The sequence below is a fragment of the Nyctereutes procyonoides genome, unplaced genomic scaffold (genome assembly GCF_905146905.1).
Source record: "Nyctereutes procyonoides isolate TBG_1078 unplaced genomic scaffold, NYPRO_anot_genome, whole genome shotgun sequence".
NCBI classification, from domain to species: domain Eukaryota; kingdom Metazoa; phylum Chordata; class Mammalia; order Carnivora; family Canidae; genus Nyctereutes; species Nyctereutes procyonoides.
The window spans coordinates 1,069,557-1,213,735 of record NW_026575035.1 but is presented as its reverse complement, the minus strand read 5'-3'; the positions used below and the strand labels follow the sequence as shown (position 1 = coordinate 1,213,735).

The 144,179-nt window shown below is 41.8% G+C and overlaps 1 protein-coding gene across 3 annotated transcripts; it reads right to left on the bottom strand.

Annotated features, from left to right (window-relative positions):
- Positions 1-66,030: 66,030 nt before the first annotated feature.
- Positions 66,031-126,887, bottom strand: PAG1 (phosphoprotein membrane anchor with glycosphingolipid microdomains 1). Of its 3 annotated transcripts, none has more exons than XM_055318235.1 (7): positions 126,795-126,887; positions 90,376-90,582; positions 88,679-88,730; positions 85,242-85,338; positions 82,527-83,125; positions 79,171-79,230; positions 66,031-74,522 (listed from the first exon to the last, which is right to left on the bottom strand). In XM_055318235.1, exons 2-7 carry the CDS (start codon positions 90,498-90,500, stop codon positions 74,154-74,156), a joined length of 1,302 nt encoding a protein of 433 aa, XP_055174210.1. In that variant the 5' UTR covers positions 90,501-90,582; positions 126,795-126,887; the 3' UTR covers positions 66,031-74,153. The 3 variants fall into 3 exon arrangements, with proteins under 3 accessions (XP_055174210.1, XP_055174211.1, XP_055174208.1); XM_055318236.1 differs by lacking the exon at positions 126,795-126,887 and adding an exon at positions 98,476-98,604; XM_055318233.1 differs by lacking the exon at positions 126,795-126,887 and adding an exon at positions 98,222-98,450.
- Between the last annotated feature and the right edge of the window lie 17,292 nt (positions 126,888-144,179).

Here is a 144,179-nt window from a genome sequence, read left to right as displayed (position 1 = left end):
CCCAGGAGCATCACCAGCACCGACTGGGTGCTCACTAGGTGCCAGGTATACTGTCCTAAACGCCTTCTTTTCACAAGGAACAATGTGCATATCATCATTCTTTTTTTTTTTCTGGAAAATTCTCCATCATGTGGTGGCCTCAAACAGCCACATGTGTTTATTGTATGCCTACTAAGTGCCAGCCACTTTGCACAAATCATCCCATCAAGTCTTTGCGGCAAGTCTGGAAGTGTTCTCTTTATTGATGGGAAAACCGAGGCCCAGAGACTCCTTGTCCAAAAGCACACAACCAACACCAGCAGAACCAGGTGGGCAGACCCCAGAGCTACCAATCAACCTCTGAACTCTGCCTCCAACCCCAAAACTACACACTCAGTGTCATCCCATTTTCCCCTGGAGGCTAGATATTTTGCAATCTCCTGGTGCCTACTGAGCAGGCACGAGCAGGGTTTTATTTTGCCTGGTATGTACCAGAGGCAGATCTTGCAAAACACCAGGGGGGAAAGGGGGGGGCTTTCCTTGTCACCTTAATCCATTCACTACTCAAGACACGGGACAATGCTGCTGTTGTGTGTTAATGTGGTTCACCACACAACAGCAGCGTGCACAAAATTCGTCTGTGCCAACCTGAATCCTAAGCCAGCAAGCCCCCTTTCACGACGGTGGCAATGACCTTTTGCTCTGAAGGTCTGCAGGAAGCAACATCTCAAGCACACAAGCCCCGGGCTGGGCTCCTTCAGTTTGTCACTTGGGGCAGCCTGTAGGGGACGGATGGAGGACTGAAGTGGCCATCTCTCAGTCCCCCTGAGGGGAGGGGCGACCTTCTCTGTTACCTTATCCCCCCCCGCCCCCCCCCATCACAGGGGCGTGCACACGCTGTCAGGAGGGGCTCGCCATGGAAATTTCTTGCAGGAGCCGACTACACGCGTGCACAGGGTGCTGGGGGCGGCTGGGCCCCGGGCTGCGGGGGTGGGGTGGGAGGATGCTGTCCCTCTTCTGTCGGGGCGCGCCCACTCCGGGCCGACTCCACGTCCTGGTTTTCCCCTCGCTCGCGTCCCCGCGGCTGCGGGCGCCTGTGAACACGCGGGGCTCCCCGCCAGGGGCGGCCGCTATTGGAGGAGCGCGCCGGCCGCCCTCGCCCTCGCCAGCGCCGTCAGTCCCGGCCGCGGGAGCTGCGCGTCGGCGCCGCAGCTGGGAGCTCGGCTTTTGTTCCCCAACAAAACAAGCGCCTGAAAGGCAGGGCTGCCAGCGCCCGGCCGGCGACGCGGGCATAAAGGAGCCCGCCTGCTGCATGTCTGTGACCTGTCATTAGAGGCAGCGCCCTGCGCTTCCCGACGATCGCGCGGAGACAATGTGGCGAATTATGTCGGTGCAGGCGCGACCCCGCTGGGCAGGGCTCCACCTGGGCCGCAGCTCAGGTGCGGGGGCGCCCTGCGGGCCAGGTGCGGCCCCGCCCGGCCGGCGCTGGCGTACCCATTTTTTATGTTTTAATTTTTATTATTATTATTTATTTATCTATCTATTTTTAATTTTATTTATTATTATCTAATTATTTATCTACTTATTTTTATTATTATTTATTAGTCTAATATTTATCACTTATCGTTAATTATTGTTTATTATTTATTTATCTATTTTTATTTATTATTTTTATTACTTATTATTTATTATTTGGCTGTCTATTTTTATTTTTATTTATTATTATTTATTATTTACTTATTTATCTATTTTTATTTTTATTTATTATTTATTATTTATTCATCCACATATTATTTATTATTTATTATTATTTACTTATTTATCTGTATTTTTTATTTTTTATTATTTACTCATCTATTATTTATTTATTATTTATTATTTACTTATTTATCTATATTATTAATTATTTATCCATTCATCTATCTATTTATTTATTATTATTTATTATTTACTTATTTATCTGTATTATTTATTATGTATTATTTATTATTTATTTATTCACCTATCTATTTTATTTATTTATTATTATTTATTATTTATCTATATTATTTATTAATCCATGTTATTTATTTATTATTATTATTTATTGTTTACTTATTTATCTATATATTTTTATTTATTATTATTATTTATTTATATTTTTTATTTTTATTTATTGTTATTTATTTTTTATTCATCTATTTTTATTTTTTTATTATTTTATTTTATTATTTATTATTATTTATTTATTATTTATCTACTTTATTATTTTTATTATTATTTATTTATTATTTACTTATTTATTTATTTTTTGCCTCCTGTTTTCCCTCTGCGACTGAAAGGCTGTCCTTCTGCTGTAAACAAGTCACATGATGGATTCATTCATTCCGGAAGAAAAGCGATGCATTCAATGTCATAATGCGGTTCAGCCGCCCCGTGGTCCCTCGGTGGGCATAAGTAGAGGCAGCTTCCACTGCGCAATGTTTGTTTTTGTTTTTGTTTTTTGCTAAGTGGGAACCCATCCATGTCCAGGTTGTTACCTGCTTTGAGAAAATTCGTATGTGACAACCTGAATCCTAAGCCAGAGAGATGATGATGGGTGAGGATTCTCATTTCAGAAAGGATTCTCCAAATTTCCCAAGTATTCAGAAGACTTGAATGCCACCTCTCTTTCCAGAAAAACAAAATGAAACAGCCCCCGCCCCCTTCAATCGGTGGGTGTTGATGTCTCAAGTGCCACAGATAAAGAGGTGTTCCTTTGGTTTTGGACGCAGTCTGGTTGGAATGAAGACGCTCTTGAGGAAGGCCGAAAGATAGTCATTTACATCTTAGTCTGAATGAGTTCAATCACTTCCTGAGAGCGGGTTTTTCAAGAAGGGAGGAGACTAGTTGCAAGTGAGTTCTTGAAAAGAGACAGGAACAACATGGTTGTCAATGAAGGCAGAAGAGAGTTTGGGTGCCTTAGAAAACGGATGTCTCTTGCTTCCCAATTCTGGGAACAATCCACTTTTTAAAGAAGGCGCTTTTGTTTGTTTCGCTTTGTTTTTACAGCAGTAATAGGACTTTCTGTGACATGGAGTTGTGTATCTGCACTGACCAATAGTGTAGCCACTAACCACGTGTGGTTTGGAACGCTTGACGTGTAGTTAGTGTGACTAGGGAACTGAATCTTAAATTTTATTTCATTTTAATAGCCATGTGTGGTTAATGGCTTTTATACTAAACAGTACAGAAAAGTGGAATTTGCTCACAACTCTTCAGGAGTAAAGTAAAAGTGGAGTGAAGTTGGTGTGGTGGGCAGCCTCTAAGATGGTCCCCGATAATCCCACCTCTGGGTACTCACACCCCTGAGGGAGATCCCCTCCCTTCGAGCATGAGCTAGACCTACCAACTTGCTTCTAACAAGAGAATATGGCAAAACGTGATGGGATGTCACTTCCAAGATGAGGTTACAAAGAGAGGGTGACTCTGTCTTGAGCACCTTCTTTGGCCCTGTCTTTCCTTTGTTCTGTGGGAAGCCAGCTGTCATGTCATCAGTTACCCTATGGACAGACCCCTCTGCAAGAAACTGGTATCTCCAGCCACAGCCAGCAAGGATCTGGGGCCCTAAGTCTGACAACCCTCAGATAATTAACTGCTACCAACGGCCACAGAGTGAGTTTGGGAGTGGATTCTCTATCAGGAGAGCCTCTGTATGACAATAGTCCCGGCCAACACCTAGTTTGCAGCCTTCTTTAAAAAAAAAAAATTTTTTTTTAAGATTTGATTTATTCATTCATGAAAGACACACAGAGAGAGAGAGGCAGAGAGAGAAGCAGGCTCCATGCAGGGAGCCTGATGTGGGACTTGATCCTGGGACTCCAGGATCACGCTCTGGGCCAAAGGCAGGCACCAAACCGCTGAGTCACCCCGGGATCCCCTATGCCTGCAGCCTTCTGAGTCCCAGAACTAGAGACACCCAACTAGGCCATGCCTGAATTCCTGACTCACAAAAAAATGTGAGATGATAATTGTGTGTTGTTTTAAGTCACTAAATTTGGGGGCAACTTGTGATAGAGCAACAGATATTAATATGGCTAGGCTCATTTAAAATACTTTTGTATTCGTTAGGGCATTAAGAGATTCGAGAGAAACCTCCAAATATCAATGTCTAATGCGGTAAAATGTCCATCCTTTTAACAGTCCAAAGCGGGCATTCTTTTGATGGTGATTCATAGGTTAAAGATTGCTGTCTTTAACTTATGGCCGCTCAGGTTGCCCCGGAAAGCCATTTACATTCCAGCCATTTCAGAGGTGCAATTTGCAGAGTGGATCGTGGGGCTGAGTGCTTCGGTAGGGGAGCAGACATAGAGACGGTACATATCATTTCTGCCCATGTTCCACCGACCAGCCCTCAGTCAAATGGCCTTACCCAGCTGTAAGTCCTACTGGGAGACAGTCTGTATGTCCAGGATTAAGGAGGAGCAGATTCGGGGATCAGCTGGCAGGTTTTGCCACAACACAGTATCCTTTTGGGTGGTAAGTTCCCTTTACAAAAACAGGCCTTTTCATGCATTGCCAAACCCCAGGATCATGCAGACAAGGATCTTTTCACAGATAACAGTAAGGGTGATGACAGAATGGGAAAGAGCCTGACTGTACTCCCCAGCTCCAGACAAGAACTCACCAAAGTTGTCAGAATGTTCCAGCCCAGTAACCTAGTCCATAATTCACCCAGATTTCACCATATCAAAATTGTTTAAAGAAAAGCATGGAAAAAAAAAAAAAAAAGAAAAGCATGGGCATATTCAGGAAATGAGTACAGAAGAGTGGGGAAAAGATGTCTGTGCATGTTCAGAGGGGATTCCTGAATTACAAAGGAAGGATCCAGGGTGGAATCCTAGAAGCTGAGGAATCCCTCAGATATGTTTCCAAAAGTGCATCAAATCTATGATTGCTTCCGAGGCCAACCCTGATTTTCTGAGTGCTGCCCCCAATGTCAACATCCATCTTGGGGTCTATAGATAAAGGAAAGAAAAACATTGCTTTACTTGATTCTTTTTAAGATTTTATTTATTTATTCATGAGAGACAGAGAGAGGCAGGCAAAGGGAGAAGTAGGCTCCCAGTGGGGAGCCCGACGTAGGACTCAATCCCAGGATCCCAGGATCCCAACCTGAGCCGAAGGCAGATGCTCAACCACTGAGCCGCTCTGGTGCGCCTTGATCCAGTTGTTTCAAATTGAGGAGCTACTGCTATTATATATACTTTTTTTTTTTTTGAAATACCACTCCTCCTTTCATGTCCTTGGGCCCTTCCACCCACCTCTCTTCACCTCAAACTTGTGAGCTTATTGCCAACAAATGAGTCAGTGAAGATGGAAAGGTTAATTTCACTTAGTACATATCTGTCAACATTACGTTAAAAAATGTTTGACACCCTGAACTAGTCACATAACCAAGGGAGGAAAGAGATGAGGAAGGGAAGGGGTAGGGGAGAGGCGATGAAAGGAGAAAGGGAGTGAGGGGAAGGAAGGAAGGAAGGAAGGAAGGAAGGAAGGAAGGAAGGAAGGAAGGAAGGAAGGAAGGAGAGGGAGCGAGGGAGGAAGGAAGGAAGGAAGGAAGGAAGGAAGGAAGAAAAAGAAAGAAAGAGAAGGAAAAAGGAAAGAACAGAGAGAACTGTATGAAGTGTATCCAAAGGTAGGTCTCTGAGTTGCTGGTGAAGCTCCTGCTCTAGGGCTCCTCACTTGTAGGTGCCCCCTCCTAGGCTAAGCACTCTCCTCCAAAGAGAAGGAAAAGAAGCAGCAGCTCTAGCATGTGCTTGTGCCTGAGGTCAGCAGTGTTGCCCTAGCCTAGGCACCCCCTCGCCATATATTCATAATATCTAACAGCTTTGAGATAAAATACACATAAAATATACCCATTTAAATGGTACAATTTGGTGTTTTAAATATATTCACAGAGTTGTGCAAACATCACCATAATCAAATTTGAGTACACTTTCATCACTCCCCAAAAAAACCCTGGGCTCACTGATGGTTTCTCCCCATTCCCACTCCCACGCCCTGAAACCCAGGCAACCACTAATATACTTTTGGTCTCTCTATATTTGCCCATTTTGGACATTTCATGTAAATGGGGTCATAGAATATGTGCTTTTTGTGAGCGGCTTCCTTTATTTAGTATCATGCTTATAAGGTTCACCCATGTTGTAGCATGTACCAGAACTTTATTTCTTTGTACTGTTAAATGATGGTCCATGCTATGAATACACATTTTATATGCTTAGTCAGCAATCGATGGCCATTTGTGTTGTTTGTATATTCACTTTCGTATCTGTTTTGTATATGCCCTGCTGGTAATCTCAGAATTGTGGGCAGGGTTGACAGACTGCCAGCACTACCCTTATATCTCCTAGGCCTTCTGGGACAACTTGCCTTTGGGCATGGTCAGAGAGCATTGGAACCCTGTCTGGGACCCCTGAGAAGTATTTGAAGCTGAAGCTGCCCTGTGCCCCACTTACAGGCTTGCTTCCAGATGTCCTGACTGAGGCTTCCAGGTGTCTTCCCTCAACCCAGGACTAGCCCAATGTAGGTAGGAGTATGGGGGAGAGAAAGAGGTGCAGGGACCTGACCATGCCTAACCAGATGCTAGGGTGCTAGTTGCAGGAGCCATGCCAACTATGATCAAAGAGCTGGAGTTCTCTGAGGGCTTGCTGTAGCAGGACGCCCTGCCCAAGCAAGAAATTAAAGGAAGTTTTAAATGTGGTATTGCTCATAACCTGTATGAAATTTCTCCAAATTCTTTATTTTATTTTATTTTTTTAGTTTGCTCAATTATGCTAAAGGAAAGACTGGATCATCCTTCTACTTTTTCAATGGAAAAATTCTATTACAAAATTGTTATATGAAGAGGTAATTAAAGAATATAAAGAGGACTAATGTCACTGAAAGTAGTAGAGTAAGGAACTCCAATATTCTATCCTTCCATGAAAGAAAAAAAAAAGTTGGCAAAAACTGTCCAAATCAATTTTTTCAGAGACCCGGAAATTAACTAAATGCTTGCAACATCCAGGGAGTACTTATTTAAGGAAAGTGCTGAATATCAGTAAGAATAGTGAGGTTTATGGCGTTTTAACTTAGCCCAGACCCATGGCCACACTCAAGTTAAAGGTAGCCTTGAAAAAAAAACAGGCCATATTCCCAGTACTGATGGGACAGAATGGACCTCATTTACAAAAAAATTGTAATTATTACTTTTTTTCTCTGGTGCTTCACAGAAGACCAGTTCAAAAGTCTTACCTTGATTTGCCTTGATTTAGAACTGGATCAGCTCAAAAGCTACTGGAAAGGAGGAGTTATTTGCCCAATATTTTAGTTGCTACTGCCTGAGGCTATAGATAACAGTTGGCATAAATCAAAAAGCTTAGGAGGAAAGGCTGGGAAATGAGATGTCTACAAAGACTCTGAAAAGTTCATGCATAGCCTTGGTAATCTAGAATGGCATGCATGCCCAGGAATGGCATGAGACGGCCGTAGGACCTGACCTCTGGCTGACCTTGAGGTTTTGCACAAAGGGAAAGTGAACGCTTAGACAAAGTTGTAACCTGCTGGGCTGAGTGTTGAAAGCATGCACCAACATACACAAATAGAACCCCTTTGGTAAAAGGCTATTTTTGGTAAGTTTTGGAAGTTTTTTGGAAGTTTGGAAAGGAAATATATGTCCAATCATTAGCTGATCACTAATCTAACAGAACAGTTACTTAAAAGACCCCAAAGAGTGAGACTTTATAGAAAGAGTACATAAAAGTCAGTAAACAAATAAACAATAATAAATAAAATAAGCAGCAAACAATAAACCCTGGAAAGAGGAGAGAATCTGATTTCCAGACTTGCACATTATAATATTCAAAATATCCAATTTTCAACCAAAAGTTATAAAGCATACAAAGAAAAAAGAATAAATGGCTCAAGCACAGGAAAAGAATAGACTTTAATAAAAGTTATTCCTGAGGAGGTCCAGACATTGGACTTACTAGAAAAAGACTTTAAATGACAGGTGCAAAAAAGCTAAAGAAAACCATATCTAGGGGCAGCCCAGGTGGCTCAGTGGTTTAGTGCCACCTTCAGCCCAGGGCCTGATCCTGAAGACCCGGGATCGAGTCCCATGTCGGGGTCCCTGCATGGAGCCTGCTTCTCCCGCTGCCTGTGCCTCTGCCTTTCTCTCTCTCTCTCTCTCTCTCTGTGTGTCTCTCATGAATACATAAATAAAATCTTTTAAAAAAACTATAATAAAAAATAAAACCATATCTATTTTTTAAAGATTTTATTTATTTATTTGACAAAGAGAGAGAGAGAGCGCATGCATGAACAGGGAGGACCTGAGGGAGACAGAGAAGCAGACTCCCCACTGAGCAAGGAGCCTGATGTGGGACTTGATCCCAGGACCCTTGGACCATGACCCAAGCAGAAGGCAGATGCTCAACCAACTGAGCCACTCAGGCACCCCCAAGAAAATCATATCAAAAGAACTAAAGGAGAAAATCAGAATGATCTCTTACCAAATAGAAAATAGCAATAAAAGGATAAAAATTATATATTTAAAAGAACCAAATAGAAATTCTAGAGCTGAAAAGAACAGTTGAATTAAATATTCATGGGGCATCAGGTTGGCTCAGTTGGTTAAGCATCTGCCTTTGGCACAGGTTGTGATCCCATAGTCCTGGGATCGAGTCCCGCATTGGGCCCCCTGCTTAGCAGGGGAGTTTGCTTCTCCTTCTCCCTCCCCTAGCTTGTGCTCCCTCTCTCTCTTACTCTCTCTCTCAAATAAATAGACATAATTTTTTAAAAGTCAAAAAAAAATTCACTAGAGGAGTTCAACAGTAGATTTGACCAAGTAGAAGAATAATAATTAGCAACATGAAGACAGGTCAATTGAAATTATCCAGTCAAAGGAACAAAAGAGAAAAAAAATGAAGCAAAAAATTAAGAGTCTTAAAAGCCTGTGGGACACCATCATATGTATCATGTAAGTCTTAGAAGGAGAGAAAAAAAGAAAGGCACAGAAAAAATATTTTAGAAAATAATATCAGAAAACTAAAATTTGATGAAAAACATCTACATATGCAAGAATCTCCATAAATTCCAAGTAGAATTAACTCAAAGAGATTCACACTAAGACCTATCATAATCAAATTATCAAAAGACAAAGAAAAGACTCTTTGGTGCAGCAGGACTTATCACCTATAATAGAGCCTCAATAAGATTAACGGCTGATTTCTTATTAGAAACTTAAAAGGCCACAAAGCAGTAGGATGATGCATTCAAAGTAGTCAAAGAGGGGAAAAAAAAAGCCAACCAAGAATTCTATATCTGGCAAAATGTTTCCTTCAAAAATGAAGAAAAATTAAGATATTCCCAGATAAACAAAACATAAATTGTTGCCAGCAAATATCTCCTGAAAAAAATATGCTAAAGAAAGTCATTCAGGCTGAAACAAAAGGGTGCCAGATGGTTACTAGAAGCCATATGAAGAAATAAAGATCTCTGATGAGAGAAACTACATGAATAAATATAAAAGACCATATTAATGTATTATTTGTAACTACTTTTCTATCTGATTTTTTTTTGCATTTTTTATTGGAGTTCTATTTACCAACATATGGTATAACACCCAGTGCTCATCCTGTCAAGTTCTATCTGATTTAAAGACAACTGCATAAAGCGGTATTTATCAATCTATGTCAATGGGCGCACAATGTATAAAGATATAATTTGTGATGATAACAGCACAGAACAGGGAAATGGGAGAATTTAGCTATGGAGGTGTAAGGATTTAGAACACTAAAATTGATATTAATCCGAACTAAGTTGTTATCAATTAAAAGGTTAATTGTGATTCCCCAGGGAAACCAGTAGGAAAAGAACTAAGAAATAATATATAGGAAAAGAAATTATGAGGGGCTTAAAATGGCACAGCAGGAAATAACTAACATAAAAGAAGGCAGTAATGGAGGAACAACAAAAATAAACAGAAAACAAATAGAAAAATAACACAAGTTCTCCTTAACAGTATTTTACATCAAATGTAAACGAATCAAGCACTTTAGTGAAAAGGCAGAAATTGGCAAAATAGATTTTTAAAAAATGATCCAACTACATGTTGTCTACAAGAGACTCATTTTCTTTTTAAACAGATTTTATTTATTCATGAGAGACACACAGAGAGAGGCAGAGACATAGGCAGAGAGAAAAGCAGGCTCCCTGCAAGGACCCCATGCAGAACTCGATCCCCAGAGTGGGATGACACCCTGAGCTAAAGGCAGAGACTCAACCACTGAGCCACTGACGTGTCCCACAAGAGACTTATTTTCAATTCAAAAATTATAAATAGGTTGAAAGTAAAAGGATGAAAAAATATATTCTGTGCAAAGTGACTGAAAGAGCTGCAGTGGCTATATTAATATCAGACAAAATAGACTTTAACTGCTACTAGAAACAAAGGATTTTCAAAATAATGAAAGGGTTAGTCCATCAAGAAGATATAACAATTTAAAATATGCCTACACCTAACAACAGAGCTCCAAAATACTGAAACAAAAACTAGCAGAACTGAAGGAAGAAATAAACAATCGAACAGTAATTGTGGGAGACTTCAATGTTCCATTTTCAGTTGTTGCTAGATAACTAGATAGAAGACATATTATAATCAAATTATCAAAATTCTTTCAGCAAGGAAATAGAAGGATTGATAGTGTCAAAGGATATTATCAAGAAATTGGAAAAACAAGATACAGAATGGGAGAAAACATCTATAAATCTTATATCTGAGAAGGGTCTGGTATCTAAAATATACAAAGAAGTCTGACAACTCAAAGACAAAAAGACAAATACCCCAATTTAAAAAGGGGCAAGAAAAAAAATTAAAAAGGGGCAAGGAATTTGAGTAGATATTTCTCCAGAAAAGAATACAAATGACTGAGAAGCATATATAAGGTTGCCCAGTAGTATTAGTTATTAGGAAAATGAAAGTCAAAACAATAATGAGGTAATACTTCACACCAAGTAGGATTTTCACTATAGAAAAAAAAACCATAAATATTGATGAAGATGTGAGAAATTAGAAACCTTGTGCATTCAGGTAAGAAAATAAAATGTTGCAGCTGCTCTGGAAAACTGTTTGGCAGTTCTTCAAAAACTTAAACATAGAATTACCATATGACCCAGTAATTCTACTTCTAGGTTGTAGGCCCTAAATAATTGAAAATGGGTACTCAAACGAATCCATATAAACACATACATATGAGTACCATTTGCAATAGTCAAAAGTCAGAAAAAAATCATGTGCCTATCAACATATAAATGGATAAACAAATTATAAAACATCCAGACAATGAAATATTATTCAGCAAGGGGTGTCTGGGTGGCTCAGCTGGTTGAGTGTTTGACTTTGGCTTGGGTCATGATCCCAGGGTCCTGGGATCAAGCCCCAAATTGGGCTCCCTACTCAGTAGGGAGCCTGCTTCTCCCTCTTCCTCTGCCACTTCCCTGCTTGTGCATATGCTCTCTCTCTTTTTCAGTCAATAAATAAAATTTTATAAAAGAGAAATATCCAGCCATAAAAAGCAGTGGAGTATCAATACTTGCTATGATGTGGATGAACTTCATGAACATTATCCAAAATGACAGAGGCCAAACACATGATTCCGTTTATGGGAAATATCCAGAATAGGTAAGCTCAGAGAGAGAGAGAGAGAGAGAGAGAGAGAGAGAGAGAGAGAGAGAAAGAGTAGCTTGGAGGTTCCCAGGGGCTGGGGGAAGAGGAAATGGGGAATAACTGCTTAATGGGTATGGGGTTTTTTTGGGTGGTGGTAAAAATGTTCTGGAATAAATAGAGGTGGTGGTTACATAACGCCGAGAATGTACTAAATCCCACTAAATCATTTTATTTTATTTTTTTATAAATTTATTTTTTTATTGGTGTTGCCAACATATAGAATAACACCCAGTGCTCATCCTGTCAAGTGCCCACCTCAGTGCCCGTCACCCAGTGATTGACTTTATCTTATGTGCATTTCACTTCAAAAAAAATTTTTAAGGAATAAAGTACTGTTATAAATTTCAATATGGTAAAATCTTGAAAATATTATGCTAAGTGAAAGAGGCCAGACACAGAAGGCCCCAGTTTGTATAATATCATTTATATGAAATGACTAGGATCAGCAAATCTATAGAGACAGAGAATAGATTATGGGGATCAGAGAATGAAGGGCACTTGGGACTGACAGCTAATCCCAAACAGAATCTTTGGGGGCTAATAGAAATATTTTGCAATTAGATAGTGATAATTGTTGCATGAGCTAGTGAATATATTAAAAACCACAAAATTGTATGTTTTGAAACAGTGAACTTGGTGTTATGTGAATTTTATCTCAATTTAAAAAAGTATTCAGCAAAGAGAAATAGGGAAAAAGTGTTGTGTGTGGAAGAAATAGGGAAAAAGGCATGTCTACAGTTAATTAATTATGGTTATGATAAAATTATGTCACTTTTTCTGAATTTTGTGGTGCTTTTCAGCTTTTTGATTATTTGTCATTTGTTGTGATCTCTTCTCTTACCCTAAATGAGTAATCACTTTTGTACCTATTTTGTATTTTTTTTTTCCTGGTAGAGTTCTCACTCACCCTGCTCTGAGATGCTCTTCTAGTTCCACTTCTTACACTGCCACTGCCTTCATTTGGGTTGCCACAGGGAGTCAGACAATTGCCTACTTGTCCTACAGCTTCACAAGCCACTACCCAAACCAGCCCCCAAACTGTGGCCACGGAAAATCTCAGAAAATCTCACGGGAACCCATGTAGGAGTCCTCCCTCAGCTGTGGTTTGGCTTTCCATAGTTTCCTTTCCTTGGGGTCAATCAGGTCGTGTAGACCAGTGGTACCCTACCTCACAACGCCTTGGTCCCTCACAGTAGGCATTTCATTGTCTCACAGCAACACAAGAAGGAGGGTGAGTACAGTATTAAGATACTTTGAGAGCAAGAGGAGAACACAGTCACCTAACTTCCTTACATTATATTATTATAATTGTTCTGTTTTATTATTGTTTTTAACCTCCTACTGTGCTTAATTTATGTATTAAATTTTATGATAGGTATGTGCGTGTAGGAAAAAAACATAATATATATAGGGTTTGGTACTCTCCACAATTTCAGGTGCCTCTGGGGGTCATGGGATGTGTCCCCCGTGGGTAAAGAGGGACTATTGTATTTTCTCCCTTCTCATCTCTGCTGAGAAACCTTCCAAGGCTGTTTGTAGGGTAAGGAGCAAATTTCTTAAGAGAGCCCAGCATGTCTTTCCAGATCTGTCTCTTTAAGTCTTTCCCTCACTAAATTGCATCTCTGCATCAGAAATCATGTCTAACTCTTCCTCAGGTTTTTTAAATCTCCTGTTATCCTTCCTCCCTTACCTATGGTGACCTTCCTCCACCTGTTCCTCTTGGGGAATTCTTTCTGTCTCTACGCTCAGTTCAGGTGTTGCCTCTGCAAGGTTTCCCAGCTGCCTCTGCAGCCCTTACAATCCTGTATTGTTGTTATTGGTAAAAATATGTTTGCATTCTATATGTTTACAAACCGACTACAATAATTTGAGCAATTTTCCTGTGCCCATGAATATATCTAAAACCTAAATACGTGTGTTTTATCACATACATATGTGTTTAACACATACATATATATTTTTAAAACTTGTTGCCCAAAGAACTAGGTGTCTACAAACACATCCACGGTAGGGATGGTATCACATCTATGTAGAAAATGTTTTTCTCTGTAGTTACTTTATTTTCTGTACGGAGCGTGCACTTATCCATGTGTCTTTGGCATTGACACAATGGAGTGACCGCTTTCTGAATTGGATAGGAAGTATGTGTGTGTGTGGGGGGGTGTGTGTGTCAACATTTTTTCCCTTAAGGACTTCAGGCACTGAATAAAGAAATAAGCACACGAGAACAATTAAGCATATTAATATTATAAATAAATGTCAAGTGGCATACTGCAAAACAATAAAATGAGCACTGATGGCCACGGAGAATGGTGGATTGTATCCTCACCACCATCACCGAAGGGTTAAAGCTGATCAAAGGCCGGCTTATTGGACTGGAGAGGCAGTAAACAGCTACAGGTGAAGGCTGCTGGTTCAGGGTGAAGAGGCAAAGTGGTTCTCTTTGGGAAGGCGAGCACTTGAAGGCTCTTTGGATGAGGGGAGAGAATTTTACAATTTTCACGTGGAGAGGAGGGAATTCTTTGATCCCAGTGGGAGGCCATGGAGTAATTCAGTGTTTTCTTTGGAAGTACTCTCTTCTCTTGCTGAGATTAAAAGACATATGGCAATCTAATTTTTACTACTCCAGCGAAAGTTTCCCCCTAACCCCCAAATCCCATCTTGTGAGGAAGAGGGAAATGGGGCCCCGGTTAGGTACACTGAGTCAGCGCATGGAACCAAAATACCAAGTGGGGAAGGCAGGCTGCTTTCCTCTCATCTTTATTCCTTCTTGCTCACTCAGCACTCTGAGGGCTTCCCAGAGAAGGTGACAGACCAGGCTCCGCCAGGGACTCATCGGTGGACTGGTAGGAAGTAGAAGATGCTTTTCACACTTCATTTTATTAGACCAGAATTCCCAGAAGACCATGAAAAAAAAAAAAAAAGAAAAAACCCACTCCACAAGTCACACTGTATTTCTGTGTGTAAGAGGAAAACACTCTCTCTTGGTATGCTGATGGAAAAGAGAGTTATAAGCTCCTTGGGGAAGCATGTGGTTTATTTATTATGCAAATTTTAATCTAGTGTTTGCTTCCTCTCTTTTTCTCTTTCTCACACACATAGTTTGGGAAGGTTTGCTTTGATGTCTTTTCCCTTCCTTTCTTTCTCCACCTGTTCCAAAGCCTGCTGGAGCCTAATGTTTTAAGAACCACATAGACCCTTTGGGAGGATTTGACTCTGCCTCAAAGGGTGAACATTGACACACCCAGAGGACAAGATGCTCATCAACCTGGCAGAATGAATCTCTAAGGGGATAGCTAAAATCATGAGATGAGCAATGGGAGTTATTTTAAGGATTTATTTATTTATGTATTTTAATTTTTTTTGTATTTTAGGGATTTAACAGAAAATCTCAAACCTCAGCAAAACCAATGACTTTGATATTGTGCTTCTTTCCTCCTTCAACAAACCACTGAATGTATACTGTGTGTTTGGCACTGGGCTAGATGAACGATGTTGATGGGCAACTACAAAAAGAACCTTTTCGAGGAGATAGCCCAGTAGTGAATCGTATAAGTAAATGTAAAATTGCCACTGTGTGTTAGAAACGAGAATTTAGGGCTGGGGTGGGGGTGAGTCGGGGCACTTCTAGGGAAGGAGGACATCAGACTCAAGGACCTGAAGCCAGAGAGAACGTATCCAGGTGGAGAGATTAAAAGAAGGTCAGCGTGGCCATTACAGATTCAATTAAAAAAAATCACTCTTCCTGCTCTGTAGACAAGAGCCAAAGTAGATGACAAAGATTCTTCAGGAGGCCACGTGGTAGCTTATAGAACTTGAAGTCTGGAAAACAGCAGGCCTCAGAAGAGCCTGGACCTAGCCCTGAAAGCTTCTGTCTCTCTGCCTCTCTCTCTCTCCCTCTCTCTCTTTGTCTCTCTCTCCCTTTGTTTCTCCCTCTCTCCCTTTCTTTCCTCTCTCTGTGTCCCTCCCCCACTACCCATTTTTCTTCTTCTCTATTTTCTTATATTCTTTCCCTGCCTCCCTCTCATACCTATATTATTCTTGTTCTCTCTGCACCCAGATTAGACTTTACCTAATCTTCTACTACAAAGACCCAGAAGAGAGAGGAGACTGCCTAGAAATCTCTCTGTATCCTCCCCCCCCCCTCCGCCGTTAATTCCTGGCTGAGTTAGCTGAGACTCACCACCTGGGGGGAGGAGTGCGTGGGGGTATCATGCGTGATTTTAGTGACTCACCACCAGAGTTCTCAGGGAAGAGGGTTGGTAGCCAGACCTCTCCCATCTATTTTTCACTAATGCATAATTATCTATTTCCATGTTCTATGCATTGATCAAACACACAGATTTTTAAAACAGCCACATGAGGGGGGGCACAGTCTATTACCCTAAGCCAGAAGAACCATCATTCATTGGCAAACTTATCACTTGTGAACTAGGCACTGTGATAGGTGCTGGAGAAACAAAAACAGCCCCAGACCTCACACTGCTCATATCTTATGCAGGAAGCAGGCAAATTAATTGACAACCCTTCACATTCCTGAGTACTTTGAAGAATATTTCTCATCTTCAATTCAATGTACCTTAATTCAGTTACCTATTATGAGCACTGTGAGAGGGAACACAAAGATAAATGCCTGGACTCTACCCCTAAGGAGTTTAGAGTCCAGGAAGGGAGACAGGCGTATCAACAAATATTAACAATGCAGAGTGGCGAGTCAACAGTGTGTGTGAAAGATTCACAGGCAGAAAAGAGAAGGGAGTGATTGCATCCCCCCACCTCCCAACAACACACACACACACACACACACACACACACGTGCACGCACATGGATAGAATAATCATAGAAGTCTTCATGGAAGAGGTGACACCTACTCCTGGGCTTTGGATGGCATTCCAGGCAGTGGGATTGGGGCACAGAGGACATAGAATGATATTGCTGGAAGGTGAAGTGATGGTGGTGGTGAGTAGGTAAAGAGGGGAAAGCAGCAATGGTGAGATTGTGAAGGGCTTTGTGTACTTTGATCAGGAGTTCTGCAGGGGCACCTGGCTGGTTCAATTGATTAAGCATCTGCCTTCGGCTCAGGTCATGATCCCAGGGTGCCCTGTATCAAGCCCCGTGTTGGGCTCCCTGGTCAGTGGGGAACCTGCTTCTCCCTCTCCCTTTCCCACACTGGTACACTCACGTGCACGCTCTCTCTCTCTCTCTCTCTCTTGTTCTCTCTCTCTCTCAAATACATAAATTAAAAAAAATTTTTTTAAGAAAAGAAGTTATGCGGATGATGTGCAGCTACAAAAGACCATAGGGGGAGGAGAAATGTGAGTGGTGTAAGCACTCTGGCAGGGGCATAAGGACTGATGAAGGGGAGGCCAGACTACAGATGAAGAGACCATTTGGAAGATTATGACAAAAATCCAGACAAGAGATGATGAAGACCTAAGGGAAGTCCACGGGGCTGAAGTGAACAGGTTCGACATGATAAACGTTTAGGAAATAATTTTAAGATTTGGTGACTAGTTGGGTGTGTGTGTGTGTGTGTGTGTGTGTGTATTGAAGGGGTTGGGGATGTCACAGGAAAAAAAAATCCAGAATTAATCCCAGGTTTCTGCCTCAGGCCAAGAGAGAATAATAATATAGAAGGAATAGGGATGGTGGGAAGAACAGGAGAGAGAGGGGAATCATTTAAACTGGGGGAGATTAGGAAGCATTTACATAGAGGTTTTAAAAAGAAAGCTGAGTATATATGTCTGGAGCAGGAGGAGGAAGTGGAAATGAAATGAAATATGAAACCTTCTGGGATTTAGGTGTCAGAACCAAGGGAGAGGTTGAAATCTAAACAAACAAGATAGGAGAGAATGAAACAGGACTGTTAATCCCTCACAGGATTAGTAGAGGAAAACAAAGGAAAGACATAAAGTAGGAGAAAGTGGGGTTTTCAAAATCAAAAGGAGGAGAAAGTGGGTAAAAGTAGCAATTGCTACTGAGTGACCAGGAAAGGCTAGATAAGGATTTGGCAGTTAGGAAATTGTGGCAAACCTTTGCTTGGGTATCTTTCCCTGCAATGTAGGGAATGGGAGACCGATTATGGGGTTGGTGAAGAAGTGGCATTATGAGTAGAGATTATTCCATCAATAAACTTGACTTTGAAGACATGGAGAGAGAAAAATCAGTAGCCAGAAGGGGCACTGGGTTTGGGGAAGAGATTTGTGTGTTAGTCCCGAACATGCTTAGAGATTGAGGGGAAGGTGCCTGTTGAAATGGAAACTAGAGTAAGAGCCCTCCTCCCACCCCCACCCCCACTCAGAGACACAAGGGGATGGATTCTATGCACCATTGGAGACACTAATCTCCAATGAAAAGAAGAACACATGTTCCCCTAAAGTTGTAAGAGTGGCAGTGGATGTAAAGAAGTTTTTTTGTTTGTCAGTTGGTTGCTGTAAGGATAATTCAGGAATTTTAAGCCTGATGGCCACCACTACTCAGAAGAGGCCAATTTTATGGGTGAAGTATCAAGAAAAGAGATCGGCACAAGAGGACAGACAATGCTTTTCTATATCTGTGGACATCAGAAGAATGAAACATAAAGTAGAATTTACAGGGCATTGAAACCACTGGAGAGATCATCAATTAGGGGAGGTGCCTATCAGCAGTCCAGAGATTCAAGTGTCTTGCCCACATTATACTATTTTTAAAAAAATGTATTTAAATTCAATTTGCTAACATATAGTATAACACCCAGTATTCATCCCATCAAGTGCCCTCCTCAGTGCCTGTCACCCAGATACCCCATTCCCCCACCCACCTCCACTTCCGCAACCCTTTGTTTCCCAGAGTTAGGAGTCTATCATGGTTTGTCTCCCTCTCTAATTTTTCCTACATCGTTCCCCTCCTTTCCCTTATAATCCGTTTCACTTTTTCTTATATTCCCCATATGAGCAAAACCATATGATTGACCTTCTCCAACTGACTCATTTCACTCAGCATAATACCCTCCAGTTCCATCCACATTGAAGTAAATAGTGGGTATTCATCCTTTCTGATGGCTCAGGAATATTCCAGTGTATATACAGACCACATCTTCTTTATCCATTCATCCGTCAAAGGACACCGAGGCTCCTTCCACAGTTTTGCTATTGTGGACATTGCTGCTATGAACATGGGGGTGCAGGTGTCCCGGCGTTTCACTGCATCTGTATCTTTGGGGTAAATCTCCAGCAGTGCAATTGCTGGGTCGTAGGGCAGGTCTATTTTTAACTCTTTGAGGAACCTCCACACAGTTTTCCAGAGTAGCTGTACCAGTGCACATTCCCACCAACATTGCAAGAGGGTTCCCCTTTTCCCCCAACCCCTCCAACATTTTTTTTTCTGTCTTGTTAATTTTAGCCATCTCATTGTGGTTTTGATTTGTATTTCCCTGACGGCAAGTGATGTGGAGCAATTTTTTTTATGTGCTTGTTGGCCACGTGTAAGTCTTCTTTGGAGAAATATCTGTTCACATCTTCGGCCCATTTCATAACTGGAGTCTTTGTTTCTTGGGTGGTGAGTTGATAAGTTATTTTATAGATCTTGGATACTAGCCCTTTATCTGATAGGTCATTTGTGAATATCTTCTCCCATTCTGTAGGTTGCTTTTTAGCTTTGTTGACTGTTTCTTTTGCTGTGCAGAAGCTTTTTATCTTGATTAAGTCCCAATAGTTCGTTTTTTCTTTTGTTTCCCTTGCCTTCATAGGTGTATCTTGCAAGAGTTTGCTGTGGCCAAGTTCAAAAAGGGTGTTGCCTGTGTTCTCCTCTAGGATTTTGATGGATTCTTGTCTCACATTTAGATCTTTCATCCATTTTGAGTTTATCTTTGTTTCTGGTGTAAGAGATTAGTCCAGTTTCATTCTTCTGCATGTGGCTGTCCAATTTTCCCAGCACCGTTTATTGAAGAAACTGTCCTTTTTCCAGTGGATATTCTTTCCTGCTCTGTCGAAGATGAGTTGACCATAGAGTTGAGGGTCCATTTCTGAGTTCTCTATTCTCTTCCATCGATCTGTATGTCTGTTTCTGTGCCAATACCATACTGTCTTGATGATCACAACTTTGTAATACAGCTTGAAGTCAGGCACTGTAATGCCCTCAGCAGTGGTTTTCTTTTTCAGAATTCCTCTGGCTATTCAGGTCTTTTCTGGTTCCATACAAATCATAAGATTATTTGTTCCCACTCTGTGAAGAAAGTCCATGGTATTTGGGTAGGGATGGCATTGAACGTATAAATTGCCCTGGGTAGCTTAGACATAGCTATTCATAATATTTCTTCTTCCAATCCATGAGCATGGAATGTTTTTCCATCTCTTTACGTCTTCCTCAATATCTTTCAGAAGCGTTCTGTAGTTTTTAGGGTATACCTCTTTGGTTAGGTATTTTAGCCCACATCATACTATTAAACCCAAGTCTGACACAACTTGAACCCATGGCCTAATTCCTACAAGCTCTGAGTGCTTCCCTTATGAGCTAAGTATTGAAGTTTATAGAAAAATGAATATAAAACCAATGCCAAAAGAGTTTGGTAAAGTCACTGAATTTGTTCTGCCAGTAGTTACTGAATGCAGGTTTTCCGGCATTAGGAGACCGTTTCTAGTTATTTGGTCTTAATTGAAGACTAGACAACAGGAAATGCACTTAAATTGCAGCAAAGTTTCAAAAAAGAAGGATGTTCTAAGAGAGGTGGACTCTGAGAAGACAGAGAATAACCTGCCGAGGTGATCCTTAGGAATAAATACTTCTCAGATGTTTTTACTTCAGTCCTAGGAGGATGATTTATTTAGATTTCTTACATTCTTTCATTTTAGCTCTATGCCACAGTTTGATATTAAGCAAAAAGAATATATAGTAGCACACAACATAAAATGGGAACAGCACATAGTACTTTGTTTTTCTTTGCTTTACATTTTATTTTATTCTCTTTTATAATGGGCACATTAGAAGAAGCTGCTATGTAAAAATAATCTGGACACTAAAGTAGAATAAGTCATATGTAATTACTGATTGTGTCATAGCCCCATCAGAGAGAGAGAGAGAGAGCAGAGAGAGAGAGAGAGAGAAATTCATAAACCTCCAATTCTCTATCCAGCCTTGTTGGTTATCTCTAGCTTGATTAAAGGGAATGATACTCATTTGTAAATGCATTTGGCAAACTTACCCTGCTATTGTTTCCATTATTTTGCAAATTACAGACATTGAGATGAAGGCCCTGTAATTTGCTAGCGTTCCCTTTATTCCTGCTTGGAAAACTGGTGTTGCCCTGGCATACTTCCACTTTGCTGTTATTTCATTTGAATACAGCAAATTCTTTATTATGATTAACAAAGACTTCTGCTCCATTCCTCTTTGAATATCAGTCTGCTCATGGAGATGAGTTGATTTTGAGCCCTGCTGTCTACTTGAATCTCTCTGCTTCGCTGATCTCAAAGATGTTCAAGACAACAGACACCCAAGTATTCCTAAATGACATGTTTTTTGTGTGTTCTCCCTTTTGAATTTGTTATATGTTTAGTAATTTTACCATCGTCTGGAACTTTTTTCTCTTCTTTCAATTGTCTGATTCTAAATGTCTCCTTCACTCATTACTTAAAAGCTGGAAAATATGCATGCAATTTGGTTCGGTAATCTTGCTATTTTTAAGCCTCTTTCTCTCTTAATATTTTAGTTTTCCTTTTTCCTCACACATACATCTCTCAGGGGTTTACAATATTTTGTAAACAGTCTTGATACCAGGAACTTCGGGGCATCTGGAATATACAGATGGCTTTCCCTGAGCGCTATACATTTCTAATTCATTCATTAATCATTGTGCTGGAATCACTTTTCTCCTAAATCAGACTCCCCTTTAAATATTGCCTGAATGTCCATTCAATATAATACCATGTAGCAGTCCTTCCACTTAAAGTACTAATGAAATATTTGCCTCCTAAGATCAGTCATATTTAGAAGAAGTTACATTAAAAGAACTCTTCTAGGACTTGGTGGCGTGACTGTGACTTGGGAGCCCATGCTCCATGATCAGATATTTTTTCTAAAAGATGTTATTTATTTATTTATTTATTTATTTATTTATTTATTTATTCATTCATTCATTCATTCATTCATTCGAGACACAGAGAGGCAGAGACATAGGCACAGGGACAAGCAGGCTCCTCGCAGGGATCTCGATGCGGGACTCGATCCCAGACCAGGATCACGCTCTGAGCTGAAGGAAGACGCTCAACCACTGGGCCACCCAGGTGTCCCATCCATGATCAGATATTAATGTACAAAATTCTTCTCTCATTCCTTTCTCTTTATATCCTCTTGTCTTTTTTTTTTTTTTTTCTGTATCTCCTCCACAGTGTCAGCATCTCTGGTCACCCCTTGTTGCTTTAACTCCACTGGGCCAAATGTTGGAAGAAGGGTGTGGAGGTGAGGGTAGTGCAATATTTTTTTTCATATTGGGCAGATAGCCTTGTGGAAAATGAGGATACTAATAGCCAGAATAATGCTTCATGCTTATTGAGAGTTTGCCAGACATTATTCCATCCGCTATATGTGTTTTATCTCAGTTAATCTTCTAAAAAATCGTATGAGGTAAGTAATGACATTGGGTCTGGATTCTGATAACTCAGAGAGATTGTGGAACATCCTTAAAGCCTCACAGCTAGCTACTCAGCAGAAGCTGCAGGATTTAAACTGAGCACGTCTGACTGCCAAGCTAGAAGTATACTGTGCCTGCACAGAGGAAGCCCTCAATGAGTTGTTAGTATTTTATGGTGATTAGCATTCAGATATTTATCTTCCACATGGAGAGCACTAGTGTATGACCCTTTTGTCTTATTTAACTTAATCACAGTAACCCATGGAGTTATGGTTTCCATTTTATAATCAAGGAAACCAGATCTCAAAGATTTTCTGTAACTTGCCCCAGATTACTCAGCTGGTAAGAGGGAGGCCCCAAACATACCAGCTAGCTCCCCCTTTTCATTCCTCTTCGGGGTTTACTTTGGAGAACATGTTGAATTTTTCCTCATGAGGCTACAGAATTGAATGAGGAATCTAACTGATGATAGTAACTCAGATGTTAATGGCTGATGCTCTTATCTGCATAAGCAAGGTTCACATATGAGCCGGGGGCTGGTCTTACTTTGTGGGGCACTGCTGTCTCCACGAGGCCCCCTCCCCCTGAGGGGCATATTGTACAGTGATCTATGGCAAATGAGGAAGAAGCTCGCACCAGCCTTAGCCTGGTGCCCTGATGTCTAGAGCTATTGTTTTAGTGCTTTCCTAAAAAATGTAAAAAAAAGCTCCTTCACTTTTCATTTCCAGCCCCTCTGCTCTCCCTAAGACTTAATTTTGAGCATAGGGGGACCAGACTAGGGATCAGAATCACATGACAGAGGCCATTCTGTGTTCAGAATCATCCTCCTGTCCATCGACTAAGATGTAGGCTTGCTGCCTGGTGAAGGTCATTGAGCTTGGATCTCTCTCTCTTTTGCAGACTCTTCCTAGGAGAGTCTCTGTCGGTGTCCACATCATCAATTTTCTAAGCATGTTCTATACATTAAATCTCCCACTCAGACTCAAGCATAGAGAACCTGTAACAGCTGGTATTTGTCCTTTCTACCCTATAGCCCCCACTTCCTTTTCGGAAGATGCCTTTTCCATAAATTGTGTGTCCTGGGCGGAGGGTAATACCTGCTTCCAACTAGGGAAGTCTAGGGGCCAGAGGTTCCTCTCAAGCAGCCAGGGAGGGAGCCCATGTCCTCATCTGGCCAATCAGTGCTCTCCTTTGTGTCTTTGAGCCATGAGTGACACAAGGATGAGAGGGGCGGGGAGCAGTGGTGTTCCCATAGAAATGCTGCCCCCCACTGATATGTCAGCCCTTGCTCTGAGTCTGGAGGCCTGGCCTTCACGCTGCCCCCTTACCATTGGCAGTTTCCAAGGCTCCAGCTGATTCTCTGAGCTCTTCCTATCCTTACAACAAATGACCTCTTCTGTAAAACAGCCAGGGTGCATTTCTGTTGCATACTATTATTAAGAGGCCAGACAGATATACAAAGAAATGTATAATGTAAATGTAGCAAAAAAAAAAAAAGTCTTCCTGGACCTCTTATCTCTCCTGTTCATTCTCCTCCTATTCTCCTCTGCTTCCAAACCCTCATTGACCCTGTGCTGGTCCCACTGCTCAGGCCCTCTCATGGAACCAAGGGCACTAAGGTTGCCCTCCCCAGAGCCAAGAGGTCTGGATTTCTTTCTTTACTTTTTACCACAAGTAGCAACATCTTCTGTATTTTCTTCAGCAAGGACTGTGGTCCACCAGGCCTTCGTGGTTGTAAGGGGATACCATAAAGCCATTTCAAATCCTAGAATACTCTTGATAAAAGCCTTTCGAGAATAATATGTCTATCAGGTAAAAGAGCAGCTGCTCTGGCCCACAGCGACTTTGAAAACCAGGGTAATAAGCCGATCCATACTCCCTGCCTCCAAGAACAGTCATAGCTGATGATGGTTCTGAGTGGCCAGCATGAAGTGTATCTGACTGAGCTTAAAGTAAATTAGGATCTTTTCCCCATTTCTGCCACCACCTCTTGGTGTAGCTTTAAACAAGTCACTAAGCCCTTTTGGGTTTCACTTTCTGAGTTTGGAAAATGAAGGGCATTACATCAGATAGTCTTCAAGTGCCTTGCTGGGCATTGATTTGGTGTGTTAGCCTGTTCCTTTGGTAATTTTGCACCTTAACAGAAGACTCTTGAAGATTTCATACTTTTGAGTTACAAACAAATAAATCCTCACTCTCCAGACAGCAGACTTCGCAAGAGGCTGGGAGGAGAAGTGTTTTTGGTTTGCTGAGATGGGGGTGGGAGAGAAAGGAAGGAGAAAAGAGCAGCAGTCCCTCAGATTTTGGTCACACTTCCTGGCAATTGCAGCTCGACAGCCAATCCCTTTTGTCCTTAGAGAGTCTAACCAGCACCCCAGCACTACAGGAGGGGGCTCGCTGGTGTGCTTCCATATTTGGCCCAAACACAAGACAGATGCTTTCCTGGTGCTTGTGTACATTACCCATTCTTGCTCAAATTCAGCAACATCAACTCCCCTCGGAGTTCTTTTGTTCAAAACACAGTAAGTGAATCCACATTTTCTCCCTGAATAAACAAAAGCCCCTGCTTGCCACCTTGCAGAGAACAGGGTGTTTTTTTCTCTAGATCGGCACGTGCCTTTGTGTTTCTGTCCCCTGGCCCTCAGGGGATGTGTCCTACTGCTTCCTCAGCTCCAGCTCACGCTAACGAATGTTAGCTGATGAGGCCTGCAGTGTACTTACCGACTCCTTAATTTTTGACCCAGCGGTGCAATGTTTGTAAATAGCTTTCAAATACAAATACATTCGTCTTCACAATCCTACGAGAGAGATCTATTTATATTTGCATTTTTGATGAAGCAGCGGAGTGGCAGTGACTTTCCCAAGGCCACGCGGAGAGGAAGAGCCATACCTGGGATTTGAACCCACGCCCGTCTTTCTCAAAGTTCTTACTGCTGAAAGGAATCTGGAAGGCAAAGGACATTTTCCAGAGCGTGGGCACATCACCTCAGGAATTGGAGGCAGACCAGGGCCTGTTTATCTCTATTCATTTAGACTCAGGCCTGCCTAAAAGCAGGAAGTAGAAGGCACAAGTGTTGGCCACAATATTTGCAGTTCGTAAGTTAGAAATTAGCAATCAGCCCCTTTTCACGTAGGACACTATAATAAACACTGGCACGGGCCCTGCAATTTGGTTATGCAGAGAAAACAGGAAACAAGCGCATTTTCCCTGCGCCTTCTGTCTGAGGAGGGCTGGCGTCTGCCCACGTGAGGGCTAGATTTTCTTGTCAATATTGTATTTACTATCCTGGTCACATGAGTGGAGAGAGGAGGATGAGTCACAGTTAACTGGCTGCTAAATTAGGCAAATGTAATCCATTTGTTTCTTTTAAATTAGATCCCCCCCCCCCAAAGCATTTTAAAGCTTTTTTCCTCAACAGTCATACTCACAACCTCAACAGCTAATGCATTCCCAATGTGCGCTAATCTGGCTCTCTCGTGGGAGCAAATAAGTTGTCATCTTGCAGCCTTCTCTTCCTACGCGAGGGCAGGGTTTGGAGGGTATTATTCTTCAGCCACAAATGCCAAACCTCTGTACACCTCCTGCCTTTGCATTACCTGTGTCCACCCCTCACTACTTACTTTGCAGAGCCATCAAAATGCAATGCATGATGTTGGGTGATTGAAATGATTAGCAAGCAGCAATGTAGGCCTTACCCAATAGGAATCACAGATCAGCCCTGTGATCTAGTCCAGTGGGTCATTCAACACAGCTTCCTCATCTTCCAGATAAAACTGAGGCCCAGCAAGGTTGAAGCAGTTGGACGAACTCAGTCTTTGCAGACCCAGTGCCCCCATATCAACCCCTCTCTCCCTGTTGCATGACAGGGAAATCAGTGCCACTCAGGAAACCCTGGTTTGGAAGTATAAATGTGTGATGGTCAAAACAAACAAAACAGCTGGTCTATATGCCCTGCCAGCCTGGCCACCCCTCAGCAGGTTCCCTGGGGGTAAAGTCACTGGTGGGGGTCTCTTCCTTAGAGGGGAATCCAGCTTAATCCCAACTTGCAGCCATTTACTGAATTTCCCTATGAGATTTGCTATGTTGAGTCAGAGCTTCATTTCTTGTTTTACCCAAATTTAGCAATGAGGTCAGAAAGACCTGGATTTATTTGAGAATAGACACAAAGTTGCTGTTTTGATCTTTATTTTCAATGTGCTCTATGACTCTTTGGAAACCTCCAGTGGTCTTTCTCCAATGAGCGGAGCTGTATTTCCTCTTGCTCTGTGCCGAGGAGGCACATGTCAGCCCATGGGCAGGAACGGTCTTTGCAGGAGTGTGGGGCAGGAGAAGGGTACCTTTGGAAACCATCCTTCCCCCGTGTAATCATTATCATCTGCATCTCTTGCATTATGCGGGGGCAGTCTATTAGGGTATTTACATGGATGCCTCACTTAATGCTCACATGAGATGTTTTATAAATGAGAACACTGTTCTGGAGAGGTTAAGAAACTTGGCCCAAGGCCACACAGCTAAAGAGAAACTCAGGCCTGAAAATGGAAATTCGACTCTGGAGCAAGTGGCCAAAACACTGTACCACGTGACCTTGACTGATTCACTCAGAAGTTAAATAGCCCAGCATTTCAGCAGCATTTACATGTTGAAAGGGAACATCTACACATCATATAGGCCAGGTTCTGGTTCAGCTATACCTACTTTCTAGCTTGGGCATGGAAGTTGACTTTTCTGTTTTAATTTCATCTCTGGCCTAACGGTAATGAAAATAGGAGTTGCTGTAAGAGTGAAATGAAACATTACATCATCTATGAAAATGCCTAGAGTCGTGATAAAGACTTGGCAAAGTTCAATTTCCTCCCTTCCTTCAGGGAGATGCCTGGACTAACCTAAAGGAAGGATCACTTTTAATTTTTTGTGGTGATTTTTAAAACACTGGAGCCCAGCCCTCATGGATAGGCATTTTGGGCTATAATAAGAGCACCAGTGTAGGCCCCCTTTTGGCCATTTTGAGGAAAAAGGTATTTGCATACTGTGGGGCTCTAGTTCAGGAGCAAAGAGCCCAAGAGTCAGATTGCCTACTTTAGATCTCAGCTGGCTATTTGCTCCCTGTGTGACCTGAACTCTCTGTTCCTTGATTTCCTCATTTCTAAAATTAGATTGTGATAGCAAAACCCCAAACTACCCAATGAAAATGTGGGCAAAGGACTTGTATAGATATTCTTCAAAGAGTATATACACGTGGCCAAAAAGCACATGAAAAGATGCTCAAACATTAGCCATCAGGGAAAATGGTTAGTGTCGACAAGGCTGTACAGAAATTGGGATGCCTGTACATCGCCTGTATGTCGCTGGTGGGAATGTGAGACAGTGTGGCCTCTGGAAAAAAATTGATGGTTTCTTGAAAAGTTAGACATAGAATTACCATTTAATTCAGAAATTACACTCCTAGGTATATATCCCAAAGTATTAAAAACAGATATTTAAACAAGCACATCTACATGAAATTTAGAGCAGCATGATTTATAATAGCCAAAAAATGGAAACAATCCAGAAGTCTGGCATCCAGTGAATGGAGTAAACAAAATGTGGTATAGCCACACAATGGGATATTGTTCAGCCATAAAAGGGAACGAAATACTGATAAATGCCACAATGTGGATGAATCTTGAAAACATTTTGCTAAGTGAAAGAAACCAAACCCCGAAAGCCACATATTGTAGGATTCAATTTATATGAGAAATCCAGAATAGGCGAATCCTTAGAGATAGAAAGCCTTGTAGTGGTTGCGAGGGGCTAGTGGGAGGAGGGAGGAGAGGAGTGCCTGCCTACTTGGTATAGAGTTTCTTTTGGGGGCAATGAGAATGTTCTGAAGGTCGATAGTGGTGACAGTGGCACAACAAGTGAATGTACTCAGTGCCACTGAACTGTGTAATTTAAAATGGTAAATTTTACATCATGTGTATTTTACCACAATAAAAAAGACATCATAGTAACACATACCTTAGAATTGTTTTAAGTGTTAAGTTGCACAGTAAGCACAAAGAATCATTGTCCATGATGACAGTGACAGGGATGGAGGATGGAAAGGATGCAGGTGTAGAAGTCAGGATGGAACAGGTGGAGGAGGGAAGAAGGCCTGGTGGTGAGGGCATAAGAGATGAGTATAGGACTTGTGCAGGGGGTCATGGGAGAGGTGGTGTAGATGGGAAAAGAATATATATATATATATATATATATATATATTAAATGAGAGGAAGACATTGTAGCTTTTTTCCTCATTTTTTAAAATTTAAATTCAATTTGCCAACATATAGTATAACACCCAGTGCTCATCCCATCAAGTACCCTCCTTAGTGCCTGTCACCCAGTCACCCCATCCCCTCACCCACCTCCCCTGCCACAGCCCTTTGTTTCCCAGAGTTAGGTATGGTTAACATTTTGTAATGAGAAGAAAGCCAGTGAATTTAGTGCCACATGCGTAGCTTTGTAAGCCTTGACTTGTGAAGTAATCAAGTTTCCGCTTTAGAATGTTCATATCCAGGGGCCTCATTTTTTAACATTTCTAGGTGCACTAAGAAAGAGTAATCAGGGGCACTTGGGTGAGGATGGACACATTTGTTAGGCAATAACAGGGATTTCAGGAGATGAGGCTGTAATATTTGGCTCACTTCAGTTGAGCCACAGCTCCAATTCTAGAATATTCTTTTTTTTTTTTTAAAAGTAGGCTCCGTGCCCAGTATGGATCCCAACATGGGGGCTTGAACTCACAATCTGGAGATCAAGACCTGAGCTGAAATCAAGGGTTGATCGCTTCACTAACTGAGCAACCTAGGTGCCCCAAGAGTATTCTTGATAAGAACCTTCTAAGTGTGACTCCAGGGGGAAAGAATAACGGGTCCACGGCCAGCATTGTAACCCAGAGTGGCTCTGTGGGGTTTTTATGAAAAAGATGCCTACCTCTCACTTTCACATAACACCAACCCCCTTATCCCCCCCATTCCTGCCATGTTAGTCTAGGTGTGAGTTACGTACCTGTCACACAAGAAAAAGGGGTAATTCTTAGGATCAGAATATAGAAGAGAGCGGGGAAAGAGAATAGGTATGAACTTTTATAGACCCCTGGGACTCAGTTATCTTACTCCTTGCTCTTTGGTGCTTAAAAGCTTCTTTCTGACGGTTGCCTGGGTGGCTCGGTTGGTTAAGCATCTGCCTTCTGCTCAGGTCATGATCTCAGGGTCCTGGGACTCAGTTGCACATGGGGTTCCCTGCTCAGCGGGGAGTCTGCTTCTCCCTCTCCCTCCGCTACTCCCCTTGCTTCTGTGCTCTCTCTCAAGTAAGTAAACAAAATCTTTAAAAAATTAAAGTCTTTTTTTCTTTTTTAAAGAAGTTTCTTTCTGGCAGATACTCCCTTCAAGGGGACATAAAATGCAAAGTTGCAGCAGGCTAGTGTTCAAGAGGCCTTGATGGGTGCTCTGGAACCTGGGGAAAATATGGAATCAGCTTCGTTTGCAAGTTGTGCTTTTGTCTTGCATGTGTGGTGGGTCCAGTTGTTTATGGGTGAATGTTTCCAGTTTCCTCTCTCACCTCATCCATAGATATCTGCTCCTCCCTTCCCACCAGCTAACTGAGAATCCAGTTGGGTTCCTGGGTGCTTTATGAGGCAACATCGAGCGAATGAGTGAGGGTAACCTAAATGTAAAGGGGCCAAAGAAGTCAGGATTGAAATGGAATGTTAGAAGAAAGGGAGTGGGATGGGACAGATTGCTTAGAGTGGTAGTGACGATCTGCTGAATGAAGGAAAGGGGAGAGAGGGAGGGGGTGGGGGAGAGAAAAGCCTAGTGGGATGTGCTCAAGAGGAAAGTGTGGATTTTTGCATGTGAGAGGTTCTGCAGGAGACCGTATGACACTTGTGGGTGGGCCAGAAGGGGTTTGGGAGACCTCTTAATTAGAACCCCCGAGAGAGATGAAAATAGGTTTGAATCCTCTCAAGTTGCTTTTTTGGCAACTGGACTGGTGTTCTTTGAATATAGAGATGAGACCTCAGGAGATGGGCTTATATTTGGGTTACACACTTAAGGTAGAGACTTGAATATCCTCTGGTATAAATTGTCCTTTTCTTCTTCTTCTTCTTCTTTTCTGTTTTGAAAGATGAGAGACAAAGAGAGAGGCAGAGACATAAGCAGAGGGAGAAGGAGGTTCCTCATAGGGAGCCCGATGTGGTGCTCGATCCCAGGACCCCAGGGTCACGACCTGAGCCAAAGGCAGATGCTCAACCCCTGAACCACCCAGGTGTCCCTGTCCCTTTCTTCTAAGAAAGAAACCCAAATGATGCAAAGACCACTGACTAAAACAAAGACTGATGAGAAGCCAATAGCTCTAAGAAACCAAATCGTCCTCTGGGATGGGAAGCTGGTTGTATGATCTAGTCCCAGACGCTGAAAGGTTTGCAGGTCTCTGCGGCACTACCACTCCTCTGTGGCTTTACCAGATGGAGCTGTATCTCTGAAAATCCTGATTCTTTCACAGAAATCTCTCCTCTCCTACAGAGAATCTGAGTTAAAACAGATCCATGGCATTGAAGCAGCGAAATCCCGAGAAGCTCAACAGCTAAGAGAACTCTTCAAAGATCTTGAGACCGAGAGATTTAGGAAAATCACATTCCAGTGGTGTTCATCCAACCAGTGACTTCCTCCACACCTTTACCATGAAATGTCAGGGACATTTAAGTTCTTATAATAAACGGGTTAATAGTTTCATTTAATCCTTTCACCATGACCAAAGTTACAAAGGGTCCCGGTCATTTTGAAGTATCCAATTTTCCCCCCCTTGTTTTCAAAAATGGATGTTTTCTAATCTATGAAAATAAAGCCCCTTTGAAAATAACCCTGTAATTATGGCTTTCAGTCTTTCAAGATGTTACAGTGAGGTCATCTGAGCCCCGTTCCAGTGAAGTCATCACTTCTTCAAAGATTATTTCTAGCTGTTGTCTCATCTGTTGTGTGATAACAGGGAATGCTTATGAAGAGCCCCTTTAAAAATGAGGTTGGGGGGCATCTGGGTGGCTCAGTGGTTGAGCATCTGCCTTCGGCTCAGGTCTTGATCTGGGGGTCCTGGGATGGAGTCCCACATTGTGGTCCCCGCAGGGAGCCTGCTTCTTGCTCTGCCTGTGTCTCTGCCTCTCTCTCTGTGTCTGTTATGAATAAATAAGTAAAATCTTAAAAAAAACAACAGACAGCTGAGGTGGGGTGAGGGAACCACAAGCAGCTCTACCCCGTGGACTGTTCTGGAGGCCCTGGCATGATAGACTTGCTGGATGGAGGACAGCTGAACCTTCCTGTTTGTTTTGAGGTAACATAGCTTACAGCTTGGCTTTAAAATCAACCTGAGACATTAAATCCCTCAGCTTCCCACTGTCTCCTCCTCCTTCCATGAACCCTGAGGAACAATGACCAAACCGCACCGAGCCGAACCTAACTGGGCAGGACCACAGCAAACCAAACCAAACCAAACCAAACCAAACCAAACCAAACCAAACCAAACCAAACCAAAACCTGTGCTTTGAATTCCAATCTCTCTCAAAACTTTCAAGTCGGGAGGAAGTTGTTTACAACGATTTACCCCAAGGCAAATAAACGCTAAGAGAGAGGGAAGGAAGGAACTCTTGCCAGCTCATGAGATCACTTTTCTCTACTAACTGCCTGCTTTTGCTGAGCTGACAAAAATCCGTTATTTCCTCACAGCGTTTCTGACATAGTTGTGGCAATATTTTGAAACAGGGAAAAGAGTCCTGTTTGCCTCCACACACAGGCCTCTTGGACTTCGGTTCCCTGGGTACGATCCCGAGTTTGGAAGGGCTCCAAGTGACAGAAAATTGGCAGGTTCCTCATCATTGATTCCCCACCGGCTCTTTGGGGACAGAAAGGAGTTCTGCTCAGGACTTGGCTGAGCTTTTTGCCTGGCACCCCAGCCAGTTATTCCAAGTTCAAGGAACTTGACAGACAGAGGCTGTTTGTCTGGAGAAAGATGTGAATGGGCCAGGTTGAGCCTGCCATCTTGTGCCAGCACATTCTGTCTTCTTCTGGGGAAGCCTAGTTTCTCACCAGGCTCACGAGGCCTCTGTGGGAAGACTGCCCACCAGGGGTGGCATTAGCCTGGTGACTGGGATGAGCCCCGGATCCCTCTGGTATCCCAGTACCTACAGCTCACTGACCTACAGCAGTAGAGGCAGTGCGTGAGCGTGTGTGTGACAGTTCTACAGTAAACAGTTAAAGGGGAAAAAAAAGACAGAAGGCTTAGACAGTGTTCTAGGAAACAGGCTCTGTTAGTCTAGACTGGTAAAGCCCAGCCAATTTAATTTCTGAATTTGTGATCATTGTTTCTGTATTTATTTTGTATTTAAGCCCCCTGCAAAGAGTTAAAAAGTGAGAAAAACTACACATATGCACTAAGCTTTCCAATGACCAGCCAATTTCAACCGCTTTGAGGGCATCAATAGAGTTCATATTCCCAGGATTAGAAATAATAGATTGCTGTTATGAAAACGAACAAGGGGTGGTTGAGGGGGAGGTAGGCGGGGGGTGGGGGTGGCTGGGTGATGGGCATCGAGGGGGGCACTTGATGGGATGAGCCCTGGGTGTTATTCTATATGTTGGCAAATTGAACACCAATAAAAAATAAATTTAAAAAAACCTTTGTATGAATTAAAAAAAATCCTACTATTTTCTTAATAGGAAAAGCAACTTGTGTCATTGTTGAAGTTTTAAAAGAAATATAAGCAAAAAGAAGAAAATTAAAGTCATGTATAATCTCACCATCTAGATAGATATAAGGTTACACTGTTTGGTTAGGCAAGAATTGGCTTTGAGTTTGGTAGAACAGAATTTAAATTATAGGCCTAACAGTATGACTCAGAGCAAGTTTACCTCACTAAGCACTGATTTTCTCAGCAAGAGGCCTATTCTATAGGGGTGTTGGAGGATTATGGTAAAGTTTTGGGCACAAAAATAATTACTGATTAATAATATCACAATTTGGAAATATCAGAAAGGGAGACAGAACATAAAGACTCCTAACTCTGGGAAATGAACTAGGAGTGGTGGAGGGGGAGGAGGGCGGGGGGTGGGGGTGAATGGGTGACGGGCACTGAGGGGGACACTTGACGGGATGAGCACTGGGTGTTATTCTGTATGTTGGTAAATCGAACACCAATAAAAATTAATTTATTAAAAAAATAATAATATCACAATTTTACGTCTTACACTACTGATCATAGCTCATTATTAATTTTGTACTACCTATAGGTTCAGAAAAATGAGCTCATTTAATTAATTAATTTCAGACTCCTTTCTTTCCTATATTGCTATGACATGAATTTATGGCTTCAGTGTTCTCATTATTGTTTCTGATGCTTATGCCAGTTTGGAGGAAGATGTATAGAGAGCCAGAATTTATAGTGAGCAAGCCTGATTCCATAGCTCCATTATTTTTGGCAGTGAATGATGTTGAGGCAAGTTTGATTTTCCTCCTTCTATGCGGTATATTTTGCCAGCTAGATGCCTGTTGATTTTCTTCAAATTCCATGGCACACTTAGGATAAACTTTGATAGTGGTATTCTAATTTAAATATTCTTGGAACACAGTATTCGCTTTCATGTACAGTTACTGTAATATCTTAAAATTCAGATGATTCTCTTGTATTATATCTTGGAATATATCTCCTATTTTAAGTTTTTTTTTTTTTTTTGGTTCTGATGCCCCAGTAGTTCTTATATTGGATTATGCTTATCTACCTTATATTGTCTTGTATATAATTGATTTGTTTCTTTCATTTGCATTCACAGGGTCAATAATTTAATTTTTAGCAGTGTTTATTCTATTTTGATTTTATTAGCTCTAAAATGTTGCTTCTTTGTCTTTCAATTTGTTTTCTTCATCTAGAAGTTCTCTTTTTTCACCTCATTGCTTTGCTGTTTTCCTGATTTGATGTTTTTTATTCAATTGTACTGTAGTGAGAAGGGAGTGCTTCTATTGTGAGGTAAAGTTTTATCTATTTTAGGCTTTTTGTCTTTTGTACGATATCATCTCTTTTTTCCCTATATTTTCTTCTGCTCAATTTTTTAAGTTAACATTTTTATTGTATTCTATTTTATATTTTTAATTAAAATTTTTATTTTGAGATTATTGTAGATACACATGCAGTTGTAAGAAATGATATAAAATTTGATATATCCTTTGTCAGTTTTCCTCAGTAATAATAGCTTGTAAAAACTATAATACAATATCACACCTAGGATATTGACATTGATGCAGATTTTCTCAGTTTTACTTGAATTTGTGTGTGTGCGTGTGTGTGTGTGTGTATGTATTTAGTTCTATGCAGTTATAACACATGTGGGTTCGTACCCACATGTGTTCGTAACACATGTGGTATTCAGTACCACAGTTTCATTGCTGCAAAGATCACCTGGGTAGTCCTTTATAACCAAAATTTACCTATTTTGGATATTTCATATAGATAGAATCATACAATATGTGACTCTTTGTGCCTAATTTTTTCATCAATGTTTCAAAGTTTATCTATAATGTAGCATTTATCCTTATTTTATTGCTTTTTATTGCTGAGTAACATTCTATTTTATTCATATACCACATTTTATGAATCCATTCATCAATTAGTGGGACATTTGGGTTGTTTCTACTTTTTGACTATTACGAATAATACTGCTATGTACACTCAGGTACAGGTTTTTGTGCGGATCTATGTTTTTATTTGTCCTGAATATACTTCCAATAGTAGACTTGTTGGATCATATGGTAACTGTATGTTTAACTGTTTGAGGAATGGCCAGACTGTGTTCCAAAATGACTGCACCAATTTACATCCTCACCAGCAATATATGAGGCTTCTAATACCTCCACATTTTCACCAGAACTCATTATTATTACCTATTTTTTTACCATCACTTTATTTTTTGCCTTTTAGAAAAAAATTAATTCCAGTATAATTAACATACAGTGTTCTATTAGTTTCAGGTGTACAATATAGTGATTCAACAATTCTATACATTACTCAGTGCTCATGAAGATAAGTGTACTCTTAATCTCCTTCAAGTATTCATTCCCTCCCCCTAGCCACCTCCCCTCTAATAACTGTCAGTTTGTTCTTTATAGTTGAGAGTGTTTTTCATTTCTTTTTTTCTTTGTTTTGTTTCTTAAATTCCATATGAATGAAATCATATGGTATTTGTCTTTCTCTGACTGACTTATTTCACTTAGTATTATGCCCTGCAGATCTGTCCATGTTGCTGCAAATAGCATGAGTCCATTTCTTTTTTTATGACTGAATGATATTCATGTGTGTGTGTGTGTGTGCCACATCTTCTTTATCTATTCATCTATTGATGGACATTTGAGTTGCTTCCATAATTTGGCTATTATAAATAATGCTGCAATAAACATAGGAATCCTTGTATCTCCCTAAATTAGTGTTTTTGTATTTTGGGGGTAAATATCCGGTAGTAGAATGACTGGATCACATGGCAATTCTATTTTTAATTTTGTGAGGAACCTCCATATTGTTTTCCACAGTGGCTGCAGTAGTTTGCATTCCCATCAACAATGCAAGAGGGTTCCTTTTTCTCCTCACTAATGCTTGCTGTTTCTTATGTTTTTGATTTTAGCCATTCTGACAGGTATGACGTGATATTTCATTGTGGTTTAGATTTGCATTTTCTTGATGATGAATGATGTTGAGCATCTTTTCATGCATCTGTTGGGATCCATATATCTTCTCTGGAGCAATGTCTATTCATGTCTTCTGCTCATTTTTAAATTGGATTATTTGTGTTTTTGATGTTGAATTGTATCAGCTCTTTATATATTTTGGATGCTAGCTTTTTATCAGATATGTCATTTGAAAACATCTTCTCCCATTCAGTAAGTTGTCTTTTAGTTTTCTTGATTGTTTCCTTTGCTGTGGAGAAGCCTTTTATTTTGACATAACCACAATAGTATATTCTTGCTTTTATTTCCCTTGCCTCAGGAGACATATCTAGAAAAATGTTGCTATGGCCCATGTTCTCTTTTAGGATTTTTATGGTCTCAGGTCTCACATTAATGTCTTTAATCCACTTTGAGTTTGTTTTTGTGTATGGTGTAAGAAAGTGGTCCAGTTTCATCCTTTGGCATTGGCATGTAGCTGACCAGTTTTCCCAACATCGTTTGTTGAAGAGACTTCCCATTGCAGATTCTTGAGTCCTTTGTTCAAGATTAATTGACCATATAATTGTGGGCTTACTTCTGGGCTCTCTGTTCTGTTCCATTGATCTGTTTTTGTGTCAGTATCATATTGTTTTGATTACTACAGCTTTGTTGAGTAGCTCAAAATCTGGGATTGTGATACCTCCAGCTTCATTCTTCTTTTTAAAGGTTGTGGTGGCTCTGTGGGGTCTTTTTGGTTCTATATAAATTTTACGATTATTTGTTTTAGTTCTATCAAAATGCTGTTGGTATTGTGATAGGGATCGCATTAAATCTGTAGATTGATTTGTGTAGTATGGACGTTTTCACAATATTCTCTCAATCCATGAACATGGAATATCTTTTCATTTGTTTGTGTTGTCTTCACTTTCTTTCATCAAAGTTTTACAGTTCTCAGAGTACAGGTCTTTCACCTCTTTGATTCAGTTTATTCCTAGGTATTTTATTAATTTTGACATAATTATAAGTGGGACTATTTTCTTAATTTCCTTTCCTGTTATTTCATTATTAGCATATAAAAATATGACAGATTCCTTTATATTGATTTTGTATCCTGTAATCTTACTGAATTCATATATCCATTCTAGTAGTTTTTTTGTGGAGTCTTTAGGGTTTTCTATATATAATATCATATTATCTTTATAGAGTGCAAGTTTTACTTCTTCCTTGCTAACTTAGATGCATTTTATATCTTTTTCTTCTTGATTGCTGTGGCTAGGACTTCCACTACCAAGTTAAATAAAAGTGGTGAGAATGGACATCCTTATCTTGTTCCTGATATTATGAGAAAAGCTCTGTTTTTCACTATGGTGTATGATTTTAGCTGTGGATTTTTCAGATGTGGCCTTTATTATGTTGAGGTACATTCCCTCTAAACCTACTTTATTGAAGGTTTTTACCATAAATAGATATACTTTGTAAAACTTTTTCTACATCTATTGAAATGATCATACAATTTTCATCCTTTCTGTTGATGTATCATGTTGATTGATTTATGAATATTGAATCACCCTTATAACCCAGGAATAAATTTCACTTGATTGTGGTGAATTTTTTTAAATATATTGTTGGATTTGGTATGCTAATATTTCATGGAAGATTTTTGCATTTATGTTAATCAGAGCTATTGGCCTGTAGTTCTCTTTTTTTTTGTAGTATCTTTTTTTCTGGTTTGGAATCAGTGTAATGCTAGCCTCATAGAACTTGGAAGCTTTCCTTCCTATTCCATTTTTTTGAATAGTTTGAGAAGAATAGGTATTAATTATTTTTAAAAATGTTTGATAGAATTCATCTATGGAGCCATCTGGTCCTGGACTTTTGTTTGTTGGGAGTTTTTGGATTATGGATTCTATTTCATTGCTGGTAATCTCATCCATTCAAATTTTCTATTTATTCTTGATTTAAGTTTAGGAGGTTACATGTTTCTAGGTATTTATCCATTTCTTCTAGGTTGCCCAATTTGTTGGCATATAATTTTTCATAATATTCTCTTATAATCCTTTGTATTTCTAGGGTATTATTGGTTATTATTTCTCCTCTGTCATTTCTGATTTTGAGTCCTCTCTCTCTCTCTTTGTTGTGAATCTGGCCAAAAGTTTATCAATTTTGTTGATTCAAAGAACCAGCTTCTGGTTTTATTGATCTGGTTTCTAATGATTTTTTTTTAAGTTTCTGTTTTATTTATTTTATTTTGCATCTATTTCCTTCTTTCTACTGGTTTGGGGTTTTGTTTTTCTTTTTCTAGCACCTTTAGGTGTAACATTAGGTTGTTTATTTGAGATTTTTCTTGCTTCTTGAGGTAAGCCTGTATTGCTATAAACCTTCCTCTTAGAACTGCTTTTGCTGCATCCCAAAGATTTTAGACCAGTGTGTTTTAATTTTCATTTGTCTCCGTGTATTTTTGACTTCCTTTTTGATTTCTTGGTTGACCCATTCATTGGTTAGTAACATGTTACTTAACCTCCATGTATTTATGATCTTTCCAGATTTTTTTCTTGTGCTTAACTTCTAGTTTCATAACATTGTGGTCAGAGAAGATGTATGGTATTGCTTCCGTCTTTTTGAATTTGTTCAGACTTGTTTTGTGGTCCAATATGTGATCCACTTGGAAGAATGTTCCATGTACACTTGAAAATAATGTGTATTCTCTTGTTTTAGGGTGTAATGTTCTGAATATATCTTTTAAATCCATCTAGTTCAATGTGTCATTCACAGCCACTGTTTCCCTGTTAATTTTCTGTTTGGATGATCTGTCCATTGCTGTAAGTGGAGTGTTAAATCCTCCACTATTATTGTATTACTATTGATTAGTTCCTTTATGTTTGTTGTTAACTGTTTTATGTATTTGGCTGCTTTCCTGTTGGGTGCATAGTATTTACAATTGTTATGTCTTCTTATTGGATTATCCCCTATATTGTTATTATATAGTGTCCTTTTTTCTTTTATCATCTTTGTTTTGAAGTCTTTTGTCTGATATAAATATTGCTACCTTGGTTTTTGTTTTACATCCATTTGCATGGTAAATGCTTTTCCATCCCTTCACTTTCAATCTGCATGTGTCTTTACCTCTGAAATGAGTCTCTTGTAGGCAGCATATGGATGGGTTTTATTTTTTTTTTGTGGGGGGGGTCTTGTTTTTTAATGCATTCTGTCACCCTATGTCTTTTGACTGGAATGTTTAGCCCATTTGCATTCAAAGTAATTATTGATAGGTGTGCACTATATGCCATTTTGTTACTTGTTTTATGATTGCTTTTATAGTTCTCTATTCCTTTCTTTTGCTTTCTTCTCGTGGTTTGCTGGCTTTGTTTAGTGATATACTTGGATTTCTTTCCCTTTATTTTTTGTATAGCCATTACTGTTTTTGATTTGAGGTAACCATTAGGTTTATTATGTAACATCTTATGCATAAGGAACCTATATAAATTGACGGTTACTTAAGTTTGAACTCATTCTAAAAGCACTTAAGGTTTGCTTTTCTACCCTCCAATATTTTTAGGTATGTGTTGTTATACTTTATATCTTTTTATTTTATGAGTTCTTTGACTAATTTTTATAAATATACTTAATTTTACTGCTCTTGTACTTCTACTTTTCTTAATCCTGCTTATGGTCTCTCTTTTTCACTCAAAGCGTCCCCTTTAACATTTCTTATTGGGCTGATTTGAGTGGCCATGAATTCCTTTAACTTTTGTTTGTCTGGAAAGCGCTCTCTCCTTCTATTCTGAATGATAGCCTTGCTGGGTAGCATATTCCTGGCTGCAGGTTTTTTTCTCCTCCAGCTCTCAGAGTATATCATGCCACTCTCTTCTGGCCTGCAAAATTTCTGATGAAAAACCCATAGATAGCCTTAAGGGATTTCCTTATATATAACTTTTTTTCTCTTGTTGTTTTTAAAATTCTCTGTTTACCACTACTTATTGCCGTTTTAATTACTATATGTCTTGGAGTGGGCCTCTTTCGATTGATTTCGTTGGGGACTCTCTGTACCTCCTGGGTCTGGATTTCTATTTCCTTCCCCAGATTTGGGAAGTTTTCAGCTATTATTTCTTCAAATAAATTTTCTGCCTTCATTTCTCTCTCTTCTCCTTCTGGGATCCCTATAATTCAAAAGTTATTATACTTGATTTTTTCATTTATTTACTTTCATTTATTATTATTTTTTCTCTCTCTTGTTCAGATTATTGATTTCCATTACTCTGTCCTCCAGGTCACAGATCCATTCTTCCACTTTCTCTGGTGTACTACTTATACTCTCTAGTGTATTTTTAAATTAGTTAATTAATTTGAGAGAGAGAGAGAGAGAGAGAGAGTGTGTGTGCAAGCAGAGGGAGGGACAGAGAGAAAATTTTGAAGCAGACTCCATGCTCAGAGCCTGACACAGGACTGGATCCCACAAACATGAGGTCATGACCTGACCCAAAACCAAGACCCAGTTTCTTAAAGCAACTGAGCCACCCAGGCACCCCTCCTTATAGTGTATTTTAATTTCAGCCATTGAATTTGTTATCTCTGATTTTTTTTTCTTTTTTATGTTTTCTATTACTTTGTTGAGGGTCTTATTGAGGTTCCCCCACTCTTCTCAAGTCCAGTGAATATCTTTATGATCATTACTTTATTTATTTATTTATTTATTTATTTATTTATTTATTTATTTATTTATTTATTTTTGATCATTACTTTAAATTCTCTATCAGGCATGTTACTTAATCTCTGTTTCATTTAGCTCTCTTGCTGTGATTTTGTTCTGTTCTATCATTTGGGAAATATTCTTATGTCTTCTCATGTTGTCTAACTTCCTGTCTGTTTCTCTGTGTTAGGAAACTCAGCTACATCTCCTGATCTTAAAAGTAGTGGCCTTTTTTGAAGAGAGGTCCTGTAGTGCCCTGCAGTGCAATGTCACCTGTTTATCAGAGCCTGGCATTTCAGGATTGTCTCCTATGAAAGTTGCATACATCCTACTGTTGAGGCTGAGCTGCTTTTTCCTTTAGTCCAGGAGTTTGCGATGGTTCCCTTTGCCTGTGTATTTAGGATGAAGTGAGCCTAGGACCCTCCTACTCTGCCATCATCCCCAGTAGTTTTCTATTATCTATTTTTAGAATTAGAGACATCCTCCTATGTGTGAAGTAGTATGTCTTTACAGGTTTAATTTGCATTTCTCTGATAGCTGATGATACTGAGCATTATTTCATATGCTTTTTTTGGACATTCATAAATCTTCTTTGCCCAAATATGTATTTAGATTTTTGCTTATTTTAAAAATTGGGTAATTTTTTATAATTCTTAATGAGTTATATTTATATATTTTAGATACAAATCCCTTATCAGATACATGATTTTTAAAAAATTTCTCCAATTTGAGGTTGTCTTTTTACTTTCTTGATGGTGTCCTTCAAAGCATGAAAGATTTTAATTTTGATAAAGTTCAAGTTACCTATTTTTTATTTTGTTGCTTATGCTTTTGTGTCATTTTAAAGAAACCACTATCTAACCCAGAGTCATAATGATTTATATCTATGGTTTATTCTAAGAGTGTCGAGTTGAATTTTGTATATGGAGTGAGGTAGGGGTCCAATTTTACTCTTTCACATGTTGATGCCCAATTGTTTTAGCACCATTTGTTGAAACGATTATTCTTTCCTCACTGCATTGTCTTGGTGTCCTTGTCAAAAAATCAACTGACTGTATATTTGAGGGTTTCCCCCACCACCCCCGAACTCTCAGTTCTATTCTCTTGAGCTAAATGTTATCCTTATGTAAGTTCCTGATGCATATACTCTGGGTGTGTGTGGGTATGAGTACACTTTCCCTCATGCCCCCAGTTTTCTGGTTTATGTGACTACTTTCTGATGTCCTATAACTCCCTCCTCAATCCTTGGTAACCACTATTCTACCTTCTGTTTCTAGGAATTGCTATTCCAGGTACCTCATATAATTAGAATCATAAAATATTTGTCCATTCATGGCTGCTTTGTTTCATCTAATATAATATCTTTCAGTTTCATCTTTGTTGCAAGATTTTCCTTCCTTTTTAAGGGTAAGCAATATTCCATTGTATGTATACACCACATCTTGTTTATTCATCTGTTGATGGACACAGGTTGTTTTTACCTTTCAGCTATTGTAAATATGCAGCCACAAGCCACAAACATTAGTGCGCAAATATTTGTTCAAATCCCCACTTTCAATTTTTGTGTGTGTATATACCCAGAAATAGAATTGGTGGATTATATGATAATTCTGTGTTTAATTTCTTGAGTACCTCCATCAGTATGTTTTAGTATTCTTCAGGTGACTCCAGTGTGAAGCCAAGTAGACTCCCATTGTCACAGAGTCTTGACTGATCCCTTTAGCTACATGAAATGTCTTCCACTTTTTAAAAAAACATTTTATTTATTTATTTTAGAGAGAGAGCACGAGTGGGAGGGGCAGAGGGAAAGGGAGAGAGAAACTCAAGCAGACTCTGTGCTGAGCACAGAGCCCAATCCAGGGCTTGATCTCATGACCCTGACATTATGACCTGAGCTGAAACTAAGAGTCAGGTGCTCAACCAACTGCACCACTTAGGTGCCCCACCTCTTCCTCTTCTGATCCCAGTTAGCATTTTAATGAACTTTTTGGATGGTGCCCTTTTATTTTTGTTATGTTACTTATATTGTTATATATATTGCTTATACTAGATGCTGAGTATACAATGACAAACAGACCCCTTACCCCCTCAAAAATGCTTTCATGAAGCTTGTAATTAAATGAAATGGATATTAACCATACAATCATATAAATGTATAATTATAAACTAAATTATCTGCTATGAGAGAAAGAAACATGGTTCTACCGAGGACAAATTAACAAAAAAATTGACCTAGACTTGAGGTGGAGGTTAGGCATCTTCCCTAAGGAAGAAATGCTGGGGTTTAATTATAAAAGATAAGGAATTATGGAAGTATACAGTGAGAAGGAAGGTCATTCCAAGTAAAATAAGCACAGGTTTGATGGATATAAAGAAAGGCAGTTCGGCTAGGATATGGGTAGCAAGGGGCCAATGCTACAAGATGAAATTGGCCATTTGCAGGGAGCAGACCATTCAAGACCTTGCAGATAGTTGAATGACTTTTTGTCTTTATGCTAAGGGCAATGGGGGGCCGTTGAAAGGTTTTGAGCAGTAGAGTGACAAACTCAGATTGGCATTTTGAAAAGATCTTTCTGCTGCTGTGTGGAAAAGGGATTGGATGGGGTTAGAGTGGTCATGGGGAAACCAGGTGATTATAGTAGTCCAGGTGAGAGAGGCTGGTTCCTTGGACAAGAGAGGTAGCAGGAGTGATGGAGAAGTGTCAGAGTTGAGAAATACATAAAATGAATGATCCTTGATGATGGATTGGATATAAGCAACCAAGTGTCAATGACGATATGTACTTTTCTGATTTGCTCAAAGCTTTGAGATTGTAATTATGCTCGATTACACTTTGCGTGCCTCTGGAGCACCCTGCTATGAGAGAGCACACAAAACATAGGTTCACTGAATAATAATCTTCAAATAAGTTAATGAGTCAACAAACCAACCATTACATTATATTGAACACACCCATATCAAGCATGCTTAATGGTATTATCCTCTAGCTTATTTTTTTCTGCTAATGGATTTGCATGATTTCTCAAATGAATTAAATTCAGAATGTTTTCTTCTGCTACAGTCAGCACTGTGCTAGGCACTGGGAATACATATATAGATGATATATATTATCTACCTATGGGTAGTTCTAAATACAGTGGAGAAAAAGACATACAAATAAATAATTATAACAAAATATAATTATAGTAATAAACACACACTTTAATTGCAGAAGGAGTACAGAGGAGGCAGTGATTAATTTTTTTCCCCTAGGAGAGCTAGTAAGGCTCCCAAGGCAGAAATGTAAGTACAGCATATTCCAAGTGGAGGCTTTTATTTTTTTTAATGTACATAGATGTTTTAGGAAATGGCAAGCTTATTTTGGTTAGAGCATGGGAAACCCGATAGGCAATATCACCAAGGTACAAAAGGAGGTAGGAAAGAAGAAGAGAGGAATATGTGGCTGGAGGCCTGAGCATCATGGCAGCATAAGGACTGGGAAGAGTGAGAAGGCCAAAGTATTTTCCATGTTACACTGGCCCTAAGATATTTTTGTAAGTCAAAGGATTTCATGGCCAAATAACTCTGGTAAGCACTGATAATTACATCTTGGAGATTTGTATGCACATTGGCATGTCAAAGTCTCTGCAGAATAGAAATTAGTTTAATTTTGTTCAATACTGTATTTCTCTAATATATTTGATCAGTAAAACTCCTTTTTCCTTCATATAACACATCATACATATTGACATCCTGAAGTAGATAGGAGTTTGGCAAAAGCTGTATTGGACCATATAGATTAGAGATAGTTTACATGGTTTTGCTGTCATTAGGGTCAAGGTGTAGAGTATAATCCTATTTCTAATGAATATATTTGGTATTATAATAAATGTTTCAGATGGAACGCTGAGCAGAGCACAATATAGAGCAGGGTTCAGCTCCACTAGCAGGAGGCAAAAGGAGAGAGCCACAGATTGAATGTTTACTAAAACACACAAAGTGCTACTTCAAGAGTAGAAGAGACAGTGTGGTTAGACTCCTAACTACTAGTGACTCTGAGAGGGTTGTTTTATAGACCCTGTGAGACATTGTTAAACTGGAATAGTGGCTGTGTTGCTTTATTGCTAACTCGTTTAGTGTCGTTTTGAACTTTTAATCCCTTTCCCGCCAAAAATTCTGATCTTGAAAGGATTCCAGGAATAGTAAAAGTTGAGATCCATTGTTATTTCCCTGACACAGTGTTTGAGGGATACCAGAGTAATCAATCCCAATTCTCAATGACCAGCCATTGGGTAGATGAGCAGATCCAACCAGATGAGCAGAACTCAGGGGCTAGAAAAAAAAAAAAAAAAAGAACTCAGGGGCTAGGGGTCTAGGCATGGGGCTATTGCTTTTGCATGTCCAGCGTCCATTTCCCCTTCTGGTAAAATATCCTGATTTTCCTTTTAGGAATAATTTCCTGAAATTTGTGGTGGGTACTCAAGTATACAGGAGCCATCTTATCCCCCGTATGGGAGAATAGTGCATCTCTGTCTTCCTCAGGTTTCCTTGTTGCTCTTTTGTTTATAAATTCTTTTGCTACCCAGTGACTCATGCATTATGCATTTCTCTTGTGGAGATTTTGTCCTAGGGAGCAGAACCTTTTAACTTTTTACAAGACCCTTCTGATAGGCTCTAGACAGTACATGCCACATTACTGGGACTAAAAGTGAATGAAATGACTAGATCTAGCATAAAATATCTCTTTCATCGTTTATAGAATTGCTAAGCTGCTTCACAGCAATGTAAGCAATTACAGGGATGCACACCAGAGCCCACCTGACTCTTTTATTTCCTTTGAATATTAATCATGAAGGTCTTTTCTTTCTGGCTTCTTTAGGAATTAACCATAAATTTGGATCAGATGATAGTCTGACAGCCTCACTATTATTATGAGAAAAAATAATATTATCTTGATATTTCACTCACAGAAATTTGCTTTTGCTTTTTCTAGGGTTAAAGTTCTTGGTTTGCAACCCTTAGTGTGCTTTCAAATATTTATTTGATGTTTCTTTTGAAGCTCATGTAGCTCTTTCAGGTCTAGAGTGAAATAACTCTTCTCTCTTTCCCTGGATTTTTTTTAAATGGAAGAAATTTTCATATTCTTGTCCTCTATGCCGGCAGTATGGCTTGGAGCTCATGTAAGAAGATAAACTCTATCTGAAGAACTTTGATTCCAAGATATTCATCTTTATTTTACAATTGTAGCATCATCCTTTACATTTAAATTCTCTCACTTGGGTGAGAAGTTTTTTTCAAAATCATATGTACTTTTAGATGAGTCTCATATATATTTTTTTTCTTTAATTCAGATGCTACTACATTAATAGAGTAGTAGGAATAGAGCCCTACAAATTCATTAGGGAGCGTCCTTTTTTCCCAAAGTAAAACGCAAAGGAAATGTAAATGAGTCCTCCCAAATAAGTTGGAAACGGTAGAAATTGTTAATAGAGAGGATGTTAGACAAGCACAATCTGTTTTAATAAAACTCTCGGGGGTTGGAAGAGAAGACCAGGGCTTTATAAATGTTTGAAAATCTTGGAAGGTTTTAGTTCCAGGGTAAATAGAAAATGCAGTTGTCATCTTGGAATTTTTTTTTAAAAGGTCTCAGAGAAGCTTCCTCTTGATGCATTTGTATTAGGGCACAAGGAAAGACTTGATTCTGACTTGCATGTAGATAGGGAAACAAAGAAGGCAAATCACCAACACAGAAGGTTTCCGGCCAAGACGGGATTGAGTAGGATATTAACATGATGGACTTTATACGAGAAAGCAGGTCATTGGTGGGATCTAAAGGAAATTTATAGCATAGTAGGTAGAGTAACACCCCCATTGATCTGAAATCAATCAGATTTTCCTAAAAGAGAAATCTCACCCTGGAAAAATGTCTAGCTAACATCCATTTATTCATTCATTTTTTTAAAAATTGTGAAATTCCTACCAGGCACTGTTGTAGGTGCTAGAAATAGAATGGAAAAGAGACAGTCCCTGCCCTTGTGCTGTTCACATTCCAGTGGTTGATGACTCATATAAACTAAATAAACCACTTTTTTTTTCTCATTGGCAGCAGTTCTTCTTTTATTAAGAAAATAAACAGAAACAGGATAGAGCATGACTAATAATGGCAAGAGTGAGGTGTAGACATAGAAAGGACTACCTAGGAGAGCTAGGGGAAAATATCTCTGGAGATCCCACTTGAACTGAAGCTGAATGATGAGAAATAACCTGCCTGCCCAGAGTAGCAGCAGAACATTTTAGGTGCAAGAGCGAATACTCTGAGGTCAAGACTAAAATGAAGGCAAGTGAGATTAAATTAGAGGGAAAGAAGGAAAAGGAAAGCAGAATGTTACCTGTTTAAGTTCCAAATTTGGATACATTTTGGGGGCAACTTTCTCGAACTATAATTTACATAAAATCTAATGCCTGTAGTTTAAGAATAATGTTGAATGAATTCTGATGTAAGTGCTCACTTTTGCTTACTCTAGGATCTCATAGATTTTCCTCTGGTTTTGGGCAGCCCTGGTGGTAGCTCAGCAGTTTAGTGCTGACTTCAGTCTAGGGCATGATCCTGGAGAGCCAGGATGGAGTCCCACATCGAGCTCCCTGCGTGGAGGCTGCTTCTTGCTCTGCCCCTCTCTCTCTCTCTCTCTCTCTGTGTTTCTCATGAATAAATAAATAAAATCTAAAAAAAATATTTTCGGGATCCCTGGGTGGCGCAGCGGTTTGGCGCCTGCCTTTGGCCCAGGGCGCGATCCTGGAGACCCCGGATGGAATCCCACGTCGGGCTCCCTGCATGGAGCCTGCTTCTCCCTCTGCCTGTGTCTCTGCCTCTCTCTCTCTTTCTCTATGTGACTATCATAAATAAATAAAGAAAAAAAGTATTAAAAGAAATAAATAAAAAATAAAAAATAAAAAAAATATTTTCTCTGGTTTTCTTTTCAGAGTTTAGTGTTGGCTTTTACACTTGTATCTCTGGTCTACTTTGAGTTAATTCTTGTGCTTAATTTAAAACTCATTTGTCCCCCCATAAGATTACCCAGCTATCCTAGTATTGGTTATTGAAAAGACTCTCCTTTCTCCATTAAATTACCTTGGGATCTTTGGTAAAAATCAGTTGACCCTACATATGTCTTTGTTTCTGTTTTGAACTGTTGATCTTGAGATTTATCCTTGCACTAGTGCCACAGTCTTGACTACTATAGTTTTACAATATTTCTTGAAATCAGGGAGTGTAAATCCTCCCATTTTATTCTTTTTAAAAAAATAAAATTGGCTATTTGAGGTTCTTTGATTTGGGGTGTGAATTTTAGAATCAGCTCATCAGTTTCTACAAAAAAATCCTGTTGGGGTTTTGTCAGGGGTGGGATTAAATCTATAAATCAACTTGTGGACAATTTACATCTTAGAAATAATGAGTCTTCTGATCCAGGAACACCGAATATTAGTCCATTGATTTGGGTCTTTAATTTCGCTGATGAATGCTTTGAAGCTTTTGGCTTATACGTCTCATTTATATTTTGTTAAGTTTATTCCTAAACATTTCATGTTATTTATGCTACTGAAAATAACATTTCTTAAAATTTTATTTTCCAATTTTTCATTGGTTGTATGTAGCAATACTATTGACTTTGAGTATCCACCTAGTGTCCTACTACCTTTTTTTGTGATGTGGAGCCCAACACAGGGTTTGAACTCACAACCTTGAGATTATCACCTGAGCAGAGATCAAGAGTCAGACACTTAACCAACAGAGCCACCCAGACACCCCATCCTATAACCTTCCTAAATGTACGTATTTGTTGTGGTAGGTTTTATTTGTTTGAAATGTATTAGAAAATGTTAGATGAATGTTCAGCCTTACACATTTGTAATCGAGGTTTCAGGCAGGAGACAGCTGGTGATGTTGAAGGCTCAGCACATCTAGAGGTCTACAGAGGTCCCATGGCAGGGCTGGGTGCATGTTAACCTATGAAGCCTTTTGGGAAAGTCCTTAAGCTAAAGAGCCAACTGATGAGTCACATTTGGTTCAAGGATTATGAGTTTTTGGAATGGAGACACTGATAAGAGGCAAGATCCTTATCTGCTGTAAAGACTCTAAAAGGGCTCTTTCACTAAAACCTTTGAAGACAGATAATCCTTGGTAAACCATTTGGGATACAAGGTAACCACAAGTAAAAAGACAAAGATGGGAATTTCATTTTGTTTCTGTGGTAATGTGGAGTGTGTGTGTGTGTGTGAAAGAGAGAGAGAGAGAGAGATGAAATTTAATTTAATGAGGCTTTAATGAGATAGCAGGACTAAAAACTACTTGAGGTTAAGTAGCTGGCAGATACTGCACACCTCTCTTCTCCCTTTCCAACCCACTCTACCAGTATCCACCTGACACACAGATACCACAAATGCCTAAGTGAAGTCTATTATATTAAAAAATAGCGGGGTGCCCAAATGGCTCAGTCAGAAGAGCATACGACTCTTGATCTCAGGGTTGTGAGTTTGAGTCCTGGGTTGGCTGTAGAGATTACTCAAAAAAACAAAAACCAAAAAATCTTTTAAAAAAATACAGACTTTTGTTGTTGTTTTGTCATAGTCAATTGCAGAGGCATGAGTCAGAGCCAACAGTGGTCATGAAAATAAAAGAAAAAGTTTGGCAGATTTCAGATCTCTTCAGGGCATGGAAAAGGGGGTCAAGATGACTTCACCTATAGCTCCTGGGCCAGGTAACTCCAACTAATATTTTGGAATTCACATATAGCAACCCAGGCTGCCTCTTCCTAGCTCACCTTTTAGCTTCATAGCCCTATTGGAAAATGTACACATTTGCAATTTCGGAGATAGTTTGTTAGTGTAAGATGTAAGGCAATTGCACAGTTACAGAATCTTAGATTTACTAGTCTAGTAAATCTAAGAGAAAGAGCTGCTCTCAGAGTGTTGTAAAAGGGAAACTCCTTGTTCCCTCTTGTCATTTAAAATTTTGTTTAAAGATTTCTTTATTTGAGAGAGGGAGAGAGAGAGAGAGAGAGAATGAACACATGGATAAGGAGAGAGAATCTCAAGGAGACTCTACCCTGAGCACAGAGCCCCATGCAGGGCTTGATCCCACCACCCTGAGATCACCACCTGAGCCAAAGCCAAGAGTCAGGATGCGTAACCAACTGTGGCACCCCCGTACCCCACCCTCTGGTCATTTTAATGTTGTGTCTGAGGCTCTGTCCAGATTTTCTGTTCATTTGGTCATTTATTCCCTTATTAATTTTTTTCCCTTATTAATTTAAAAAATATTGAAAGCGTACTGTAAGCCAGGGATTGTTTTAGGGAGCATTTGTGCTGGGGGTTCAGGAGCAAATAAAACAGACAAAATTATCTGTCTTCATGGGGTTTATAAATATCAAATATATTATTATATATTAAGCTATTGCTTCGACACCCATTCGTTGTACTAGGACTGGGGTCTGATTGCGGTTTCACTAAGGGGAGGAGAAAATAATTACAATCATACAGGGCGATAAGTGCCAAAACTCAGGTGAGCACAGGATTCTGTGGGATGAGCAACCCTATCCTGGGGAATCAAGGAGGGCTTCCCACAGGTGACATCAGAGTTGGGTGGCAAAATTTTCCTCCACCCCCCTAGGGGCTCCAACCGGGACTGACTTAAGACAGGTTAACAGGAAAAAAGGATATGAATTTTATTTACATGTTCATGGGAGCCTCACCAGAAAAATGAAGAGTCAAGCAGCGGCCAGGCCCAAGTGCTTCTATGGCAGGTGGAACAAAGAGCCACAAGCGTGGCAAAGTAACTAAAGTACACGAAGGGAGGGGGGACCACAAACGGAAGGGAAGTTATTCAATCAGGGCTGTAGGTGCAGATGTCCTAGCCTCCGCTCCCTGTCTCTGACGATGATGAGACTGTTCTTTCTCCAGATACAGGCCGGGCACTGTTCACATGCGAATTCTATCTCCTGCTTTTACGAAGAAAAAGGAAGGGCAGAGGGTCCTTCTTGCACCTGCTGTTTTTTTAGGGACCTTTAACTCAAAAATAATACACCAAGGTGGCAGATGTGGGGGTGGCAGGTCTTGAATGCCTGCAGATAGGAACTAGCCGGGTGAGCAAATGGGGCAGGTGATCCTGCAGGGGACGGGAGTATGCAGTCCAGCCTGGGGGGGCTGCAGGGCAGTGGGGGTGGTTGAAGCCGGAATGGTAAGCAGAGTGTCATCGTTGAAGGCCTTGCGTGGGATGCGTAATAGTATCGTAGTGCCCTTGGCATCTATTACCTGAGCCCAAATTCAGCATCCGACAGTTCTGGTGGTCAGAGGCCTGCGTGTGTCTCGCTGGGCAAAAGTCAAGTTGTTTGCAGAATTGCTGGTGTTCCCTTCTGGGGGTTCTAGAAGGGGAAACCCCACCCCCCACTAATTTTTTGCCTCTTCCAGCTTCCAGAAACCACATGCATTCTTTTGTTTGTGGCTCCTTCATGCTCAAAGCAGGCAGCTGAGCGTTGTCATCTCTCTCTGTGCCTACTGCTTTCTTCCTCTACTTTTAAGGGCTCTTCTTTTTTTTTTTTTTTTAAGATTTTTATTTATTTATTCATGATAGACATAGAGAGAGAGAGAGAGAGAGAGGCAGAGACACAGGCAGAGGGAGAAGCAGGCTCCATGCAGGGAGCCTGACGTGGGACTCGATCCTGGGACTCCAGGATCACGCTCTGGGCCGAAGGCAGCGCTGAACCGCTGAGCTACCCAGGGATCCCCCTTTTAAGGGCTCTTCTGATTACACTGGTCCTATCTGAATTATCCAGAATGATCTCCTCATTTCAGGGTCAGCTGATGGACAGCTTTAATATCAGCTGCAAGTTTTAACCCCTCGCCCCCTTGGAATCTAAAGTCCTACAAGATTTAAAGGTTTGGGGGGTTACAGTGTGGACATTTTAGGGGGCTAGCATTTTGCCTACCACAGATGTGAGCTACAGGAACAGAGGAGCAATCTGACCCGGTTTAGAGGAAATGATTCAGAAGGGTGGGTGCTACGGTTGTGTGGAGACTGGGCCAGGCTGGGGGGCGGGGGACACGATGGAGGTTCTGGGGACAGAGGCTGTAAATACAAAGCCCTGGGAGTGACAGATGACCAGTGGCTGTAGGCTCATATTTTCAGTAATTTATCCCTAGAATTCTTAGAAAAACTTAATCTAAGTAAGCTAGAGACACACCCCGCAGTGTGGAGAAAAGGAAATTGATTTTTAATCCTGGTTTAAGGCCTGAATAACTTTGGAACAAAGGCTCTGTCTTCGTACAGAATTTCCTTACTTTGCTCAACCAGGAGTGTTTTTCTGGGTTTGTAAAATGGGGCTGTTGGAGTGGATCACCTGGAAAGTTCTCTATACAACTTCTCTGACTCTATGACAAGGCAGTGGGGGTTGTTTCCACCTTATTTAAATAGTGGCTTTAAGGTAAATCAACCACATGATTGAAAAGACCTTGGTGAGTGTAGAAGGGCTACTGCTGAGCGCCATCATTTCAGCAAACTACAGAGGGCTGGAGCAAATGCTTCGGTGAACAACTCTGTGGGTCCCAAGAACCCGGAGACTCTGAAATTCCTGGGGTGGGTTTTCAAAAGAAACACAGCAGGTTTTAGCTTCAATGCCTTTTAACCTTGCTGGTGGGAAGAATGGAGGGAGGACTGGGTCCCTACTGTGTCCCTCAGGACTCTCGGTGGCAATCCGGAGGAGCAGATTCGGCCTTGGGAGGATCTTGAGGATGCTGAGTGGCTGGGGGCTAGAGCCTGGGGCTGGGAGGACCCGCCAGGAAGCGAGGGGACCCTGGGAGTCCGCAGAGCTAGGAGCACAGACAAGGGGATGCCATAGAAATGTCCAGGACATTGTGTCACACTTGCTTCTGCGGAGCACCTGACCTCAGTCTTTGTGTTAGTAGCTGGGGAGCCAGAGCCTTGGGGGGGGGGGGCATCTGATTGCTCATACACCCTTCCCTTAGCTGGAGAGGAAGAATGCAGCCCCCACGACCTCGCCTCCTGTGTAGCCCACTCTTCACGCTGAGAAATCTCCCATGAGGAGGAACAGATTTCCAATAAGTGTGTGGCAGTGGTGGGGGTGTTGTGTGTGTGTATGTGTGTGTGTGTGTGTGTGTGTGTGTTGTTGGGGAGGGATGGGGGATGGCTGGCTGCTTAGATGGCCCAAAAAATGGCAAATATCTTCTGATCCGGCTACCTCGGCTTTCCTCTCTGGCTCCCTTGCCCTCCTCTGGGCCACTTTTTGGTTTGCTAACTTACTCCATGAGAGGCACGCCGTGTCCGTTTAGACAGGTGATCCAAGTAGGGTCCTGACTTATAGAGTAAGTTAGAAAATGGGATTTTTTAAAAAAAGATTTTATTTATTTATTTATGAAAGACACAGAGAGAGAGAGGCAGAGACACAGGCAGAGGGAGAAGCAGGCTTTGCGCAGGGAGCCCGACGTGGGACTCGATCCCAGGTCTCCAGGATCACACCCTGGACTAAAGGCGGCCCTAAACCACTGAGCCACCTGGGCTGCCCAGAAAATGGGATTTTTAAGAGTCGCTTTGATTTCTTGAGAAGGCCATCCTGCTATTACATCCTAGATGCTGCCAATCTGAACGCCGACCAAGGTGGAATGTTTCAGCCAATTTCTGATTGGTCTTAATGGTGCAGACACAAGCTTCTGGCTGCTTCCCAGCTAAGGCTGTGTGGAAAGACAGAGCGGGTGTGGAGAAGAGCGTGGAGGGACCATCGCTCTGGGAAGAGGGTGGTGCACTTGCAGTTGTGATGTTTGCCTGCAAACCCATGGAGCCCATCCGGCTCATCTTGTGTGTAGGTAGTGATCCTTCTGGTCCATGCTCAGTGGCAGAGATTAGCCAAACTGCTTCATTCTCTGGGTGTGTGTGTGTGTGTGTGTGTGTGTGTGTGTGTGTGTATTGTCAGTAGAACCAGAAAGGGAAATCCTTGTACTAAATTTCACCATCACATGGGTCCAGAGTGAGAAAATAAGATGAAATTTCGGTCAGAGGGGGAGCCTGGGTGGCTCAGTTGGTCAAGCATCTGCCGTTCGCTTAGGCCATGATCCCAGGGTCCTGGATGGAGCCCCGAGTTGGGCTCCCTGTTCAGTGGGGAGTCTGCTTCTCCTTCTCCCTCTGCACCCTCCCCCTGCTTGTGCTCTCTGGCTCTTTGTATCTCTCTTTCTCTTTCAAATAAATCAGTAAAATTAAAAAAACAATCCAGCCACTTAGGAAGAAAAGATCTGGCCTTGGAGGGGGCACTCTTTGTGTGTCTCCGGCTGAGGGCTGGAATAAGCACACGCTTGCTGGTCAGAGAGGAGCCAGAGGGCCAGGCCGCACGACTCCGGTTCGGTGGTTGTCCCAGTATGCAGTGTAGAAAAACAGAATAGCTACTTTTTCCTCTTTTGAACTCCTTTGTCTGTTAGTTTCTGGCTGGGGTTAGCCAATGGGACACACTGGCAGGAGATTGGAGGGTAGGAAGAAAGAAGGAGCTAGAACGTGTTTCTCTGCTTTGGATGTTTTATTAGGCAACGGCCACAGCCCTTATGTGGTGGCTCAATGAAGCACCTGCACCCCCAGCTTTGCCAGGGCTCTTGCTTCTTACCAGGTGCCCAGCCTCTGGGCTCTAATAATTCTGCTTCTCCCCTTTTCCCTCCAGCCCAGAGATGGTAGTGCCTTTCCTGCCATTGATACTCTCTAGAGCTTCCCACCAACCCCTGCTGGCTTCCCAGTGGCTCCATAGCATAATCAAGTCCCTTAAATTCCATCTTATAAAATAATGGGTTCTGTCTTCCAGATTAGAGCCTGACCAAATACAGCCAGTGTGAGGCTGTGGGGTAGGCCCCAGGGGCAGGAATTGGGCCAGGACACGTGGTTGCCACCAGTGCGCTACACACGTCCCCTTTGGCCATCTCTGGAAGTCCCACTAATTCTCTCCCTCGAAGAGCTACATCTGGAGGCCTGCCGGGACACAGTGCTGGGACAGCTGGGTTAAAGATGTCTCTTCCTCTTTCCTTTTTGTCCACCCCCCTTTGCCAGGCTTTCACTCGCCCCCCAAAGCCCTGGAGGGGCCTGAAGTGGCAAGCCGAGGTGAGGGCAGGAGAAGCAGGTGTGGGGCAAGGAAAAGGGAAGGAAGAGGCTCCCCGCTTCTCTGGCTGCTAAGCCCGGCGGAGAGCTCCCATCGGGAGCGGGGCTGCTTGGGAGGTTGGGGGAGAATTAGGTGCTGGTTGACGCATGGGTTAGGAAATAGTGGGCTCAGTTATGGGGCGAGGAATCTAGCTCGAGTTTTAAAGAGTCTTTACAAGGTGGGATCACAAACAAAGATGGCTAAACGTGACAAGGCCATGTCCATCCATCCATCCATTTTTAAATTTTATTTTATTTTATATTTTTATTTTATTTTATATATTTTTTAATTTTTTTTTATCGGAGTTCAATTTTCCAACATTTAGCATAACACCCAGTGCTCATCCCATCAAGTGCCCCCCTCAGTGCCCATCACCCAGTCACCCCAACCCCCCACCCACCTCCCCTTCCACTACCCCTTGTTTGTTTCCCAGAGTTAGGTATCTCTCATGTTTTGTCACCCTCACTGATATTTTTACTCATTTTCTCTCCTTTCCCTTTATTCCCTTTCACTAATTTTTATATTCCCCAAATGAATGAGACCATATAATGTTTGTCCTTCTCCGATTGACTTACTTCACTCAGCATAATACCCTCCAGTTCCATCCACGTTGAAGCAAATGGTGGGTATTTGTCGTTTCTAATGGCTGAGGAATATTCCATTATATACATAGACCACATCTTCTTTATCCATTCATTTTTCGATGGACACCGAGGCTCCTTCCACAGTCTGGCTATTGTGTACATTGCTGCTCTAAACATCGGGGTGCAGGTGTTCCCGTGTTTCACTGCATCTGTATCTTTGGTGTAAATCCCCAGCAGTGCAATTGCTGGGTCTAGGGCAGATCTATTTTAAACTCTTTGAGGAATCTCCACACAGTATTTTATTTTATATTTTTATTCTTATATTTTTATTTCATTTCACTTATTTCATTTCATTTTATTTTATATTTTTATTTTTTATTTCATTTTATATATTTATTTTATATTTTTATTTCATTTCACTTTATTTTATATTTTTCTATTTTATTATTTTATTTTAATTCTATTTTAATTTTATTTAATTTTAATTTTATTTTATTTTACCAGTATTTATTGAATGCTTGCCAGGTGGTGGCCTTGTGTCCGGAACTGATCATTCCGCCCTGGGCACTGGGCAGTGTCCCGCTCCCCGCCGTTTCCAGGACTGCCCTAGTGGCTCGGCCTGGCCTGTCTTCCCGAAGCGCCCACGAGCTCTTTCTCCTCATCGCCAGCGCTGTTTAATCAGAGCTGCGCCCCGCGTGGATCGGCCGAGTGACTCCGCGTTGCGGAGGGAGTATCTCAGTATTGTCCCCTGCCAGTTCTTTTTTTATTTTTAAAAGAATTTATTTATTTATTTATTTATTTATTTATTTATTTATTTATTTATTTATTTTAAAGATTTTATTTATTTATTCATGATAGAGAGAGAGAAAGAGAGAGGCCGAGACACAGGCAGAAGGAGAAGCAGGCCCCATGCAGGGAGCCCGATGCGGGACTGGATCCCGTGTCTCCAAGGTCACGCCCTGGGCCCAAGGCAGCGCTAAACTGCTGAGCCACCCAGGGATCCCCGATTTTATTTATTTATTCATGAGACACACACACACAGAATGAGAAAGACACACACACACACACGCAGAGGGAGGAGCAGGCTCCCTCCTGCCAACGGGGCTGCCCCCAGTTCATTTTTAAAATATTTCTAAGCACATCAAGAGCCCAGAATCAGGGCAGCCAGGGGGGCCCAGCGGTTGAGCGCCGCCTGATTCAGCTCAGGGCGTGACCCTGGAGACCCGGGATCGAGTCCCACATAGGGCGCCCTGCATGGAGCCTGCTTCTCCCTCTGCCTGTGTCTCTGCCTCTCTCTCTCTCTCTGTGTGTCTCATGAATAAATCAACACAATCTTTAAGGGGAGCCCGGGAGCCCGTGGGACCGCCCGTGGGCTGCAGGCCGAGGCGCGGAAGCTTGTCCCCTCCCTCCTCCCCTCCCTCCTTCCTCCTCCTCCTCCTCCTCCTCCTTCTCCCTCCTCCTCCTCCTCCCTCCTGCTCAGGGGAAGGCAGCCGTTGCTGCAGCGGAGCCGGAGCCTTGTACCGCAGCCAAAACACAGTGTGGATCAGACAACTAAAGATGTCTTTTCAAGTGAAACAAAGACATAAATTAAAGCCAGACAGGAAGCGTCTCCGGTGCGGCGTCTGGCGTCGTACCCGGGCCCGCAGGCTCTGACGAGGAGGGCGATGTGGCAGGTGGCTACGGGGACCCGAGGCCAGACCTCGTAGTTAGCCGAGGGCCCCTCGTGGACGCGTGGCTGGCAGCACTGTCGGCGCTGGTGGGCAGGCTGGGTGGCCCGTGCCCTGGGGGTCAAGGTCAGGTGCGTTTGTGTGTGTGTGTGTGTGGGGAGCTTCTGCAGGCCCTGCGCAGGGGACACAAGAGGACGTTAAGAGTCAGGACAAGGATAATGGGCACCTTTTCTTTCCCCGGGTGTAGACACGACAGGGTCTCTGAAGGAAGGAACTAAGGACACTCAATGTGAGAGTAGGTCAGGCACTGTCATCCGTGTGATTTCATGTAATCCCATGAGGTGAGCACTGTCCCATGTCCCAGATGGGCAGACCGAGGCAGGCAGAGTGGCCAGTGAACCTGCATGAGTGGCACTACTCAGATTCAAGTGCTGGTGTTTGGCACCAGCAGCCTGTAGCCATCCCGTTGCCCACACTGCAACCCCCCCCCCACCCAGTGGCCTCTTCCTGCAGCCCCTGCCAGCATGCATCCCAGTTGAGTCACTAAGTGGAACTCAGAAGGGGGATCCCTGTGCCTCCTGTCTTCATCTGCAAGAGGAGGCAGATGTACAGGTGAGCTCAGATTCCTTCTGGCTCCGTCTGCGAAGCCTGCAGGATTCCAGGGGAGGCGGTAGGGTAACCCAGACTCTGGACTAAGCTGGTCATGGTGGAGCTCTTACCTCATCAGCAGTTCCAGACACACATAATGGTATTTAGTTTCTCAAAACTGACTTGGACGCAGACACAAACCCCCCACTCTCTTCAACTGCAGGCCTACTGTTTTTATTTTTATTTTATTTTTTTATTTTTTTTAAAGATTTTATTTTTTTTATTCATGAGAGACACACAGAGAGAGGCAGAGACACAGGCAGAGGGAGAAGCAGGCTCCATGCAGGGAGCCCGATGTGGGACTCCATCCTGGGACTCCAGGATCACGCCCTGGGCTAAAGGCAGTGCTAAATCGCTGAGCCACCCGGGCTACCCAGGCCTATTGTTTTGAGAGGGAAATGGAGTGCCTGGCACATTGAAAGATTAGTTACTATCTGGTGGGCGAATGAAAGAGGGAGTGGAGGCTGGGGCTCAGCTGGCCAGGTGTCATCGGTACAGGGGAAAGGAAAGAACTATGTCCAGAGGAACACAGAGACACATCTGAATTAAACAGAATTTTAAATATTTACTACCAGGGTCATGTGGTGAAATCTGGATTTTTTTGTTGTTGTTTTGTTTTTTGTTTTTTTGTTTTTGTTTAAAGCGAAGAAAGATCTAGCGGGTTGGTTAAAGGACTTACTTTGATGTGGCTTCTTTGTAGGCCAAGATAGGCAGCTCCACAGAGGCTGTTTTGTGGAAGGAAAGGAGTGAAACTTTCAAGCTACTGCTTCTAACTAAGGCTACTGAGTAGATGATCTTTTGTGTCTAGGAGGCTGTTCATTGGTATCAGAATATGTAAGGGAAGGTCTGGGACTCAGCTGGGAGAGGAGAGCAGACCTGTACAGCAGTAGGGTTAGGGTAAGGGTTAGGGTTAGGGTTAGAATGAGGAGAATGGAAGGCAAGTGTGTTCAGAGGAAGAACATCGGGGGGTCAGGGTCCACTATTCACTCGAGATGCTTCATGTTCAGTTCCAACTTTGACCTGCAACACCGTCTGTTACCTCCATAAATGCTTTGTGTGAGCAATTTTGAAGGACATTCTAACAGTGGGGTCTGGGGCACCCTAGAAGAGGAAGGAGAACAGTTGGAAGAGCTGAGAAGACAGCAAGATGCTTGGTTTGACAAGTACCAAGACCCCAGCACGCCCAAGGTTCCCGGCACCCTACAGATCTCTTGGGATCAAACTTAGACTTTCCACCATGCACCATTTTGTTTAAGAGAGCATGACCTCAGTTGACGTCTCCACGGTGTGGTTGGAAGGTGTTGAGTGTGGGGGGCATCGGAAAAGCAAAAAGAGAGGGGCATTTGGTTGAGAAAGCAGAGTGAAAGCAGAGCCCACAATACACATGGCTGCTTTATTCCAGGACTCAGTGGGAAACCACTGGTGCCAAGGGATATGAATATTTAACATTTTCTCAAGGAAACAGTCAATCTGTTAGTTTTATCCTCCCTCATTTAACAAGATGTAGATGATAAGCAAGTGAAAGACACTGGGGACAATTGAAGGTCACTGGATCCAACTAGTTCTGAAAAAGAATGAAGTGAGAAGCATCAGGGGATTGAATACCGTGGAGGAAAAAAATGCTAATAATAATTGTAATTGACAACAAGAATCTCGGAACCAAAAATGTGTCATTTTCAAAAGCTTCCTGGTAATTAATGAGTAATGAATACAAGGAGAAAGTGGGGAATATGTTTTTTTGTTTTGTTTTTTTTGTTTTTTTTTTGTTTTTTTGCAGGAAAATTATTTTTACCTCAATGTAAAAAATTTTAATTGTGTTACTGGACTGATCAGGAGAGAGAATTTAATTCCCCCTGCGTTCTTTCTTCCCTCGAACTGCTGGCCGGCTCTCCTTCACTGAGTCTCTGTTCAGTTCCTAGGCTATTCTTCTTCTTCTTCTTTTTTTAAAGATTTTATTTATTTATTCATGAGAGAGAGAGAGAGACAGAGAAGCAGAGACACAGGCAGAGGGAGAAGCAGGCTCCATGCAGGGAGCCCGACGTGGGACTCGATCCCGGGTCTCCAGGATCAGGCCCTGGGCTGAAGGCGGCGCTAAACTGCTGAGCCACCCGGGCTGCCCCCCTAGGCTAGTCTTCATTCGAGCATTTGCAGAGCTTTTGTCCAGCACTGGCTGTGATCATAATATAACGTGACACTTACTGGGACTGGGGTCAATGTAAACTAAGTGTGTGAAGGTAGCTATGGGTTTGCAGCGAATTCCCATGTGGAAGGACCCACCGATTTGGCTCACGTCTGGATAATCATGGTCCAGTGGAAACTCCATAGTTTTCCAATTCAGTATAAGTGGAGAGTTTACATCTCCTTCCTCCCTCTACCCTCCTAGCTTGGTACATGATATTATATAGTATCCTTCACCAAGAAGCTCAAAGCGGTATTATTGAATAAGTATGAAACCAATAGGAAATGGGTGAATATTATATGACCTTTGTGGAAATGGAGAGGCGGATAGTCTAAGCTCAAACCAAAATCCTTATTTACCCTGCTTTATTCCCTCTCCTTCTCTATTTGTAGTTCATCAATATTATCATCTATCCAGAAACCCAAGAGTCACCTTTTCATCTCTGGGCCTCTAATCCCCTACATCTTATCCGTTGCTAGATCCCTTCTATTCTACTATTTACTTATGTCGAATTAGCATCTTTTTCCTATTCCCTCTGCCCTGGTCAAGCCCTTATCACATCCAAACTGGTCTCTGGCCTCAGGTCTTAGCAGCCTCTAGTTCGAACTCCAAGTGGCTCAGCCTGAAGCCTCTCAGTCTGCCATTGGCCCTGCAGATGTCACCTGTATCACCCAGAAGTTTGGGTGCCCAAGGGGACAGAGGGACATCTGTCCGACTCACATGTGTGTTGGCAGCACATAGCCTAGAGCCTGGTACGTTGTCCCCACATAAACCTCCACCCGTCCGTCATCCATCCTTTGCACGTCTGTTTACTGAGCTCCTACTATGTGCAAACACACTTGGAGGTGAATGAGGCTGTGGCAGTGAACAAAACATACTAGTGTCCTTACGTGTTGCTTCTTACCCTGACGCATATGTTTAAATTTTTATAAAGAAATTGTGGGGATCCCTGGGTGGCGCAGCGGTTTGGCGCTTGCCTTTGGCCCAGGGCGCGATCCTGGAGACCCGGGATCGAATCCCACGTCGGGCTCCCGGTGCATGGAGCCTGCTTCTCCCTCTGCCTGTGTCTCTGCCTCTCTCTCTCTCTCTGTGACTATCATAAATAAATAAAAATTAAAAAAAAAAAAAAAGAAATTGTGTAAACGTATGAAGTCAAATATATCCATATTTATTTATGATTTGTGCTTTTTGTGCATTGCCCAAGACATCCTTTGGTTCTAAACCATAATAAAATCTCCCGGAACACAATGATGATTAAGTACTCAGGCCTAGGGGCACCTGGGTGGCTCACTCCGTTAAGCATCTCAGGTCATGATCCCAGGGTCCTGGGATCGAGCCTCACATCCGGCTCCCTGCTTAGTGGGGAGCCTGCTTCTCTCTCTCCCCCCTTGCTCACGCTCTCTCTTTCAAATAAATAAATAACATCTTTAAAAAACAAAACAAAACTCAGGCTTACAATGCAGCAGAATCTGAATTCAGATTCCATCTTGGCCGCTAACAGCTGGGCAACTTCGTTTACTATCCTGTGCTTTAGTTTGATAATTTGTGCAAATAAGAATATTTAAAGGTATTTAACTCATGGGGTTGTTTTGGAGATTAAATAGACCAATACAATGAAGTGGATGTAGAATTAAATGTGATAAGTTGCAAGTTTCTACTACTCTGTTTTTATCTCTAATCAATCTGAAATTTATTTGTTAAAATATTTTATTTATTTATCTGAGAGAGAGAGAGAGAGAGAGAGAGAGAGAGAGAGCATGCACACATGTAGGGGGAGGGGCAGAGGGGAAGCAGGCTCCCTGCTGAGCTGGGACCCTAACATGGGGCTCCATCCCAGGACCCTGGGATCATGATCTAAGCCAAAGGCAGATGCTTAACCGACTGAGCCATCCAGGTGCCCCTGAAATTGATTTTCATTTATGGTGTAAGTTGGGAATCCAAGGTCCTGTTATTTTTCATATGGAAAACGAATTGTCACTGAGTCCTTGTTTATACTTTTTCAGTGGTTTCTCTTTGCTCCTAGAACCACAGTACAATTGATCTTAATCTACTTTGCTGTAGATGATCAGGCCCCCACCTGCTTTCCAGAAATCCCTTTTCATTACTCTCCACTGCAGTGCTGTTGCCGCCCTTGCCTCCTTTGTGATCCTGGAACATACCAGACTCTTTACCTCCCCTTGCTCTTGCTCTTTTCTCCTCCTGGAATGTTCCCCTCCCCCAAGTATTATATGGCTGCTCCAGGTCATTCAGGCCTTCCCTGACCACCCAATAGAAAACATATCATCCCCTCTCCCTCCCCCCCCCCAAACCCAGGCGCTATTTCATCACCATTTTAGTTTTTTTATTCCATCTTGTTTATTTTCTTCATCATATCTGTGATCTGAAATTTGTTTGGCTAAATCATTTCTTTTCTTCTCCCACTGAAAGGTAAGCTTCATCGGAACAGCAGGCCTTGCCTGTTTTATATAGTGCTGTATCCTCAGAATCTAGAATAGTGCCTAAGAAACAGTAGGTTCTTAATAATGATTTTATGAGGTAGTCTGTCATTTTCTTCTGACCAAAACAGGCTTGTTTTGAGAAGGATTATTCTGCTGAGTGTATGAATGTTTGGTTCAAGGTATCAGAAAATTTAGGATGGGAACTGGCGGGACAAGGGCAAGAATGAGGGGGAGAGAGAAATCCAGGAGGCCTGGCAGGCTGTATGGATTTATGTTGACCTCTGGGAGGACAGCTGGGTTTGTTTGGCTTGGAGTCTTGGCAGTGGCTGTGGTCAGTGCCTGGAAGGCTTTTTCTCTGGCTTATTTATTTTATTATTTTATTTTATTTTATTTTATTTTATTTATTTATTTATTTTAGTTTAGTTTACATTTTAATTATTATTTTTTTTGTTCTCATCTGAGCTGTAACCTGTTCACAGAGGCCTTTCTGGACCCCTGCATCTGGAACAGATCTCCAGAGACTTGGTACAACTGGCTAAGGTATCCAGTTAGGAGCACCTGGAGAATTTAAATGTGTATGTGGGGCATTTCAAGGTAAGCGCTGAGGCCATCAAGGTGAGCTCCTGCCAGGCAGGAGTTGTTTTTTGATTGTCACTATGTTTTGGCAGCTGGTGGCACATAATAAGTGCTCAGTAAATATTTTCTGAGTGAGTCATAGAGAATGGTTTTTCCCCTGGGTTCTTTTGTTTTCCCTTTAACTTGTTTTCTTTGAGGTTGCACCTTTTTTTTTTTTTTTTTTTTTTTAAATCTTGGGCCTGGGATCCCTGGGTGGCGCAGCGGTTTGGCGCCTGCCTTTGGCCCAGGACGCGATCCTGGAGACCCGGGATCGAATCTCACATCAGGCTCCCGGTGCATGGAGCCTGCTTCTCCCTCTGCCTGTGTCTCTGCCTCTCTCTCTCTCTCTCTCTGTATGACTATCGTAAATAAATAAAAAAAAATTAAAAAAAAATAAATCTTGGGCCTGAGCATTTAAAGCAATTTGCTTTGAATGACTTGTCTGCTTTAGAAGATAATTCTGCTAGCTTGTAATGCTGCTCATCTACATGTCAGATGTTTTGGCCACTGCTTTCTCGGCCAGTCCCCCTTGGAGGTCACCCTACTTTGTCACTCTGCCACCTTTTCAGAAACTTAGATTTGCAGAGAGGCTCATTGGACTATGGTTGATAGAGAAGTGTGAGAATTCAAGTCAGATCAAACATTTATTTTGTGCTTGCTGTGTGCGGAAAACTGTGCTATATGCTATGGGGTCACTTCAAAGCTAAAATGTGCCCCTAAGGGCGAATAAGGCAGCTGGGAAAGATGCCTTCTGCTCCAGGATGATCACATTTTGAGATGACATCAGGGCATACAGATGGAGAAATCTTGGGAACATGTGATGCCTGGTAGACAGTTGGCTTTAGAGCATCCAAAGGACAGCTTTGAGATTTTAAGAATTGTCTAGGATAAGAGCAAATATTTGTAATGGTGACCTTAAAGGAACAGGAAGGTCCTGGGTCACTAACAAAAATAAAAAGAAACATAGTGCAGATTGTATTTATAGAAGTAGATAGATGGACCGATGATCTTTTTTTTTTTTTAAACAATGACAACGGCCACCTGGGTGGCTCAGTGGTTGAGCGCCTCCCTTCAGCCCAGGGTATGATCCTGGGGACCTGGGATCGAGTCCTACATCGGGATCCTTGCAGGGAGCCTGCATTCTCCCTCTGCCTGTGTCTGCCTCTGCCTCTGTGTCTCCCATGAATAAATAAACTCTTAAAAAAAAAGACAAAAAAGGGTACAGTATGTCTTGCTCACCTTAACTAGGGTCTCAGAATTCTCCACTTCCCATAACGAATACTTGTTAAATATGTTCTATGAGTTGGTCCTAGAATTGGCAGCGTATCTGAGACAGAGTTGCTGAGGCCAGTCTATTCCACAGGTGACGGGAACTCTACCAGACTGCTGAGCTCTGGAACTTCCATTTCCTCAGGTAGCCCTGGTGGGAAATCCGGGGACTCAGAACAAATTTTTGTTTTTTTGTTGTTTTTTGTTTTGTTTGTAGAGAGAAAGAGAGGGAGAGTGAGCGAGCATGCATGGGTGGGGAAGAGAATCTCCAGCAGACTCCCTGCCTAGCGCATAAGTCCAGTGAGGGGGGTGGGGGGAGGGGCTCCATCTCACAACCCTGTGGTCATGACCTGAGCTGAAATCAAGAGTCACAACCCTGTGATCATGACCTGGGCTGAAATCAAGAGTTGAGCTTACCTGACTGCACCACCCAGGCGCCCCTTTTAGCTCCAACCCTTTGCACACAGAGTTGAGTTGGGACTATTAACTCCAGGGGAGGAAATTCTCCCCACGTGGTGAGAAATGAAATGGGGGCTTGAAACTAAGATGGCCAGGCTCTGCCTGCCTTTGCTCCAAGGTTGCCATCACTGCCCTGCACCCCCCACAAGAAAGCCCAGGTGGAGAGGGAGCCTGGGGCAGGGCGGCGGGTGGAGGGAAGCAGGCGGGGCCTTGCGAAGGCACAGCCAGCATTTGCTGATGAGGTGTAGGCAGCAGAATGCCCTCTGTTCCCTCCTGTGCCTGCCCTCATCCCCCAGCTCCCAGCAGCCTCTCACGGGTGTGCAGTGCCCACAGTGAGAATTAAAGTTTGGTCTCAAGACTGTGCTGGGCAGCAAGCTCCTTAAATCACCAATAGTCCTAGGAGCAGTGGGCACAGTAACCTGTGACAGGGAGGACTTGGTTCCTTAGGAACAGAGCTGCCCTGTGGGAATTGGGGACAGGATATTTGTCATTGTGCAGGTGGGGTGATGGGGACAGGGTATCTGGCATTGTGCAGGTGGGGCAATGGGGCCAGGGTGTCTGGCATTGTGCAGGTGGGGTGGAGCAGAAGGAGGGAGCAGTGGAAAGCTCGAGAGAGGAGGGCCAGGTTGTACATGTGGGGGAGGCCTAGTAACATGCACCGTGTGGCTTTGGGAATATCCAGGGTTAAAGGGCACAGACATCAAGGAATCCAGAGCTTGCCAAAGAAAACCCTTCCTTCACCTTTTGGCCCAAAGGCCAGTCTCCAGTTGTCAGGAAGGGGACAGCCAGGGTTGCTGATAGGATGCTGTTTGCTCTGCTGGGGTTACGCCTCCCTCAGCCACCAGGTGAGTGGGGTTCCCCATAGCCTGGGGCACTATTTGCTCTCTGGTTGCATTTTTTCACAAGAGTGGCTGCCAGTGTTGGGTAGACATCGTCAAAAATTTCCCAGGCTTGTGAGGATGGCCTGTTGGCATTGATTTATAGCGTGTGCTGGGTAGCGTGCCCCAAACCTCATTTAATCCCCAAGACAACCCTGTGTGTAGGTTCTATACTATTAGCCTTCACTTTGTATGTGGAAATGGGTCTGGGTAAGTCCCACAAAGTGCCCGTGGAGCTGGGACTCAAACTTGGGTCCTTTTCTGCAGTTTGCAATTCTAACCACGACACTCTGCAGCCTGGTCATCAGGCACCTGCTCCTTCCTGTCACTATGGGGAACTGACTGCTAAAATCCCGAAACCCTGGGTATGCACCGAGGCACATAAGGTAACATTCTTGACAGTCCCAAACACCAAATGGATTTTAACAAGCTTTTATAATATAAAATGGACTTTTATTGCAATTTAAAAAGAACAAAGATGATTTGATAAGTGCCTTTAATTACAATGTACCTGCTATTTACATGTAATCATATTTTTGTACACAGCTTGAATAAGGTTCATTACATGTAAACTATAAGATATTACAAGTTAAACTCCAGCCTTTTGGGAACATTTAGAATAGAAATACTATTGGGCAGAAACACACAGAAAAAAATACCCATTTCAGTTCCTTACGTACCATTACTGGATGAACGATCAAGATTTGGCCACAGAAGAGAATTGTAATTATGTGGTGAATTGAAACTTATTCTTAACATGGCTAACAGTATTGCTATTATTTAAACCCTAACATAATAATTGGATCATTAAAAACAACACAACTTTAATTTATATAGCACCTTTCTTCCAGAGATCAAAGCATTTGTATTTATATTATCTTATTTGTCCCCATAACATCCATATGAGGTAGGCAATGGTTGGTATCATGATCCCCATTTTGTACATGGAGAAATTGAGGCACAGAGTCGTTAAATCATTTGTTCAAGGTCACACAGTAAAGTCAATGCTGGAACAGTGACCACAGAGCTGTGAGCTCATCTCTAAATCCCATGTTTCTCTTTAAGTTGTCCTTTCGGAGAATTTAATTCAATACCTCAATTCACTTTTCCAAGAAAAAAATGTGCATTTTTTTCTCCCATAAAAATTGTTGAAAACTATATTATAGGCAAGAAACAAGCACTGTGGGACAGAGGATAGACTGATGCCACATTCTTTTACTGAAGTCTTTTTGTTGGATTTTTTTTTTTTTTAACAAGGAGTTTCTTTTCCCAGTTACAACAAAGTTAGGTTTGTAAGGGAAACATATTTGAAAGGATGTATCTAGTTACCTCCAGATTATAGCTGTAGTAGCCATATTATGCAATTCATAAACCAGGCTTATTCCTGGGTTTACAAAGAAAATATCTAAAAATAACTTATGTCTTTGAGGTCAGCTTTGTCATTTCTACACACTTACAGTTTGCTCCTTAAGCAACTCAAAGTGGTAGACAGGGAGCGGGGACAATATATTTTCCAGAGACACAAGCACATGGAGACATAGGGGTGGGAAGTCTTGCCTATGCCACTTAGTTCATATTATATGTCTAATCCCTGTCCTGCTCGCCAACCCCTCCAAATCAAATAGTAGCTGGTACTTGGAAAAAAAAAATTTAAATGTCAAAATCTGAGGCATAAAGCGTTTCTCAAATGCTTGTTGACTTGTACATAAAACTCAGCTTATCTGGCATTTTTCAGATGCTTCTCCCTAAGAGGTAAGCCCTGCTAACACTGCTGCCAAAATTCCAGGACACCAGGAGGCAGTCATGGAGTAGCCCATCAGAATCGTTTCTAGGATGGCTCTGGGAAATAACAAGAAAAGCCTATATTCAAAAAATAAGTTCCAAAATAAAATAAAGGCAAGCAGGCCTAGAGGATAAGTCATGAAGATCATGTCAGATTCATTTATGGGTTTTACATTAAAAATAGATAAAAATGTGTCAAATGAATATTCAGAGACAGACTTGGCTTTTGGTTTTAGCAAACAAAAAAACCCAGATAGTATAGTTAGATTGTAGGCTCTGGGGCCAGGACTGGTCTTTCTTTTAGCCTTAACTGTCCTAGTGAGGGTCCCTAACTGGTACACTAGGTGAACTGCTGAAAATTAAATGTGTGAAGAGAATGAGCAAATGCCAGTTCTATTATCTTGGGGGGGGGGATTACACTCAAGAATAGCCACCCAAATAATTAGCTATGATGACTTAGAGAGTGAAGTTAAAAAAAAAAAAAAAACCAAAAAACTAAACACATCTTGGATCCTTAGCTGCATAGAAAGTGAGACCATGAGCCACTGCATCACCCATCCACCTATGCGAGTGCTTAAAAGGGATCTGGGTTCTTGCTTCAAATGTCAGACAGTCTGCCTACAAATGGCCAAATTATTCAATTATTCTTTGGTAACTCCACAGCTAGATGCTTGAACATTCAATTCAGAGGCACTGTTTCCCGAGGGAACGGGGACAATGGCTCCATGGCTAAAAGAAGTCACACTCAGCTTATTTTATAAGGGATGAATTTTTTAAGAAAGAGTTTTTCCTCAAAAGAGTCAGCATCCTCCTACTTTACAATGAAGTACTGGTGGGTTATTCCAAGGATTTAACTACCCTGGAACTTAGGAGACACCAGGCAGTCTCAATATATTGTGTGTGGGGGGGTGCAGTGAGCTTACCCAGTGAGTGTGGGGCAAATTTTCCTGTAACTGTGCGCTGGAGTCCTCAGTAGAACTTTCTGACATTCTCTCCCACAGCTGCCAAGTGCCCACCATTCTCATGAAGGATGTGGGTAAGAATGAACATGGTTTAGCAAAGCCCACGACAAATGCTTCCCTAGGCGGACCTGTGGCCTTATCTCTTGGCAGCCTGTGACACAGGAAAATGTGAGTTGGGCAGAGCTGTTTGCTCATGGGGGGGTGGGGGAGTGGGACGGTGTTGGGGCATGCTTCTATGCTGACAGGCAAGATCTGTGATCTGAGGATAGTGTCCCTGTTGGAAAAGATGTGTTGGGATGTCCTATGAATAGCAGAGAGCGGCTCCGGTGGGGAAGAGGAACAGGGGTGGTGCTATGCAGAGTGGTGGAAGGTCACCTGTGCAGGAGGAACCAAAGTGAGACTGGAAGAAATAGTGGCTTCATGACCCCACGCTTTAGGCTTGCTCCTTAGAGGGACTAGAGTAAGGAAGGGGGAAAATTGAAGATATTGAAGCCAATAAGAGATATTTTCAGACTTGAGGGTTTAAAAATTCCCAGTATTGGAAACAACTTTCCCACTCTTTTGTGGATTGGATGGTTTGATCACAACAAAGACTTTGAGACTGAAGAGGCAAAATGCCACTGTCATGGATTATTTTTTGAGCGAGAGGAGAGCTTTGAAACTGGTCGGGACCACCTAAGAGACAATATGTCACTTTTTTGAGAAACTATTTTTATGAGGAAAAAAATGCATGAATGATGAAATGCAAATTCCTATTTGTTTAGCTAGATTTCAAGCTTTCCCTGAAAACATGAGGTGCATTAATAATACATGATATTTAAAAGGTAGCAACATTAAAACTGTTGCCAATATCATACACAGAAGGTTTGAGGAATGACCGTTACCAGCCTTTATAATCCATTACATAAGGTGATCTGAGACATCCAGAGCATAATACATTTTTAAAAAAATACCCATAGCATATAAGTGGTGAACAAAGAAAAATCTAATTTAAATACATAAGATACATGATTACCAAATTGAATGCTTAAAAAATTGCCCTTTTAACAAAAATTGTAACATTTCTCATTCCATCTGGCATCAAGAGGAATCTGAACTACGATTTCTTAGTTAAATAAAGAAGAACCTGGGAAAACAATGCAGACTTTATAGCTCTCAGAGACCGGATGTAAACATACTTAAAAATGAGCAGTAGGAAAAAAAAACCCTACTTATGAATATTTGTTCTCTTCTGGACCACGGTTTTTTAAATTTACTTTCATACTTGCAGACAAAGACTAATTTATCACGGTTTCTCAACTGATGTCTTTAAGTCAAGCACTTTCTATTGTGTTCAACTTGTCCAATGCCACTGTCAAGAATAATGTGTTTAAGAAAAGGTACAACACAGAGCAAGAAAATACTACCACAGGACGAGGAATATAGATTTCACTGCCCCCCCAAAAAGCCATATTTGATATTAGAGACACATGTTCCTATTTTTCACATCAGTCACTTATTAACACCTACATTACACTTTAACTTTGCCCAATTACACAGTACAATAAGCCTGTCAAGATTTCCAGGAAAGAACCATCCGTACCTACTGTGCTTCCAGCAGCCCAGATGAAGCTGGCCAGGTGCCGGAGGCGACACTTTCCGAAGAATGGCATCACTAGATCACAGGGACTCATCGACTAGTACAAGGAACCCAGGGGGAAAAAATGTCATTTACTCATTTACAAAATCCTACTTGAGTCTCGAGCTGCAGCTCTGAGGTCATCCACGTCCCTGTCTCGAGCTGCCTTCTGTCGGGCACGCGATGTCACTGCTAAACTCCTGTGGCTTCCAAAGAGAATGAACTAAAATGCAACCATGTGATGACAGGCCACCGCTCCTGCCACCAGCTGAGGGGGTCACCTGGCCTCGGCTCCATCCCGGCCCGCGTGGCTCCTGCTTGCTTTTGGGCCAGATCTCTTCTCAACAGCACCTGCGAGGGGCACCTGTTTACCTTTCCTCCTGGCATGTTGGGCACATAATGAGCCACCCAGAGAAGAAAACGATCTTCAAACACCACTGTTTGTCAGCTAAGAAATTATGGACACAATTTAGAAGCTGAATTTATTAATTAGAAGAATGACATGAGGGCAACTTAAGAGGGTTTTCTTATAATTACTAAAGGAAAACTATTGGCTTTTTTTTTTAATTCTGCTTTTATGACAATGGTCATCACACTAGTAGGGTAGACATTCCAAATACATAATAGGACGTATCATCACTAATTAAGAACCAGAACTTTATATATATGTGTATGTATATATTTAAATCTATATGAATGTATAGTGTATACACACACACACACATATACAGACATAGTTTGTTACTGGCTAAATAAATGCTTTAATTAGAAAAATGAGAATCTAATATGAGAAATAGACACAGTGACATCTTGAGGTAAATTTTAGTTCTGTGCTGACTACCTATTGTTAGCACTCAATTGGAATTAACTCTTGGATTTTGAGGGCAGAAAAATCAGTAATTAGCCTTTTCCCCATAAAGGACGGCAGTATTTTCAAAAGCTTTAATAGACCTAATGATGCAACTTAGTGCAGCACCGGAAAAAAAAATGTGGCCCACATACTTGCAAAAATTACTTTTTTCTATAATTTAAAATGTCCTCAGACATTTCACATAAAAGTATGACAAAGGTCATACTTTCCTGCTGACTGCATTTGAGAAATAGTAAAAGCAGCATAAAAAATTCTTCTAAACTTTCAAAATATCTGACTAAAAAACAAAGATTCTACTTTTAGGCAAGGTGAGTTTATAATTCTGACTTATAAGACAAAAAAATCCCTAAAACTTACTTTATTTGTATAGTTTCGCAAACCTAAATTATAACAATGCATAATATGGATGTCAAAGTTGAACAGTAAAAATGTGTTTATAATTATGTTTCATACATTTAAACTCTTAACATTTAGCTGAACATGAAATTTTTTAAAAGAAGCTATAGGCTTTTGTCCAACTCAAAGACTAGCATAGATTTTCAACAAATAAAGTAAAAGTGATGCAATTTATGAAATATTGTACTGTAAGGTCAAAACCATGATGATGCATCAATAAATATACTTCAGTTGAGTACCCAATGGTCTAAAGAGCAGAGCCAGCTCCTAAAGTTTACTGTTTCTCCCTCCCCCAACTCTCATGGATTGTGCTATTAATTTTTCTTTTAGCATCTCTACTAGAGGGCCTTCTAGTTTCTTTTAAAATACACTTTTGATACTTTAAATCACAACTCAGCGCAGATTCTCAAATCAAGATATTTCAGTGCATATTTTATGGCTATACTGCATAGCCTTTATTTCAGAACTTCTGGGGGAAATTCTGATAGTGAAATTTCAGGATGACATGAGTAATTTATAAAGAACTTTTCTCTCTAGAAATGATTTTACACTTTAGAGATCATACCCACTTCCCTGGCAATAAGTAAAGACACTATGAAATACAAGAAAACTTTTGAGTGGTCAGGCGCTCGGAAAGGACATTATTGCAGCAAGCACAACAGTAGGTATGCGATGTGACACAGATCACCCGGTGCTAAAGGAACCTCACGGTATAGAGATTGTTGGGTCAAACTCAATACTAAGCAAACAATGAAAATCACCAGGCAAAACAGTGCTTATGAAAGATGTGAATTCAAAGAGCAAAGACCTTGGCGCCTTCCCGATAACCGTTCCCCCCACCCAAAGGTATTCTATTATTACCATCTAGGACGATTGTGCTTAGGCTCGTGAGGTCCTCATGGGAGAGGCTAGGCTGACTGCAAAATAATGACAACCAACCAGCTGACCCCAACAAAGCTCACTTGACAATTTCAGAAACGTTATTACTTAGCAGTCATAGGATCAAGCCATGAATGCAAGGGATGGAAGAGACATGCCAATGAGCTGGTTCCTACCATTTTCAAGATGCTTCATCCTCCAAATCGCATCCTTTGTCACAATGGGTGAAAACTGTGAGATTATTCGACCTGAAAACCCAAGGATATCACAGTAGAAGAATTGCCTCTTTTTTTTTTCCTCTATCAGTGTAGGCAAGGGTCCCTTTCTATAGCCACACTGCGTAGTAGCAGGGTCCTTTTCACAGGAAAAGTGAACAAATTTCCCAATGTTGGCCTTCTAAAAATCTAAAGAGATGATAAAATTCAAACCAGGCTGAACTCTTAATCGGAGTTATTTTAGCCACTGATTTTTGTAAAATGAAGAGGAAAAGAATCTCAATAGGCAATTTGCATTTGCAAGCACTGGATTGCAGAATCCATCAGTATAAATTTTCTTAAAGCTGTAACTAAATCTTAATGGAATTATAATACTTTCATGAGGTTAATAATACAGTTATCCCTAGTCTTATTTCATTCTTCTATTTTTTCTTTACCATTTCAAATATTTCAGTATTGCCCACCACAAATCACTGAAAATGCTCATTTATGTTCATTCCACTTATTCTCTAGTGAGCCAGATGACTTTGACCAGGGCTCCAAGTACCATTTGAAAAGTTAAGTCTTTAAAAACCTACAATATTTTAAACACTTGATTAGAAAACAGATTAACAACTATGTGTAATTATCTAGCTTATGTGCTTTATGGTGTTTTTTCAAAATGAGAGTATAAATCATTGTACATAAAATCAAAATAGTTAATATACATTTTTTTCTGGCACTTTCTAGAAATTAGGCGTTAAACATAAAACATCTTATAAATTTATATAACAAAAATAAATGTTTACATTTTGATTTTAGATAGATTACCTTAGGGTAGCAAGTTAACTTATGAAATCTCACACTGTTGGTGTGGCAGAGGGATCATCAGAAATACACATTCAAGTCCACAGCCCTTCAGAGACGGACGCCATGGCTGTCGTCCAAATATGTGGTCTGTGTCCCAACATAGAGATTAAGGCTCTCTGTTTCAGAGGAATGGGCTCTGGGCTAAAACAAGTATAGAAGTACCACAATATTTGTTGAAAATACTGAAAAGGCTCTGAAGAGTTTCCAATACTGGGGTGGGGGGGCACCTTTTGACTAGAAAAATAAAATAAAGCATCTAAAAATGACTTCAAGTACTTTGGGAGAGGTTGCTGATGTGGACTGCCCAAACCAGAAGGTATAAAGCCCTAAGAAGCTCGAGGGGCAGCCCCAGTCCTATCCACCTGCAGGGCTCCTTTTTCCAGGTGTGATTCTCAGAAGAGGACTGGTGAGCTGATGGTAACCAGCAACCACAGTCTTTTTTTTTTTTTTTACCATCTTGAGACACCAAAGTTGAAGGCAAAGGCCAGGCCTTGTGGGAGAATTTTCTTGGAATGAACCATTAGAAGTTGGAAGATTTCAAGGGGGGAGAAAGCCATACATTTAAAGGTGAGGAGCGGAGACCAAAAGGGAAAGAAAGGACGAAAAACCTGGCTCTTGTGAATGGCAGTATCCGGGGCAGGCGGAGTCGTGGTTCTTGATGAGTGCAGTTCTTCCCTGCATCTTGGCTTTCCCCCTGCGCACAGGACAAAACTACTGGTGGCTGGGATCTTTCCAGAGGGTGAGGGTGCAGAAGGGAGATGTGCTTGGGTGTGCCAGTGCCCCCGGCAAGCAGGGGCACGCTCGGGTGCCGTCGGGTATGTACCTCACTGTTTCCAACCCTGGCAATCAGTCCCCACGTCTTCCATTGTCTTCAGATTCCTAGAGCAGCATATGAAGTAGGGGTTGATACCGCCTTTGTCTTCCACAGAAGAAGTGCCCCCAGCAGCTGATCGAATGCCATCTGGGGTTGCCTTCTGGGCGGCTAGAGCCTGGTGATATCCCTGCCTTGCTGCAAGTCCCCAATGCTCTCATAGTCATTCTCCTTTGGGAAAAGGCCGCGCTGGCCGTTGGTCTCTGGGGTGGCCTTTTCTTCCTCTCTGTTCAGAGTTTGTATTGCTTCATAATCAGGCTCAGGCTCCTCACCGGGTCTCGCTGCTGGTGGAAGCGTGCTGACACTGTTTGGGGTTTTCTCAAAGTCTTTAACAGTAGCATAGAGATCATTACAGGAAGAGGGGGATCTCTGAGTGGCTCTTTGGATGGAGGTGTAGGCAGACTCTGGTGCCTTAAGGGTCTGTCCTGATTTATTCCCTGACTGTCCAGGTTTATTTACTGATGAATACATGGCTGAGATCTAGAAAACAAAAAGGTGAAGTAAATAAGCTTCAAATTTGACCTCTCCCTCCCCTTTTAAACTGACAAGTTAAGATATTTAGCACTTACAGGCATGTGTGTGTCCCTTTAAGACTTTTTTTTTTTTTTTTTTTGCCAATTTTCCCCCCAGGTCTGGTGAGATATTATTGATATATTACATGGTAATTTGATACATATATATATACTGTGAAATGATTAACAGAAAGGTTAGTTAACTCCTCCATTACTACAGTTACCAGTGTGTGTGTGTGTGTGTGTGTGTGTGTATGTGTGTGGTGATAACATTTAAGATCTACTCAGCGGAGCATGTAAGTGGCTCAGTGGTTGACCGTCTGCCTTTGGCTCAGGGCATGATCCCGGGATCTTGGGATTGAGTCCCTATCAGGCTCCCTGCATGGAGCCTGCTTCTCCCTCTGCCTCTCATGAATAAATAAATAAAATCTTTTTTTTTTTTAAAGATCTACTCTTTCAAGTATGATAGTATACTACTTTTAATTATAGTCACCATGATCTATATTAGAGCCCCAAGACTTATTCAGCTTATAGCAGGGAGTTTGTGCCCTTTGACGAACATGTCCCCATTTCCCTTATTCCCTAACCGCTGGCAACCACCATTCTATTTCCTATTTCTATGAGTTTGGGTTGTTTAAATTCCACATGTATGTGAGAACATATAGTATTTGTGTTTCTCTGACTTATTTCACTTTTAGCATAATGCTCTCATGATCTATCCAAGTTGTTACAAAAGGCAGAAATTCCTTTTTATGATTGAATAATATTCCATTGTGTGTATGTGTGCATATACACACGTATATGTGTGTGTGTGTGTGTGTGTGTGTATATATATATATATACACACACACACACACACAAATGTGTATTTATAATGTGAGTGTATCTCTCTTATATTCTTTATCCATTCATCGGCTGATGGACACTTGGTTTGTTTCCAATCTTGGCCATTGTTGAGTAATGCTGCAAAGAATATGAGAGTGAAGATATGTCTTCAAGAAAATGATTTCATTTCCTTCAGATATAAACCCAGAAGTGGATTCTTTATTAACTGTACTAATTCTGGAGCATACTTCCAGAGAACAATTATATATGGTAGCTTCAACTTTGTAAGTAGACCAGACACATTGGCATAACTCCAGGAAAACCAGGTTCTCTCTGGGTCATCTGAGGGATGGGAAGTTCAAGAGGCCTCCAGGTCCTGACTAGAGTATCATGTTTCATTCGATTTCGATTATCAGAATGCTATTCCACCTGAAAAAAGGCTCTACTACTTTAAGAAAAAAAGGGCAGAAAACATATGTGAGATGAATGGTTCTCAGAATGTGGGCTTCAAACTGGCAGCAGCAGGATCTGGGAATTTACTGGAAAGGTAAGTCCTCGGGCCCCATCCCAGAAGCACTGGACTGGAAACGCTGGGGTGGGGCAAAGCACTCTGCTGGTTTTCATGGGCACTAGAGTGTGAGAACCTTTGAACGAGACTATTTGATCCACTCTTTCTGCATCAGAGCGGTCTGAAAAAGTAGGTCCTGGATTCTCACTGGCAATACACATACATCTGCAAAAGCATCATTTTCCATTAATTTTCAACTTCTCTGCATAATACTGGTTAAAAAGACATTTGCAGAAGGTGATAAGCTTTTTTTTTTTTCCAGTGGGAAAAATTCATTCTTATTTGCCACCAGCCAACTCAGAAGTGAAATTCGCAGACAATGAACTTACAGGGTGCTCTTTCCTATGCGAAGAGTGGGCTACTTTCCAGACACACCTACTCAGTCTTGCTAATACACCCCATATAACCTCTACTATCAAGAGGGATTTAATTTTCTTTGATAATGATAGATTAAACATACTGATAAAGATTTTTTTTGGGGGGTATTTTATTGTTAGAAATCATGGTTGGAAATAAGTAGAAATAACCTTCATTACCTATATTTATCTTGGCCATAATGATTGATTTATTCAAACACCCAAGAAATAAATGAACATGCCTCCTGACAGATGCTTGGCTTCCCAAGTGCAGAGAGATATTTTCTTGCTTTCACATATCTCACATACTGTGGATGAAGTTTCCAGCTGGCCGCAAACGCTTCTTAAGACAGGCCTGCCGCATGCTAACCGGTCATTTGCATGAGAACTTTTCACTGCAGGCTGGTGGTTCTGTTTTGCCAGGCCTTGACAATCCACAGATTTAGAGCCAGAGAAATCTTATCTTTGGGAAATTCTTGCCATGTGGGTCTAACCCTTCTAATCAATATTAAATTAACATTCTCATCTTAGAGATTTTAGTGGAAAAATTACTCTTGAAAGGAAGGTGTGTAATTTCTTTGAATTAGGAAGAGTTAAGGTAAGTTGTTTGCTTTTCATGGTGAGGAACAGACATACAGAACTTATTATGTGAAAGGTGGTCCAAGCCGAAAATGTGGACAGATGATAAAGGGTAAATCATAAGATGACAGTGAAGAGGGGACTCTTCACCTTCAGGGAAGCATCAAGGACAAACATGCCTTTACCTACATTTTTTTTTTTTTAACCTACATTCTAACAATGGGGCTTGGCCCGGTTCAGCTTCTCTCCTCAACTCTCTTCCCCATGATGCCTGCCATCAATACCCCTGCTGTTTGTAATTACTTAGGTTTTACAGGCTCTTTCATTAACTAAAAACTTGATATTATCTTTGGGCACCAACCTAACCATGCAGAGGATATAATTTTTAATGCATATAAAAGATTCTCAAGTCTTCTGATGCTCTGTTTGAGTATTTGCCTTCTAGAACTATTATTTCTATTTTGTAGATGGGTTCCTTTCAAGCCCCCTTGCTATTTACCTTCACAATTTTTCCCTTTTATATCTTTCATTTTTATTATTCAGGCTGTAAATTGTTATGTTCTCATAAATTACTCTCTACCTTTTCCCTATTTCTCTTTCTATAAGTACCCCTGCCCCCATCTTTCTGTTAAATTGGGATAATAGTACTTAAAACTCAGATCGCAGTTTCAGTCTGGACTAACATTGTATTGCATAAATACAGAAATAAGTGACTTCCATAATTATTTTTTCTAAAACACTTTCCTAAAATGAATACATGAGTCACAGTTCTTTAATCTGTCTTAAAAATCAACCAGTATACCAAGGTCCTATTTTCTGAAACCATTAACAATCTAAGATTAGAAGAAAAATAATTAAAAATTTTACTTAGTCTCAACTTATTTTAAAGGACTGATTTCCAGATCTCTCATATATTCTATTTTCTTGTCCCAAGTGGGATGGCTCTGGTGCAGTGTGGACCAGATGGCTGGAAGAAGGCAAAGGAGCCGCCATGGGCCTGGTAGGAGGGCAATGCCATGGTCTGGGGAGCGAGGGCGGGGGTGGGGGGGGCGTACAGGGGACATGGAAAGAGTGGTGTGTGAAAGAAACCCTTTGAGATGGAATTCAGGGGACATGGCTATTGATGGAATCTGAGGACAGCGAGGAAATGGGGTGTCAAAGATGATGCCCGGGGTTCTGGCTGGTGTGACCAGGTGACTAGATGGCAGGTCCATTCCCTGGGCCAGGAAACACAGAGGCATGTGGGCATCCATCACCTATGGAAAGTTCTTCTGCTCTTTGAACTTCCAGCGTGCGACTGTAGTCTATTCCATATTTCAATACTCTGCAAAGTCTATAATAGGAGGGGATGTACCTGCATATGTATGTCATTTTTCTACATGTACCAAATTTACTGTGCTAGGAATTCCAGACAGAAGCTTTATGCAGCTAGATAAATTAAGGTGTTCAGCAATCTGAGCCTAGCTCGATATAATATATATACTGGCTTTTATAAACTTAATGCTTCCGTGAAAAGTTAACCGGTGAATATCTAGCCCTGGTTCTTGGGAGGATATACAGTCCCTCCTTGTTGGCTGCTATGTCTGACTGCTGCTCCAGCCTGATTTGTACTTTCTGGAGTTACCTGCTGTCTACCTCCAAAATGCCTCATTGAAACCTTCCCCTTCATCTCCCAGACTGGATTAAATTCCCTACACCCACCTGTTCCAATTTCCTGTATTTTCCAACCCATGATTAATTTCCTTCAAAGGTGGACTTCCTGACTGCTCACTAAGCTCTCGTACTTAAATTTCTCTTTTCTCATTCTATTTTCTCCCCTGCTCATTCTATTTTTTCTTTTTTTTAAAGATTTTATTTATTTATTCATGAGAGACAAAGAGAGAGGGGGGGGCGGGGGCAGAGACATAGGCAGAGGAGGAAGCAGGCTCCACGCAGGGAGCCTGATGTGGGACCCGATCCCGGGACTCCAGGATCACACCCTGGGCCGAAGGCAAGTGCTAAACCACTGAGCCACCCAGGGATCCCCTCTATTTTTTTCTGATGCTTCTTTCTTCCTCAGTTTCTTTTACTTAGGTGACCCGTTCATCCTGTCCTCCCCCTTATCTCACCATCTGCCAGTTACTCTCTCTGAGCCATTATAAAGCCAACATCCCCAAACCCTGGTCTCCAGACATATGCTGAAGAGTATTTTAGCTTTTTTGGAGAAGGGTAACATTGACAGGCGTTTATGCAAGGAGAGAAACTATACTTTAGAGCTTTCCAGTTATTTAAAAAGCAACAAAACTCACCTCTTCTTCTGTTAGAGTTGGGTCCTCTTCCCGGGACTTGTATGACAATGAACTAAATCTCTGTTAAAATAAACACAAGCCAAGGGAAGGTATAGTTTGAAGTCAATAATCCAGCCTTTCTTTTGCATATGTTTTGACAATCTAATAAAAATGTTTTCAAATGATTTTTAGGGAAGAAATTTTTCTACAAAGAAATTACGTCAAGCAACTGAGGATAAACACTTCTAAAAATTTGTGTGATGTTTTTCAATACCCAGTAGTATTAAATACCCAATGCCCTTTCCAGTCACTGGTGAAATCAACCCTCAAGTGAGTCCTTAATGCTGCTCCATGTCATACCACACTTGTTAGTATACCCGGTCCTGGCTCTCCTAGCTGTCTACCTCCTAGCTTCTTTTCTCTCCTCAGACTCCAACACCTCCTACCTCCTCACCCCATCCTTACTCTTACCTGGTGACCTTGAGAAAAACTGAAGAAATCTCCATGAACTTGTACCCCACCCTGCCCCCCATCTCTGTCTTCACCAATTTTCCTTCCTCCCTGTCACCAAAGAACTTTCTAAGCCCCTCTTTAATTAAGGTGATGAATGAAATCCTGTCCCCTCGCATCTACTCAGGAATACGTGCTCCAGCAATTCTCCCATTTTCTTTAGATCATCAGCTTTTCCCTCCCTATGAAATCATTCCCACCCACGTGAAACCATGCTGTTATTTCTGATTCTAAAAACAAAACAGCCCATCCCTTTATTAGCAGAACCTCCTAAAAGAGTTGTCTGAAAAAGCTGCCCAAATAATGGTTCTCTTCCTATTCTTTCTCTAAACCCATTTCAGTCACGCTTCTGACTCTGACACTCCACAGACACCAATATCCACCATGTAGCCAATGGGACTGACAGTCCTCAGCCCTCACTTTCTGATTCATCGCTGTTATTTGCCACAGTGGCCACTCCTCTGTCCCTGAACCTTCTTTACCTGGCTTCCAGGACACTGAGCTTTCCTGTTTTTCTTTCCTATTTTGGTGTCCTCTGTTCCTTTTCTTTCCCAGACTTGTGCCCTGGGAACTCCTCTAGATGCCATTACACTCATTCGATGATCTCATCCAATGTCATAGCTTTAAGGAAAAATTTCTGCTGAGGATTTCCAAGTGTACAAATCCAGCCCAGGCCTTTTCTCACAAGGCTGCTCATTCATCCAGCCGCTCTCTGCTGCTTCTACTCAGACATCCAGTATGTATCTCAAATGAAACATGGCCAGCACCGAATACCCAATCTTCTCCAAAAACTTGCCTGCCTGTCATCCTCTCCATTTCAGTTAAGGGCGATTCCATGTTTCTGGCGGCTCAGGCCAAACCTGGGATCGTCATTATTTTGTCTTTCTTTCTTCACACATCTGGTCCACCAACAAATATCTTGGCTCTAGTTTAGTTTCTCCCATGACTTCTGGCCTGTTCCAAGCTACCACCATCTCTTGTCTGATTTGTGAGAATGGCCACCTGTTTGGTCTCCTTGCTCCTACCCTTTACAGTTGAATTTAACACTATAGTCAGGGGTCTCTTTTCTAGACCTAGAATAATCTGTTCTTCTGCTCAAGATTTTCTAATGACCCCTGATTTATTCAGATTATGAGTAAGGGCCATATAGGATTGGGCCCCTGATTACCTTTCTACTACTCTTATCCTGCTCATCTAGTCCCCCTCCTCTTCTCTGGATAAGCCGGGTAAGGTGCAGCCTCAGAGCCTTCACATGCCCAATCCCTCTGCTCCATCTGCTCTTCCCCAACTTATTCTCACTTCCTTGAACACTTTATTCAAATGCCACCTTCACAGTAGGCATACCCCAATTCACAACTGTACTCCCACTCCGCGTTCCTAATTCTGTTTTAATTTTTCTCTATAAAACTTAAAGCCTTCTAAAATGCCATATATTTTACTTATGTACATATTTATGCCTTTCTCTCTCTACTAAAATGTAAGGTCCACAGGTCCATATAAATTTTTGCTCATTTATGTTTTGGTCACTAGTGTATTCTTAGCACCTAGAAGATTGTGTGGCATAAAGTTGGTACTCACTAAAATCTTGTGAATTAATGAAAAAAATGAATGAATATTAATATTTCAAGTTCTCTGAATTGCTTTAAATTAGGATTTTTTATAATGGAGATGACGGGGTATTCATTCTTATATCACTATAGAAAGGTAATCTGATTCCCAGACAGATATATCCAGATTCTAATGTGGTATCTGGAGAACTGCTCACTAGTAGTGGTTAGACAATTGACTTCTTGTCTTTTTCAAGTAAAAAAAGCTTTAATTGCTTTAGGCACTATAAACTTTACGTTAGTTTTATTATCTCTGGTTATATGAAAGGCAAAACATTAGACTGCATTTTTGCATTTTATGACTAGGTTCATAGATAGACACTTGTATTGGGGCTCGCGACAGCTGGTTTCATGAGCAATACTAAAATTCAAAATGCATTCAGAGAATACCACAAAGAATGACTGACTTGGTGTAACCTAAATAACCATAGTCAGGGTTCACATTTTGATCATGACCTCCAGATGCTTTTTAAGGCTACTATTAACTAACCCCTACGTGTCCTTCCTTCCTACCAAAGCCTCAGATGAGAACTTTGCTTTTTTGCTTTTTTTTTTCCTGTGTAGAGAATAGAAATCAGATACTAGTTGCTTAAAGACGAGGAGGCCTAGTTAAATCCCAAGGAGATACTGACAACAGGAGATGTGAATTTCAGGCTACTGTGGCTCCTACATCAAGTTATCAGAAAAAAGAGAAGGCTGAGGCATTATTAATACATTTTACAGCTTCGTTGACTATCTAAACTGAAGCGTTACAGGCCATTGCTTTGAAATCGCCACAAAATCTTTTACTTGATTTATATAAAAGTATGCATAGAATCAGATACAACCAGTGGTCCTGTAAGTCTGTTCTCTCTGTGGTCCGATTCCTGGGATTCCCGGAAGGGCAAAGATCACCATGATGCTTGAGGAGCAACAAACAGAAGATGCTAAATGTGTGGCAAAGGGTCTAGTCTCCATTTAATTCCTGATCTTCAAAATGAAGAAAATAATACTCGGCCCCAATTAGACATGATGTAAACACTGGAAAATATCCAAGTAAGGTGCCAACAGAGAAATATTTTACAAACACGAGTTTTCAGTATTTTATTATTTGGAGGCAGGAAGAAGTCAAACACAGCTTACACTAAAACAGCTTTCATCATTCAACGAACCTGAAAGTGTTTGTATATATTTCCCAGAACAATGTGCCAGCCAAAGCCCCAGGATTAGCTACATTAGATTCCCCATCAGGACAAAAGCACGTGAGACAAAGGAGCCCACCTTGTTGGTGTCACTGGTCCCCTCTGTGGCTCCTTCTTCTGTCTTGCTCTCTTCTTTCTCCTGGAGGTTTTCGTTTTCGTCCAGAAGTTTAACAGGGACAGGTGGTGGGGCCTCCTCTTCCGCATCACACGAATCTCCGAGAATGGTCTCTGCATTAACACTCTGTCGACACTTTTTGTTTCTATCCACCGAGGCATATTCAGCGAAGTCTGCTTGGGGGGCTTGGGGCCCTGGAAGCTCTTTCAAGGCGGAAGTCGACTTTGATCTGCTGCTCTGGCCTCTCCCTGGGTTCACAGCTGTGGCCACCTCCTTAATTTCTTTCACAGTCTCATACAAGCAGTCCTCCACCATGTTTTCTTGGGAGGAACTATCCTTCAGCACTTCATATGGCCCTTCCATCCCCAGGCCTTGGTCCCCGTCCCCGCTCCTCGTGCTGAGCGTCGTGTCCACGGCACTGTCGGGAGGAATTCTGGGCAGTTCCCGGCTCTGATGACATTTCGGCTTCCCCGTGCTGTCCTGGGAGTCCAGCAGATCTGAAGCTGACGTCTGCACCTCCTCATAATGTTGCATGCACGTCAGAGTACTGTCTTCTGAAAGGACTAAAGTGGCAGAAGTATTAAAAAAAGATGGAGAAAGACAATCTCTTAAATAATTATTGCAGTGAACCGGATGACGAAACATTAGGTTAAATCAAGGTGCTTGCTTCTTACTGGACTCTGAGCTGCAAATTACAGATGATAGGATTGTTAGTTGATATTTCAACCACAGCTGAAACGAAAAGCAGCGATTACGTCTTTCCAATACATTATTTAATGAACTATCCTAGCTATAAATGTGGTTCCCGGTTACTTTCATTGCTTATTGATGGGACTCTTGTAGGCAGCGTGTCTCATGCGACCTGAGGTCTGACTCCATGAGCTGGGCACCCAAACGGGGGGCATGTGTGGTGGCCACCTGCCCCGGCCTTACTGGCCACCTCCCGTTTGGAGGGAATGACTGGTGCCCATCTGCCTCTACATGGTCATGGCGGACGTGATGCAAGCAGTGAGACAAAAATGTACCCTCAACCACAAGCACAAAGGGACCGTACCCCCGTGCCTCTTCAAAGGTCTTCCTTCCACCTCACCTCCCTACTACCATTTCTACCTCAAATTAGAAAGTCAACTGTGAAGTTTAGATGTCCACGGAGATGCACCATGTGAAACCATTCAGTCATCCTTTTAGCAAATGTTCTTTGAGTGCCTACTATGTGCCAGAGACCGCTGAAGTGCTGGAGATACATCAACATCAACAAAGCAGAGACCCGCCCTTCTGATACTTAACATCGTACTGAACAAGTTTCTAAATTACTGTCACCTCGGTTTTATATTCTTTATATACTACATAGTCTTCACATGTAAATATAAAAAGTGTACGTCTGTATTTATATATTCACGCATGTATTTATCTTCTATACTCTTTATATAGTATACAGTCCTTACGTGTTATATATAGTCCTTATATATGTAGATATGTGTGATTATAATTTATGATTTTTAATCTTTTTTTTTTCATTGACTGGATTGGGATTCTCTAAGACCCCTGGAGCCCAGGACAGTGTCTAACACAACGCAGGCGCCACTCTATGTGTACTTAATCATCACAGAGGGCGTGAACTTTTCCCTCCCGGTCCCAGAAGTGTGTATGGTGGACAGAGAACAGGCACCGGAGCCTGAAGACTCTGGGGTTGAGGCTGCCCCTCCGCTTCCTTACCAGTACATGGGGTAACGAGACAACCTCTTATCTTACATCAGGTGGAAGCACTTTGTAAACAGGAAAGTGCAAAGCAAGTGTCATTGCTGTTTTTGTCAGGGAGAGCACCCAGCGCATGAAATAGGCAGTATGCAGAGTGCTTCCAAAGGTGCGTCCAGGACTCAGCTTGCCGGCCTCAAATTAAGGATCCTCAGCACCCTGACTATGATCTGAGGCAAATTATTAGACTCTCCCTGGAGGGCAAAATAATGGCCTCTGAAAGTGTCCAGGTCCTAATCGCCGGGATCTGTGTGTGTGTGTGTGTGTGATGTCACGTGGAGTAAAGGGTGCAAATGAACTATTAGCTGACCCTGAGATGGAATTGCAGCCTGAGCCACCCAGGGGGAACCGATGTCATCATAAGGGTCCCTTCAAGTGACAGAGGAGGCAGGGAGGGTGGAGAGAGGTGGAGATGGAGGGAGAAGCTAGGAATGAAAAAATGCAGGTGGCCTCTGGAAGCTGAAACGGGTAAGGAAACAGATTCACCTGAGAGCCTCTAGGAGGAAATGAAGCTCTGCTGGGACTCTGACTGCAGGGCTAGGAGTCCATATATTTCTGTTGGTCTAATGCACCAGGTTTGCGGCAATCTATCGAAGCAGCAATGTGCCACTGTTTCTTCACCTGTAAGCTGTGGAGAGTTACGAGAGCCTCTTTCCAGGAGTAGTAATATTACTACTAGTAACAGGAATCTTACAGGGTAGTTGTAGGATGAGTGAGTATACAAATCTTGGAGCCACGGCACAGAGAAACCCATGAATAAATATTAGGTTTTCATCCAAATGAGCTTATTTGTGCTAAAACTGGTGGGAATACTAGGAGTGAGCAAGAACACACTGCCTAGTTTTTGAGCTACATATTTGGAAACTGACTTCTTCCTCGGGCGATGAGGCCTGCGTGGAAAGCCGGTATCTTTGCGGAACTTACTGTCGCCATTGGTGAGTATCCCGTTCTGCTCGCTGCTGGCAGGTGCATCTGTGGCCAGGCTGGTCACCGAACGGCTGAACATCTCCTTGTCGGAAGGCTGCAGGGCAAACACCACAGGAACAATCAGAGTGAAGCAGAGGACAGTGGCCATGGCTTTTTTTTTTTTTCTAAAAATTAAAACAGCAACAACAGAAACCCAACTCCCCTTAAACTATTAAAAATTAAGCAAAATTGAATTGCTCAGTTGTACCAGTCACATTCTGAATGCTCAACAGCCACAGGTGGCTAGTGGTTACCGCATGGGATCAGGTTCAGACACGTCCGTCATGGGGCAGAGCTCTCTTGGACGGAGTTGTCCTAGACTCTTCAGGACACTGCAATCTTCTGAGGCCATTGCCAGAGCTTTCTACCTGGTGGTCTACAAGCGGGCTACAGCTCAAGGTGAGAAGGGGACCAGAAGCCCCGGTGCTGGTCAGAACCGACCCCAGCAGACAGCAGGCTCAGCTTCGTACCGCAAGTGCTGAAACGTGCTGTTCTTAAAGGCATATGATGCCAAGAAAAACATGCCACCTGAAGGGAAGAGACTTCAGTCTGGCCAAAGATAGACAACGTCCTTGGTTTCTGAGTTTATTTCATAACCAGCCACGCCTCTGCTTCAGGGCTCAGGGAAACAATCATGTGTGAAGCAGCAGGTTTGCAAACCTTTCTTATTCTCCCAAATTCAGGAAGGAAGCTGGGCTCCAATGTGGAGCTCCTATGTGGAATAACATGCCAGCCTGAGCTCTAGCTACGGGCATTCAGAAAGTAAGTTAGTAGTTCACGTGTTTCTTCAAATGCCCAACTGGTTCCACATAGCAGCCTGAATCACTGCTAACGTGACCTGTTCCCACAGCTTCTCACAGAATACACAGCATGCGTGACCCAGGGCCACACCTGGACCATGTGTCAGGATGCCACATGGCAAGTTCTTTTTTTATTTTTTTATTTTTTTTTGGCAAGTTCCAATATAAACAGCTCCAGAAGCTTGGCTAGCTGGCTTCATAAGTTCTCTGACTTCTTACTGGGAACCCAATAATAATAGTAGAGAGCATACAGCTCATGCTGTGTTGCGAACCCTTACTGGAGTCAGCTGCTTCAGTGTAAGGCTGCCCCTGACCATAGAGCGCTAGGAGGTGGGTCATTGCATTAGGGTGCAGGAACTTATGGTGCAGATGCTCAAGGCACAGAAACGTCACACCTGGACAGGAGTCAGGGGTGAAGGGGGAAGGCTCCCAGGCAGGCTCACAACAGCATCATCGCCCATCCCTGCTGAAGTAGTGTAATCGGGGTTCTAGCCACCACATCTACTCTTAGCTTCCAAGAGAAAGGGCCCATGGGGGACCACAAGTGAGCCTCCCTCCTTCCATAGCCCCGAGGAACACACTACAGGGCACCCCTGTGCCTTTGGATTGTTTTAAGCTACAGTTTAGTGGTGCCTCCTCTGGGGACTAGGAGGGAGCAGGGATGTAGCTGGGGCCAGGGGTGGGGAGGTGAGGCTGACCACAGGGGCTTCTTTGGCCTAAGTGGCCAATCTGCAAGTTGAACAGGATTTAGAAGCTGAGAGGGAGGCTCTTAAAGAGAGTGGGTGCACAGGCTGTGTGTGTGAGCTCGCACCCCACTGCCCACGTGAACGTATGCTCCTGCTTGCTCGCTCACTCATGCACATCTGTGTAAGAGAGGCTTTGGGGGGCAGCCCGGGTGGCTCAGCGGTTTAGCACCGCCTTCATCGCAGGGCCTGACCCTGGAGACCCGGGATGGAGTCCCACGTCGAGCTCCCTGCATGGAGCCTGCTTCTCCCTCTGCCTGTGTCTCTGCCTCTCTCTTTCTCTCTCTCTCTCTCTGTGTCTCTCATGAATAAATAAAATCTTTTTTTTTTTTTTTAAAAAGAGAGGCTGTGGGGTTATTAGGTAAGGACATGGTACAGGAAGAGTTCCGTCTTCCTTCTGCCCACCTGCCTCTCTACCTCACCCAGGGCTGCTGTTGACCCTAGGTGGGCAAGCAGGCGCTGCAGGTCTACCGCAGGGGTTCTCAAACATGAGCATCCAACAGAATCACATGGTGGGTGCCTGCTAATGGTTCCCTGGGCCCCATGGATTTCAGGTGCAGCTGCTGCTGCCAGCAGTGCAGGCCACACACGAGAACCGCTGCTCGGGAAGGATCGGGAGGGAGGACACAGATGGAAGCCCTGTCTCTGGCCCTACTCTCACCCACCACCCGGCACCCAGGAGCATGGGCGGTGATGAAGAAGGTGGGGCCTGGGACCTTCACAACAGCAGAACTGTCCTCCACCGCCACCCCCTTCTGGACGCCACCACAGCAGCAATCTGTGCAAACGGTGCTGTGTGCAGTGGAAGCGACCAGAGCGCAGGGGGTCTGGGATGGGAGAGCCCTCGGGGGGAAGCTCTGAGGGGGGGCCTGGGATGGTAGAGCCCTCCTGGGGAAGCTCTGACCCCACTGCTGGCTACATGTTTTACATCCTTTCCTCCAAAGCAGCTCTTGCGTGATCTTGAGAAAGTACCTCAGGGACCGGAAACACCTCTGTTTTAGCACTGCCGTGGGGACAAAACTGATGACATCGGCCCTGCGAATATGTGGGTGGCCCTGTCCCCAGCTGCTAGAATTGCTCAGCAAGACGAGGGCATGATCCTGAGTGGAGAGGACAAGGAGGACCAGGCCGCTCAGGCTGCTCCTCACCAGGAAGGATCTGAGGGGCTTGTCGGGGTCTGGTGAGAAATGGTGGACTCTGGACACCCGGCTGGGCCATAGCTCAACATGAGGTCACACTGGAGTCTTTAGAAAATGGGGACACTTGCATAGAAACATGCTTTAGAAGAGAGATAATGGAGAGAGACCCAGGAGAACGACACGTGACGACGAAGGCACTGAGGAGCGGCAAAGACCACCAGCACGCCACCAGAAGCTAGAAGGGCCTGGGATAGATTCGGCCTCCACGGTCCAGAAGAACCAGCCCCGCTGACATCCTGATCTCCAGCTCTAGCCCCCAGAACATCAGGACAATGCAGTTAAGAGCATTTAAGCGCTACAGTGTGGGGTCCTTTGTTATGCAGCCTTGCAAACCGATAAACAATGATACAGGGCTGGGGCTGGGCACAGGCCACCCTGCATCCCTGCAGTAGTTGGGAGCTCCCTCAGGATCTCTCTGGCAGCAGCAGGATCACATCCATTTCAGAAACTCTCCCAACCAACCTAGCTAATTGCTTGGGCCTCCAGTCACGCAGAGTAAGAATCCTACAGAGAGAGGGCGCAGCCCAGGCAGCCAGCTACCTCTGGCCGAGTTCTTTCCCCTGGGTTGCTTCAGCGCATCAGCGTGTGGGAACATGCTCGGAAAAGTGGCTAGGGTTTTAAAGCACACACAGACATGTGCACACGGGTCTCACCACATTCATCAGGTTCTCATGATCCCCGCTATGCTGCCTTGGCTTCTTTTCTCTGAAATGGAAAAAGGAAACATTGCTGTAATATCAAACATGCCGTCGCAAATCAAACATACACTCCCCTTTCTATCCTAATATTTATCGGCGCTTAAATCTCCCTTTTAAGATCCTGGTTTATTTTGCCAAGGAAGCAGAAGCCGGACAGTGACTCCCATCGCTCTTTTGCAGGTGTCAGGGTCAAGTCACAGCATGAGACTGGTCGCTTCTCTGGCTCTCCCCTTTCTCCCAGAGTAGAAAATACAAGTTTACAACAAAAGGACTGGGAGGCACGTTCCTGAGTAGAAACTGTTCATACCTAGAATACTAGAAAAGGATTTTGCCTTTTTTTTTTTTAAAGGAAATCCAGACAATTCTCAATTCTTCATCTGTCTTAACTCAGAATCTTTACAACGTTGACTGCACCCTGCAACGGGACTGGGAAAATAATGAAAGAAAATACAAATTTTGGCAAGTCGGGAAGGATACATGCTCTCAGGATGAGTCATATGTACTTCCAGTCTATGGAAAAGTCCATCGAATAAAAATAGAATTTATTTTTACTCTGGACAGTCTAAAGAAAGCCATCGGTACTAGAGAACACATTTCCCGTACACGCACAAAGCAACAGTGACACCCAGTGGGAGTGAAAATAATTACAGGCAGGCCCTCGCAAGTCCAAGGGAGCAGACACTGCCTGCTGGCCATCTTCTGATCAGACTCAGAACCCGGCTGTAGAGCCCCAGGTCTAAACTGGGAAGGGCAAAAAAAAAATTTTTTAAATAAAGAAAAATAAACTGGAAAGGGATTAGGGTCACTTGGTTCAGAGAGTCCATCTGTGTCCCCCTCCTGACGGAGACCTCAGGGGTCTATCTGCAAACTCAGGGGTCATCTCTAGACTTGTAAGTGACCCTCGTTGAGTCTCTCCTGAGGTTACTGAGAGGAGGGTTTAGAGGAGGGCTGACTGGTCTACACCGACCCCACAGCACCAATCCACTGGGAGGCTGCCCATGCCCCAACAGTGTTCAAACACTGGGAAATTACTCCCTGTGAGAAAGAGCTTTGCTCCTGAGCAAAGATCTCTTTTTTTTTTTGGGGGGGGGGGGTGTATAGAGATTTTTATATGAGGGAGACAGGGTGGGGGAAGAAGTAGCATAGACAAAAGACAGGATGATTATTTCTGTTCATCTCTCACATAGGAAAATCAACCTGTTCCTTAAACTGCACTTCTAGATTACAGATCTTGAGGAAAACGATCCTTTCAACTATGTAACAGCAATCATTCTCGGTAAGTCTCAAGGGGCAGCAAAAAGAGGGTCTTGAATGCGCGGCATACTTAGATCTGTAAATGTCCACAGATGGGAAGACGGTATAGACTTTAACAAGGATGTGCTCTGGAGAACGCCAGGAATCTTGTTCTGGGAAGTTTCGTACGTAAGCGTTCTTCCAATCTCTCCTCGGCAATATCCGATTAAGATTTTCGTTCAAACTACTAAAAAAATGTCCTGAGATGCTTTACAGTAGAGACGTTAATTTTAACAAAGGGGTTTCTGTGACAACAGAAACAGGCCTACGTAGCGGGATTCCTTTTGTAACGTGCCTTCCCTGTGAGGACCCTTCTGGGTCCAGGGAAGGGGTTATTTTAGGGTTCCAGGGGATCTCACCTGTCACAACTGGAGCACAGGAAGATGAGGAAGCTGATGAGGAAGAATGTGGCCACGGTGGCCAAGCTGCCCCACAGGACGACCTGCACTTGCCCGCTGCTCAGCATGTCCTCCGAGGGTCCCATGGTGGGAGCGGGAGTGGCACAAGCAGAGGGAGCCCGTCAGTCCTTCAGAGGTGGGCACATGGGCGCGGAGTGCTGCGTCCTCCTGCAGAGAGACCACTGGGTTTTATTATTTTTTTTTTACATTAAAAATTTTTTTTGGATTTTTAAAAATTTAAATTCAATTTGCCAACATATAGTCTAACACCTAGTGCTCATCCCATCAAGTTCCCTGCTTAGTGCCCGTCACCCAGTCACCCCCACTCCCAGCCCCTCCCCTTCTGCAAAACTTTGTTTCCAGAGTCAGGAGTCTCTCATGGTTTGTGTCCCTCTCTAATTTTTCCCCACTCTGTTCCCCTCTTTTCCCCTATGATCCCTTTCACTATTTTTTATATTCCCTGTATGAGTGAAACCATATGATGATTGACCTTCTCCAATTGACTCATTTCACTCAGCATAATACCCTCCAGTTCCACCCACATCGAAGCAAATGGTGGGTATTCATCCTTTCTGATGGCTCAGGAATATTCCAGTGTATACACAGACCACATCTTCTTTATCCATTCATCTTTTGATGGACACTGAGGCTCCTTCCACAGTTTGGCTATTGTGGACATGGCTGCTAGAAACATCGAGGTGCAGATGTCCCGGCATTTCACTGCATCTGAATCTTTGGGGTAAATCCCCAGCAGTGCAATTGCTGGCTCGTAGGGCAGGTCTATTTTTAACTCTTTGAGGAACCTCCACACAGTTTTCCAGAGTGGCTGCACCAGTTCACATTCCCACCAACAGTGCAGGAGGGTTCCCCTTTCTCCACATCCTCTCCAACATTTGTTGTTTCCTCTCCTGTTAATTTTCCCCATTCTCACTGGTGTGAGGGGGGATCTCATTGTGGTTTTGATTTGTATTTCCCTGATGGCCAGTGATGCCAAGCACTTTTTTCAAACAACTTCTCACATGAAGTGTGACACAATCTCGTAATGAGCGCATGTCAGGAGGCAGGCTTTGAGCAAAGTTGGGGTGCTGTGTGCAGGGTGTGCTGGGCTCCCCTGGACACCTGCTTCTGGGCAAGTTCCCTTAGTCATCTAGACCTTTTTTTTCCTCATCTCAAAAAGTACAGCAGGAGTGCACAAGTGCCCCCAGGACAGTGTTTGAGGCAGTGGATAGCTTATTATTTTGTTATGTTTGGGGATAGATTCTTAAGGTCTTCAAAAAAATATAAGATTGTATGTATTCCATCGCAAATAAATGCTTATTTGGATTCCCCCTGCTCCCAGGGCACTGTAAAGCATTTACTGTAGCTTTCACAAAAATGCAGTTCACATCTCCTCCCTACCCGCATCTCCCTAGATCCCAAACCTGCTTTTTTTTTTAGAAAGCTAAAGGCCAGTACAATTAATGGAAGAGAATGTTTTTATCTTCACCTTCGTAACTGTTACCTGTTGTATGTGACTATTTTCAGGGCCAGCTTTCACTGAGCTTCTGTGAGTGCTCAGGAAGTACATCTTCCCTTCCCTTTCCCTTTCCCTTTCCTTTCCCTTTTCTTTCTTCTTCTTTTTTTAAAGATTTTATTTATTCATGAGAGACAGAGAAAGAGGCAGAGACATAGGCAGAGGGAGAGGCAGGCTCCCTGTGGGGGAGCCCAATGTGGGACTCGATCCCAGGGCTCTGGGATCACACCCTGAGCCAAAGGCAGATGCTCAACCACTGAGCCACCCAGGCGCCCCCAGGAAGTACATTTTCAAATGAACAGATCAAAGTATGCGCTAAGAATACATACTTCGCCAGCAGTAAATAGGACCTATTTATAAACCACTAGAAGTGAAGCATGAGAGCTGTACTTCGCACATCTTAGTACCTGGCATGTCCTGGGACTCTTGCTAAATGCTTTCTTCATTTAATTGCTCTACCAGCCTGTGAAGAAGGCCCTGCTTGTCCCCATTTCTCAGACAAGAAAGTTGAGTGGCAGAGACATTAAGTTCCCCCGAGATGTCACAGATGTTAAGTGGCAGGTGAGGATGTGAGTCCAGTCATTTCTGACTCCCAAACCTGTAGTCTTAGCCCCTAGAGGAAGCGCCTTCTCAACGGGGGCGACAGCTTGCTCTCTGTTCCAGCTACAAATCCTCCAAATGAAAATGGTCACATGAGTTTTGTGAGATATTTTGAGTTATAGATTTTGAAAAATAGAGCAGTATATTAAAAATAAATGATCATCTGGGAACATACAGGCTTCCAGTTACGGAACGGATAAACAGCAGGAATAAAAGGCCCAGCTCAGGGAACACAGTCAGTCATACTGTAAGAGTACTGCATGGTGACAGATGGGAGCCACCCAGTGCGTGAGCAGAGCATGACATATAGAGAAACTGGACACCTGAAACTAATGTAACATTGTGTCAACTACAGTCAAAAAGTTTTTATTTTTTAATTTTTTATTTATTTTTTTAAAGTTTTGTTTTAAATTAACAACTATCTCTTGCCAGAGAGGCCTTGCTTAAAGAACATCTGCTTTGTTCAATTTTAGAATATTCTAACTTAAAAGGAACAGTCTTAATCTCAAGTTTCGCGAATAAAGTAAGCAAATTACTGTCTTAATCAGAGCTCAAAAATGTTTTTTTCTTGCAAAAGACCGTCCACAGTTATGCTTTCAATCTGCTCCACTGAAAGTGCTCTAAGTACGTCTCGGGAGCACTGCGCTGTCTGCATCAAGCCAGCACCTGGAGGGCTTGGTGCCTAACAGGAGTGTCCCTTGAAAGGGCTTGGAGAATAAGAGCCACCTCGGCAAAGGCAGTGAAACTGGACCAAATCTCCTCCAAGTGAAACACATCGCATGTATCTGAATATTTAAGACTGAAGAACAATACAAAGCTGGAGAAAAAGAAACTTTTACCTATTCAGAGAGTATCCTAGGTGAAGTCCATGTTTTCCTTAGGTCCCTGAATCAACACAAACACTTCCTAATGCTCTGTAAATATATAAGCGTACAGTTTCCTGGGTAATATTGAACACCGTTCTTCCCATGCTGGTTATATATTATGCCTGCAAACAATACACGCATACGCATACCGTAATGGATGGTCAAACTGCTTTGGCATGTTTGCCCCCGGACAGCTATAACTGAATGAAAATAACCACCACTTCTCTTCTGGTTTGTTGAAGCAATGAATAATTCACTTTAAATTTAGACTACAAATTGGCCCTGCCATCAGTTACTAAAATATATTCAAGCAAGCACATAAATCACGGCGACCTATGAATATATTTGAAATAATTTTTTTTTAATATACAGGCCCAAAGCATAACACATTTTAGGAAACACAAACAAAAGAGATCTGTCGTGCAGGCATTTGAGCGTTCCCTCCTTTGTTCACTCATTCACTCAGACAACAGATTTAATCAATGTCTATTTATAAAGTGCCAGATTCCTAGAAAATAGTTTGCTGTGTGAATTATTCAAAAGCCAGATATCCATCCAGCAAACGGGTGTGCAATCTGTAGGACCTTTCTCTTTCTGCACACGTTTCTCGTCTTTTCTCTCTCTCTCTCTCAAAGGGGAAGGCCAGTAGAATACAATGAAGTAGGTGGGGTGCCCAGCCTATCGGAACAGTGTAGGGAAAAAGAGGATGATATCAGATTATTATGAGCTACTGAATGAAAGATGTACCTCAGGGAAAATGTGTCAAAGCTCCAGGCTTCCTCCCCCTTCAACTAAGATTTGTTGAAAAGCTACTAAAAGAACTACTTTTTCCTGGACAAGAATCTCACAAGGGAAAGAATGACTGTCATCGTGTTTCTGAGTCACACTGCGACCCCTGAGGACAAGGGCTCCTGTTGTTTGGGCAGCTTCCACCTGTCTGAAGCCTCTGGGTGGAACTCTTCGGGAGGACCAGGTCACAGCAGTGGTTGGCAGCACACAAGAGCAGCCACCCCTTTAGGGGCCTGGTGGAGGGCAAGGCTTTACACACATATGACCTTCGGACCCTCACAGCAGATCTGAGGGGGGTGGGGGGTGTTATTCCTAGGCTACAGAAAGTCTGCGCCAATTCTTCCTTTCTCTTGTTCTCTTCCCTTTTCTGTTTCCAAATGCTCTTGCCCATTCCTTCTCTGGTCATCTCCTTCCATTTTGGGGTCTTATCTACAGTTAAGATAGATAACTGTGTGCTGTAGATGGGCTGTCCCCCAAGGATGCAGACGCACATAGACTTCCGTTCTCTTTTCTTGGTGGGGTTGAGAGTATGGGCCTTGTGTAGGCCCACAAGACTAGACCTCATGCACTGGTTTCATTGAGGTTAAACGCCATGCTCGGGGCTCAATTTAGTTTGTTCTGAGCAGTGAGGGGATCGGATCGGTGTCTCCCTGTGGCCGGAAGGTTTCTCTCAGGACTAGCAATAACAGGTCAGAATAAGAGGACAAAAAGCACAGTGTTTGGGAAATGAAAAGTCATCCTGAAAAGGAAGGGTTCCTGCCACAATGACAACATCTGCCAGACCAAACACTGTGCCCCTCTACCAACCAAGTTCCACATGGAGAAGATAATCTAAGGTTCCAAAGTCTGTGATACTATTACTGGTCCCCAGGACCACCTTATTTTCCGCGAATGCGTATATCGAGTATGGTTATTTTCTGAGTATCCAGAATGAATCCAAAGCAGTAGGACAATCTGGACACCATGAAAAATTTGGAGCGATCTCTCATTATTTTTTCATGGAGACATTTAAGCCTTTTTCTTTCAATCCTATTCTTACCTGACTCAATAACATTGTGTTCAACTGTGGAATATTATTCCTTCAAAACTTAAAAAATATTTCATTGCCAGACCACATGAGTAAATTATTCTCTGAGTTAACTCAACAGAGGGGAAAGGAACACCATTCACTGTACCTCAAAGAACATTATGGCACCCCAATGCCCACTAAGATGAGTTGCAGAATATCATCATATTCCTGAAAGATTAATAGTTGCGTTATCAATTATTTTTGTTTTAAAATAGACCTCATTATTGGTTGCAGTGATGTACATTCACGGCTGAGACTGTCCCTTAATACAAGTGTGTGATATTGTAAAATAGGCAATGGTACCATCCCCCTGCCCCCACCCCCACTGCTTTTATATAATTCAGTCTAGTGTGGGAACTTGTCATTTGGCCTGAGAAAGGTCAGTGCTTGAGGTTATAGAATTTCCGCTGGGGATCCTCTGAAAGGATCTGAAAAGTTGGTCTGAATAATAATTTTGGACATAATTATTTTGCTCCATAATCTCTTATTCTTTTATATCCATTCATGTTTTTAACCAACATGTGATTCAATAAAAAAAAAACGGATTTTTACTTTAAAAGCAGGTATCGGGATGCTTGGCTGGCTTAGTGGTTGGGCGCCTGCCTTCGGCTCAGGTCATGATCCTGGGATCTGGGATGAGTTCCGCATCAGGTTCCCTGCGGGGAGCCTGCTTCTCCCTCTGCCTGCATCTCTGCCTCTGTCTCTCATGAATAAATAAATAAATCTTAAAAAAAAAAGCAGGTGTCACTATTAACCACAAGGTGGCGGTATGACCCTATTCTCGGCCCCAATCATCAGCCTCCTCAAAGACCCTCATTCTGGCTGTTTGTGCCTTGTGCTAGGTAGGTATTTTGTCTTCATTAGCCTAGACTCTCGGCCCCCAGAATCAATTCCAAGAGAAAAGAAGAAAAAAAAAAACCCGAGATGAAATTAATGAAAGGTGATGACCAAATGACAGCCTTTGGGTTTTTTTTTTTAAATAACACTCTTAACAGGTAGGTGTTCTGATGACAGCAAATTGTGTAAGTAACAGTTTGGTAGAGTTGGGGGATGGCCAGTGAGATTAGGATAGACGGACGGAGGCAGACACCTGAATTCCTCTGAAGCAGGCTTAGGTTGGTAATGATAGTCATTACCATTTTATAGCTGTCCTAGTCAACTCATAATTAAGCATGACAGTCACCACCTCCACTCGTGACCCCTCACTGACAGGCAAAATAAGGAGGGCAGGACCCAACCCCATGGGAATCCCTCCTTCCTGGTCACTACCAGGTGTGGGAACCATGACTTTACGAGCTACAGAACAAACAAATTTAACGATGGCCAAGGAGCCTGTTTCTCTGCTGGGCTCCTGTCCTATGAGGTGCATGGGCAGATGTACAGGCTAAGGTTCGATAAACCCCTCAAAAGAATTCTCAAGTCCCCTGAAAGAGTTTTTGGCTCAAGTATCTCAAGTACTTAAATTCAAGGAGATTTCTCCTCAGATTAAAGAGACCCTGAAATAGGCAAGCCTGCTATGCTGGACTCTGGATGGGCGTGCACCAGGCCTGCGCCAACACAGGGAGCCACTTACATGAATGTTTGCCATCCATTTGCTAAGGCACAAAGGTTCTCTGCCAAATAAGGTAATCCCAAAGATGGCCCTATTGCCTTTTTTTTTCCCTTGGGGTTGGGGTTGGGGAAAATACACCCAAAGAACAGAAGGTGGTGAAGGACTCCAAGGTAAGATTTTCTTGTTTCCAGTTTCTTGAGCTATAAATTTTAAACCATCGCTATGGAGCAATGACTTGGCATTTCTTTCTGCAGCAGCTGAAGAGAAGCACACCACCTATGAGCACAAGAGAAAGGAACCTGGAAGTCTTGTAGACAGCAAATAGATGGGTCCTGCTTTTTTATCCAGTCTGAAACCCTGCGCCTTTGGAACCTGGAAGTCTTTAACGTCACTAACTGACCCTGTTTATCAAGGGCTGCTGCTGAAGGCAGAAAGCCAGGCATTCATTCTAAGAGCCAGTTATAAATCCTTAAGGCCATCTGTCAGTGTAACCTGATTACTTTTTGTATGTACCAAATGTATTGATCCACACGGGAAACGGGAAAGCTGGTCCTTTCAGGGGGAGGGGTCTTGCTTGTCTTCAAAAGTACATTAAACTTACATTACAGAAATCATATAGTTTGTTGCTTATAAAAGCCCCATCGCCATTTTGGTTTTTTGTCTTTAGAAAAGCCAAGAGGTAAGAGACTTTGATGGGTAAGGAATAACTTCTAAGGTTGCTTTTGCTCCTATCCTGACTTGAAGACTAATTTGCAAGGTTAATTTTTTATTTTTTTCAGGATTTTATTTATTTAGTTAGAGCAATGGAGAGGGGGAGAGGAGGGAGGGGCAGAGGGGGAAGGAGAGGGAAAATCTCAAGCAGACTCCATGCTGATCATGACCTGAGCTGAAACCAAGAGTCAGATGCTCAACTGACTGAGCCACTCAGGCGCCCCTCATTTTTTAATTTTTTAATGGTGAATCTCAAGAGAGAGAGAGAGAGAAGAAGGGAGGGTGAGGGAAAGTGAGAGATACTGACCGATTCGTAGAGACCAGGTGAGGTTCACAGGTAAAAGGGCTTCATTTTGCATAAGCAAGTCTTCATGGAAAGTGTGCCATTTGGGCTCTGTGGTCTATCTCTTGGGTCTTGCATGTTTGCTCATCTGATCTAACTTTAAAGTTCCTTGAGGGTGGAGACCTGTCCACCTCATTTTCCACCCTAGTCTCAGCATCTACATAAATTGGAAAATAGGAGGCAATGAAGAAGTTTTTTTACTACACACTTATTTCTGTAGGAAAACCGAGGAGTAAATTCCCGAGCGGACTCTCAAAATGCAAGTTTAATAATTTATAAGGTAAGGGAGAGAAGGAGAACAAAAGAGATGAGCACATCAAGCAAAAAATTAAAAAAATAAGCCAAGTATGTCTTAAGGCAATACCTTAACTCCGGAATAAACACAGCCACCTGGCTTCTTTGTACTGTCACCGAAGCAGCCATCTCTTGAGAATAGTCACAGCGGCGGAAATGTGGGGGTCTGCGTACATGGGTCCTCACCAACTGTAGCAAGCCTCTCAGCCCGGTGGGGGGGGGTCCCACTGGGTCCCCGAGCTTGGTGCTCCTCTGACCCCTTCCCAGCAAGGGCTTTTCATGCCCTCCTGTCTCTTCCCTCCCTCAAAAGGCGCTGGGGCTTACCTGTCTCAAGGGAAAGAGGAGCCTTCACTATTCTGGACTCTCCTTCCCACGGTTTTCATCTGATGAAAGCCTAACTACTCTTTAGATCTCAGTTTAAATGTCACTTCCTTGGAGCAACGTTCCTGATGCTGCACTTCAATCCCCTCCCCCTACACACACACACACACACACACACACACACACACACACTTTAGTTTGGGCCTGTTTTGTAAAAGCTTGTAAAGCTTTTCCCTTCATGGCACTATTCAAAATTGAAATGATGAAGCTCTCTGCTGTCTCGTCTGCTGGTCTAAGTTCCAGAAGGGAGCGCTGTGAACAGACCTACCTGGTTCACAGCTGCAACTCCAGTGTGCGGCACACACTAGGCACTTAATAAATAACCTGAATGAATGAACAGTTGAGTGAACTAATAGATCAGAGGAGAAAAAGCATCCAGGAGGAGGTGAGTATTGACCAGGCCTTCAGAGACAGTAAGGATTAGAAGAAACTGCTCTCTCAGTCTTCTCAAATGGTGTTGAAATTGCACGGGGATGTGAGGAGTTTTTTTTTTTTTTTTTAAGATTTACTTATTTATTTATGAGAGAGAGAAAGAGAGGGAGAGAGAGAGAGAGAGAGAGAGAGAGAGAGAGAGGCAGAGACACAGGAGGAGGGAGAAGCAGGCTCCATGCCAGGAGCCTGACATGGGACTTGATCCCGGGACTCCAGGATCATGCCCTGGGCCAAAGGCAGGAGGTGCTAAACCGCTGAGCCACCCAGGGATCCCACATTGTGGGACGTGAGGAGTTCTAAGTCTGCTTGTCAGACTACCTGACAGATAGATTTCCATTGCACTGCCTCCGTCCCGCCTATGATCACCTTGACTCTACCCACGTAGAGACCTACCACATATCAGTTTTGACTCAAAGGCTTGAAATCAAAGACACTGAAAAAGCCTAAGTGAGTACATGCTATGTGCCAGCCACCTTTCTGCACATTACAATTTTTTCATCCTTCTTGGTGCTCTGGCATAGATGCCACTGTATCTATTTATGGTTGAGGACGCCGAAGCTCGTAGGTAAGTGCCATGTCTAGGGTCACACAGCCATAGGTTTCCTGACTCAGTGTCCCTGGCTCTTTCTACTACAGCGTTGTGCCCCACAATGTGTTCTCAGGGAGTGGGCGGTGGCCCGCCCCATGCTGTTCACAATCCCCAGGTGTCTGCCTGTCTGGGACACAGGAGCCCCATTCTTCTTCTTGGCCATTTTAACTTCCCTCTATCATGACTAGAGGGAAGAATGCTCACTCTCTTCTGGTTTGCTCACTGCTCATTCCCAGCTGTGCATTCATCACGTGTCCTCCTTCCAAGGAATCTAGAAGACTATCTGGCCCTTGCCCCAATGGCTTTGCTGGAATCCTGTGAGGATTTGGTGTTTGCACAAAGGTCAGTTTACCAAGACCAAGACTTCACAGTCCCCCGCAGTTAAGCATTATTTGCATTGTTTTTATTTGACTTCTTAGGCACAGGTTTCAGCCAGGTTCCTTTTCCTAAAAGATGTAACCAAAAACAACCTAAGTTTCTTTGCTGAGAGGTTCCGAAATTTCCTGCTCGACCTAAATGCCTCTCAAATCCTCCATTCATGGCTGGTGATATTTAAATGATGAGATGTATCTTAAGAGCTGGTTGGACTGTGGGTGGACCCCTAATTACAAATGCTGCAGGGTCCATCACGTACCAATTAGCTTGTACCAAGCCCTCACCCTAACCATGCTCTCCCATTGAGACTGCACATCAAAGGGTGCTTCCTCTGGGATAGGGGAACCCTCAACATGGAAGAAGAGGTGCAATTTAAGAGTAGATGGCAATGTAAGTCACGTGCCAGAGGAATCCCATTTTACAGCAGTGGGTTCATCATGAGCTAGAGCAGAGTTAGATTAAGCAGTCAGCTGTCTCTACTGCACGCCAGTCTGATGCATTTCTGCATCCTCCGGGAAGGGCGACTGACTCTGGAGTTAATGTGTTCCCTGGGTGCGGCGAGAACGTGGCTCAACGTGCCACCTAGTGCCTGGTGCACCACGGCCATCTTCCTTCTCATCTTGACTATATTTTTAGAACACTATGAATTCTTTCTTTTTTTTTTAATTTTTTTTATTTTATTTATGACAGGCACACAGTGTGAGAGAGAGAGAGGCAGAGACACAGGCAGAGGGAGAAGCAGGCTCCATGCACCGGGAGCCCGATGTGGAATTTGATCCCGGGTCTCCAGGATCGCGCCCCGGGCCAAAGGCAGGCGCCAAACCGCTGCGCCACCCAGGGATCCCTATGAATTCTATTACAGAATCAGCAGAGAAAATGCTTTTTATTGACTCCTAAAAAACACAATCAGAATCTTCAAAAAAAAGAGAAAAAAAAGAAAAAAACAAAACAACACATCCCTGCAAGTTACTTGCTTCTGTTACTGGGAACTACTCAGGAGGGCTGGGACTAGTTACGTTAGAATATGTCAGAACTTGTATTTAAAATCACAGGTTTGGGGATCCCTGGATGGCTCAGCGGTTTGGCGCCTGCCTTTGGCCCAGGGCACGATCCTGGAGACCCGGGATCGAATCCCACGTTGGGCTCCCAGCATGGAGCCTGCTTCTCCCTCCTCCTGTGTCTCTGCCTCTCTCTCTCTCTCTCTCTATCATAAATAAATAAATCTTAAAAAAAAATTTAAAATCACAGGTTTTCAGGGCTTATCCTCAAGGCTTTCTGCCAGGAGTGGAGTACTCAAGGGCTCTAGAAAATTCTCCTCCTTGCAGAGAAGTGGCAGGACAACGGTTCTAGTAGAACAGAGCTTCTCAAAGGGTGGGAATGACCAGAAACCTTGGTGTCTTCTGGGGACTTGTTAAAAATATAGACTTCTGGGCTTCCCTGAGGCGTATGAATCAGAAAGTTTGGGGTGTGGCCCATAAATCTCTATGTTTTTAAAGATTTATTTATTAAAGACAGAGAGAGAGAGAGAGAGAGAGAGAGAGAGAAAACGCAAGTGGGTGAGGGAGAAAGAGAAGCTGACTCTGCAGGGTTTGATCTCAAGACCCTGAGATCATGATCTTTTTTTTTTTTTTTAATGATAGTCACAGAGAGAGAGAGAGAGAGAGAGAGAGAGAGAGAGAGAGAGAGGGAGGCAGAGACACAGGCAGAGGGATAAGCAGGCTCCATGCACCGGGAGCCCGACGTGGGATTCGATCCCGGGTCTCCAGGATCGCGCCCTGGGCCAAAGGCAGGCGCCAAACCACTGTGCCACCCAGGGATCCCCTGAGATCATGATCTGAGCCAAAATCAAGAGTCGGAAGCTCAACCAACTGAGCCACCCAGGTGTTCCCCATAATCTTTTAATAAGCCCCCTCGGTGACTGTGATGCAGGCTGAAATTTGAGAAGACTATTCTAGAACAGACTTTTATATACCTATAGATCACCTAGGGATCTTGTTAAGGTACAGATTCTGAATTCTGTGTTTCTAACTGGTTCCCAGGTAAGGTCTAGGCTGCTGGCCTGAGGACTACATTTGTAGTAGTACTCGGGTACACGATCATCTTCATTCCAACTAGGGTTGCAGGGTCATCCAGCCAGATCCTTAGTGAACGTTGGTCTTCATCTCATTGAAAGTCATGTGAAGATGAAGTCAGAGCTCCTGTGTCTTAGGACTTTCTTGGTTACCATATGAGTACTCCAGTAAAAGGCAGTTCCTGACTAATCCAGAGTCCCATAAAATGCCAGTGAGTAGACATGTCATTGTCTGCTCTTTTCCACAATATGTTCAACCAAACCAAAACCTCCCATGCCTCTATTTCTCCTGAAAAAAAAAAATGAGGTTTTTTCTCTCTACCATTTTATGAAAGTAGCCAGAAATTCCTCAGGTCTAAAATAAAACTTCAGGGCTTTCCACCCAAAGGGAAATATCGACCCAGCAAGAACATGAAATTCTCAGTGTGATCAATAGTTTCAACTCCCCAGAAAGCATAGTCTTAGTCATTCTCAGGTAAACCTGACAAGGCTGCAGCAGTTATAGGAACATCAGGAGGAAAAATCACAAGCAGCCTTTTCAGTCAGTGTCCAGTGCCAGGAATCAATCCCGACAGCCCCTGCAAAACATCAACTGCTCTTCTGGCAAGCCCACCACTGGACATTGGCAGCAGAGCTAAATTTTGAGTCTATTTTTTTCATCAGCACCTAGCTGGCATATTTATACATTTATAATTCATGTTTATAACAGCTTTTAAATAAAACACAAAGACAAAACTAAAAATATGTAGATGGGCATACACAGGTAATGGAGAGAGAAAAATGCTGCTACTGGAAACTTCTGAAGCCTTTAAAAGGTACATGCCCAAATTTAGGAAGATTTTACAGAGAACACAAGTCTTAAAGGGATCTAATTTCCAACCTCTGTACTTGATAAGCGTGAAGAGGTTCCAAATGCAATAGAACATTCTGGAGAAGTCCTCTGTCTCTATTGTTAATGACGGTCAGCTCTTTGGGTTGGTTTCATCAGTTTCTTAACTATTATCTCTGATATTTCTCACTCTTTAACACAAAGGCACAAAATGTATTTTATTCTGTGACACTCCGTAATTCATTAAAAAAAAAAATTGTGAAATACCTGCTACGTACCAAGCACTGTTTCATCTTGAATATGAGATTACTCGGGTCTGAGGCAATTATATTGCAAAATTCAATATGCAAGTGGAGAAAAATGTTTCGAATTAAGTTCCTAATACAGAGCTACAGTTTGATCAAAGATTTTTTTTTTTAAGCCCATTGTTGAATTCCAAGCACATGAAATCAGAGGGAAACAAAAAGCCACAGGCCCTTTCACTCCTACCATATTGCATTAGTCACAATAATTGTAGCCTGATTCCGTCCGGCTTGATGGCAGAGGCACCGTGGCACTGTCACAGCTGCAGTGCCCTTGGACTGATGCTGTTTCAAGCTGAGAACTGTCCTCAATGTGTCTGGTGGACTGCAGAGCCAGCCTCTGCGTGTTGGCGGGGTGGGAAGGACCACTTCCCCCACATGTGCTCAATCACAGTCAGGGTCAGCCAGTCTCAGGGAACAGGTGAGGTTCTGAGGGTCAGGGAAGGTACCTGCAGAGCTCTGGTGCCTCCCTTACCGAGGGGGAGAAAACTGCTTTCGCTTTAGGGTTAAAAGAAGCTTAAAACACCAAATAGTCACGCAAGCGTTGGCACGTGTACTTAAAAATCTTACCAAGGCAGGGCAGCCCGGGTGGCTCAGCAGTTTAGAGCTGCCTTCACCCCAGGGCGTGATCCTGGAGGCCTTGGGATCGAGTCCCACATTGGGCTCCCTGCATGGAGCCTGCTTCTTCCTCTGCCCGTCTCTGCCTCTCTCTCCTTCTGTCTCTCTCATGAATAAATAAATAAAATCTTTTAAAAAAAATCTTACCAAGGCATAAATGGAACAGAACAGGTCACCTGGTAAGGAACAGAGAGGCAAAGGAGAAGGGTGAGAGGGGTGAGGCCAGAAGGCAGGCACTGCGTGTCTGAGGTACACGCAGGGAAGAGATGTGGGGGCCTTTCCTGTTTTGTTTTTTCCCCTCTGCTTGCCCACTTTCCCTATGGCTGGCCTTAATCCATGGTTACCTTGTGAATTTAAGAACGACATATGTATGTACCTGTCTCCATACTTCAGCACACTTATTTTCCTCTCTTCCTCTGCCCAATTTAGGGAAGGCAAAACCACAGTGATGGGGGTAGGGAAGTGGGTGTAATGGAGGGGCGATATCTTGGGAGACTCCACTCTTACACAACGTGGCCTGACATGACCAGACAGGGAACTCCACACCCAGAACCAATCATGGCCTTCGGGAGAGGTCCACGTCCACTGCAGAGGTGCTCCTAGGCTAGGCAAAGGATCCTGGACTAGATATAAAAGGCAAACGGAGCGAAATATAGGGTTCTGAGGAAAGACCTGGCAGGACAGAACAGTAGCAGACTTCTGAGAGAATGTTTTCTCAGTTTTAAGGGAAGGGTATTTAGACTGTGGCCCTGCTGTATAACCAGTCCTGAGGTATTCAAGAGCCTCAGTTCAATGGCCTCCAGGCCCCTCCATCCATTGGCCTCATCAGCTGTGTAGGCTTTCCTACTCAGGCCATGGGAGAGCACGAGCATGTCCTCCAGAACTCCCTCAAGCCCTGCTTCACAACCCTCCGAGGCACTTGTTGGGGTGCTGATGCCTAAACCTGACCCTCAGATACTCTGATATAATAGAGCTGGAGTGGGGGCCCAAGAATATGTATTTTTAACATGCACCTTAACTGATTCTGAAGTGAGTAGTTCACTGAAAATCCTCAGCTCCGAATTTGTTACGAACCCAGTGGGAATCCAGTGAGGTGGGCATTACTCATCACGCTTTCAAAAGTTCAAAGTCCTCAGAACTGACATGGTATTTGGCCAGGGGAATCATTGTGGGAAGAATCAGGGAAGGATGAGAGGACAGGTTTTTGTAAACATGGTTTCTATAGGCTGTATTGTTTTCATCGGTTCATCCTATCAAAAGAAAAATCTAACCCCGTATTGAGTCCCAGTGTGCAAGAGGTAGTGGATTCCGGGGGAATCCATGGGGGGGATCTCCACAGGGCATCTCCCCTCCTTACAATGTCATACAGCTAATGTGATTATGAGACCTAATGAACTGAAGCTAATGTAATTTTGAAAATCTTCATAGCTAATGAAAACCACGTCTTCTCCCTCCAGATTTCCCATTTTGTCTGTTTGTAAATCATGAATAAAACGGAAGTTACGGTTTGAGGCTGTGTTTATGAAAAATCTTAGTATAACTTGAAGAGTTTTATATTTTGAGTGTTACAGTGGCTTCCAAGTTGAAGGATCACATTTGGAACTCACATTATATGCCACAGTATTAAGAAATGTGTGGGAGAGACCTAGAATATGGGTTCATGACACTGACAATTCAGACACAGCCTTTTCCCCCTGCTGACTTCAAAGCACTCCGTATGTCAAATAGTTAGTGTTGTCACTCTGCCCCAATTTCCATTTTCCCTGGAAAGCAGAGAACAAGAAAAGTCTTCAGATTGCACAGTAAGAGCTATTATCAGGGTACGGCTTTGACATTCCCCCACCCTTCACACTTCTCTATGCCACGTTTTCACCCATGTAGGGGGAAGGAACATTTCAAAGGGATTAAATTGAGAGGTAGGGGAGTAATGTACGGTGGCAAGCTTCACAGGCTGGGACAGGCACATCTTAGGGATGTGTTGTGGTGAGCTCAGGAAAAAGGAGCCAGCCACATCTTCTGAGTGTCCAAGTTACTCAATTTAACTGTATTAAGAAACAGATATTTATGGAGTATATGGTAAAATTATTTACAACTTAAAAATGGAACATTGGAACTCAAATTTTGCACACGGAGTCAAGAATGTGAATCACTCTTCTCTGCCACTGAGACTTTGAGTAGCTCTGTTTGTGTTAAGAGCACAGACCATACCATGGGAGTGGTGCCTCCTTAGTGGTGCGGGGTATGCACTAATGGCTGTACTGGCAGCTCTGGGAACGCATACTGTGGGAAGTGTAACTGTGGGAAATGGAACTGTGGGATTTGATCTTGAGAGGGGCATTGCGTAATTATTTCTCATGCCTCTACTGTAAGAAGACATTAAAAAATATATACTTACATAAGGAACAAGAAGGTATGTTTTCAGACAAAAAAGAAAACTCATAAAAAAATCAAAATAGTGACTGACATCTAGTTATTGCTATTGGGAAAAAAAATCAATAATTATCATTTCAATCCAGTGGATTAAATAATCTAAACCAAGTGACTTCATTCCAGTTCTTTCTGTAAACAATTATTTATAAGATCTCTCGGTACTAATTGTAAAACAATACATTGCTAGACCTGAAATTTAAGAAAAGGATTCAATCTTTTTCACATTACATTTCTTCAAAGTCCTTGAAATCTTCATTTTATTTCATTGGAGTATTATATCAGGAACAAGCAAATTTTAGGGACAACTGGTCTAGTAGCAGTCACCTGTGTACTGTTTCTCCTTCCTGAGAACTTGATTAAGAATAATCTCAGACATTCTGTAACGTTTACTAATCTAAGTCTTTGACTCTGGAATCAAAGGATCCAGGATCCAACTAAGACATCAAGCTATATGATTTCAGTATAGTCCCCAAACTATTAATACTCTCTCCAAGACTGTGTCATAATACTCAAATTCCAATCTTTCATATTTCCTAATAGAGTTGTGACCTGATGCTTTGCCCCCTAACCTATTACTTGGATAGGCTTTCAAATGGACTAAAGGACCAAATCCTACCCCGGCTAACTGGAATATTAATACCCTCCATATTGTATCTGATGTGGTCCTATTGTTGTGAGCTAGGGCTACACTTAGGTAACAGCTGAACCCAGGGACTAATGTCTCAATTAGGTGGCTAGTATAAAATAATAGTGTAAGAAACTGTCATGATTTATCTGCATTTTTCAGTAAAACTATTAATGACATTGTTCTATTGTGTAGTACATAAAGCTTTGTGTGTGTGATAAACTCAGAGATTTTAGTATCTGGAAAAAGGTTTTTTATTCTGATAGATCAGTTTGCCTTTTTTTTTAAATAACGACTCAACTGTATGTATGAAAATCATATTTGCTTTTCTCTTCCCCCTCTCATATAGCTGGCTGGAAGCTCAAAGATGTAATTATCCTCAATTACAGCAATTATCTTAGTCTAGCTCTTTCTTTTCTCTCTCTATACCAACCCCAACTGCAAGTTTTTATTTCATACATTTTGAAGAGCCTTATATAAATGTCTTTATTATAGCAATGCCAATATTTCTTAGAAGCAAATCTTAATTTCTAGATGTTGCATACATGAAGTTTTCAATTTAACTGTCATGTACTGTTTATAAATTTTAAAAGTTTTCAATGTGAAGACTAGGTTTTAGAGGAAGAGACATTTATTAAAAAGCCAAAGATAAAAGAAGGAAGGAAGGAAGGAAGGAAGGAAGGAAGGAAGGAAGGAAGGACGGACTTTCCCTACTAAGTTAATCTTTTGGATCATAAGTTCTAATCTTTAAGGAAATAATTTAAGAAGTATCCAGATGATATACGAGATACAAAGACTAAGATAATTAAAATCAAACCAACTTTACCCTAAAGGCTTCACAGAATTATTAAATTCCTGAATAAGACTAAGGTTTTCAGTCCTGGCTATACATTAGAATCACTTTGGAAACTTTTTTACAATATATGAAATGCCCAAGCCTAACCCCAGAAATTGGCTTGAGTAGGGATAGGGTCCAGACACTGACATTTGTAAATATGTCCACAGAGCATCTGAATATATAGTTAGGGCCGAGAATCACTTAGCTAGACCATTCATTTTCCTAAATTTTTAACTGCTGAATGCTGCTTCATCTTATTTCTTATGGTAGTGAAACATGGCATCATCAGAATGTGACCATGTAAAACAGATACAGCTCATCGTTCCTCTTCCCACATAAGTTCACACTGTTAACCACATAAATCAAGTTTTTTGCAAACATAAATCCTCAGAGCTTGGGCCAATAGAGAGCATTATATAGAGTCTATTCCAGAAGGTGGTATCTGAGCTCACAACATAAAGACTCAGATCCAGAAGACAGGGGCACTGAGCCACGTTCTCTGTCTGCTGTATCGTCCACAAATTTTTCTTTGCGTTCCTCAAAAAAGTAATTGAAAAGTTGTATGGCTAAACATAATTGCTTAGATAAATTAAAACAGAATTATTTTAAAGTATATTCAAATATAAATTTCAATACAAAATACAAAAAAAAATCTGGTCTGTTACTGGTTCTCACATAGCACTGGTTTTCTGTTGCATGTCAAAATTGAGCTAAAACACATTCATTATCCTCCGCTTGCAAAATGATCCATAATTCCTACAAGGTAGAGAGTGTACTGGGAATGAACACATTTTACGACAATACTTTTCGTTATATTTTAGCTTTTTTTCTTGATCTTCATTGCTTAAGTGGACACAATATATTTTGTTCACCTCAGTTTGACAGTTATTGCAACACTATCATGGCTTTTTTTTTTTTATAGCTCTTGAACGTCACTCTGGATCTTTTATACTAGGTATTCATCTACTGGAATGATTATCCTTCACGTTGTAACAGAACTGCTTTCTCTTCATTTTTTCTAATGAAGCACCTGTTCAAGCACCATGTTCTCAGAGAAGACTTCTAAAGCCCTCCTGCCCATCCCCACTTCAGCCTTTATCCTCTCTTCCTTTCCCATTATCTCTATCTGAAAGCATCTTATATATATTGGTCTTTGTGTTTCTGGTTGCAAGCTTCCTTTTCAAATATAAGCTCCATGAGCACCAGCATTCTCTGTCCTCGTATCTCTAACTCCAGCACCTATGAGGGCTGTGGGTGCTCAGTAAACACTGACAGAGTGCATGACTGCATATGTATGCAGTCTGAGCAACAATGTTCTGAATATAGTTCTCTATTCTGTAAGGTGGAAACTACTGACAATAGATAATAAATGAGTGTGTACAGTTGCAATTTTCACCTATAGTTCCTCACATATTGTGCACGTGCTGGGATTTTAATTAGACCCACAGAGCCAGCCACTTTTGCAGAAGGGCGATTTGCACCCTGTGCCTTGCTGGCTCTAAGCTTCTGCCAGAGAGCCTCTCTGTTTGCACATCTTGCAATCTTGGCTGTTTCTTTGAATTCCCAGCAGAAAGCAGCTAGATGCTAATGTCTGAAACTGCACTTCCAATCTTCTGTTGAGGTTTCTTTAGACCACTTTATTGTGTGCGTGGGGGGACGGTGGAGGGTTAACACCATGCTTATTTGGCATAGGATCCTCAGTGTACCGAGGAAAAATTTTGGGTCTCTTATTATTGGCAATTCCCACACATGTCTGGCTTGGGCAGGAATTACACTGGAAAAAGCATCCACTTCGTGTTGGTGGATTTATTACAGCCTGGGATCTTTTGTCAGTAATCTTACCCTTCCATTATTACCACATGATACTAATAGATCTGGCCAAGAAGTCAGCTGTAATATCTTCAGGACAAATCCTACTGACATATGGAATCGACAGTTGGACACTACCTCTATTTTGAGGCGCTTCTGTTGGGTCTAGATTAGCACTTTAAGCCATATTGATAACACACTCTGCCAGCCTTCCAAATATGTGCTATGTTTGCATGTCAGCTCCATTCAGAATCTTCAGTATTTCAATTTTCCATTCAGTACAGAATAGAATATTTGATATCACTATCAAAATCAGCTATGTTTGTATCTTGTGAAATATGCTTTAGTGCCCTGGCCCAGAAAAGGCACCTGATAAATATTAGTTCCTCCTTCTGCTTTTCTTGCTATTTTAACAAAAATGCATTTTATTTAAAAGTACATTTAAAAAATCTGCATCTTTTAAAAACTCAATGTACATATAAAATATTTAAACATACAGTTTATATCTGATCCTCTTTTTTAGCTAAATAGAGCTACATTAAGTTCAAACGGTAAACTGCACTCATTATCAACATCAGAATCAGCTGCTTCAATGGCAGGAAGTTCGATCACACTATAAAGTTCTAAGAGATGGTGGATCTTGCATTAACCAAACCTAATATATATATAAATATGTATTTGTAAAAGACTGGTATTATGAAATGATATGAATGTTTTACAAAAAATACTATGTTAAATGATGACCAATTCAAATTTATTTAAAATAAAATTCAATTTCAAACAGACTTTTATAGAAACTTACAGGATCCTATGTAATGCATACAGTCGGCCATAAACAGTTACAAAGCCAACTCAGAACTAACCATTATTTCTCAGCAATGATCATACAAAGGCTGTTCAAACTACAGGGTTGGTGCAGATGGGAAACTTTGTAGTAAGTGAGTCAGGATGATTACACCTGCACCCAGTGGTTAATCTTAATGTCATGAGAAGAGGCACCATCAGACACCGGGTTTGGTGGTGCAAGACAAGCCACTAACTATGAAGTCTTCTTGCCAAAAATATGAATCTGACCTGATTATGCCTAGATGTAATCACAAGGCTTTTATTCATTTTTTATTTTACTTCTATCACTGCAATGATCAAATAACAATCAAGGATTTTGTCTACCCAGGTCAGTTAGCTCACACTCACGAGACTGTGAGGTTTGTAACTAAATTTATGTATGTGTCTGTCTGTGTAAAAAAGGAAGAAGACATTTTATATGTGCTCCTTGTATAACAATCCCTAATGATCGTCATCAGTGTGTCAACTAAATTGCCAAATTCTCACATGTATGGAAATGAAAATGACACCGCACATTGAGAAGACACTCCCAGAGCCCCGTTCCTCTCCCTGGTCGTGTGATACTGGGAGTCTTCTGCTCTGAGGTTCAGTTGTAGGCCCTATTCATTATTTTCATATTTTGCTCCTGGCATCTTATGCACCCAAAGGCATATGATGTCACTCTGACTTAGCCCTGTTTATGAAAGACTGCAAGAACAAAACAAGAATTGCAACATTATTAATAACACAGGGAATGGACATGGGTTCAGGTGTCTGACAAACACAGGTTAAATCCTGCTCCACTGGTAAATCACCCCACACTCCAGGTGGAGGCTCTCAACCTGAGTCCTTTACTCATCGACAAAGACCTTCATCCACCCTCACCCCTCAGGTTCAGAGAAGCTAATTGTTATCACATTATTTTTATGTAGTCCTTCAGAGTTTATCAAACATTTTCACAGATTTTACTTTATGAGTAGCTCAACAATCTTGTGAGAAATTTAAGGAAGAGTTCCTTTTAAATTTTTTTTAAATCACTATTGTTAAGATGAGGAAACAACAGACCAGAGAGATTAAGAGGCTGGCCAAGACCCAACCGAACCAGGAAACCACAGAGTTGTCCCCACCTTGCACTGTAGATCCTATATTCTTTCCTTGTTATACATGATATTTAAAAAAATGTGGTTTCATACAAAGTGAAGTTCTCATTAACAAGCCTGGAAAGCAAAGAGCACACAGCTGCCACCAGCCACCAACTCCAGTACCACAGGGGCCTGGTACGTGCTGCAAACTCAGAGGCAGGCCAGGTGGACATTAACCACAAGGAAATAGTTTCTCTTTCTCAAAGAAACATGATGTTTCTCATTTTTCTTTAAAGGCACAACCCGTTCATTCTCTCTTTTGCTTTCTTTTTAACTCTAAGAAAACCACAGTACAAAAATAAGAAGCAGCGATTAACATTCAACTTGATGGTTGGGGAATAACAGAGTAGGGTGGGGACTGCAGCAAACTGCAACTCTCCCTCTATGTTGGGTGTTGGTTACCATTCTTCTAAGGTATGGCATCCTCTAAAAGGGATAAAGTTCTAGGGTCTTAAAAGGCAGAAGAAGGGTGGTCCATTGCTCAGTGTCAGCCTGTGAGAACCCGAATGAATACTAAAGCGGTATGAGATCAAACTAGTATTTATGTTTTACTAATCATCTAAAATCTGAAGATTAATATCAGTTCTACTTACTAAAGCTGTTGATGGCTTTCATGTGACAAAGGTTTCCAACAGCATTCAAGGCATGTGCTTAATGCAAAATGTTTAATATACTGTAAATTCTTTATAGTAACAATACTAAAAACCTTACCATATCCAGGGATCTTTGGGATTGAGAACCGCATGTTGCCGTTTAATTTTTACTTATAAAAAATCATTACAGTAATTCAAGAGATCTGAAGGGCTTGCAGGGGTAAAATTCTCTTATCTGGGTTCAGAAACCTGTGTACAACTTCTAGTTTGGCAAACAAATGTCAAAAAATATGGAATTCCCCTTAAAGATATTATGTACAAACAGAGCCATCAAATTTAGAATAGAAAGCCCCAGATGGTCTATTAGTATCAACAAAAACCACTGTCCTTGCCAATATGAATTTCATAAAGCAGAAATCATTTTCAGGCATGCACAGACAGACATATCACATCCATGAATACTTATTAACCATATGCTCAATACCAGGTAAAAAGTACTTTATTACATAGCCTGTAAAACATTACTTTAAAAACAAACACCAAGTGTTCAATTGAATTGTTTACTCATATGGCAAAGGCACGGAAGTCTTTATGGAAAGAGTGGCCTGTACTCCCATGTTTTAGAGCGAGATAGGGTGGTGATTATGGCTGTGATGGGCGGGCTTTAAAAGCAGAAACAAGCAAACCTGTTTGTGTTGGGCTGTCTTGAACATTTTAACTTATGTTCTCTTTTTCTTTATGATGACCAAATTTCTGGGATTCAATATCTGTGTGGTTAATAACCTAAGGACTATAAATATGATGGAACTACCATGTAAACCAAAGTGTCTTTGTACAATTATTACTGGTGTAATAAGGAATAGAGACTTAGAGAGTTTTAGTAGCTATCCCCTACCCCTGTAACTCAGAGAGGAAGAAAGTAAGAGAGATGAGGATGAGAGCCATAGGTCTTAATCACTCCACCTTGAGAACTTTCTAAAATTGTAAAAGGAACCACAGTATGATGGAAGCTCAGTACTTGGAAGCCAGTGTTGTAGGTGGACATGGCCCGATTAGGTCCTTGGGGCTTCTGGAGATGGAAGGCTGGGAAGGCTGGGAATGCAGGCTGGATTTGGGATGTAGAGCCCAATGATCATCTAAGATCCCTTAAAGAGCTTAAAAGTACGACAGTTGTTAAAAAAAAAAAAAAGCCAAAAAACAAAACAAAAAACAGACACCATCTTTAATGAACATGTGTCATTTTTCTATACTATACATTCTTGAGTAACCTTTGATGTTCTATCTATTTTAAAGAAGATAGCCCCCCCCCCTTTTTTTTTTACCCATTCACATCACTGATGAGAGAGATTCTGTGGGATAAATAAAGCTCCATTGAATCCCATTTATAGGATCCAAGAGCAGTTTATGGATCAGTCTGGAACTATATGAGGCTTAGCTGGTTTTGTGAAAATATTTATAATACAACAGTGAAAAAAATCAATAAAGATTTATTAAGGTTTTCATTCTCTGCATAGGCTTAAAATGGGTTCTAACCCATTAAAAGGGACTTTAATATTTTTAGAGTTGAAATATTACAGTTTACTAATTTTTGTCTTGAATTGACCTTTTGCAATAAGTAGGTCTTTCTCCTGGGCAGCTGTGAAGATGCCTGGCTCCACTGCTAGACTTTGTCAGCCTCATCAGGTGATGAAACCTGAATTTTATGCCAAGATACACACGCACTCACAGGCAATGAGCTTTTCTCTACTTATATTATCTTTCTGCAACAGAGAAAGCAAGCATAACATTTCTTTAACCTTTGTGAATACCATTTGGAGGCTCATCTGATACTCTTTAAAATAGGCAATTAAAAGAATCTGGCTGAAAATCTGATTTCTGATATACGTAAGAAAAATTAATAGCTTCTACTTATTGAATGTCTACCACTTGCCAGATGCTTTTTAACTTAGAGCTTCACCTAGAAAAATCAAGTTACATTTAACATATTCCTCATAGGATGGTTGTGAACCATAGGTGGATGTAGAAGATTGTATAACTGGTTAGAATTCTTTTCTTCCCTGTACCCTCACTGCTTGCATTACGACTTCATGGGTCCTACCAGTAAAAAATGTTGCCTATGTCTCTACTCTTAATTCTTGCCTTTTGTGACTCACTTTGTCTAATGAAATGCAGTGGAAGCAACAGTGTGTCAATTGTGAACCTAGACCACAAGGTTTTATGCTTCCGCTCTCACTCTTGGAAACTTGAGGATCCTCTGCGTGAATAAGCCCAAACAAGCCTGCTGGATGAGAGGCATGTGAACAGACATCGTAACTGCACTCCAGCCCAGCTAGGTGCAGACATCTAGCTGGCTACAGACACATATGTGAGCCCAACTGAAATCAGAAGGGCTGCCATACTGCGCCAGCTCAAACTGTAAACCTATGGAATCAGGAAGCCAAATAAATGGCTATTGTTTTAAGCCAATAAGCTGTGGGGTGATTTGTTACTCAGCAAAAACTAACTGATACAAAACGCATTACTTTCTTCACTGTACTAAAGAGCTATGGAAGATAGTAACTTGTCTAAGGTCACTCAGATGATTAAGCTGAAAAGCTATCAGGTTATTATTTCTGTCTTATGGGCCTACCCACTACTGTAGTGACTTTTTTAATGTAAATGATGTAAACATAAATGAAAAAGGACATGTTGAGTGATTTCTACATGCTCTGTGTCAGGGCTAGACATATTTCCTACATTTGGGAAATTTAACAATCTCTATTTATTTTTCATTAAGGAAGTTGCAATCTGACAGTTTTCCACACACTACTGCTTTAATCTGAATGCGCTGTTTTCCAGGTTTGAACCTGCTCAAACCCTCTCTCAGAAACCTCTCTTAATGTCCCAAGATAGACTCAGAATTTCCACCTATGGCTGTTTGCAAAATATAACTACAATTACCCTCACTCTTTCTTTTATCCTCATCATTTATAATAGGAATTTTTGGTATCATCCATCAAGAGGTAAAGACCATTTCCCTAGCCCTTGAATCTAGACTGGACTTGTGACTTGCTCTGGCCAACAAGTATGGCAGACATGACAGTGTGATAGGTCTGAGGTCAGGCCTAAGGTGTCTTATATAACTGCATTCATTCTCTAGGCACCCCTCACTCCCTCATGTAAAGAAGACAAGGTTAGCCCTGCTGAAGGATGAGAGGTCACAGGGACCAAGGTTTGATCAGCCAAGTTGTCCCAGCCCACACTGCAGACATGTGAGAGCCCAGCTAAGATGAGCAAAGGTCAACGATAGCTGAACACTGTTGTATGTGGGATCCTGGTTGAGACCGGAGGAATTGCCCAACTAAATCCAATCTAGATTGCCAACTGCAGAACTAACAAATGGTCATGTTAAGCCACTAAGCTTGTTGTGAAGCAAAAGATAACACATACAGATCTTTTGTGTTTTAAAATTTTTAAAGTACTTTGAAAACTTATTTTTGGAACAGCACATATATTCAGTAAATGTTCACTGAATGGATGAATAAATGATGAAATATTCAATTACACTGAGATAAGATTTCTCTGATAAAACAAGACATATTTTTTGACTTTTTATTTTTATTTTGGAGTGAGTAACTTCTTTCTCCCCTGGCTGTGAGACAGAATGATGTTTAGCAGGGGCCTGAAACTTATCGGATGTACTCACTAAATGCTGGCTCTCACTGATCTTGTACGTGAACTAAAATGCCACACAAAACAAAAGCCAAAGCAAACACTAGCACTGAGGGATGCAATTTCAAAATCAGGGCAGATGCTCCTGGTATTTGTGAGGTGGAGATTTAGGGGGCAAGGGACATGCTTTTGTTCTTTAATCCTGGCAAGCTTCTTTCTCTTTCGAAGTATACAGTAGTTCCTCCTTATCCACAGTTTGGCTTTCGTGGTTTCAGTTATCCACAGCTTCTGTGGTCCTGAAGCAGATGACGCCCGATGTGCTATCACAAAGTCAGTAGTAGCCTAACGCTACATCATGATGCCTCTGTCACTCCCTTCACTCCATGTCATCACATAGGCATTCAATCACTTCACACCATCACCGGAAGGGCAAATACAGTAAAATAAGGTATCCAGACAGAGACCACATTCATATGACCTTTATTATAATATGCTGTTATACTCATTCTATTATTATTAGTTATCATTGTTAACCTCTTACTGTGCCTTACTGATAAATTAAGGTTTATCATAGGTATGTATGTATAGGAAAAACACAGTATATATAGCATGCGGTACTATCTATGGTTTCAGACATCCATGGGGGGTTTGGAATGTGTCCCCTCTGGACAAGGGAGGACTACTGGTCACTCTTTGAATGACCCATAGCTACTCAAGTCACCCAATTTTGAAGGACAGGAGAGTCCTGCTGTATGAAGATCATGACAAGAGGCATCTCTCACACTTCCTTAAGGATAGGAGTTCTCAACTTTTGCTGCATATTGGAAGGAATTGGGAAGTTCTTTTTTTTTTTAATAAATTAATTTTTATTGGTGTTCAATTTACCAACATACAGAATAACACCCAGTGCTCATCCCGTCAAGTGTCCCCCTCCGTGCCCGTCACCCATTCACCCCCACCCCCCGCCCTCCTCCCCTTCCACCACCCCTAGTTCATTTCCCAGAGTTAGAAGTCTTTATGTTCTGTCTCCCTTTCTGATATTTCCCACACATTTCTTCTCCACTCCCTTATATTCGGAATTGGGAAGTTCTAAAATAATGTCTCCAGAGATTGGTTTGACTAGTTTGGACTTTTAAAAGTCCCCTAGTGATTTTATTGAACGGTCAAAGTTCAACCATTCCCGAGAGAGCTGCCACCAGTCAAGTGGTTATTATTTGATTTAACTTTCAAGGCAGACCTGACTAGACTTTCATGTTTTATATGTCTCTAATCAAAACACAGCACTGAAATACTGTAGTTAGAAACTAATTTCTTATTATGGACAATGACTGGCTCAAAAGGAATTAAGTAATTATCAGATGAGTAACTTCCTAATGATTTACTCAACAAGCCTAATAGGGACACTTGGCAGGATCTTCTATGTCTGTAAAGGCCTTGAGAATAATTAGGTATTCAAAATTTTATTATCATAAACTAGAAAACCACATAATGCTATAAATCATACTAAATAATAAATTCAATCTAAATTTAAGTGTATGATCCATAAGCACATTAACCTAAAATTTTTGTTTGAAAATGTGCCTTACATATACTTCATCACAAATTAAGTATAATTTAATATCTTAGTATGATTTTTAGTTCAGATTTAACATGGGTATTTTAAGAAACTGTGGTCTTCTCTTCTTAATGCAGAAACGACCTTCACAAGGCAACAGTATTATTTTCAGGGGCTATTTCTTTTTTAAGAGAGTTCAAAAGTGCTAAAAAATGATGAATATTAATCTTATGCTATAAACTAAAATAATGCATGCAAATTGGCTTGGTGCCAAAGTTCCATCCTCAATGAATTCCAAAGCTACGATCACAATCACAAACAGACCTCTAGCACATATTCAGAGTCAGGATTTTCTAAGCCACAGATTCTCTAAGTCAAAAATCTGATTTGACCCTTTAATTTCCTAAAATTGGAAAATGAGGTCCAGAGAGGTTAAATGAATCAAGCAAAACCCCTAACCAAAGGCCTGGGAATCAAGCCCAGGAAGCCTGAGCATGCACTCTTTCAGCTTTCTGGAAATGGGCACAAGCAAGATCACAGCAGAGCATGTTCAAGCCCGTGTTCAAGCCCCACACAAATGGTGGCTGGCTGGCCCCAGATTTTGCCAACCTCTGCTACAGACGGTTACGTTGAAAGAAGAACTTGGCAAAAAGAGGACTAGTTACCACTTTGTGTTCTAATTATTCTTATCAAGAAACAGATTGTAGTCAACTCTACCATTTAATACATTAGCTATACATATAGTTACTGTGATTTTTCTAGTCTACTATTAACTTTGTACATTAACATGGTACATTTATACAGTTAATGAACCAATACTGTTACATTATTATTAAGTAATAGCCATACATCATTCAGATTTCCTTAGTTTTCACTAATGTCTCTTTTTGTTATCCCCTCCAGGATAGCATAGTACATTTAGTTTGCATATTTTTTTTATTAGTTCAACACTAGGTGTGTGTGTGTAAGAGAGAATGAGACAGAACATGAATTCTCCTTCATTCAGCCACGTAAGTGCAAAACCCTACAAATTACTGTTCTCATATTGTCTAATGTAAAAGAAAAGGTCATATGTTAATAAAGTAACCTAGAGTTTTAATATGAGAAAACCACTGTGGGGAGTGAGAGGTTACACTAAAAAGAACTTGACATTAGAGGGACCTAGAAACATGGTCTCTGATTTCAACATGGGTTAGCAAAATCTAAAAAGCAAGGGATATTGTGAGGATTTAAAGTAATAAAAGGCAGGTCACACAGAACTATAGTAAAGCAGAAGAAAGAAGTAATATTGTAAAATTTGCCATCATTTACTTTAGGGGAGTTTGCATTTTTAAAATCCACAGAAATGCAGTTACAGTTTCCTTGCCAATATTTGTATAAAACATTTTCCAAACAAGACTGATTCATCTTACTCTGAAATGAATTGTTAGATCACAACAGAGAATGTTAAAGAGTTTGCATCCCTTATAGAAATGCCAAACATTTTACTCTGCCTCATGCTGTACTATAAATAGGGAAATTCAAATGCTAAAAATGTTCTCCAAGTTGCCAAACATAGTTCTTTAGCATCTACTTCCTAGTACAAATGACTCATTCTTCCAAAGTTTGAAAATGAAAGCTAGTTACGATTCACGGAGAAATACTGCAGCTTACGCCAATTAATTAAATGCAAAAGATATTTCATTTAGGTCTATTTCTTTTTTCTTAGGTCGAATCCACTGAAATGCTTCTTTAGATTGTTACTGAAGTTTTATTAAAGAGTATTTACTCCAATGACAGTTGGATTTTCAATTAACAATTAGAATAGTCAGGCAACATTAAGATTGTTGGAAAATAATGATGCTGATTGAAATGACTTTGAAATTCATTAGCTGCATTTGAACGTAATAGATGTAAAATTTATTTACTGTAATAAAAACGTTAATAGTGAAGTCAGAACACGAAAACTAATAAGCTCACCTAACAAGACAGTACAAATAATGCTCCAATCTCTTAGAACACAAGGAAATGAAACTCTAAGAAATGTAACCTGATTAAGAAAAATAGTACTTCTTAGGAAGAAATCACCTTTTGTTGTAAAAAGAACAATAAATAGGGGAAATGCCATTCATTTATGGTTGGTATTTCAAAATAGTGTACATATGTATGTATATCTTATAATAAGTAAAGAGAACATAAAGAGTACAGGGGCTTGTGTAACACATCTGAGGTCAGCACTTGCTGGGAGAGGCAATAGCTGATTTTCCCTGAAACCTGGAACAGGAAACTGCAGCAGATGCTCCTGTGATGTAGTTGGGGGGCTGGGGGGAGAAGATAGCGGTTTGGGGGGGGGGATGGCATGAGAGGTTTCATAACATTTTCTTCTAATCAACTGACTCTACTGTCGGCCTTTAATCTTCTTTCCGCAACTCACCATACCTCATATTATCTCATTACCAACCACTTACTCTAGAACAGCAACATTTTCTTTAAACTGAACACAAATAATTACTGCAATGTCTTGTTCAGGCTTCACTAAAAGTCTTCACCTGTTTTGACTCGCACAGGTTTATTTTTGCAAGCCTTCAATGGAACTGTTTTGATTAAAAATTTTATGGTATATAAGAAATAGGTGACTTAAGGATAATTCTTCGACTTTGGACAAGTTATTACTAAAGTTTGTATTATCATGCTCACTTACATGTAAACATTAATAATCCTATTTTGAGTGTTTCCTTTTTTTCTTAAGGGGGGGGAAGGGTAGAGGGAGAGAGAGAATCTTATGCAGGCTCCACACCAGCATGAAGCCTGACGTGGGGCTCTATTTCACAATCCTGAGAGCATGACCTAAGCCGGAACCAAGAGTGGGATGCTTAACCGAATGAGCAACCAGGTGCCCCTTGAGTGTTTCCTTTTTAACAAGTGATGTGCTATTTCAATGAACTCTAAATTATTTATAAAATAAAATGCATAACTTGCAGACAATTTTTTTTAAAAGGGAGGTTTTTTTTTTTAATTTATTTATTTATGATAGTCACACACACACACACACACAGAGAGAGGCAGAGACACAGGCAGAGGGAGAAGCAGGCTCCATGCACCGGGAGCCCGACGTGGGATTCGATCCCGGGTCTCCAGGATCGCGCCCTGGGCCAAAGGCAGGCGCCAAACCGCTGCGCCACCCAGGGATCCCGCAGACAAATTTTTGAGAAGACATACTGGTATATGAGATATATATCCAATATATAAATATTTTCATAAGTTTCAAATATATGTCTCAAATTAATATTTAATATGTTATAATATCAAAACAGACAATAATTGCTTTCATTAACTGATGTTTCAGTATTTAACTTTTTTTTAAGATTATTTATTTATGTATTCATGAGAAACACATAATACATACACATAGAGAGAGAGAGGCAGAGACACAGGCAGAGAGAGAAGCAGGCTCCATGCAGGGAGCCCGATGTGGGACTCAATCCCGGGTCTCCAGGATCAGGCCCTGGGCCAAAGGCAGCGCTAAACCACTGAGCCACCCGGGCTGCCCAGTATCTAACATTTTGGACAAACATAATCAGCCTATGATGATTTTTATGTGTACTTATAAAACAACGAGACAAGATAAGCAGGTTTAGGCTACTATTTGCAAGCATTTCTCTGCAATAAATATGTATTTTGTCTGACTTGTGTTGTCAGCTTGCCAACAGGAGTCTGAGGACATATATATATTAAGGGTATGGATGATCCTTATTTCCAATAAATAAAAAATAGGTTGTATGATGGCCATTACTTTTTCTTTTAACATTGAATTTTATGCCACAGATATTCAAAAAAGCTGATACGTAACTTACCAAATATATTAAGATATTTAAGATTTACAAAAAGTATGATACAACAAACACTGGTGTAACTACTACCCAATTTAGGAAATAAAACACTATGGTAAGTATATAAGAATTTCGGCCAGATGATTGCAGCTTAGAACAACATCGATACTTCTTAGGCTTCTTGTCTCAGGAGTGAGCAATCCATTTCATAGATAAAGTAACAACAGGTGACTAAATATAAAAGTTAAGGAAAGCTGCCATGGGCGCTTGCAGGATTTGAGTGACATGCTTGTTCATCTGTCACTAAAGGCTTTCTACGTTCTAAGAGGTCCTCCGACAGCATTATTTTTTTAAAAAAACATTTCAGAATCATTTTATTTACTGAGACTTTAAAAAGAGGATTTGGATTTGAATCTTTACCCCCCTAACAATGTAAACCCCCTGGGACACCTCTGAATCCCAGTGGTCTTGTGAAGAGGCTGCAGGGAAACCATGATCCAGGAGAGGACAAAGGGTAAGTAGTAAGACTTGCATGGGGTAGGGGGAGACAAGGGAATCGGCATCCTGAAACCAGGATGGATGTAGTGACGCTGTATAAGGGAGGTCACACAAACAGGCTCTGCTCTAGATCACGTCCACCTCAGCACAGCAACCCGGACCTTGCCTCCCATCACACAGCCCTCCGGGGGTTCTGGAGAACACTCCAGATTCTGGAGAAGCGAGACTCAGGTACCTTCTCATATACCAAAGCAGAACGGGTATACAATGTGTACTGGCTTAGTAAATGAGGACACTATCCGCAGCTCCCTATGAAACACATTTGTAGAGGGTCCAAACCTCTTTGGGACCAGCCTGTCATGGAGCCAGAATTTCTACCTAAAAGACCAAAAGGATACAGAATTTAAAAAACATGGGAAAAATTTGGTCTCAAAACTGGGAAAAGCTGTTTCTGCAGGAAACATTTGTTTTTAGCTTAGGACCCTATTAATTAGGAAGCTTTGATTCTAGTTCTCTCCTCAAACAGTTCATCAAAAAGCAGTGAGCAAAACTTGGTTCTTTCCTTTCAGCCATGAAGGATTTCACAGAATTTCTTCTGCATACTAACCTCCCTCCTTTCTCTGTCTTTCCTACCTTATATTTCCTAGGCCTCATTTTACCCTCACCTGTTTTTAATTTTACTCTGTCTTAATATGTTTTATATACATATATATAAATTGCACCTTATTCTTAAAAGCTCTTCTGGAGCAAGCTAGGATATAAACAAACAGTTGCCAGCTTCTCACAAAGATGAAAACAGCTTAGAGATAATCCAGTTCTATCCTCCATATTTTACGGATGAGAAATCTGAAGCTCTAAGGTCCCAATGACTATTGGCTCAAAGACGGGGTGGCATTTAGGGATCCCAAATGTAGCTGGCTGGTCTTTCCTCAATACCTGATTACCTTCTATGACACTGTTCTGTTGTCTCTCTTTTTCTTAAGACAGCACTGCCCAAGGGGTGCTGCTAGACATTTCTCCCCACCTGAGAGGATAAAAGCTTTAGGAAATTCTGCTCTCCACATCTTGCTGTGGAGAGTCACAAGGAAATTCTGAGAAATTTGCAGTAAGTTCATTTAATCTCTGTCTCTCAAACATATCGGGTCATAAATGAAACGTTTCTTTTTCTTTTCTCTTTCAGGAGAGGTGGCAGGGAGCTGCACTCATTAACACCACTCTTTGGGGGGGGATCCCTGGGTGGCTCAGCGGTTTACCACCTGCCTTTGGCCTGGGGTGTGATCCTGGAGTCCTGGGATTGAGTCCCACATTGGGCTCCCTGCATGGAGCCTGCTTCTTCCTCTGCCTGTGTCTCTGCCTCTCTCTCTCTCTGTGTGTCTCTCATGAATAAATAAATAAACTCTCAAAAAAAATCATTCTTTGGGGGAGCATTGGGGTAAGGCAAGACCTCCCAAAGGCAGCTGTCTAAATCCTCACTGCAGGTGAGAGAGGAGAATGGTCAAACATCCATCTTATCGACTTATGGGCTTGAATAGTGGCTTCTCTCCATACTGGCAAGTCCAACACTGCTGGCCCCAGGACTGGAGCACACAGAAAGGCACAGGACCCACGCAGTCAAAGAAGTGTTAGGAAAAGGGAGAGCAATGGCCTTGGCCTTTCTCCCAGTGCAGCTTGGGTGATGCTCTGCAGGCATGCTGCGGAGTACAACTCACCCCGACAGCCACAGGATGCAGGGCCTGGAATCCACTGACCTGCACCCACTAGAAGGACACAAATTAAAAATTCTTCTTCCCCTGATGTAAACTCCAAGAGGCAAGGGGTGTACAGTTTGAAAACCAGCAATGTAACCCACTGTGTGTGCTTCTCTGACTGCAGACCCCAAAAGGGGCTGTGTGCTTCCAGACCCCAAAGGGACAGATCGTTAAGCAAATTCTGTTCTTGGTACAAGAGGGGTCTGCGATGGGGTGCACAGGGACCTAATGCCTGACCCTAGGGCAGACAGCCCCAGCGCACATGTGATCCACTCTCACCACCTGTGGAATCCAGGACAAGTTACCCTCTCTGAGCTTCAGTTTCCTCGTCAGTAAAATGGGAATCATAATAATGGTAGCAGTGGTGGGGAAGGCGAGTGGGTTACATGAGTTAATATCTGCAAAGTATTTAGACAACTGCTTGCCTCACAGTCGGTGCAGTTTAAGTGTTTGTTAAATAAAAGAGTGTCATTAAGCGTTTACTCCCAATTTCTCTCCCCTGGTATGGGCCTCCTTTCCCAATAGACAAAGATGAGCTGTAACTGGTGAAACAAGCCCTTGGCGACTCGTCATTTTAAGACAAGGATAGTCCTTGTCTCCTGGTTACCAGGATGTGAATGAAGCCAGACCAGGCGAGGGTTCGGCCCCTAGAGGTGCACCCGCTGACGGAGCAGCCTGCGAGCTCCCACTGCTTTCTGGCAGGCTGAGGTCCACGCTCCGCAGAGCCGGGTGTCACTAGTGCATGCTAATGACCGGGTCTCCAGTACAGTGGTTACCGGGGTTCCGGGAGAACAGGAACAAGAAGGCAGCATGGGAGACAGGGCCGCCAAGTCACAGCCACGCCAGCAGTTACCCTGCAAACTGTCTTTTGAGGCCAGCCTGTCCCCCAGCCCCCAGCAGGAGCAGTAGGGACCCGCCCCACCTCTGCTTTTCCTCCCTTAGTAGCCATCAACTTGGCTGTTAGAAATGATAACGTAAAAACTACTTTTAAAACAGACCAAATAAATGCACCAATTTATTGAAGCAACAAAGGGAAACAGTTTTGTAACATCTTGGTTAATTTTACTTGGTTCCTTTGGTTTTTACTGGAAAATACCACCATCTATATTTTACGTATTTCTAAGAGGTTACACAAACACGTCTTTAAAAAGAGTGCTAAACACATTTTAAAAGACTGAGAAATTTAAAAACGAAGCAAATAATGGTACCTGGATGGTTATTATTAAGCAGCAGAGTAAAAGATCTGCTTTAGGTGTCTAAGGCTGATCCTTACACAGGTCACATAGAAAGCCAAGAAGGGTCTGCAATAATCTAATGACCGCCTATACACCGACATCATTGCAGCTGTAATTTTAGAAATGTCTTAATTTATATTACATAGTTCTTACAAAAATATACATGGAGTTCTCATAAATACAAGCCAAGACTGGGGGATATGGTAAATCTCTCTTGGAGCCATAAGGAGGACAGGCCCTTGGACTCGGCTGGGAATGGGCCCGCACACCTGCTCTTGGAGCTCCCCTGGTCTAGCTCACGTGCTCTGTGAACACAGCAGCCTGCAGCCTGACATCATTTTCTGCTCTAGTGCAACACACACGCATGCACACACGTGAAATCCCCAGATGCCTGGGGCTCCTGGGGACCATCACACCACACAGTTCCTGTGCCGGGTGGGGAGGGGAGGTTAGCAAGGAAGTGGGGTGTTTCTGCTTCTTAAGCAGCAGAAACACTGAGCCTCAGTCTCGTTTTACATCTCTGCCAGTTTGGTTTCCAAGAAAGGGCTAGCACACCCGTTTGAACCTTCACTTTCACAGTTGAATTTAAAATTCTGGACATTTGGGGCATGGCACCCTCTCGCACTGTCCCTAACAGTGTACTGCTGACCTCAAAGCCTATCATTTAATGTGTCTTTTTTCTCTTACCTTAGGCAGCTCACACTTGCTTCTGTGAATCACCAGACGAGGTGCATAGGTTGTTTTTCATTTACACTGACATGAATACTAATGCACAGGGAGCGATCGCCAAGCAGGTCTGGTGTGTTTATAAACTTCATGATTGCAATTCTTGTTACTATAGTAGTTAGATAAGCACGCCGCTGTCTTGAAGCCTTTTTTTTTATGTAATACACGCATAATGCAAGGTGAAGAAAACTATCACTTGAAGGACAACTATTTCCCTAAATTATGACTTGCACCTACAGCAATGAGAAGCTTTAAAGTATTTAAAAAAAAATCTCTAAGCTAATCTCTTGCTTCGGATTTTGAGATTCTCCACTGCTGTTCCCCCATTCTGTATGCACAGCACAGATTCCTGCCAAGCCTATTACAGTGAACAAACAATGTCTTCTCTGTCAGAACAGACAATGAATAGTATCACAAAATTCTCCTCTAATGTACAGCCTCCATTCCCCCCACCCAGACCCTTCAGAAAAGAACAACTAGGATGAGGACTGATGAGGAAAGCATTACTCGCCCCTTGCCAATCTGAAAGTGCATTCTAGCAAGCTAAGGACTAGGTCATGTCAGCCATATATTAGCTGCTAAACAGAGAAAGCTGACAAGTTTATTTTTTTTTTCAATTGGATCATATATTTGTGCATTTCTGTGGGTTGTGTCCTTGGGTATCTCTATCAGGAAGGAAGGAGGCTGTTTTATCAGATGTAATTTCAGGGCTTAGCAAAAACGGCTTTTGGCTACAGACTGAGTAGCAACAGGGGAGCTTCATAGAAATGACACAGCAATTTGTGTTAAAATATTGGCAGCCGATTCATGAATGCTAAAGCTGACTATGAATTCAGCTGCCTCTGTTAAGCCTTTATTTCCACTAAGCTCATGATTCATAAAGAAAGCGCCCGGAGTTACTCCCCTGAAACATACAGTTATGATGCTGACAGACTTCTCTTTGAGGTGTCTGTCTGTCTGTCTCTCTCATATTCATGAAAAGGCGTTAAGCATAGGATTTTCCAAAACAGGAACTTCATGAAGTATTTGTCACCAACCCAACCACAGCCTTACAAAGTGGTATTTTCATGAAAGGAAAACATGGATTTCTTTACAATCTTCCACATTTTTAAGTCTTAGTTGGTATAAAATATCATGATTCCCTTTCCTTTCCCTTTGTGACGTGCATACAGCACAGATTTTACTGTAACCTCTGAGAATTGCACCATGCTTTCCCCATAGAAGACAAAATGCTGGGGTTCTTTTTAATAATCAAACCACACTAGCTATTGTTTTCGTGAATGCCAGAGAGAGATTAACACGAAGAGGGAAGTACAGCCTCCCCTTTCCTCCCACACATGTGTAGTACGACTCGGTGAGCTCCCAGATTCTGATGGCATTCTCCGGGTAACACATTTAGGAGGCCAGCAGGATGTCCCCACTGTTCGGTCTTCTTCTCTCCCTCCCTCTTTCACAGCACCCTCGGCTCCTATTAGACGGCACAATCACGCCTGTGTGTGGCACCACCGCAGTCTGCGAATTCTAAGGATGGGTCCCCCTTATTGTGCATCGGTAATAGTTACCTTGGAGAAACGTTTGTCCAAATAAGAAATCAAAGCTCTGGCAATGTACTCCCTCTGAAATGTTGTGGTGAGAGTCCTCTCTTCCTTCTTGGCCTGTAACCAAAGAGAAAGAAGATTAGGGGAAAAAAGGCAGATGGATACAGACTGCGAAAGATACGTGTCCAGTTCGTTGTAAAGCACGCTGGCAAATTTAAGGCCAAACACTGAGGCTTTTTATTCCTTCCTGAGCAAAGCAAGCTGCAAAGTCGAGGAGCAGCAACAAATAGTAAATAAATAAAAAAATTTCTCTAACATAAAAATTAATGTCTGATCAAACACCCATCAATTTTTTTGCTCTCTCCATATTTTTCCTAATACTATGATAAATAAATCTAGGTGTTATTGCACGGCTAATTTTAAAATTCAAATATCTGTTACCCAAATTTGGAATAAAGCAAGTGATTTATTTGAAGAGTATTTATGCTTTTAAATAAAGTAAGCTATGATTTAATTATGAGAATGTCTTTTTTTTAAAGAAGATTTTATTTTCTTGACAGAGAGAGAGAGAGTACAAGCAAGGTGAGTGGCAGGCAGAGAGAGAGGAAGCAGCAGGCTCTCCACTTAGCAAGGAGCCCGATGCGGGTCTCGATCCCAGGACCTCAGGATCATGACCTGAATTAAACAGGGCAGATGCTTAACCAACTAAGCCACCCAGGCACCTGAGAATGTCTTATTAAAAGGAGCATCTTTGGGGCACCCAGGTGGCTCAGTCCGTTAAGAGTCCCACTCTTGATTTTGGCTCCGGTCATAACCTCAGGGTGGTGAAATAGAGCCCTACACCAGGCCCCATGCTGGGCATAGAGCCTGCTTAAGATTCTCTCTCTCCATCTGCCTCTGCAATGCGTCCCCAGCCCTATGTGTGCACACAGCATGAACTGTGTGACCTGACATGCAGATCCCTTGATCCCAAGTTGTTTCTTCACCCACTCCACTGTGGGAATCAGTGTACTTCGGTCCCATCCATGGCTTTGTTCTAGTTTTGGTGCCCAGCCTTTCCTCTGTTCCCCTTTCCTCTCCACATCTTTTCCCATCCTCTAACAAATATGTCCTATGCTGAACCTCTGATGTAAGACACCATAATAAGTGCAGCAGGAGAGGGAGTAGGGGAAGAGGATGGAATGAATGACGGGGTGAGCTTACACCCTAAGGGGAATATCCTAGCTGTTAACTAAGATTCAGAACTTCTCAATTATTTTAACAGATACAATTCCTACAATTTTTATATTCCTGTTTGAATATAAAAAACTGAACACAACACGAGCCTTCCAGATTTGCATCTAGTGATGTTCTATTATTAGGAGACATATGATCTTAGACTGTATGTTGCTTTCTTCCATAGCAGAGTCAGCAGATTATTTGTATTATCTTGAGGTACGTCTATTGTCTCCCTGACAGTTACCAAGTGAGAAATGGCCACCTTTTGTTTGCCACTGCATTCAGCTATTATTATTATTTTTCTTTAATATGCCTATAAAGACCAGAATAAGACACACAATCATGGGCTGTCTTCTTCCGATCAGACTCCAGGTCTTTCCACTGTCAATCATGCAAACTGAGAGGGCAGGGCAGCTTCACTGGGTGAGGGCTTTGCAGACAGGAGCCTTTCCCAAACCACCTTTTGCTCTTTCATTAGATTTTAAAACAAACCTCCTCCTGAAACCCTGCCAAGCAGATATATTTAGATGTGGATTTCAACTGTAAACATCTCCGCTTCCCTGTATCACCATGGTCGGTCCCAGAGAACTCTCCTGAATATGTTAGAAATAGAAGCAAGATTTGATTATCTAAATCAAACTGCTGCAGAAAAAAAATAATGAAAGGAATATTTTTTTTTCTTAAAATGACAAATCTTATTAATATGTATTAGAAATAATATGTTTGCAGATGCTTCTCTATTACTAGATGGAGTAAAGAGTCTAATTTGAAAATTAAGCACATAACCTGACAGTTATTTTAATAACATAAAGTGGTGCATAATTTTGCATTTTCAGAATATGCATTTCATGACTTAAAAATATTTCAAAGAAACAAGGTAATCAGGACAGTGTGGTACTGGAACAGGATAAACCTAAAGATCAATGGAATAGGATGTACCACCCAGAAATAAACCTGTAGGTCTATGGCCAATTAATTTTTGACAAGGGTGCCAAATAATCAATGGGGAAAAACAGTCAACCAAAAAATCTAGGACAACTGGATAGCCATGTTGCATGTTTTCATAAGGATGAAGTTGGATCTTCAACTCAGACAATATAAAAGCTAACTCAGAAAGAATCAAAATCTACATTGAAAAGCTAAAACAACAAAACTCTCAGAAAAAAGCATAGGGACAAATCTTCATGAGCTCATATTTGGCAGTGGAGTCTTATATATGACACCAAAAGCAAACGCAACAAAAGAAAAAATTGATAAATTGGACTTGATCAAAATTAAACATATTCATGCTTTAAAGGACACCATTAAGAAAGTGAAGACAACCCAAAGAATGGGGAAAAATCTGGGCAAATCATATCTAATAGAAGACTTTTATCTGGAATATAAAAGAACTTTTATAACTCAATAATAAAAAGACAATCTGATCAAAAATCGGCAAAACATCTGAATAGATATTTCTCAAAGTAAATATACAATGGCCAATGAGCACATGAAAAGATGCTCAGCATTATTAGTTATCAAGGAAATGCAAACCAAAACCATAATGACATGAGATACAATTTCATCCCTCATAGAATGGCCATAATCAAAAAGTCTACATGGCAACAAGCATCGTAAGGATGATGACTGATCCCATCAAAGAGAAATCCCATGCTTTCCATGTTGATTTCTTTTTCCACTGAATGGAACTTCAGAAGTGAGGCGTCTACTCAAATATGATGCCCCTCCCCCTACTGCATATGCTATGTCAGTGGAATGCCAAACTCAGCACTGTTTCTTCCATACCTATTTCACTGACAGAATTTTCATTAGGACTGTTAGCAGGTTCTTAACACAGATGATGACATTCGTAAGAAGGCTCAAAAGTGAACTCTGGTAATTCATGATGCTTTGCTAACTTGAAGTCTTGTTCTAGCTAAAGCCACTCAGAAAAACTGACATAGAGTTCAATTTCTGGGCCACTGGGACCCTGAGGGTTGGGATATGCACCTGACAGATGGCCTGACCCAACCCCCAGCTGGCATTGCTGAGCAGGAAGAGAAGTGGTTTTTTGGTTTTTAAACTTATGTCCTTACAGTCCCTTCTAGGGAAATAGAGTGATGTTGACAGCATATCCCCCTGCTATCTGAGTAGATAACTACAGGGACTGGGTAGCAGAGACTCAAGTAACCCAACTCCAAATTCATGTTTGACTTTTAAAAACTATACTTGAAGGCAGGTTATCCACTCACTGTGAGACCAGAATCATGAAGCTCAATTAAGGATTTTCAAATGTAAAAGAAACTTAAAGGTGATCTACAAATCAACCCCACTTGATACTTGAACCCTTTCTACAATGTCTGTGACATCCAGGTTATAAGTACATATAGAAAGGACTTGGTTAAACCTAACAGCTAAAGGTACTAATAAGCACAGAATGAATCACAATGCCTACTATATAATAATCACTCAATATTTATTCACTGAATGAGTGAATTAATTTTAAAAAATCAGAGTAGATTTGAGGATAGTGCTATATAAAACTGCTCTCCCTTGCAGTCCCTGAAGACAAGGAAAGGAGCAGGATTGCAGGGCACTCATGATTGGCGTGTGACCGCAGTAACATAGCACACATGCAAACGCCATCCAAATAAATACTATCTTTTATTAACACTGCAGTGGAAACAAACCAACATGATATGTTAATCGAGCCTGTGCTAGGATTCCCTTCCATAATGAAGGGCTCCCAGAAGGAATTCGTTTCTGTCTCTGGGAAAGGCTGTTAGATTTGAGCTGGGGTAAGGAAGGTTCTTTTTCACACAGCGACTTAGTGGCTTCAACCTTGTTGGGGTCCTGGATCTAACTTCTAGGACATACGGAACAAGTCCAATAATTTCCCTACATGGCAACTTTTCAAAGACTCAAAGACATCGATTTAAAGAAGTTCTTCTTTTCCTGCCCTTGAGCCTCCCCTTCTCCATTTCAAAGAATATAGTTCTGAGTACCAGCTACCCTAACTCAAAAAAGCACACAGGCTGTAAGAAGAAGAGAGCTAGGCCCTGGCCAGGCATGCTCACAACAGCAGAGCAGGCTAAGAGCCTGCTTCAGCTACAAAGCCCAACTGAAGAAAGCAGCCCAGTAACCAAGCACAACATCCAGCGGACAAGGTAACCTTGATATCATTTAGGAAATCACCCTTATGTGGGTTTCGGTGATAGTGCTAGAGGAATTCTTGTGGACCAGATATTATAGGGAGGCAATAGGGAGCAATAGGCTGGTGAACTCGGGACTGTGGTCCATTTTCATCCTGGAGACTAATCACAGCTATAGAATCTGGCCACTGGGCAGTGATTCAGGGTAAGAGCTACAGTTCTTGAAAAGATCTCCTGGCAAGATCAAGAAAGACCATGGTACCCAAAATAGATACTCAGTCCCAGACATTTAGATGCATAGGAAGAGAAAGAGCTGAAACTTGCATGGTCAAGGAGTGAGTACCATAGAAATCTGGAAGTCATTCCTGAGATACCAGATCCTACATCTGGGTGGCAATAAGGGCCACCTGGGATGCAGCACTGGTCATCCCAGTCGTCAGCACTGGGGCAATACCATTCTCAGCATGGGAGATTAAAATTCAACAAACAATTCAGGAAGCACTGAGCAAGACGTACTGTGCGCAAGACACAGAAAGAACACGATGAGAGATGTCTTCCATTGCCCTGGAGGCTAGGTTGAAACATCTTCAGTGTTTCCTGCTTTAGTGAGAACAAGCTCAGACTTGGGGAGGGCATGATGATACATGTGAGAGGAACGACTGGGGAAGAAACATGGGAGGTGGGAGGAGATATGCAGATGAACGCAGGGTGGCTAATGCTTTCAATTTTTGATTGTTCGCTTCCAAATGACCATGCTCAAAGGCCCTCACTCCAGATGAAGTAGCACTTCATCAGTGAAGAGGAGAACAGGAAACACTTACTTGTGTCAGTGTAGATACTACAGTCTTACTTAGAAAACTGTAAACTGCGATCATAGAAGACTTTTTCACCAGCTACATGAGACTGTTGGGATGCATGAATCTTAAACTTGACTAAAGCAAAATCTAACTTTCTTTCATATATGATGCTGCTAAGCCAAATCTTTCCTACTGCCTTTTTGCCATTTAATTGGTGGTGATGATGGTGAGGTGGTTACATCATCCCTGTGCCATTTCTGCCTCTTAGATCTGGGTCACTGCATTAAATGTCAAGATGTTCTCGAATTCTGTTTCTCTCCTTTGTTATGACATTAGCCATCTCTCCCAGCTTTGGGCCATGCATTTGTATAGCTGTACCCAAGTGAGGCCTAATGTCGGCTAGCACAGGGTTTGGTTCAAATACCAGAAACCTTTCTCTAGGAAGATAGCAATTTATTAATTGGTTCCCTCTGGATATACATACTAAGTCAGTTATTAATCTAGCTAATTACACATATCCCCTATTTGTCCAAATGATAAATGTTAGCAATTTGATACACTTTGGGTATAAAAACCCCATAAATATATCTGTAAAGTAATGCATGCTATTTCTTATTAATCCATCTGAATTCTATGATGGGTCTAGTAAATTGTCAATAGAATAGAGTCCAATCGCAAAGCACAGACATTTCCTCCCATTAAAATTTCAATGACTATTGAAGTCCTTTGCCATAATCATGCAAGAAAGTAAGACTGAATATGCTCAATGGTAAAGCAATTAAAAGGGTAGCTCATGTCAATGTATCTGGATGTCACAGATGTCCTGAACCATACTGGAAAACCGTAATTTACAACGGATGCTTCTTCCTCCCTCATCTCCGGATTCTCGACTTCTTGGGCTACACTTCTCCCCTTGTGAGGCTCCCTTGTGTTTTCTGGCCATTTTTTCTTGCCAGCTTTCCCAGCTGTGGCTCTCTTCTCTTCCATGCTTTCCCCCCACCCCAATCCCTTACCCCCGCCTGCCCTGGCTGCCTTTGCTCACACTTCCAGCCTTCCTGGGATTTTCGGAAAGATTCCAGCTTTCATGCCATCTGATATCTCCTGCCTCATTTCTCACACATCCTAACAGCTGAAATCCTTGAGGTCTGCAAAGCAACAGTCCATTAAGAAAAGAGTATTTTCAGGGAGTCAATTTTCTTTACTAAGAACAGTAAAATGGAAGAGGCAAGGAAAGGAAGTTCAGAGGTACCAAAGAGAGGCCACTATGAAGATAAGATGAAAGTAAAAAAAAAAAAAAAAAAAAAAAATTAGGCATCAAAAAGATGTAAGTATGACACTAGGAAAATAATTCTTTCTGAAAATCCTCTTAAATGGTGTGGTTTAATAAAAATAATCCCCTTTCCAAGAAGAACATATTTTTCTTGAATTCTGGGGAGCTGATGATAAAATTCTTTAACCACATATCCTCATACTATCTACGATATACAGAACCCAGGTAAGCATAGATACAGTTATAATACACACACGGAGTTATTAACAAATGACATTTTATTAGCAAAAACCTGCTTTTTATAAGAGTGTTACTTGGAAAGAGGCCTAAAACGACACTATTTCCCATAAGCCTTATCTGTGAGCATGCATCTCAAGCAAGGCTTGGACTTGAATTCTTTGCAGTTTCAATATTAATAGACAAAATATCAAAATAACAAAAGTGCTCAATAGGAAAAAAAAATCCTTTATTCCTAACAAAAGACAGAACAGTTTATAATATGCAAATTTGATGTATTTAGGGAGAATTGCATGCTTCTCAGGCATCTAAACATAAAGCAAGGGACCACAAACACTAACAATAAAAAGATTAGCTCTGGAACTTAAATGTTGCTGTAGTGAACAGAAAATACATCAATTGACTCCCCTACTTACTAATAAATGAATTGGTAGGAAAATAAAAAACATCCTTCTTTAGGCAATGTAGATAAACATGGGAACACCCCACCTGGGTGGCTCAGTTAGTTAAGCTTCCAACCCTTGGTTTCAGCTCAGGTCATGATCTCAGGGTCATGAGATCGAGCCCCACTTTTGGCTCCCTGCTCAGCGGAGAATCTGCCTGAGATTCTCTCTCTCTCCCTCTCCCTCTCCCACCCCCACACTTGCTCTCTTTCTCTCTCTCTCTCTCTCTCTCTCTCTCTCTCTCTCTCTCTCTCAAAATAAATAGGGATGCCTGGGTGGCTCAGTGGTTGAGTGTCTGCCTTTAGCTCAGGTCATGATCCTGGGGTCCTGGGATTGAGTCCCATATCAGGATCCCTGCAGGGAGCCTGCTTCTCCCTCTGCCTGTGTCTCTGCCTCTCTCTCTGTGTCTCTCATGAATACATAAATAAAATCTTTAAAAAAATAAATACATCTCTAAATAAATAAACAGGGCAATGAAAGAGGTCATCCATTCATTCATTTCCTTACACATCTTTTAGTGGTATTTCCTTGCTAGAAACAAAAAGTAAACACTACTCCGGTCCCCCCCACTCTATTTTATCTGAGAAGCTGTCTTTTGGGATGCAACTTAAGCTGCCATTCGGAGAGCCTAGAGCTTTGGTTTGTCTTTGCCTCTTGGTGGGTACCTGACTGGGCAGCCACTTGGCACACTTCCCTATCACAGAGCCTTGGATGGGCCTTTAGACGTTTCCCAGTGAGGGGTAATTTCTGTTTTCTCTAGTCTTGTGATCACCCAGTCTTGTGGGACAGTGGAGCTGGAGAATCCCTGATCACTGAGATTTCCTGGAAGTTGCTGCATGGGTGTGTACATATGGGTGGGGAAGGGGCACAAGCCAGGATGACTTCTCCTTCCCTAACTAACTTCCCTTCACTAACTTGAAGTTTGCCTAAGTGGGCTTTTGAGAAACCTCAAAATTCATAGAAATCTACTTACTGTTAGAAGTTCCAGCTGCAGATTGCAGAGTACGTTCAGGACAGAAAGAGCTCTCCTTCACACTCCTGCTTAAAGTTCTGCAGAACTGGCTGTGTTGTTTGTGTTGGCCTGGGGCAACGGCTCCGCCTGTGAGGTCAAAAGGGGGGATATATTTAAGCTGTGGCTGTTTTCCTGGCAGCTTTCCACATTATTAAAGATTGTTGTCTATAAAGTGTCTGAGTTTTGGAGGAATGTGTAGGAGAGTGTGTGTGTGTGTATAGTGTCTGAGTTTTGGAGGAATGTGTAGGAGGGTGTGTGTGTATGTGCTGGGGGTGGGTAGGTTGGCTTTTTTTTTAAATATATATATATTTTTAATCATGAGAGACACACAGAGAGACGCAGAGACACAGGCAGAGGGAGAAGCAGGCTCCCCACAGGGAGCCTGATGCGAGACTTGATCCCGGTACATGACCTGAGCCAAAGGCAGACACTCAACCACTGAGCCACCCAGATGCCCCCAGGTTGGCATTTTGTAGATGGATTTTACATCTCAAGTAATTTTTTAGTGCCCCTTTCTATATATATGTATGTGTGTGTGTATTATAGACTATATGTCTATATTCATCTCTATATAATGTATATAAATAGAATATATATTTTATATATGTAGTTGGAGAGAATATACACACTTATACACATTTGACCTCTTCAACCTGAGACTTTCAACACTGCCTGTAGATATCACACCAGAACTGTGCCACTGATATCATATTCAGGTGGCCATTCCCTTATGAATTCAGGCTAGTTTCATGAAATGCTAGCATATGTATGACATTTCAATCATTTCTCTAATGGAAAACAACTACTAAATGACCGAAGTTGAACCTTCGAGAAGTTTTTTTTTTTTAAGATTTTATTTATTCATTTGAGAGAGAGAGAGAGAGAGAGAGAGAGAGAGAGAGAGAACATGAGTAGTGGGGAGGGGCAGAGGGAGAGGAAGAAGCAGGCTTCCCACTGAGCAGGGAGACTAACATGGGGCTTCATCCCAAGACCTCAGGATCATGACCTGAGCCGAAGGCAGATGCTTAACTGACTGAGCCGCCCAGGTGCCATGAACTTTAGGGAAATTCTAAGACACTAAGTGAGTGTCTCAGCATCCCAGGGAAAGTCAAGGAGATTCATTCCAATGGAAATAATGTGCACCTAATAATGTACTATCAATGCTCTGTAAATACTTGCTCCATGATGATTTGTAAGACATGGTGTGTTCAGAAGAACTGAAGGTATCATGGTGGACTCCACTCTACTGAGCTGCATCTTCTCTGCAGGCTGGCTACATTTGGAATACTGTACTTTGCATGTGTGAATACAAATGACTATGTGCCACATTTTTGAGCCTGTTATGGGTTGAAATGTGTCTTCCCCAAAATTCACATGTTGAAGTCCTAATGAATGTAGCCTTATCTGGAAATAGGATCATTACAGATAAAATTAGTGGAAGTGAAGTCAGAATGGAGAAAAGTAGGCTCCTGAACTATTATGATTAGTGTCTTTATAAAAGGGGGAGATTTGGATACAGAGAAACATATACAAGAAAAATACCCTGTGAAGACAGGGATGTATGCAGCCACAGTCCAAGAACGTACCAAAGGCTAAAAGAGAGGTCTGGGACAGAAAGAGAGCACAAGCAGGGGGAGCGGCAGAGGGAGAGGGAGAAGCAGACTCTTCGCTGAGCAGGGAGCCTGATGCAGGACTCGATCTCAGGACCCTGGGATCATGACCTGAGCCAAAGGCAGCCAACCAACTGAGCCACCCAGGTACTTTGAGAATTTGTATATTTAAACACTGTTTTCAATAATCAATTAAGGGGGGATGCCTGGGTGGCTCAGCGGTTGAGTGTCTGCCTTTGGCTGAGGGCATGATCCTGGGATCTGGGATTGAGTCCCACATTGGGCTCCCTGAGAGGAGCCTGCTTCTCCCTCTCTCTATGTCTCTGCCTCCCTCTCTCGGTGTCTCTCATAAATAAATAAATAAATCTTTAAAAAAAATAATTAAGGGAATAATTACCAAAACAACATAAAGTAGAATAACTGCCTTTTAATAATATCTTTTTTTAGTTGTGAGGAAAGTTTTATTTTTAAAAATTTTATTTATTTATTCATGAGAGACACAGAGAAAGGCAGAGACACAGGTAGAGGGAGAACCAGGCTCCATGCAGGGAGCCCGACATGGGACTCGATCCCAGGACTCCAAGATCACGCCCTGGGCTGAAGGCGGCGCTAAACCACTGAGCCACATGGGGAAAGTTTTGAAAGGGCTCCTTAAGAATTTGGACTGACCAAACCTCCTAAGGAATTTTTTACTTTACTGGGACTATTATATTTAGATTGATATAACAGATCAATTCACATTTCTTCAACTCCTCCTCTTGCTTAATTTATGCTTTCCTTGGTCATTGAAAAGTCACTCAAAATTCATGCTCAAATTCTGCCCTCATTCCCTTTTCAGTGTTCCACCATTTAGCACTTGCGCCTGGTTCAGAGTTGGATTAAATATAACTTTAGAGTTAAAATCAAACCCACAATATTTTAGCTCAACTAATTTTAGCAATAAGGAAACCAGTGCCCAGTTGTGATCACACAGCTCTTTAGGGTCTGAGCCATGGACATAACCCAGGCCACTTTTCATTCATTACCATCTGTTCTATGGCAGTGGCTTCATCATGTGTCATGTATGCTACCTGTGTGCATTCTCAGATTTGGCTTCAGGGCTGGTACTTTTTTTTTTTTTTAAATCTCATCCAAAGATTCTACTACACTGCCATATCCAGAACAGGCATGCCAAAATGTCTGTTTAAATATGTACTATTTATGATATAGCTGAGTTTCTGTAATAAGATATTAGCAACTGATAGCACATGATTGCCCTTTAGGATATTGTTTTTTTTTTTTTAAGTCTCTTCATTCAATATCTAGAACATATTCCTGTGGACCTGCCTTGTATAACTAATTGGCATGATGTACAACTCAGGTTTTATTTTCTTCATTGTTTGATTTCCAGACTAATGGCATTTAAAGTGAGCCTGAGATCTGGGCTCAGCTACTGTGGCCTTTTGTCTGGTCAAAGAAGGAACACAAGCCCATCTAACTGATCAAGTAAAAAAGGAAGAGGAATGGGAAGACAAAAATGAGAGAAAAGGAGAAAAAACCCTCAGGCTTTAAAGATGTGAACTCCCTTGGACAAAGACACAATTTCTATTATAGTTGGTAAAAATCACCAGAAAACAAATGCTCCCGGAGGTTGTATCTTAGCATGTAACACAGAAAGAGCTAAGAGCAATTTCCATATTAATCAGCCCAAATGGAGAAACTGATGTCACTTTACAAGCCTAGAAAGAAAAAACATCCCCTAAATCTAACTGTGAGAGCCAGAAGCAAGAAATACAGAAGCAGCTTCCTCACTGCAGAATTACATTTTTTTTTGTCTGCCATCAACAGGTGTTGCCATGGTAACTATCCTATAGTTAAGAAATAGTAGAGGTAAGGAAATCTATACGAAACCACCATAGAGGAAAGAATAAGAAAGGTGTGCTGTAGCAAAACTAACCTCCGACCTAATAGAATGAGCAACCAGAGACTTGCTCTGCCATTTGTCAGATCTTTATGTTCTTTGAAAGGGACGCCGCAGGGGAGACAGGTCTCAGCCCAGGACTGTGGTCCTTGGAGGGGGCCAGGGAACTCTCAGTGGGGGGCTGCTGTGGCCCTCAATTTATTTCAGGTGCTAATTTACCTTCCCACTCCCATGTGCCCATTGTAGCTTTTTGATGACTTTGAGGGGAAGGTTGAAGCTGAGGAGGGTCATGTCTGGAAACTTCTAAAAAGTGAACATCTATTAGTGGATGACTTCCTTACTATACTTCTGCCTCTTGCAGGTAGTATAGGTAGTGAGAATTTCTCTGCTTTCTTCCTTCAGATGGAGAAGCTGGGTTTACATGCTATGAATTAGTGAAACCGTTCACAGCTCTTTCTTCATATGAACAACTGTAAGTATCTGTAGCTCTAGGAGGGAAATAACCTCCTCAGCGCCTGGCTAAAACAGAACCCATTTCTATGGTCCTCCTTTCACAGCTCATGGCTTATGATTGTGCCCCCTATGTTTAGCATCATGAGTAATGAAACAATTATTTCTGGAATTAAATGCTACATTCTTATTTTGTAAGCTGTTGCTTGGCTCCTGCAAAAGGGCACCATCTATCTCCTTTTTTTTTTTTTCCACCAAGCTCTTTGTTGTTGTTCAAAGGACCACTCCACTCAATAAATGACATGAATTAATATACTTTGTTAACTTCTGTGATTCTTCAAAGTTAGGACAGCTGACAACACAAGTTTTTAAAGGATAATGGCTCAAAAGGTTTAGCCTGACAGACAAATCAGTGTGGGAGCAGGGATATGAGGCATTAAGAGAGTCTTGCACACAAAAGACGGTGGAGATGTTAGCAGATTTGCTCTGAGACCTAGCTCTACCTCTCTTGCCCATTTCTGAGACTCAGTTCTCCTTTCCATAAAGAGATAGAAGTATTCTCTCCTTCAAAGGGTTCTTATGAGGCTTCCATGAAATACTGCAGATGAAAGTGTTCTGGGCGTAAACAGTAAGTAAAAGCAGATGTTGGAAATACTATTGCCACTTGTTTTTCAAGCTTTCTGCTGTGTTAATATTACCTATCACATTTTTGATGCCACAAAATTTGCACATAAAGTTTCTGGCAGAAGATTTCTTTCCTTATCATCATTTGGAGGTGCTTATCTGATTTGGATGCCACGGTCTTCTATTAGTTCCTTTTCTTTTAACTTTGTTTTCAGCCTGGCAGATTTGTATCAGGGACGTGGGTGTGTGGGGCGCCTGAGTGTGCAAGAGAGGAAGGGGTAATGGAAGGAAGAGAGAAAGGAAGAGTGAGAGGAACACATGAGTTAAAGGGGAAACTTTTCCTTCACATTCCACAGATATGCACCCATCTCTGAGTGTTCGTTATTTTATCTGCAATCTGTAGATGGCTAGCACTGTTTCCGGCGGCCTTCTACGCTCTTCAGGAGAAATGATTCTGGGGATGACACTAGTTTCTGCAACCAACTCTCAGCTCATGATGCTCTGCTTCTCCACTCTCATGGTGAAGGGCTTTGCCAACTGGAGCTGAAAATGTAGAAATCCTATTTCTCAAACTGTAACCCCTAGAACTCTGTTGCAGTAAGATTCATACCTTCATTTTTCTTTTCTTCTTCTTCTTTTTTTTTAAAGCAGGGGGAGCGCAGAGGGAGAGTGAAGATCATAAGCAGGCTCTAAGCCTAGTGTAGAGCCTGACGTCAGGCTCAATCAATCTCACCACCCTGATATCATGACCTGAGCCAAAATCAAGAGTTGGACGCATAAGCAACTGAGCCACCCATGCGCCCCTCTATCCCTTCTTTTTTGTTTGCTTTTTTTATTAAAAAAAATTCTCTCTTTAAAATGTTGCCCTTTTGTTTCTGAGGGGTTTTGAATGTATCCTCCCCATTTCACCCCTTCCAATCTGTTCCTCACTTTCCCCTTTCCCTTCCACCCTGCTGTTCAGCACATTCACCTACTCACCAAATCTTATAGGTTCTACAACTTTGAGTGTTTGTTACAGTAAATTTTCAGTTTTGTTGTAATACATGCTTATTGAGAAGGCTCACAGAATTCAGAAAGGCCTATTATGAAAAATGAAAGTTCCTTTTCACCTTATTGTCCCAATCCCACTTCCTTCCCTAAAGGTACATACACTTAGAGTTGAGTAAAACACTTTATTATTATTATTTTTTTTAGTAAAACACTTTAAAAAGTGTGGAGAGATAAAAATCTAGAGGGTTTTTTTTTTCTTTCTTTGTTACATATTAGGTAATACTAAGCATCTCTACACTAGGATTTGTTCAACAGTTTCATTGTGCTCATTTGCTGGATGTTAGAGAACTTTCCATGTTAGTGCATACAGAGTTATCTTTCCTTTTAATAACTACAGAGCACTCAAAGGTATGGAGATACTATATTTGGGCCAATGGATATTTAGATACTTTTGGTATTTCTCAATTAGAAACACTCTCATACTTCTCCGATTGACTTATTTCACTCAGCATAATAGCTTCCAGTTCCATCCAGCACTTGATGGGATGAGCACTGGGTGTTATTCTATATGTTGGCAAATTGAACACCAATAAAAAATAAATTTATAAAAAAAAAGAAAATGAAAGGTAAAAAAAATAAAATAATTCACAATAAAAAAAAAAACAAACTCTCATATGATTGCTCTCGCATATGTCTCTCTGGTTGTGAGGATACTGATAGGATAGATTCCCAGACACAGGATTGGGAGGGTCAAAGGGCATGTGCATTTTTCATTTCATTCTCCCTCTCCTCACTGACCTAAAGCCAACGTCATATTAATATATTGTCTATGCAGCTGTGAAAGAGAATGTATTTCTCTTTTCTGTTGGGTTTCACTGCCAATTAGATTAATTTCTCTTAATACCTTCTGAGATTCTTGAGTATCTCTATCTGCTGATGGTATGTCTGGCCTGGCTTTCCAGTGCTGCTGTGGATTTGTGGATCCCTCTCTTTATTTTTTTTAATTTTATGAGTGAAGAATAAAGTAACACACCAATCATTTACTTGGTCAGGCATACAAGATCCATGAGACTTCTTGCCTGGACAAGGCCTAACTTTTCTTGACTCCTCTGTATTCACCTTCCACAGCCGACCAAGTGACTTACTAAAATGTAATACAATCACTCAACTCCTTTGTTTAAATTCCTTCAGTAACACCCTAATGCTTGGTGGGTGCTACAGGTTGCATTTTCTCTCTTAAAGAATGCATGCTGATGTCCTAACCTCCAGTCCCTCAGAATGTGACCTCATTTGGAAATAGGGCTTTTACAGAGGTAATCAAGTTAAAATGAGGTCATTCATGAAGGTGGGCCTACTCCAAAATGGCTAGTGTCCTTATAAAGATGAGAAATTTGGACCTGGAGTCAGACAGGCATGGGAGAAGATGGCATGAAGCAGCACAGGAAATACATCATGTGAAGACACAGGCAGAGAGTGAATCATGCTGACCCAAGCCAAAGAACGTCTGGGGTTACCAAGAACTACTATAACAGGTTTCCCGTACAGGTTTCAGAGGGAGTGTGAACCTGCCGACACCCCTGGTTTGGAATTCTAGCCTCCAGAAATGTTAGAAAATAGATTTTTATTATTCTTAGCCCCCCAGATTGTAGCACTTTGTTACAGCAGCTACAGGAAACTAATACCACAGGTAAAGTCCAACCTCTGATGCTGTCACATAGCACCTTTCATGCAGTGGCTCACTGCCCGTAGTATCTTCCTCTCAAACTTTCATGTGAACATCCTACTACCCTATGTGCTCATGACCAAAGGCGCCAGGATGCTTCCTCCTCCTTGCTTCTGAGCACACTGGTCCTTCCACCCAAACACCCTTCCCCATGCCCGCACGAACTGCAGACATGCCTTCGCTGATCTCCCAGGGCCACCTCCTTCAGGAGCTGTTTTAGACATTTCTCTGCCAGGCTCCTTGGGCATATAGGATTGTCCCTTGAGTACCCCCTGTGCTGTAGACTTTGATATTATTTTGTACCTATTTGTTTATACACATCCATCCCCCTCTTCCATGCTATCAGCTCACTGAGGGTAAACCCATTATCTTAGCAAAGTCCCTACAGAGAGAATGTCCAAAATGGGATTTTTCTGGGTAAACAATGCACAGTGCCATGAACTCTAAGCAATGTTTCACAGACTTTATCCTGCAAATGGTTGATGCATACAACTGGTAACGGCCGAGGATTCCTTTTCTACATATTGAATATGTAACTGCTTTCTAGCTTGTTATTATTTTTGATGAGATTCATTGTTCTAATCAGTCACACTGAGAAACTTTAGTTGACTGCTTCCTTCATTAGCGTGGTTCATTAGAGACAGAAAGTAGATCAGTGGTTGCCTGGGGCCAGGGGGAGTGCAGAAGATGGGGAAATTGTATGACAGCTAAGGAATCAGGGGTTTCCTTTCAGAGTTATAAGAATGCTCTCAAGTGGATTACGATAATGGTTGCAAAACTCTGAATATACCGAAAGCCACTGAACTGTATAGTTTAAATGAGTGAATTGTATGAGATGTCAGTTATAACTCAATAAAGCTGCTTTAAAAAAAAGAAAAGCAGGATACAATTAATTCAATCCAGTCTACAAGAATCACCGTTAAAACAAGTCAACTCGTTTTTTTGCCAAACATCTGCAGAGATAAAAGAAAATAAACCCTCTGCATTAATGATAAAGAAAACAAACAAAAACCATATCCTGCAATGTTTGCAGCATCCTAAAGAAAATATGACAGCCACGAGGACATTTTACATCAGACCCATGTACTTGGACCATCCTATTGCCAAGATGTAGCAACTTACTTAGGCCTCAAAACTTTTCCTTTGTCTTAAAGTATGCAATTCTCACTTCTTTCTCTCTGTGCCATATTAGAGATATGTTTAATTCAAGAAATACAAGAGCAAGGAGGGAACAAAGATAAAATGATAAATGATAGCCAAGAAGGGAATTACTAAAATCTACCAAATTTTAGATAGTGGAGGGGACATCAGTTATATGGTGAATCCAATTACGTCTGGGTAAGTCAAGACAGTAGCATTTGTCACGGTGTCAAGCAAAAGACACAGTTATCTTTAACACCTGTGAAACTGTTCAATACGTTTTCAGAATAAACAAAGCAAAGAATGACAAAAAGCAGACATCCTGGTGCTGATTCATATACTGTTTCTATTTACCACCTATAAGGTAAATGTCTGTCACATTTCCTCTGTGAAACTTCAAACTCCCTGAAGACAAAGAAGGTAGCTAATGGGTGTTCTCTGCTCCCACCATTCCACACCCAGACCATTCTGTCAAGAGTCAGCAATTGCTCACAGGGTACAGGATACAGAGTCAACTTAGAATCTCATTATACTAAAGAGATTTTTTTTTTCCTTTTTAGTAACACTGTTTTAGAGCAAACCTGATTTACTATACAGAATAACAAAATCTATGTAATAATTGATTCCATAATTGTTACCATTCTTTGAAGCCCCATGTCTAAGAACTTTATTTTGGAGACATATACACTATGAAAAGCCTCCAAAATCAATAGGTTGTTGGCTCATGAACGTATTTGAGCATGACTCAATGAGCAGGATTCCACTGGATCTACCCAGATTGACACATACTACAAGTTCAGCTTTGAAAACTTACTCAGAACTTTATCTATTTTAGAGGCAGCTTTTAATGTAACCATGAAGATG

Bases quoted from the DNA above. Each gene is read 5' to 3' on its own strand.
- PAG1 (XM_055318235.1), bottom strand. From the start codon at position 90,500: ATGGGACCCTCGGAGGACATGCTGAGCAGCGGGCAAGTGCAGGTCGTC. The intron at 79,231-82,526 runs GTGGGCTCCTTT...TTATTTTAACAG, and splicing joins GGACCAGTGACACCAACAAG to AGATTTAGTTCATTGTCATA. The intron at 74,523-79,170 runs GTGAGTTTTGTT...TTTGTTTTCTAG, and splicing joins CAACTCTAACAGAAGAAGAG to ATCTCAGCCATGTATTCATC.